At 43.5% G+C, this 135,392-nt stretch overlaps 1 protein-coding gene across 2 annotated transcripts; it reads left to right on the forward strand.

Annotated features, from left to right (window-relative positions):
- Nucleotides 1-1,627: 1,627 nt before the first annotated feature.
- On the forward strand, nt 1,628-109,215 carry ELOVL7 (ELOVL fatty acid elongase 7). Of its 2 annotated transcripts, XM_030565915.1 has the most exons (10): nt 1,628-1,711; nt 1,812-1,881; nt 55,609-55,717; nt 88,799-88,895; nt 93,977-94,167; nt 99,222-99,302; nt 100,092-100,148; nt 103,372-103,477; nt 107,471-107,607; nt 108,858-109,215. In XM_030565915.1, the coding sequence occupies exons 4-10, from the start codon at nt 88,826-88,828 to the stop codon at nt 109,065-109,067; spliced, it is 852 nt and encodes a 283-aa protein (XP_030421775.1). In that variant the 5' UTR covers nt 1,628-1,711; nt 1,812-1,881; nt 55,609-55,717; nt 88,799-88,825; the 3' UTR covers nt 109,068-109,215. The 2 variants fall into 2 exon arrangements, with proteins under 2 accessions (XP_030421775.1, XP_030421774.1); XM_030565914.1 differs by lacking the exons at nt 1,628-1,711; nt 1,812-1,881 and adding an exon at nt 51,301-51,370.
- Nucleotides 109,216-135,392: the final 26,177 nt, after the last annotated feature.

Genomic DNA, 135,392 nt, shown 5'->3' on the forward strand with positions numbered 1-135,392 from the left:
CCCTTGCCTTTAACACATTGCATAACTCAGCCCCACACTATTTAAAAAGCCATCAGTGCCTTGTTTGTCTGCTTCTCCTATAATCACCTCTGTCATATTAATCACATTTTTTCCTGAGGTGATCTGCCAAGCAGGTTTCCTTTGATTCATACTTGTTTTTCAAGACCTACTTCTGATATGATGCCTACAAGTGAATCAGATATTTATGTATGCTTGATAAGTACTTTACCATGCTATGCATAGCTTTTTCTGAGTAATTATGTAATCTCATTGTTTTAATCACCATTCTTCTTCCCCTTACCAGTCCTCAGTGTTTTGTTATCTCTTTACTGCATTAGGGCCCTTGCTCTAAGACAGCTAGCACATCGTAGAGCAAGTGTCTCAAACGACCACGAGGGCCACATCACTGTCACACCCCCTCACTCCACCCCTTCCATTAGGCCCCTTCCCTGCCCCAATCCAACCCTTTCCCTGAAGTCCCCACCCCAGTGAGTGCAGATGGTGTGTAGGTTGTGACAGGGGGCTCAAGGCAGGGCATTGGTGGGTGGAGTGCAAGATGGTGAGGGGTGCAGCAGGGAGTTGGGGTGTGGGATGTGGCAGGGGCCTCAGGACAGGGGGTTGGCAGGTGGGATGTGGCAGGAGGCTCAGGGCAGGAAGTTGGAGTGCAGGGTGCGGGCTCCAGCCCGGCCCCGCTTACCTAGAGGGGCTCCGGGGTGGCAGCGGCGCGCACCAGGGCCAGGGCAGGCTCCCTGCTTGCCGGCCCCAGCCCCGCGCTGCTCCGTTCCAGGAACCAGCTGGGACCGTGTCCCTACAGCCCGAGAAGGAGGGGCTCGTGGATCCGTGCCTGCGCGGCTCTTGCTGCTCCTCTAGGTACGTCCCACGAAGCTCCCATTGGCCGCAGTTCCCCCTTCCCGGCCAATGGGAGCTGCGGGGAGGCGGTGCCTGGAATGAGGCAATGCAGGAGCCCTCTGCCTCCTTCCCTTCCCCGCCCCACCTGAAGGGGCTGCTGCCAGCTGCTTCAGACGGCGGCGCGGGGCTCGAAATGCCACAAGGGGCAATCGCCCAGGTAGGCGGGGCGCAGCGCGGCGCAGCGCAGGGAGCTTGGCGGACCATATGCAAGAGCCCCGTGGGCCGTGCCTTAGAGCAACATATAAAATCAGACTAATAATCATACCAAGTATACCATGAAAAAGTAAACATATTGGACACACAAATATTTGCTCAACAAATTAACAGCAAATCAAATGTTTACCTTGAGCAGCATTAAAGCATTATACTACATTTATGTGAACTGATTTATTATAAAAAGAACTAGCAGATTTTCAGCAACTAGGACATGGGGGATCATGCCTAATAGTTGGAGCTAAGGATCAGAACTGGAGTCAGAGTTCAGGAATCAGACCTAAGGCTACACTTACATAGAGAAAACAAGGCAGAAGCTGTCACAGCCAAATGCCTTGAGCAGTTACTCACCTGCTGCTGATCTTAAGAGCCAGTCAGCTGACCCTTCCAACTAGCAGTGTAGCCAATCAGGCAGTCTTCTACAGACCAGCTGGATTTGACAGGGAGCCCAGAGACTGGTTCTTTTGCAGGCCCTGATTCCTGACAGAGATGCACAGATGCAAGAAAATAACTTTGCCTGCAGAAAGGTGAAGTAATCAGGCTTTACACAGACTCGGTGTGCAAGGAGGACAGTGGAATCACAGTCCAGGTTAAGATACAGGGCTGAAATGCAGCCATTACTCTCTATCCCCAACATGAAGGCTGCAGTTGTGGCTGTAGCTCTTGTTCTTGTTTTCTTTTACCCACAGGAAGGTGAGCATGGCAGTATCCTCAGTATGTACCTGTGTTTCAATAAGCAGAACCATAGACTTCAATCAAGTAAGCATGTGTGTGCACGTTTTTATATAGATGATAATGAGAGTTTTAATATATTTGATGTTGGAATCTCTGTAAAGAAAGTGGTCCAAAAGCTCTTAATCAGCAAACCTATCAGTCTCTTCACTGCACCAATTTCTAGTCCCTGCTTTAGGCTCAAGTCTGTTCCTTTTTGGCCCAATTCAATATTCCCAGGGCCGTCCTTAGGCATAGGCAGAATAGGCAGCCGCGTAGGGCCTCACTCTGCCTGGGGGCAGCACTCTGCAGGCAGCCCAGACAGTGTAGAAGCAGGGCTGCGGGGTCCTAGAGAGAGCCGAATGCAGCACAGTCTGAGGAATGGGATTGGCTGCTGGGGTCTCTGGGAAGGGGGCGGTAGGGGTTGGGGAAGGAGCTCACCTGTGAGTGTGACTCTTTCCCCTCGGCTGAGGTGAGGCGAGGCAGGCTCTGGAACCAGTATCCTTTGTTGTCCCCCATAACATTCATTCTTCTCCCCCCTGCCCCATAGAGCACCCCCTCCTTTCTCCTCCTCCCCAGGAGCAGCCCTCTCTCTCTCCTCCCTCCCCTCCGTCAGGGCTGGGTTGGGTGAGGTGCTGGGGGATAGGTGGGAGGAGGGCTGGCTGGCTGCCTGCTGAGGAATGAAAGTGAAAGTAACTCACTTCCTCGGCAGGCAGCCAGGATTGGAATGTCACACAGGGCTTGGCTGAGGTTAGCCAGATGTGTGAAAAATCAGGATAGGGGATTGGGGTACAGTGATCAGATATCCCTATTTTATAGGGACAGTCTCAATTTTGGGGTCTTTTTTTTATATAGGCTCCTTTTACCCCCCCCCCATCCCTGTCCTGATTTTTCACACTTTCTGTCTGGTCACTCTAGGTGGGAGTAATTGGTGCCTATATAAGACAAAGCCCCAAATATCAGGACTCGCTCTATAAAATCAGAACATCTGGATCTGGCCACCCTAGCTGGGGAGCGCATCTCCCCCGGGCTGGCAGCTGCCAGCGATCCATCTCATCCGGGTGGAGCTGCACAGGGCAGGATGAGCTGCTGTGGCTCCATGGGTGCCCCATCCCTGAGATCAGATGCTGTGCTAACTTCACCATGGTCCATAAGGCTGGTGGTGATGCCCATTGGCATATGATTGGACCTGAGGGTTTGCTGTTGCCACTCTGCACCCCAAGAGGTGGATTTTGGGGTCCTGCAGTTTTCCACCTATCTCCTCCTCTACTGCAGTTGTTGGACCAGCAGGCTGGGGGGTGAGCCAAGCATGAAAGCAGTACTGTGTTGCCATTTAGATTGTCATTTAACAACTTGTTTGCCAAAAATTCTTGTTAACAATCCTGAATCCAATTTCAATATTTTTTTAAATCAATATTTTAGCCAAAAACAGAAAATTAAGTTGTTGACAATTATTAGTGACAGGTTTGGTTTGAGGCAGGGAGTGGGCCAGTTTTCATCAGAGAAACAAAAAATGTTGACTGACTTTCCTATAGCCTGTTACTCCTGATAAGAGCCCTCCAACAACTGTAATATGCTCATCTCCTTACTAGTGTATACAGCAGGGTTCGGCAACCTATGGCACACCTGTCAAAGGTGGCAGGTGAGCTGATTTTTGATGGTATGCAGCAGCAGGCTGAGCGGCTCAGACCATCACTGCTCTGGGGTTCCGGCTGCTGCCCTATTGCCAGCTGGGATACCAGTCATCAGCCCAACTCAGCACCTGCTGCTGGCCTGGGGACCCCCAAGAAACCCCAGGCTGGCAGTGGGCTGAGCAGGCCAGCTGAACCGCTCAACCTGCTGTCAGCCTGGGGTTCCATTCACTCAGCCGGCAGCGGGCTGACTGGACTGGTGGCGGGCTGAGAAGGGCCGTTGGGGGGTTGAGTGGCTCAGTCTGCTGCCAGTCTGGGGTGCCAGCAGCACTCAGCCTACTGCTACTCCGGGGTTCCGGCTGCCGGCCCCTTGCCAGTCAGGAGCTCAGCCGCCAGCCCCACTCTGCCTCCTGCCAGCCTGGGTGAGCAGAATCCCAGGCTGGTAGCGGGCTGAGGTGGGGTTGGCGGCCGGGATCCTGGCTGGCAGGAGTTGGTGGTCAGAACCCCAGACCAGCAGCGGGCTGAGCAGGGCCTGGGATCCTTGTCTAGGGTTCCAGCCACCAGCCTGCTGCCAGTTTGGGGTTTCATTTACTCAGCTGGCAGTGGCCTGAGCAGGACCAGTGGCCAAGACCTCAGATAATAACAATAGTTTATTTATATAATATAGACATAGAGAGAAACCTTCTACAAACATTAAAATGTATTACTGGCACGAGAAACTTTAAATTACAGTGAACTTGGCACACCACTTCTGAAAGGTTGCCTACCCCTGGTATAGAGTGACCATATGTTGTACTAAGATTCTCCTGCTTTTTTTTTTCTGTGAGTCAGTATAACTTTTGCCAGCCCAGAAGTTGGGCAGCCAATGTTTTACGTTTTCACAATGTTTTCTCCAACTTTCATAAAGTAAATACATAGTTAATATGAGTTAAAAAGGCCAGGGACACTTCTCTGTGGAGAATCTATACAGCAGATCATGCCCATAGACGATCCAGAAAAGAAATTTGAGGTTGAATTTTTTAATGTTGTGATGGATAAAGCAGTATCTGCTGTTGATGAAAGGTTTAATACCTTGCAAGTACACCATGAACAGTTTGGATTTTTGTATGACATAACTAAATTCAACGAAATAGGAAAACAAGAGCAACTAATGACAAAGTGCTAGAGAGCCTCCTGAAGCACAGTGATAGTTTTGATTTAAATGGACTTGAACTGTACGAAGAATTGAGTACACTCTCATCAATGTTGCCACATGCAAAATCGGTGATGGACATTGTACAGTTTATTCATACCCGCAAACTTGTTGACATATATCCTAATGTGTACATTGCCACTCGTATTCTACTGACAATTCCTGTAACAGTAGCATCAGGAGAACAGATTTTCTCAAAACTAAAGCTCATTAAAAACTATCTCCGCTCTACAATGAGTCAGGAACGCTTAACTCGTCTTGCTATTCTTGCAATCGAACAAGACACCACTTTGTCTTTGTCATACGATGACATTATTACTGATTTTGCAACCAAAAAAGCCAGAAAGATTGCTTTTAATTAAAAACAAATCTTTGTTTCAATACCTCTTCATATAAATTTCCAATAAAATTTTGATAAATTAAAAAAAATATTATTTGCATCATTCTGTCATATCAGAATTTTTTCTATAGTGCTGCTTCTTTAGTGCTAGTCCATCAGCATTATAGTGTGCTTCATTAAGTTAAACTGGTTTTAATAATGTGAATGTGGCAAGTTTTCCAATACCGTAAGCTTATGTTTGTGCTGCTAAGAGCAGATCAGGCACAGGGGCACCAGTTTAATAATCTCGCCTAGGGCACCATAAATCCTAAAGCTGGTCCTGAGTATTCCCCTGTGTGCTTATTGACGCCTGTATAAAACATGACCAGATAAGAATGCTAGCATTACACACCCACTTTGCTCAGATGTTAGTGATTTCACAGGGTGTATGGCAATGCTGATTCAGACCTGTTTCTCAATTCTTTCACTCACCACAATCCTATTCCCACAGTCAGATTGTGCAAGTCTCTGGAGGTGGTTAGGTGCTTTCTCTCATTGGAAAGATCCATCTCTCTTCCTTGCTACAGGTTTGTGTTTCATCAAGTGTAGAATAGATTGACAGAGTGTGATTAAGTAACAAGACTGTTAGGCAAATTTATTTCTCTTAAATAGAAAAGTTAAGCCTTTTTCCCCATGTAAATGGATCACCAGATTAGCTTCCCTATATTCCTTTGGAAAGAGCATAACAGTTGAGTAAATTTTACTAAGATTTAAAGAGCTAGATCCAGCTCTTCATGCTCCCACACCCCTTTTTAGCTGCTCTGTGTCACTCTGATAATACAAAGCAGCAGATCTGGCTACTTGCAGATTTCCTGATGTAGAACTGGCATCGGCAACTCTATTGCACCCCTTCTCAGGGGCCTGCCCTAACAGCAGGTAGGGCAAGGTCTGGGGAAATGGGTGAACGGAGCTGTGGTATAGCCATCCCCAGAATAGCCCCTGTAGAGTCTGTTAGAACTGGTGGAACTTAGAGCAACTTGAAGCTGCTTTAAATGATGTTGAGGGCCAAACAGGCCCACACAAGCCATGGAGATTGCGGGAGAGGGGGCACAAAGGTGGTTTAAAGTCACCTTTGCCTCCCCTTTTTTCAATGACACAAAGCAAAGCTCTGTTGTGGATGAGGACTGGGTCCTTCATTTTGCTGCCGTGGCTTGGCTGAGTCTTAAGTCTTTCTTTAAAAGAAATCTAGGAAAATTGAAGGAATTTGTAGTGAACGGCTCTTCTCTATTTATAATATTTCCTTCATTGTTTCCTGTCTAGTCTCGCTCCCTTCCATAGTTTTAGAATGTTTGCTCACTCGTGCCCTCCTCAGGCTGCTTCTTACAAACCCAAATTTCAAACCATTCTAATTGTTAAAGATTAACCAGTCAGCATCTATGGAAAAGCACAGACACATCTTACTCTACACTTGACTGAAGTCTGCCATTGTATTCTGAAACTGCATTACTATTTTGAAGCCTTTAACAGTGTGCTCACATTTACCAGACTGATATGAAGATAGTCTTAGAGTCTACATGGAAAATGTACAGATGCGGATTTGGGGGGAGGAGAAGGCTAGGAGGGGAACAGTAAAGACAATGTGGCTGAGCAGGAATTTTTAGCACTCCTCTTATTAGTGCCACAGTTTATTAGACATTTTGATTTTGGTAAAGCTATCCACCCACCTGGAGTATGTCTGCACAGCACACAAAAGGTATGCTACATGTACAGCACTGCAGTGCCACTGATACAGTGGTGCTGCTGAAGCGCTTCTGGTGAAGATGCTCTATGCTGATGGGAGAGAGCTCTCCTGTCGGCATAAAAAAACCCACCTCCACAAGCAGCATAAGCTCTGTTGGCAGGAGAAGCTTTCCTGCTGACATAAGCATTTGTGTGCATAGTGCTATGTCAGTGTAATTTATGTCACTCAGGGAGTGGAATAATCACATCCCTGAGTGACGTAAGTTTTAGCAACATAAGCTGTGTCTACACTACCGCCTAAGCCCAGGACAATGTGACCTACACCTATGGCCTCTGTTTCCACACCCGCTCTCAAACGTCCACATAACAGTGCAATCCTGGACCTCGCAACCGTGCTGGCACTATACAGACCTGAGTCAGAATTTCAGCTTCTGTGAACATATACTATCAGATCCCAGGGTTCTTAGCAGCCTTGCCGGCTGAAGCCAGTCTAGGGCTTATTTCATAGTGGGCTATAGGAGAATTTGTTGATCCATCCTGTGGGAATTGACGGAAGTCTTTTGCATGGTTTTTGCCTGAAAACACATCCATCTGAATCATTTTGTGGTTGCATGCTCCCAGCAGCCAGAGCCATCAATGTGGGTCATGACCCAGTGGAAGAAATGCTCCACCTGGTGTGTCAGTCCTATTTTAGGAATCAGCTAGAGCATGTGCAAGATGCTGGTGAACATTTTGGAGGCAGTTTTTGATCGGCCAAAGGCACTGTTCAGGTGGGATGCAGATATGCGAGACACAACCCAGCTGATGCTGCTCAAGAGGGTTGCCTTAGTCGCAGATTCCCCTATGTAGACCAGTACTTCTGGAGCAGGGCCACAAGCACAGACTGGTGGGACCATGTTGTTATGGAGACTTGAGGTGACCAACATTGAGTCCAGAATTTTCACATGAAGAAGTAGACCTTCCTGGAGGTTTGTGATCAGCTTTCTCCAACCCTCCCATGCCAGGACACCGACAGGTAGGAGGCCAGTCCAGTCCAAAAGTGGGTCACAATAGCCATCAGAAAGCTGGCTACCAAGACAGCTACAAGTTCATGGCTAACCAGTTTGGTGTTAATGAACTGTCAAATCAACTGTCGGGGTTGTTTTGGCAAAGTTTTCTGAGGTGATCAGGACTTTGATTGACCTAAAGAAGATGGACATTAAAACGCTCCTGAAATTATTTTGGCTTTCAGAGAATGGATTTTCCAAACTGCACTGGAGCCATGGATGGAACTCATGCCTATAATTTGCCTTCTGCAAGAAGCACATAAGTACACATACTGCAAAGAGTACTACTGCATTGTTATGCAGGCCCTGTTCTATCACAGGGGCAGATTGATGGACACTAATATGTGCTGCACTGGCAGGGTGCACGATGTTAGGGTGTTCCAGAGATCAGGACTTTATGGAGAAGCTGGGATATTATTTCCACAAATGACATTGTTATAAATGAAGTCACTGTCCCCACTGTTATTCTAGGGAACTCAATGCACCCCTAGTTTCCATGGCATGAAACAGTATCCTGATTTCAGAGGACCTGGCAAAATAAGGTTCAGTTACACACATTAGGATGGTGGTGGAATTGTGCATGTGGAAGAGTGAAATCTCGTTGGCACTGCATTAAAAACTATTTAGATACCAATGTCATCAGTGCAGTCCTTGTTATTGTGGGCTGCTGTGCTCTGCATGACGTCTATGAGGACAAAGGGGAACCCTCTCACCAGGAGAGGACTCAAGACACTGCTGGATATCTGAGCTTGTACACACAGCCAGACAGTGCTAGCTCATCATGTGCAACAGAACTCAGGGATGCTTTGGGTGTCCACCTAATGGTTTGAATGGTCCCATTCATGAGGGGGGATGAAATAGTATGTGAGATAGTGCTGTGTATGGCTGCAGTTGCCACTGGGGAAGTGATGGGACAGTTAGACTGCAGCACTGGAACCTGGAAGTGGGGAGCTTGTGTTAAACCTGAGTCAGGATCTGAGCACAGTGCACTGTGTAGACATACCAGTCTCTGAAACTGAAAGGCTTTTTGGAAAAAGTATGTGTGAAGGAGGAAAGGATGGATGCATGGCAACTCAAGCCTGGGTGGGGATGCTCTGAGATAAGCATGAGAGAGGACATAGAAGGGGGTGGTCTGTACCTGTGGTTGTACTAAAGTGATCACCTAATACATTGCAGATATATAAAGATTAATGCTACTGCACTCGTGGTAGTTTCCCAAGCAAAGTCCTTTATCATGTAGTGCTTGTGTGCCAAAATCTTGGCTGGTGTAAATGGGCACAGCTCCACTACTTCAGTAGATTTTACCCCTTTATATCAGCAGAGAGTTGGGCCCTCCTCATCTGTAAGATGATCAGAAATAGTTTCTTGCATTCATGAGATGTTTTACTCTGAAATGCTTTGCTTTTCCCTCTTTAGCGGTAATAGCTCCTTCGTTTCTGTGTGACAAAAGAGTTATGTTAGAATTTATTTAGCTGTTCAGAATAGTGTGGCTAGATTCTTAGGGAGAAATAGTATCAGGTAAAGCCAGGCTTTGAAGTCCCCTTGATTCTGAGAATCTCTTAAGTCTTATCTCAGTTTTAATTTTAAAAGAAAAACATGTTAGTTCTTTTATTGTTAATGTATTTAAATTCCAGTGGAGCCTAAAAGGCCCAACATGATTGGGCAGGGTCTATCTAAAAAGACAAGACAGATGGAGTGGGAGAAGGAATTGTTACTTTTATAATTATGTTACTTAATGGTAGATGTAATTATTAATGCTAGAACAAATGACAGAAGTATCCACAACACAAAACCTGGTCATAATTGGGACTTTGACTCCTCGGACATCTGTTGGAAAAGCAATACTGCAAAAAAAAACCCCACAAAATGTCCAGTAAGTTTCTGCACATAGAGTTCTTGTAGCAGTGTTGGCTCCAGGATATGAAAGAGACAGGGTAGGTGAGGTAATATCTTTTATTTGACCAACTTCTGTTGGTGAGAGACAAGTTTTTGAGTTTACACAGAGCTCTTCTTGAGGTCTGGGAAATGTACTGGGAGTATCATAGCTAAATACAAGGTGGAACAGATTGTTTAGCATAAGTAATTAACATATTTCAAGGGACCATTCAAGATGAAGTGGCCACTTAATACCTCTTCAGTCATTTGGGGCGGGGTTGAGGGGTGGGGAGGGAGAGAGAGGGAGCTGTGGGGGAGATATGTGATGGTAGGGTAATGGGTTATAGATTGTTCTAATACTCTTGTATCTGTTCAGTCCATAATTTTTAGTGTCTAGCAAAGTTATGAATTTAAGATGCCAGACTTCTTTTAAGGGTGCACAATACCTACGTGATGATAAATAATAGCCAACATGGATTTGTCAAGAAAAAATCATGTCAAACCTACCTAATTTCCTTCTTTAACAGGGTTACTGGCCAACTGCATGGCACGAAGTGGTAGGCATATCTTGATTTTAGTAAGGCTTTTGACGCAATCCCATATGACAGTCTCATAAGCACACTAGGGAAATGTGGTCTAGATGAAAATACTATACGATGGGTGGACAACTGACTAAAAAAAATTTACTCAGAAGTTATCAATGGTTCACTGTCAAACTATGAGATTGTATCTAGTGGGGGTCCTGCAGAAGTCTGTCTTGCATCTAGTACTAGTCAATATTTTCCCAAATAACTTGGATAATGGAGTGGAAAGTATGCTTATAAAATATGTGGATCACACCAATCTGGGAGGGGTTGCAAGCACTTTGGATGAGAGGATTAGAATTCAGAATGACCTTTATAAATTGGAGAATTGGTCTGAAATCAACAAAATGAAATTCAATAAAAACAAGTGCTAAGTATTACAGTTAAGGAAGAATCAAATGTACAACTACAAAATGGGAAATAACTAAGTGGTAGTAGTAGTGCAGAAAAGGAGCTGGGGGCAATACTAGATCACAAATTGAAGATGTGACAAAGTGATGCAGTTGCAAGAAAATATATAGCAGAATGGTATTTGCCTGACAGGAGTGTTGTCTGTAAGGCATGGGAGAAAATTGTTCCACCAAGAAGCAATGGAATTCTGTCCATCTAGCACTGTCTACAGGTAGTGATAAGGGTAGCTTAACTACATTACTCAGGAGTGTGGATTTTTAACATCCCCGAGCAATTTAGCTGGGTCAGTTTAACTTTTGAGTTTGGATCTGGCTTTGGTTAGATCTTGGGGCGGGGGGGAATTATAAGGATAGCAAAGGAATTAGGGATTGCACAATCACTGGAGGTTTTTGAGAACAGATTAGACAAATGTCTGTCAGGAATGGTCTAGATATATTTGATTCTTCCTTAGCACCGGGAGGTGGAGAAGATGACCTCTTGAGGTCCCTTCGAGCCCTAAATGTATGATTCTTTCCACTTGGCTCCAGGACATGACAAGGAGACAAGCACTTGCTATTGCAAGCTATTCTTTATCCCACTAATTCTGGTTTTGAGAAAGGAGAGAGAGTATGTGCAAATGAACATCAAGCTATGACTAGGACACACTAATGCAGCAATTTAGTTCTTTCCCAGTGACATTATCTCTGAAGTGACAGATTTCCATTTCATACATATGCATGAATTTAGCAGATGCTGTTGAGCCTTTGAGCTTTATATTATATAAATAGTAATGAATAAGGTCCAGTCCAAAAGAAAGGAGCCTGAGATTTTTGTGCAAAAGTTTGGGATAAATATCATATTTCAGTTCTGTCATTTTATTGACAATTTGATAGTGATTTTACCTCATCCACAATTGGTCAAAGATGGGCCCTGGTGGATGGCATTGTCGGGAATTGGTGGGAAACAGCTTCTGACAGTATTTCCACAGCCACGTTGAGGAGGACAGAAAAAATGCAGTGGTGTTGTGCCATAGCTCTCCTTCTGGCACCCTATCTTAGGCCTTGGCTACACTGGAGAGTTGCAGTGCTGGTGGTGGCTTTACAGCGCTGCAACTTACTCACCATCCACACTTGCAAGGCGCATACAGCACTGTATCTCCCTGGCTACAGCGCTGCATGTACTCCATCTCTGCCTGGCAATAACGACTGCAGCGCTGGTGCTGCAGCGCTGCTCCGCCAGTGTGGCCACCAAAAGCGCTGTTATTGGCCTCCAGAGGTATTCGGAGGAATCCCAGAATGCCTGCTCAGCCACTCTGCTCATCAGTTCAAACTCTACTGTCCTGGCCTGAGGTGACCCGCCCTTTAAATGCCCCAGGAATTTAAAAAATCCCCTTCCTGTTTGCTCAGCCAGGTATGCAGTGCAATCAGTGAATCTTTCCAGGTGACCATGCCTCCATGCGCCAAACGAGCCCCAGCATGGAGCAATGGTGAGTTGCTGGACCTCATCGTGTTTGGGGGGAGGAAGCTGTGCAGTCACAGCTGCGCTCCAGCCGTAGGAATTAGGATACCTATGGCAGATATCAAGGGCCATGCTGGAAAGGAGCCATGACCGGAATGCGGTGCAGTGCAGGGTTAAAGTGAAGGAGCTGCGGAGTGCCTATTGCAAAGCCCTCGAGGGAAACTGCCGCTCTGGCGCTGCCCCCACAACCTGCCATTTTTACAAGGAGCTGGATGCAATACTTGGGGGTGACCCCACCGCCAATCCAAGGACCACGATGGACACTTCAGGGGTGGGGGGAAAGAGGGGAGGAGGAAACCGAGAGTGAGGGTACTGAGGTATGGGGAGACACCCCGGAATCCCAGAAGGAATGCAGCCAGAAGCTCTTCTCAAGCCAGGAGGAAGGTAGCCAGTCGCAGCAGCTGGTACTTGGTGAAGGACAAGCAGAGGAGCGGGTTCCCGGTAAGCGGCTTTTATTTTCAGGATGCAAATGTTTCGGGAGAGGAGGGAGGGTTAGGGCTGCATACATGCATGCATAGATGTGGAATAGCTCATTGATGTGATCTATCGCGTCGCAGTAATCAGCCTCGGTAATCTCTTCAAAAGTTTCTGCCAGAGCGTGGGCAATGCGCTTCCGCAAGTTTATAAGGAGAGCCACTGTGGTTCTTGTCCCTGTCAGGCTAACGCGTCTGCGCCACTGTGCCACGAGGGGTGGGAGGACCATTGCTGCACACAGGCAAGCTGCATAGGGGCCAGGGCGGAATCCGCATTGCTGTAGAAGACCGTCCCGCTCTTCCCAGATGACCCACAGCAGCGAGATATCTTCCAGGATTAACTCCTGTGGAAAATGTTAGGAGAGTGTTCAGTGTAGGTGCCCCCTGCAGCTGTTTGCTTTCCCCAACGCACAGAAACCCCAGCACAGCCCTGAAGCAATCATTCCCCCTTCCCAAGTGACCCGCAGTAGCGAGATAGTTTCCAGGATTAACTCCTGTGGAAAATGTTGGGAGAGTGTTCAATGTAGGTGCCCTCTGCAGCTGTTTGCTTTCGTCAACACACAGAAACCCCAGCACAGCCCTGAAGCAATCAGTCCTCCTTACTCACCATTTTGGGGCTCCTGTGAGTTATGTGCGCTGTTTGGTATGGGAAAATTATGCTAAAGTGAAGACTGTAAACTCCTTCACTGTGTGGGAATAACTGTCTGAGATATAAACAATGCTGCCTCTGTTAACTGTTGACTTTTTTGCCTGTCCACAAGCGACCTTGATTTCTCAGCTACCCGTGTTATCAACGGCTCAAAGACTCCAAAACCTCCGGAAGAAGCCGTGAAAAAGCAAAGATGACCTGCTGCAAGCAGTTATGGATCACTCTGCCAGAGAGATTAAAAAACTGCAGGACTGGAGGGAAAGAGAAAGCAGGATCCACCAGAGAAACGCAGCAGCCAGGAAGAAAAGCACAAAGCAGCTGATAAGCGTCCTGGCGCGCCAAGCGGACTCTATCCAGGTGCTCATCGCCATGCAGGCAGAGCACTATCGTCCCGCCCCCGCCGCCCCGTCCCAAAGCTCTTTCCCTTGTGCCCCAATGTCAGTTCCAAACCCCCTTCCCCAGCATCCAGGTTCTTACCTCCACCAGCTGCCTCCAACACCTGTACATTCACCAACCAGCCCGGAGAACTACAACCCTTACCCTCTCCACTCAACCCCCATCACCATGCAGTATAAGCATCCTGAAGTGCAGCAGTCATTGCACAGCACTCCAAACAGGATATATTCAAACCTGTGACTGTACAGTTCTCCACCACACCCCCCTGCCCTTTTAGGTTCCCAAAAAGTTGTGTGTCTATCAATAAAGTAATTTTCTTTTCAATAAATGAATTCTTGTCTTTGAAAACAGTCTTTATTATTGCAGAAAGTCAAAGATACCTTAGCCCAGGAAAGAAACAGACACTGCAAATCAGCTTAGGAAAAACAGATTCCTACTAACATTGTAACCACTGCACTTCACTGCTGTGCAAGGCACCAAACATTACTGTTGGTTTTCAGCCTCAAATTCCTCCCTCAAGGCATCCCTAATCCTTGAAGCCCTGTGTTGGGCCTCTTTAGTAGCCCTGCTCTCTGGTGCAAATTGGGCCTCCAGGCGCTGAACCTCAGAGGTCCATGCCTGACTGAATGTTTCACCCTTCCCTTCACAAATATTATGGAGAGTACAGCATGCAGATATAACCGCAGGGATGCTTCTTTTCCCCCAAGTCTAGCTTCCCATACAGAGATCGCCAGCGCCCTTTTGAACGGCCAAAAGCACACTCCACAGTCATTCTGCACCGGCTCAGCCTGTAGTTGAACCAGTCCTTGCTCCTGTCAAGCTTCTCTGTATATGGTTTCATGAGCCAAGGCATTAATGGGTAAGCGGGGTCTCCAAGGATCACAATGGGCATTTCAACGTCCCCTACTGTGATCTTCTGGTCTGGGAAAAAAGTCCCTGTCTGCATCTTCCGGAACAGGCCAGTGTTCCAAAAGATGCGTGCATCATGCACCTTTCCCGGCCAGCCTGTGTTAATGTCATTGAAATGCCCACGGTGATCCACAAGCACCTGGAGAACCTTAGAGAAATACCCCTTCTGATTAATGTAATCTGATGCCAGGTGGGGTGGTGCCAGAATAGGAATATACGTCCCATCTATTGCCCCTCTACAGTTAGGGAAACCCATTTGTGCAAAGCCGTCCACAATGTCCTGCACATTCCCCAGAGTCACGGTTCTTCTTAGCAGGATACGATTAATAGCCCTGCAAACTTGCATCAAAACGATCCCAGCGGTTGACTTTCCCACTCCAAACTGGTTCCCAACCAATCGGTAGCTGTCTGGAGTTGCCAGCTTCAAGATTGCAATAGCCACCCGCTTCTCCACCTGCAGGGCAGCTCTCAATCTTGTGTCCTTGCGCCGCAGGTTGGGGGCGAGCTCCTCACACAGTCCCATGAAAGTGGCTTTTCTCATCCGAAAGTTCTGCAGCCACTGCTCGTTGTCCCAGACTTTCATGATGATGTGATCCCACCATTCAGTGCTTGTTTCCCAAGCCCAAAAGTGGCGTTCCACGGTGCTGAGCATTTCCGTGAATGCCACAAGCAATGTCGTTTCGTACGCGTCAGGCGACTCGCTATCATCGTTGGACTCCTCTTCACTTTGGAGCTAAGGATTAGCTCAACTGCCAAACGTGATGGGGTGGCGAGACTCGTCAGCATATTTCTCAGCAGTTTGGGCTCCGTTTCCCACAGAAATCACGCTGCACAGAAACCGTGGGAGAGTTACAGTGGCGCCAAACGTGGACGGAAAAACAGAGACTACTGGGAAGTGAAGTGATGCATCATGTGGCATTGGGACAGGAAGCAGAATGACCCGCACCCTTCCCACAACCCACGGCGCCAAAATGGGATGAGGTGCTCTGTGGGATAGCTGCCCATAATGCATCACTTCCAACACCGCTGCAAATGCTGCAAATGTGGCCACACTGCAGCGCTGGTAGCTGTCAGTGTGGCCACACTCCAGCACGTTCCCTACACAGCTGTACGAAGACAGCTGTAACTCCCAGTGCTGCACACCTGCAAGTGTAGCCACGCCCTTACTCCTTTAGTGTGTGGGCTGTGGTTCCTGTTGTTAGTCAGGAAACTTGCAGCAAATATGCACTTAATGCTAGCTGGATCTAATTTTAAAAGGCCTGCCCAGTGTCAAAACAACAACAATAATAATACTTTGCATGTCTACAATAGGACCTAAAGTACAAGGTGACTAATTAAGATGCAGAACATTCCTGTGAATTAGAGAATAATTATAGCCAGTATTTTACAAATGAGAAACCTGAGTCACAGTGGAATTTACAAAAGGTTCTTCGGGTACTCAGCAGAGGAGGTATGGTCCACTTTTAGGTACTTAAACAACAAAGAGAATTTTAAAGGCAGAATGTGGATGGTGTTTGTCCCTGAAAAAAAAAATGTTCTCAGTACTGGGTGCTCAGGGTCAGCTGCACACCTAGCCACTGGGGATTCTCAAAACATCACTGTTATGCTTATGAGGCACTGCTGTTTCTTCTTCAAGAAAGTGTCATAGATTCCAAGGTCAGAAGGGACCATTTTGATCTTCTAGTCTGACATCTGACATAATATAGGCCACAGAACCACCCTAAAATAATTCCTTTGAAGTAGAGCCTGTCTTGATTTAAAAAATTGCCAGTAATGGAGAATCCACAGTAACCCTTGGTAAATTGTTCCAATGGTTAACAGTCCCTCACTGTTAGAAAATTTATCCCTGATTTCCTGTCTTAATTTGCCAGACTTCAATTTCTAGCTGTAGGATCATGTTATACCTTTGTCTGCTAGACTGAAGAGTCCATTATCAAATGTTTGCTCCCCATGTAGGCACTTACAGATTTGATCAAGTCACCCATTAACATTTTCTGTTAATCTAAATAGATTGAGGTCCTTGAGTCTCTCTAAAGCACATTTTCTAATCCTTTAATCATTACATGGCTCTTCTCTAAACTCTCCAATTTATCAATATCTTCCTTGAATTATTGACACCAGAACTGGATACAGTTTTTCAGCAGCATTTGTACCAGTGCCAAAAACAGAGATAAAATTACCTGTCTACTTCTTCGAGATTCCCCATTTATGCATCCAAGGCTTGTATTTGCCCTTTTGACCACAGCATTGCCCTGGGAGCTCATATTCAGCTGATGATCTACCACAACCCCCAAATCTTTTTTAGAGTCTCTGCTTCTCAGGACAGAGTTCCCCCACATTCTTTGTCCAGACAAAATCTGCAAGATTTAGACATAGTCTGGATGTGAGGACCCAGAGAGTGACATGCAGGTTATGGGCATGCATGGGGAGTTGAATGATGGTGTTGTGCACAGTGATCAAGGGGTAGCGGGTGGGGGGAGGGTTTGGGGGAGTGAAGATTAGGAGTTCTACTTTAGCCATGTTGAGCTTGAGCTGATGGCTAGAAGTCCACAAAGAGATGTCCAAGACAGGCTGAGATTTGGACAGAAGGAAGCAGGCCTTGAGTAGAGGGACATCTGTGATTATTCTACATAGAGGTGGTAGCTGAATTTGTGTTTGTGGATGAGGTTTCCCAGAAATAAGGGAGACAGTAGAAGAGAAGGGAACCAAGGACAAAGCCCTGTGGATCCCTCACAGAAATGTGGAGGGAAGGGGGGGATGAGGAGGATCCAAAGGATGTGCTGAAATAGCAGTAAGAGAGGTAGGAGGAGAGGCAGGAGAGGACAGCATCCTGGAAGCCAAGGAGGACAAGATTTTAAGAAGACCACCATGCTTGACTGTGTCAAAGGTGTCTGACAAGTCAAGGAGGATGAGACTGGAGTACTAGTTGAGATTTGGCTACGAGGAGTGTCACAGGGTACTATGTTCACCACTGCGGTGTTTCATATTGGCCATGGCTGGGGACTTGCTTTGCCAGTCTGATGCCTCTTCCTGTGGGTGCTCACTATCTCTCTTTCTGGATTTGACTGCTCCCTCTTCGTGGCTTGGCCCTCCAGCCAAGTAATTGTTGTTTTCCCTTTCCAGGTGTGTGTGTGTGTACCAAAGTCTCTCTGTATAAGCTGTCCCAGGCAGTCTTCCAATTCACTGCTGCTTAGTGGTGCCACTTCCCCAGTGGCTTGTGGGGGAACTCAGACCTGCCCTCTTTGCTGGGTTCCAGCCCAGGGACCCTACAACCAGCAACTAAAGTCTGTATTGTCCCACACCTTGCTGCTGTTTCCCTGGACTGCTTCCTACATTGTCTTTATCTGCCTCCTTGTCCACCCTCCTCTGGGCCAAGCTCCCTTCTTGTTTTCTGAGAAAATGATGACAGAACTCTTCACAGCAGTTCTGTTCTGCCCTCAGCTCCCTGGCTTTATACAAAGCCCCATCGTTTCCTGTACAGGTGAACTTCATCCTTTAATTAATCTTCATTGCTCTCTGGCTCCGCCTTCAGGTGCAGCTTTGGCAGTTAATTGGCCTCCCTAGCCCCTCGAGCGCTGGTGTGAGGGTGAAGACCCCATCACAAGGTAATTAAAGACTGTGAGAGCAGTTCCAATTGAGTGCAGGGGGCAGAAGACACATTGGAGATGGTCTAGGATGGAATTGGAGGAGAGGAACCTCCAGACAGCATATTGAATAAGCTTAGAAATGAAGGAGAGAGAATGAGGGGGAAAGTGGGGTCAAGGGTGGTTTTTTGTTTAGTTTTTAACATGGGAAATATTAAAGCAGATTTGTATTGTAGAGGAAAGAGCCAGAAGAGAGTAGGAGGTTAAGAAAAAGAGTAAGGGATGGAAAGAGAATGGATGCAAGGAAGATCAGGAGATGGGATGGGGTCACTGGGGCTAGTGAAGGGGTCAAAGGAGGAGAGCAGATGAGAAGTTTCTGTAACTGTGATGGGGAGAAGGAGGAGAGAGTCATGGGAAGGGGGAAGGAAGGTAGGTGAGTGGAGGGGGAAGTTTGTGTGTCATTTTGTCAATTTTGTAAAAAAAATAAAATATATTGGTAACATCCCATGATCACAGAGAGAAGTGGAGACAGGAGGAGGGAAGAGTTTGAGAAGTGAGGCATAGGTTGCGAAAAGGCAGCTTGGATTGTAGGTGTGAGATTCAGTTACATTGGAGAAACAGATTTTTTTAGCTGGGAAGATGGTTGCGGGGAGACTGGATTTGTAATGGAGGAAGGCTGTCTGGTCACAGGACCCCGTACCGCAGTGTGAGAGCAGGAGCAGAAGAAGCAGATGTTGCAAATGAGCCAGGACAGGGAGTTGGCGGAGCGGACCTTGCAGTGGGAGAGAGGGACAGAAGAGTCAAGAGTGGAGTAGACAGAGGAATGGAAAGAATCAACAATGGGATTAATGGAAAAGAGGTCAGGAAGGAGAGCAGACAAGAAGTGATCATCACTAATGGACTGGAAGTCAAGGAAAGACTGAGTACTGGGTTTGAGGGAGGAGGCTGATGGGCAATGCTGAAAGAGACCAGATGATGGTCCGAGAGGGAAAACTCAGCAAGAGAGGTCAGAGAGAGAGCAGGGCTTGATGAAAACCAAGTTGAATAAATGGCTGTTTTGGTGAGTGAGAAAGTTGAACTAGGGCTGCAGCTTGAAAGAAGCGGTGAGGGTGAGGCAACATGGGTATTCAACATATCAAAAATGAGTATGGGAGACTGAGGAGAGGGAGAGAAAGAGCCAGGAGTCTAAATCCAAGAGGAAAGCTGATGGGGAGGAGTTGGCTGGATGGTTGATGACAGCCACATGGAGTGGGAGCAGGGCCAGCACTTCCATTAGGTGACCCTAGGTGGTTGCCTAAAGTGCCAGGATTCGGGGGGCAGCTTCTAGTTCCGCTCCCGTCATGCCGCCGAAGAAGGACCTTCTGCCGACGTGCCGCAGAAAACAGTGGCAGGCAATTGAGCAGCTCAGTGACTGCCACTGTCGCCTGCGACATTTTGGTGGCGGGTCCTTCTTCGGCGGCGTGATGGGACTGGAACCGGAAGCTCCCACACACCCCGTGGGGAGCACACAAAATGCCACCCCCCGAATTCTGCCAAGGGCGCCAGGAAAATCTGGCGCCACTCCTGAGTGGGAAAGGAATGAAGAGTCAGATGCACTGCTGCTCCAAAAAAAAAAAAAAAGGGAGGGGGGCAAGGGAAGGGTTGGAAGTGGCAGGAATGGGAGAGGAACCCAACACCCCCACCACAGTCTGACCCAGAGCAGTGAGAGAGAAAAGGAGATTTGGTAATCTATATAATGGGTTGAAAAGCAAAGCTGTCCTATATTCATTGAGTAATCACATTCGCTGTACACTGTACCGTCACAATGCTTGAGTTATGCATTCAAAATTGTTTATTGCCATGCAGGCCCACCTGGAAGCAGTTATAGACATGCTCAGAATGACCTTTCCATGCATTAACCACCAGAGCGCTACCTGTATGAAACCCCAAAACAGGAAGAAATGCCCCCTGCCCCCACAGTACTTGCGTGACTACTCAGTTAAGGTAGTAAACATCTATGAAGTTTCAGTGATAGCAGTTTCTCCCACTGAAAAACAACAGCTATGTATTACTAAATAATAGTGTGGCCAAGGCTAATGCAGAAGTAATGCTTCTTTAAATCTCAACACTTCTTAATAATAACCTTATTTCAAAGCTCCAGAACATTATACTTAAGGTTTTATTAATTTCAGACTTCTAGCAGGGCTGTTCTCGCAATTCATTGTTTTGCTTGTGGTTACTGTGGCATATCAAAACTTGTTATACCGGGTGGGGGCCCACAAAAAAATAAACCCACAGCAATTTAAAAAATTAACCAAATAGCACTCTGCAATCTGAAGGAGAGCTACCAATCTAGTCTCCACTTGTTCATTTTAACATATTTAATCCTCTGGGACTCACAGTAAAGAAACTACAAAAGGAAGAGGAGAGAGGATTAGCAATCCTCTCCCCAGAGTGAAGTCCCACAGATCGTAACACTAAGCTCACCCTAAGCATGGAAGCTGTCACATGCAGTCACCTACTAATTTCCCAGATACAGCCATAGAAGATAACAGTGGTACTCTGGGAGAAAGTCAGATGCAATGCTGAATGCAGGAGTATCTACCTCAGCAATAAGAACATCGGAATGGCCACATACTTTGAAGGAGATGAACAGAAGAGGGCAATTGTCAAATGATCCATCCCCCGTTGTCTAGTCCCAGCTTCCAGCAGTCAGAGGCTTAAGGACACCCAGAGCATGGGGTTGCATCCCTGACCATCTTGTCTGATAACTACTGATGGACCTATCCTCCATGATATTATCTAATTATTTTTTTAACACAGTTATACTTTTGGCCTTTACAATGAGTTCCACAGATTGACTGTGCATCGGGTGAAGTAGTAGTTCCATTTGTTTTAAACCCGCTACCTATTAATTTCATTGGGTGACCCCTGGGTCTTGTGTTATGTGAAGGAATAAATAACACTTCCTTATTCACTTCCTCCACACCATTCATGATTATATAGACCTCTGTCATATCCCCTTCTTAGTCATCTCTTTTCCAAGCTGAACAAGCCCAGTCTTTTTAATCTCTCCTCATATAGAAGCTGTTCCATATTCAATCATTTTTGATACCTGTAATCATCTTCTCTGTACCTTTTATATTTCTAATATATTCTTTTTGAGATGGTGTGCCCAGATCTGCACAAAGTATTCAAGTTGTGGGTGTACCATGGACTTATATAGTGGCAATATGATATTTACCATCTTATCTATCCTTCCCATAATGGTTCTGTAATGGAGTACATTCACCTCTCACAAGTGCCCCCTTGGCCGAGTGCATGTGTGCCTGTACTTCCTCTCCGCTTTGTGATGAGTCTTCAGTGGCTCAGCCCTCTGGCCAAGTCACACACACTCTGTATAAATCAAATGCTTTCTGGGATATAAGTCCAACAGGGAGCCTATCTCAGCACCATCTGTAAGGTCTCTATCTATCTAAATCCACATCCCTGAGCTCACTCCTCAGTCAGTCCAGCAGGACGATCTGTCTCTCAGCCCCTTCTGGGCTCCCTTGAATCATCTCTGCTTTTCAAGCAGTCTTGACCCTGGTGTGGGGCCACATCCCCCAGGGCTCCCTACCTGGAGACTCTTCACCTCTCTGGGCCTTTTTGGCCCCAACTGGCATACTCAAAGAGTTCAGTTCCCCTTCTGGGGTGTATCAAAGTCCAGGCCACTTTCCCAGGGGCAGGAAGCGGGTAGGGGAGAGAGAACCAAGGCTCACCCTCTACTCTGGGTCCCAGCCCAGGAACGCTACAGATAGCAGCCATCTGCCATGTTCCTTTAACTAAACTGCAATGATGCTACAATTCCTTGGGCCACTTTCCTGTGTCCCCAGAACATTCCTCACCCTTACTTCAGGGCCTTGTCCTGGTTGAGTCCCAGCAGTCAGCCCAGAGCTCCTTCATGTCCCATCTGCCCCTGCCCCAACCCCCGGCCAGCACTGCTCTCTCCATGATGTGTGAGATTGCTTTGTAACTCTTCACAATTTGCTTTGGACTTAACTGTCTTGAGTAATTTTGTATCATCTGCAAACTTTGCCACTTCCCTGTTCACCCCTTTTTCTAGATCATTTATGAATATGTTGTACAGCACTGGTCCCAGGATAGATCCCTCAGGGACATCTCTCCATAACTCACCAGTTAGTCCTACCCATTGTTTCCTGTCCAGTTTACTGATCCATGAGAGGATCCTCTTATCCCATGACTGCTTAGTTTGCTTAAGAGCCTTTGGTGAGGAACCTTGTCAAAAGCTTCCTGAAAGTCTCAGTACACGATATCCACTGGATCACCCTTGTCCACATGTTTGTTGACACCTTCAAAGGCCTTGTAGACTCTTCCCCAACAAATCACATTCATCTATGTATCTGACAATTCTGTTCTTTACTGTGTGATGTGGTGTGTTCTCCACACTCACCCTGAAGAGATTCATATAGGCCAGATGGGCCAATTAACCTGTTAGGGTTCAAGATGGGGGAAATTTATGCTGAGACAAGAGCCCTAGTTAAGGGATGCTTTTCTGTGGAGGAACAGAAAGGACTTCTATAAAACCAAGTGGTGATATCAGAAGAGGCTGTAGTCACTTTCCCTGGGACAAGGGAGAGAAAGAGATTTAGACACAAGAGGAAGGGTTTGTCCAGCAGACCTAGAGGAAAGGGGTTTGGTTGGTAGGGTGGAGTATGAGAACCTGAGAGAGGCAAGTAGAAAGTATTCCAGGGGAGAGGCAGGAAGGTTTGAGGTAGTACAGACCTTGGCTTCTGGAGAAAGGTCCCTCATCCTGAACCTGCATGGAAGGTGAGCCTGGGTTCCCCTACCTGCCACTGAATGAGTGGCCCAGTCTGGGCAGTGATCTTGAGGATTATCTGGGATCATTTGTCCCAGTCACTGAGGGACTGACTTAGCCAGGGCAGTGGACTTAAGGACTGTCTGGGATTCTGTGAAGGACTGTGATATGCAGGACCGGCTCTAGGCACCACCAAACCAAGCATGTGCTTGGGGCAGCACAATTCCAGGGGCAGCATTCCAGGTGGTTTGGGGTTTTTTTGCTGTTGCGCTCTTGGAGATTATTATTATTATTATTATTATTTTATTTTGCTTGGAGCGGCAAAAAACCTAGAGCCGGCCCTGGTGATATAACCCCAGAAGGGGAAGACTGGTGTGCCTTGGCTGATGGGCTAAGCCATAAAAGACTAGATACTATAGCTCCTGGATAGCAAGAGAGGGGCTACAGGGTGACAGAGTGAGACGACAGGTTAAGAAACTGCAAGAAGAGGGCATCAGGCTGAAAGAGCTAATCCCTAGAGCGACCAGTAGGAGGAACCCATAGTGGTGAGTACTGAACCCTGTGACCTATAGTTTCAACAAATTTCCTTGGTTCTGAAATTAGACTTACTGGCCTGAAATTGCCAGGATTGCCTCTGGAGCCTTTTTTAAAAGTTGGCATCACATTAGCTATTCTCAAGTCATCTGGTATAGAAGCTGATTTCACAGTTAGTAGTTCTGCAATTTCATATTTGAGCTCCAGAACACTCGGGTGAACACCATCTAGTTCAGATGACTTCTTATCGTTTAACTTATCAATTTGTTCCAAAACCTTCTTTACTCACCTGTCAATCTGGGACAGATCTTCAGATTTGTCACTTAAAAAGACTGGTTCAGGTGTGGGACTCTCCCTTGCATCCTTTGCAGTGAAGGCCGATGTAGAGAATTAATGCAGCTTCTCTGCAATAGTCTTATCTTCCTTACCTTCCTTTAGTAGTTCCATCGTTCAGTGGACCCACAGATTGTTTGGCAGGCTTCCTGCTTCTGAAATACATACATTCTTTTGCTGTTAATTTGAGTCTTTTGATAGTTGTTCTTCAAATTCTTTATTGGCCTGCCTAATTATAGTTTTACGCTTAACTTGCCAGAGTTTATGCTCCTTTCTATTTTTCCCAGTAGGATTAGAATCCGGGTTTTAAGGGATGCATTTTTGCATCCCTTTTATTCTGTTTAGCCATTGTGAGTTTTTTTGGGTCCTTTTCCTATTTTTTTTTTAATTTGGGGTATACATTTAATTTGAGCCTCTATTATAGCATATTTTAAAAGTTTCCATGCAGCTTGCAGGCATGTCACTCTTGTTCCTTTTGATTTCCATTTAACTAGCTTCCGTGTGTATGTGTGTGTGTGGTTTCCCTTTCTGAAGTTAAATGCTACTGTGTTGGGCTTTGTTGGCATTTCCCCCCCACCCTCACCCAAGGATGTTTAATTTAATTATATTATGATGGTTATTACCGAGCAGTTCAGCCATAGTCACCTCTTATACCAGATCCTATGCTGCACTGACTAAATCAAGAATTGCCTCTCCCTTTGTTGATTCCAGGACGAGCAGCTCCAAGAAACAGTTGTAAATGATGTCAAGAAACTTTACCTCTATACTCAGTCCTGAGGTGACATGTATCCAGTCAATTTAGGGATAGTTGAAATCCCCCATTATTATTGAGTTTTCTGTTTTTATAGCCTCTCTGATCTCCCGGAGCATTTCACATTCACCATTATCATCCTAGTCAGACGGTAATGTATTCCTATTGCTATACTCTTATTATTCAAGCATGAAATTTCTATCCATAGAGATTCTATGGTACAGTTTAAGATTTTTATGATAATCTCAGAAGCTGAGAATGGGCGATAGGGGATGGATCACTTGATTACCTGTTCTGTTCATTCCCTCTGGGGCACCTGGCATTGGCCACTGTTGGAAGACAGGATACTGGGCTTTGTGGACCTTTGATCTGACCCAGTATGGCTGTTCTTATGTTCTTATATTTGACTCTATGCTTTCTTTCACATACAGTGCCACTTCCCCACCAAAACAATCTTCTCTGTCATTCCTGTCTCTTTTGTACCCTGGTATTACTGTATCCCATTGATTATCATCATTCCAAGTTTCTCTGATGTCTATTATATCAATATTCTCATTTAATACCAGCCACTCAAGTTCACCCATCTTAGTGTTTAGATTTTTAGCATTTATATACAAGCGCTTCTTAGTTGTCTGCCTTCATGTCATGTAATTGAATGGGACTGTTTTTCATTTGACTGTTTCTCCTCAGTTCCTACCTGTGCTTTGTCAACTTCTATGCCCTCCTCTTTACTAAGATATAGAGAATCCCCATTAGTAGATCCTCACCATGGATGTCCTTGTCCAAACCATGTGCTCCTCTTCATCTTTGACTTCCAACCAGCCCTTAGTTTAAAAACTTCTCTATTACCCTTTCTAATTTTACATGCCAGAAGTCTGGATCCATTTTCCATACTTCCTGTACAGGCTCCTCCTTTCCCAAAAGATTCCCTCGTTCCCAATAAACCTAAAATTCTCCTCCATATGCTGTTGTCTGATCCATGCATTGAGACCCTTCCGTTCTGCCTGTGCAACTGGCTCTGCAAGTGGACCTGGAAGCATTTCACAGAATGCTACCATCAGGGTTCTGGACTTTAATCTCTTACCTAGCAGCTAGGACCTCTCCTGCCCTTTCCTATGTCATTGGTACCTACATATACCACAACCACCTGCTCCTCTCCAGCACTGCACGTAAGTCTGTCTCCATGTCTCGAGAGATCCACAATCTTCGCACCCAGTCATCACAAACCCAGCTATCTACATTTCTAATAATCAAATCCCCCATTACTATTACCTGTCTCTTCGTAATAATTGGGTATAGCAGGTTAGTCATGGGTGGTGAGACCTAATTGTCAAAGCCTGAGTCTGTGGTCACAAGACAGGAGTCAGGATACCAGGAGGTGAGAAGCAGGAGGTGAGATCTCCATCAGAACCATGAATCAGATGCCAGGAATCAGGCCAGGAAATCAAGCCAGGTGAGCAGGAGGCACAGGGCACACAGAACAGGGTGGGACCTAGTTGTTCAGACCATTTCTTGTTCCTGGTGCTGTCTTAAGTAGGGTCAGCAGGCCAATCAGCTGCTCTGGGACTCTGCCAATAGGATTTAGGGGCAAATCCTCAAACTGGGGCTGGGTTTCAGGGGTCCCAGGTAAGCAAGCATCAGTAGGCTGCCAGATGGAGGGTTGGAGCATGGCTGCTCCTATAAAACATACAGACCCAGGTTTGAGAACTATGGGTCAAGCCACTGGGATTCCCTCCCTTGGAGAAGTATCGTCAGTGTGAGAGGTTACCCTCTCATGTCATCTGGAAGGAGGGTTCCAACTATCTTACAATGTTTAAACCATGCATGATGGACAAGTTCAAAGTGAAACTTCCTATTCTTAGTATGTTATTCAGTATAGATCCAGCTATACTGACAAGAGTGCTTCTGTCAACACAGCCGATATGGTCGAGGCAGTGGTGTTATGAAGATGACAGAAGCACTGCTATTGACATAATCTGCATCTACATTAGGATGTGCTGCCAGTATATCTATACCAGCAAAGCATTCATAGTGTGGACAAGGCCTCAGTTAGAATTTAAAGACCCCTACGTTTCTTTTAAGGAACCATATTGGTCAAAGATTTTTTTACTGCTTTTTTGTTATTTTTTTCTTAACTTTCTTTCTTCACTTACTTTGGACGTTTTGAACAGAACACTCAGGTCTTCTGACAGATCTTAAAAGAAAAGGTGTTCTTGTTCAATATGTGCTACATTTAGGCTATGTCTACACGGGAGACCTTGCCACTCTGTGCTGACATGAGAGCTTTCCTGCCAACCTAGTACTGTCTACACTGGCAATTCTGTTAGTGTAACTTATGTCTGTCAGGGTGTGGTATTTTTTTTCCCATACCCCTGACTGACAAAAGTGCTAGCGTAGATATAGCCTTAGTTTCCGAAAACTCCCCTGAATGATTGTTGTTTGACAGCCATGTTGCAAGCATTTAAACAAATATCACCAGAAACCACCTTAGCTACTAAAAATTAGTGTTGTGTGCTGTTTTCTGAGGGCTGGTCTAAACTGAAAAGTCTGATTGGCATAGCTACATCTCTCAGAGTGTGAAAAATCCACACCTCTAAGTGATGTAGGTAAGCGGACCTAATCCCTGATGGGAGAACTCCTCCAATCGCTGTATTGGGTGTCAACACTGAAGCACTACAGTGGCACAACTGTGATGCTGAAGTGTTTTGATGCTATGCCTACACTTGAAACACTACAGCCGCACACTGTAGACACTTGCTATGGTGATGGGAGAGGTTCTTCCTGAAAGATGGTAAGTTTGTTGATCTAGTGCTGTCTACACCAGAGGTTAGGTCTCCTTAACTGTATTTAGGGATGTGGATTGTTTATAACCCTGAGAGATGTAGCTATGCTAATGTAGCTTTTACCGGTCCTACGACAATGGTGGATTTTTTACACTCCTGAGCAAAGTAGCTGGGTCAACCTAATTTCTTAGTATAGATGTGGCGTAAGTGTAGAGATAGCCTTACTGTGCTTTTCTGTTGAGTAAGAGAATTTTCTGTGCAAGGAAATATTAAAAGATTATTAATGTCATCTCTGCAAGCAATCTATATCTACAAGGAAAACTTTAAGATTATGTTCAAAACACCATTATGACAAAAAAAGATGGCCATGCCTTCCAGATCAATGATCTTATGGGAATGTGCCTGTGATTGGATAATTCAATCAAAATTACCTCTTTGTATTTAGGGCTCTGTCAGGTCCGTGATAGGGGCCTGGGTCTCTTGGTGCCTCTTAGGGGGAATATCCTGCTGCACCCCATACAGTAGTGTCCCTACAAAGAGGTAAAACTGAACTAGATAGCAGCTTGGATTTTGTGGGTTAACTCAGAGCAATATTCAGTTATCTCAGGGAGATTCTCCCTAGTTGAGCTAATTAGGTGCAGATGAGCCTTGAAGGGGTCAGACCCTTAAAGAGCAAACAGCCCAACCTTGTGAGAGAGGATTTTGACTATGGGTATGGCTACACTGGAGAGTTGCAGCGCTGGTGATGGGGTTACAGCGCTGCAACTCACTCTGTGTCCACACTTGCAAAGCACAGCCAGCGCTGCAACTCCCTGGTTGCAGCGCTGGCTGTACACCTGGTCTGCTGGGGGTGTAGCGATTCCAGCGCTGGTGATGCAGCACTGGTCATCAAGTGTAGCCACCAAAAGCGCTGTTATTGGCCTCCAAGGTATTAGGAGGTATCCCAGAATTCCTGTCCACAGCAAACCAGAAGAATGGCTGAACTCCGATCTCCCCATAGCTACTTAGCTAAAAAACAAACACAGCTGCTCTTTGCTCCAGTGAGCGAGCGAGCGGAGGCAGGGGAATTGCTTTGGAATGTTCAAAGCTGTTTGCTTGAGGAGAGAGGGGAGGGGTAGTGTTGAGCAACTGCTTATGAAGTCTAAAGATTATTTAGGAGTGCATAATTAGCATTTAGTGAATAAGAGACAGGTGGGGGAAAGGTCAAAACTTTTAAAATGATTGAAGGAAGGCTCTGTGTATCTTCCAGTCCTTACAACTTGCAAGGCAGGGAGCTGAGAACAGTGTCAGCTCTAAAAATCCACTCTCTCTGTCTCCCCCATGTGCCCTGTCACACTCCACCCCACCCCCCTCTTTTGAAAAGCACGTTGCAGCCACTTGAACGCTGGGATAGCTGCCCACAATGCACCGCTCCCAACAGTGCTGCAAATGTGGCCACACTGCAGCGCTTTCCCTACACAGCTGTATCTCCCAGTGCTGCACATCTCCAAGTAGGGATGAAGCTTAAGCAGGGAGAGGAGGTGTTGCTTGTTTGGTAGGGGTATGTGATTTGTACATTTGTTTTGCATGTTGGATTTAACTGACAATAAAGTTGCAAGGAAGGATGGAAAGTAGCTGCAACTGCAAGAGATCTTTGAATAATAGTTTTAGTTCTATGGCATAGTTCAGTTCCAAGAGGAGATTGATGCTGGAAGTTTTTATTATATAACCCGCAAAATAGATATGTGTGTGTATTTGGGTGTTTCTGCGTGTACTAGGTGACTTACGGTCTATTTAAGAGAGCAGGTTTCTGCCCTGAAGAGTTTTTAGTTTAAATTTAAAAAATGGCACACTTGAAGGAAATGAATAAAGAAGGTGTGTGTGTGTCAAGGATTATAATAAGTTAATACCATTACTCAGTTCTGCCATGTGCATGTATTTGTTTCTTTTACATTGGTATACCTGGAGTTTGTTGCAATAGCTGTGGTTAAGATGACCAAAGCTTTTCCCTTCTCCAGTTGCCTTGTTCTGTTTATTGCTCTGTCATATTTGCACTTTTCTGATGTTTTTTTATCTGCCTGCCTATGGTGGGGTGTGTACCCCACACAGACCCTGAAAGGGGTTAATGTGGACCTGAGAGGCCATTCTCAGCTGGGAATGTGTACCTGAGAGGCCATTCTCAGCTGGGAGGGTGGGGGAGAGCTAGATCCAACTGATAATAAATGCTGTTAGAGTAAACATTATCAGGGAAACAACTCTAACATGACTTTTGTACAGGACTTCTTGCAGAAGTTGGCTTCAAGTTGTTGCTCACAGTAAGGTTTACTGACTAGGAGGACTTTGATTAAATCTGCACCATTATCTATCCCAATACTGGAATTTAGACTTTCCAAAAGCTTTTTTTAAAAACTTTCCCCTTCTCAGAGAATTAAGCTTGGAGGCTGCTTTCAGATTTTGAGAATTTTTCCTATACTGATAGTATATCAAAAGCAGGAAGCCTACTACACAACCAGTGAGGCCACTGGGTAATTAAGATTTCCTTAGCACCTTGGGGCACCCAGAAAGAATAAAGCCAATATAGAAGAGCTAAAGAAATTTGGATTCATCTTTACAGTTAAGAAACTATAGTAAAAATAAGATTAGTTTACTAGAATTCTTTGAGAGGATCAACAAGGATATAGACAAGGTGATTTAGTGAATATAGTGTACTCAGATCTTCAGAAAGTCTTTGAACTCTTACTGAAGGTTTTAAGGCAAGGTGAGCTGTTATAGGATAAGAGAGAAAATTCTTTATGGATCAATAACTGGTTAAAAGATAAGAGACAAAAGACACAAATAACTGATTAGTTTTCAGAATGGAGGGAGGTAAACAGCGGCGTGTCCACTGGTCTGTACTGGGAAACGGCAGTACTGTTAAATGATCTATGTATTAAAAAGGCAAACAATGAAGTAGCAAAAATTTTGCAGATGATACAAAACTTCAAGGTAGTCAAGTCCAAAACAGACTTTAAAGGGTTATAAAGGGATCTTACAAAACTGGGTGACTAAGCAGATGAAATTCAATGCTGACAAATGCAAAGCAATGCATGTTGGAAAAACATAATTCCAACTATACATCTGAAAGAATTGGGTCTAAATTAGCTGGTACCACCCAAAAGAAAAAGGGTTCTGGAATCATTATGTAAAGATCCCTAAAAACTTTCACTTGTTGTGCAACAGCAATATCTGGAGGGAAAAAAAAAAGCACAGAAAAAAGTAACAGCACTATATAAGAAAAGAATAACAAGACTAGGACTTTCCAGCTTTATATAAGAAAATAGATAACTAAAGGGGGAATGCAGTAGAGGTCTATGAAATCCTGACTGTTGTTGAGAAAGTAAATAAAGTGTTGTTTACTTCTTTTATTTTATAACACAAGAACTAGAGGTTACCAATTAAATTACTAAGCAGAAGGTTTAAAATAAACAAAAAGAAATAAACACAGGAAAATGAGCCTGTGGAACTTCTTGTCAGAAAATGTTGTAAAGGCCAAGACTATAACAAAGTGTGTTGTTTTTTGTTGTAAAAGAAAGAGATCAAATCATAGAGACTATTAGCCAAGATGGGCAGGGGTGGCGTCCCTGGCCTCTGTTTGCCAGAAACTGAGAATGGGCTGAGAATGGTTACTTGATCAATACCTGTTCTGTTTATTTTATCTGAAACACCTGGCATTGGTCATGGTTAAAATACAGGATGCTGGACTAGTTTAGTTTAGTCAAACCTTTAGTTTGACCCAGCATGTTTTTATGCTTATGCCCCTAAGAAGGGTGCTCACTGTATTGAAATTTGAGTAACTTATCAATCTTCTGGTTTATTCTTCAGATGGAATCCTCTGCCACAGACAGGTCTAGTAATCACATGGCCAACAAGCCACAACAAATTTCACAGCGTACTTCTTGCTTCCATAAATGTATAGATTAACCTGCAAAAACATAAGCAAAACCAAACAAAACACACAAGGCCTCTGACCAGACCTTATAGGTTAGTACATACTGTGCATTCATTTCTGAAAATTGGATTTGATCAGAATGTTTTACATATCTCCATCTAGAGTGGTTACTAATACTGCCATGGGACTGGCCTTATACTTAACTGTTAAGGGTTTATTTTACCTTTGTTTACCAATTTTAAGCATCATTGTGTTTTCTATTTTTCGTTGATATTTTAATTATTCCTTTGGTTCTTCCTTTTGTTTGTGTTGTTTTCTCTGTCTAAATGTTTTCCAATGTTTGCATCAAATTTGTTACCCAGATCTTCTTTTGTACCTGCTCATGCATTTGTTTATTTGGTGTTAACAGGAACTCAGGAGTTCTTATAATTTAGCTTGTTATTAATTCAAAGAGGTTAGTAACATAACCAGTGGTGAGCTGCAAAAATCTTAGGAACTGGTTCCCTACCGGTTCTTCGATGGTGAGTCCTTCACTTGCTCCGGGTCTTCAGCGGCACGTCGGCGGCAGATCCTTCAGTGCTGCCAAAGACCCAAAGCGAGTGAAGGACCTGCCTCCAAAGTGCTGCCGAAGAACCAGTAGGGAACTGCCTGGTGAGTACAATCCCCCGTGCCTCCCAAAACAGCCTATTTCCCCCCCCATCCAACCCCCACCCACATCCTGCCCCCAGCTGCTCCCTCAGAATCCACAACCCATCAACCCCCCTCACTCTTTGTCTCCTGACCACCCCCTCCCGAGACCCCTGCCCTAACTGCCGCCCCAGGACCCCACCTCCTACCCAGCTCGCTCCACTCTGTCCTCTGACTGCCCCGACCCCATCCACCACCACCACCCTGACAGACCCGTGGGACTCACACGCCTACCCAACCCCCTCCCCATTTCCCGTCCCCTAACCACCACCCCCAGAACCTCCGCCCCTTCCCCTTATCCAACTCCTCCTCCTAGCCCAACCCTCTTACCACGCTGCTCAGGGCAGCCTGTATGGATGCCATGCGGCCCGCTGGAGCTCGCAGCCCCACCCCCTTACCATGCTGCTCAAAGCAGCAGGAGCTGCAGAGCTGCCCACTGCGCTGGTGCCAGTGGTGTGGCATGCTGAGGCTCTGCGAGAGGGGGGGAGGGGCTAGGGGAGCCTCCCCAGCTGGGAGCTCAGGCAGGCCAGACAGGACGATTCTGCTGGCCGGATGTGGCCTGCGGGCTGGTGTAATGACAGAAAAATCTCCTTCTCCCAATTGCCCACCCCTTTAACAACCGGTTCTCAACCGGCTTCTAAATTTAACAATAGGTTTACGCGAACCTGTGCGAACTGGCTCCAGCTCACCACTGAACATAACAAAGAAACAACCAACAAATAACAAATTCAGTACAGAGAACCATTTAGCCCTGGCCACTGCTCCGGCTGTTATAACTGGAAAGTTGGCTACAAAAAGGATAGATTTACAGTTATATTTTTATAATATAATCATGGGATGTCATCTGCCATCTGGTTTTTGTACAAGGAGGTTGTGAAGGCTAGGACTATAACAGGGTTTAAAAGAGACCTGGATAAATTCATGGAGGTTAAGTCCGTTAATGGCTATTAGCCAGGATGGGTAAGGAATGGTGTCCCTAGCCTCTGTTTGTCAGAAGGTGGAGATGGATGGCAGGAGAGAGATCACTTGATCATTACCGGTTAGGTTCACTCCCTCCGGGACACCTGGCATTGGCCACTGTCGGTTGGTAGACAGGATACTGGGCTGGATGGACCTTTGGTCTGACCCAGTATGGCCGTTTTTATGTAAGCCAGATTGGGGAGTTGCAGGGGCTTTGATACTTTAGTACTACCCATTGTGCTTTTAGATCCCGCAACAGGTTTGTTTTTTACATGCTTTTGCTGGATAGGAATACTGAGGAGTTGACTTTTACATATTTTTTTTCTTCACTATCTTTACCACTGCCTTTTCTTTCAAGCAAAACCATGAGAAATTTCCTTATCCACTTATTATCTGGCAGTGCCACAGCTGCCATAGCTTTGCAGGCTCACTTTCTCAATCCTTCTGAAATAACCTGGTCTCTTTCTTCACAACCAGCCTTCCTTCCAAATGAATCATTCACTTTTCCTCTTATACAAGATCTACTTTCAATATGGCTTTTTCAGTTATACTGTTACAAATCACTATATTTATTTAACATTTAGGTAGATCTACTACCCACGGCAGGTGTTTTAATACTTTAAGTTGTCTTTGCTCCAGTATTAACTAATGCCAGCATTAAGGATATGTTTTCTTCTGTCCCCTCTTCCATGTAAGATTTACCAATTATGGGAGGCTGTAAGTTGGCTATTAACATTTACCTTTAGGGGTGGAGTTGCTAAAGGTGAGGAATTTTTACTGCCACGTGGAGCTACCCTGACAGGGGTTGCCAGTTCTGGGGATAACAAGCCATAGGGACTCACCAGCAGATCTTCTGTACCTGTTCCCATGGTCTCAACAGCCTTAACTCCTGGTTGCAGCGTTGACTGTGATCTAGTCCTTACCATCAGATCACTTAAAGCAGCTAGCAAAGTCTCCAGAGGTTGCCCATCCAAACTGGCCATATCTGCCCCTCTTTCCTGAAGTTGAGCCCATACCTGAGGTTGCAATGATCCCCCACTACATACTTCACGTCTCCTATCATGCTGTCCCCGGCCTTATCCTATTTCATTGCAATTACCACGTCCCATCACGTTACCATCAGTGTGGTTGGAGCCATTACAGCCTGCTTGATTTGCTGTAGAGAACCTCACTAATCCACTTGCTACCCTTTCTGCCTTCTGAGCTGCTTCAATCAATTCAACCTGATCTAAATCCATCCAGGATCCTATGAACACCTTAATAGGTTTCCTTAAACCATCACAGGTCAAATCTGTCAGCTGGTTTTCCTCGATTTCAGCCAGAGAGCATACCAACCACAACCCAGTCCAATAAGCCATAACAGATTATTTTTCCTTCTGATGTATTAACAAAAATACTTGTATTGCCCTTCTCAATTCAGAGGGGGTCAGAAAGTATTGTGCTACCTTCTGGATAACACCATCTCTGTCACCTTGGTTTAACCCTGCCTCAATTTCTGCCAACAAAGCTGTTCCTTCCGTAGGGTCAGCACAAGTTAGCAGTTCTCTTAAATCTTCAAGATCTAAATGCTTTCTAACCATGTATTCCAAAAACCAAGACAAACACATTCTCTTGGTCAAAAGTCCATTTGTTTAGCCAGTATTTGTTTTTAGTTTCAGTCAGAGGATGATTTACTTCCTCTTTATTTGCCGTGAAGGCTGAGGCATTTTGCTATCACTACTGGCTGGGCTGCCAGAGACCCTGACGGGCTCCTCTTCCTCTTCCACTTGTGTATTTATTCTTTCTGGACATGTATGGGTTAAAGCTGTTACCTGCTGAGCCTTGGTTACATTTTGTGCTACAGCAGTTTGCAAGTCACGTTTCAGGCTTTCATTCTGCAATTTTAGTTTTTCCCAATTCCTGTTCCAAACTTTTTTGCACAACATCTCACTCCTTTACAAGCATCCTTTACAGATGACATGTGCTGCTGTTTGGGCTTTCTCGGGAGTGTAACCCTTTCAGTATCTCAACAGCAAGTTGTCCAAAACTTCCTCATGCGACGTGGAGACTGCATCAGGCAGACATGGCTAAGACCCCAAGCTTTTAAATAGCTGTTTTAACAAACACTCATCAACCAAACCGGAGGATTCAGGACGTCCCCCTCATCCTCTGGTTCGATGGCCCTTCCCTGTCTGTGTTTGCGAAACATCATCGACTCTAGAAACAACCAATACAACCCTGCTCACTGGTATATTTCCCTCTCTGCGCACTGGAACTAAATCTGGTCCCTGAGCAAAAATTAATGTGTCAGAACTGATTTACTTTGTTTAAATTAGTCGGTTAACACCAATGATTCAGGATACCAAGCTCTTCGCAGGCAGCCAGTTCAGAAACAGTTTAATTCAGTTTAAAGACCTCTTTTTCTTGGACATAATAGTAACTATCCTCTGCTACCCAAAGTTGGCACCAGGGGACTACTACCCCCAATGGATCTTTAATGGCTCCTAGTGGAGCAGATTACTGTCATACCAGTGAAAAAGGTCCACAGTAATTATCTGGCATACAGTGCCGTTTATTTGAGAAGAAATTATACAAGCGGGAAAAGGTTACATTAAGCACACAATCCTATGTTAGACATTAAGAACTATACATTAAGAGCTGTACATTCCTCTTAGCGAGCCTCTCTTTCACAAACATAGACAAACAGGCCCTGTGCTAGCCTCACACAGTTCCTGCTTGGCAAACAAAGGTGGTTATCAATTCTATGGATGACTTCTTCTCGCCAAGTCTGGTCTCCTCAGCCCTCTGGTCTGTCTCGGATTCCCTCGAGGCAAGGCCTTAGCTGTCTGTAGATCTCTCTGGTTCACAGTCCTACCTGAGCCCACGGAGCAGAGTTTTGGTTACTCTGGCTAGCAGCATTGCTTCTTTAAGCGTTAATTAAGAAATCCCTCCACAGTAATTTAATTTGCTTGATTTTTATACTCTTTTTCCTCAAAGGAGTCACATATTCTTAAAAGCATGCCCAGTGGGCATGAGGTTATTAATTTTTACCTAATTAATACTTTAGGAGGAGATGGCAGAGTGGTGCCAACTGAAAATTACCCAACATTCACTTCCTTATCAATCATTCACTTCAGCCCCCTGTGTGATGTCCTTCAACAGGGTCTAGATTCCCCAGTCAGCCAAGGCTCCATTCAGTATGTTCTCCATGTGTTGTTTGCTTTCAAGTGGACATATTTGCTGACTCAGAGATCAGTACTGATCATATATGCAGCATGGAGCCAGTCAGTTCCATCTCTGGCATCTGCCTGATGCTAAGAAAAGGATTCTGCTCCCAGAATCCTCTTTCTCAGTTCAGTCATGTCAAGCCATATTCTCACCATTCATTCAGTATGGCCACACCAATTTGGCACCATCCAACAGCATTAACAGTTCATCAGCCACCTCCCACTGTTCTTATGAAGCATGCAGGGGTGTGTGGAAACTGTATATAAGTGGCTGTCCTACACAAACTTGGTAAGACTTGTGTCAGTAACTGTGTACACATAATCCAGCCTCATTCAATGTGTAAAACCAGCTGCCAGTGACCATAAAAGGAGGTGCATCAGGCCTTCAATAAGGCAAGCTTCTTCACTGTGCAAAAGGCCACCGTAAGGCTTATATACCACGTAAGCCCCAAGATTTTATGTGCTGCATACACGTTCTGCTTGCCCTCCACACAGAGATGACTATCACTCACAGAGTTAGTGCTGTGTGCCTGGTGTATGTACTTCATCCCCTGCCAGCTGAAGAAAAGATTAGTAAACTTCCTTGGAGGTGAGGGAAATTAACATCTACTAGACTGAAGGGAGTGTACAGACTGTCCTTCTTGGAGTAAGGGACAGACAGCTGGACCTCCTTCAGGAAGTAGTCCTGTTTATATACATTTTAAAAAAGGGTGGAGGGGGGAGGACTGGACTTCAGGAGAAGACCTTTCTTGGAAGGAATATGCTATGCCTCAGCCTCAGGCCTTGATAACTTCTCCCCACTATGCTTGGTATAGTTAAAGTGCAAATAGTGAAAGACTGATCTTAGTGTGCTTTTTCACCTACAGACGAGGGTCACTGGCTGTGTTATTCCAGATAAGTTGGAGGGGTTTAAACATCAATTAATGACCAACTGTGTTTGAGCTTAACTTTATAGATCCCACAGCCACCAGAATTCTAGCAACTTGGTGCATGCTATTCATCCTGTAGTCCCATATTAGAATATATAAAGAACTTCTATAGTTTTTCTTTTTCTTTTCTAAATAGCTTCTTAGGAAATTTAATTTTTTACCAACATTAAGATTACAAAGTTAAGTACTCAATCAGGAAATGCTATAGCTAATCACTCAACTTTTACTATGCTCTTTTGTGCATTATAAGAGCCTTTAATTACATAGAATCATAGATTATTAGGGTTGGAAGGAACCTCAGGAGATTATCTAGTCCAACCCCATGCTCAAAGCAGGGCCAATCCCCAAATTGCACAAGTATTGAGACATTCTATGCATCTATGTCTCATTCTTGGTCAAACTCTGTTTGAATTACCTCTCTGGTCTTTTCAAAGTAAACTGAACTAATGGATTTACTCCAAATTTACATATATGCAACTGAGCAGAGGTGAACTTATATGCACAGAGTGCTGTGAATAAACATCACCATCAGGGCAAATCACAAACCCTTGCAGATAGAGTGCTACCTGGATTGATCTCTAGCAAGGCCCTTGGTAATCTGACTGGATATTTTTGTCCATCACTGGTAATCTTATTGAGCCACCAAGGCTTTTGGGGACCATGTACTCATCAGCTGTGAAGTGGCATTCCTTCGAAAATGTGCTTTGTAATTCATTGACCTCCACTTGTAATATATCCATTCCAAGAAAGCTGCAAAAATTGAACCAGTGCTGATGGATGCAGTTGCTGGGTTCAGCTACATATATCCTCATTGTTGATCTCGTCTGCCACTTAATATGGAACAGCTGATGAACATGATGGGAATCAAAAGTGTCAGTCTGCTACTCTTCAGCCTTCATCTGTGCCCACGTTTCACTGTTGTACAATAGAGTTGGTATAGATGTAGTTCTATGTATCCACACCTTTGTGGCATGACATCCTCACAGAGGCTGTTGAAGGGCCCAAAATATGGTGGCAGGTGCTGCTCATCTTTTGAGCATCCTCTAGTACTGTTTGTAACACTGCTCCAGTATTTGACAGTTGCCACCTGCTTGATGTCCCATTCCAAAAGGACCAATCTAATATCCTGCATGCTGGCAGCAAATGTACAGTTGGTGCCTAGAATGTTAGAGCATTGTTTGAAAAAGATAAAGCTGTCCTTCTTGCCAAGCAGTTTTAAAGCTGGAATATTGATATCTGTGTCTGATCTGAAGTGCACTGGCCAGGAAGTGGTGAAAAGAAAGTTGAGGACTATATGTTTTTGTTCTCAGCTCCCCTGATGGGTTGCTCCAGCAAGAGGTGGCCCTTGTGCTTTCACACTATACCGAACAAGCCTTGCAGAATTGGTAGGTGATTTAATGAGCAATTTATCAAGCTCTGACTCTCTACCAGCTGTGTGCATCTTATCATCATTAGAGTGTATAGTCCCATTAATGTCAAGGCCAATGAGGCATGGCACATAAATTTTACCAGCAACTGCAGTCAGTCCCAACTGAAACTTCAAGAAGAGATGTTGTCATGGTCCTGAGTGACGTTAATGAGCATATAGGAAAGGATAACACCTAGGGAAGTACCCTCAGGAACTCTGGTATCCAGCAGAAGAACAGAAACGTGCTATGGAATTTGTGGCTGCCAATTACATGGTCACTGACTCACTGTTCTGTCACTTAAAGATTCACAGAGTAGTAAGCATTGCTCAACTGCCTCATTCTTATGTACTGTTGACCCTTTGGGGTCTGGGTAGTTAGCCAACATTCAGGGCCTTGCCGGATTGTTTCCTTTAGGGGGAGAAATTGATAATATAAGTCAGGTATTTCTCAATCAGTAGACAGGATTATATCAAAAAATGTACACAGAGTCCTGTTTCCCTGAATACAATAGGAACAAGGCAGCCGGTTTCCTTACTCAGAAATCCAAATCTGACTTTCCAGCATGTCCTGTCCCCAAGAGAAGGTCTCTCTCTTGTCTTCCTTCTGGGGCCATGTTCACCACTGCTTCTCCCTTTCTTCTGGTTTTCTGTCCCTCAGCCCCGCATGCAATCAATTACTTAACCCCTATGTTTGCAATCAGTCCCAAGGAAACCCCTTGGACCACACAGCTTAGCCCTGCTCAGGCTTTGCTATGTGGCTGATTGCCATGAATGGTAGCTAGAGACAACAGAAACTATCTCACTCCATAAAATGGCTTAATTGCTTCTTCTATTCCGTGTGGAAGAAGGGCACTTAATACACCTGTCAGCTTAGACCAAGACTGTAACTATATAGATCAGACTGCTTGATGTCAGCCATTCCAGTATCATAGTACAATTTAATGTACACACTGAATGAGCTGGGTTTCTGTGGAAACAAATATGTTATCATTTAAACAAAAACTATTTGTGACATTACCCAGAGTACAATCTGGGCTAATGGATAGCTGTGTCCCCTTAATTCCCCAGTCTGGGGTGCCTTCTACACTGCTTCACTGTGAGAGAAACCACACACAGACCTCATCATGTAAATCACTTCCAGTTATTCTGTATGAGTGCTATAGCTAGTCACTTATTAATTATACTGCAGAGCAACACCAGCAAACTCCCAGTCCCTGACTTCCACCAGAAATGTGCATCTTATACTGTACAGAACCCCCCTGGACAGTACAAGCTCATATAAAGTCTATCATTTATTAATAGAAAATGATATGCACAAATCTTGTTATCCCCAATAGAGTTTCCCAAACACACTTATTTAGATAAAACAGCTACATGAATTTAACTACAGAAAGATAGATTTTAAATGACTACAGGTAATAAGGTGCATAAATCAGAATTGGTTATAAAGAAATAAAAGGTAAAACACAACTAACACCAACTTAACAAGCTATGTGAATATGAAGCAAAGGTCTCTCACCACATGTTCCAGCAGTGTTACTGACTGAATCACTTTGAGTCAGGATCTCGCCCCTGCCCCAGTCCAATGCTGCTTTCTTTGTTCTTCATGGGTTGATGATGCTGTGAGTAGAGAGCAGGGGAGAGATGATTCGGGGCGTCTGCCCTCTCCTCTTATAGCCATTTCTCTTATGCAAGAATCATCTCCAGCTGATATTCAGGAGACAGAAAATCGATGTGGCCAGGAACATTTACCTGCTTCTTTCTATGGCCCAATCAGCTGCATTGTATTAAGTGTGTGTATCACTGTGGGCAGAGGGTTGTCTGACATTCCAGGAGGGAGGGTTATGGCAGCTCCTCCAGGAACCAATTACAGTGGCCATTGGGCCTTTCTGAATGACATCCACTTAGCAGAGGTCTGCAAGCAGGAATCACAACAAATGCAGGATGAGGGCTCCACTGGACCCACACCAGTGCTGTAATAAGGCAGAGGAGCTGTGACTGGGCTATAAGAACTAAGGGCAATAATAGAATTGCTGGGAAAAGCTTTTAGGGTAGCTGCATTCTATGAGGAGCTGGACTGCATGTTTGTGGGAGAACCCAGTACTCATGTTCGGCATTTTGTGGACCCCTTGATTGATCCTCAAATCCAGGATCTCATCAGCCTAATGAACCCTGAAACAGATGCAGTCATGGACATCAGGACCCACCCGCCCCCTCTCCAATCACAGCCTGTGGCTCAATCTGAAGCAGCAGTGAGAATCCAAACTGGAGAGGGGACTGCTTCCAGTAATTATTGTATTGCATATCGTGTTACAACTGAACAGGGGCATCTTAAACAGCTTTGTTCAGAGTATCAGCTGGAGATCACTGTGTTGCTTTACCCTCTCTTCTCTTCCTATGTTTCCAAACCACTCCCTGACCCAGTCCTCCTACCACCTGTTGCTCATAATAGTAGATGTCCTGCAGAATGTAAAAATTCTCTATTCCTTTTCTTCTGTAAACACTTAAACACAACCACTGCTTCAGCTTTGGGTCCTTTTGCACATCCCCTTAATGGGCTGGCTTGTTGCTCTCTCACTTGCCTGGTCCATCCCCACCCCCAAACTCATCCCAGCCAAGATGAAGGCACTGTGTGGATTAAGGAGCAGATGGTTGGAAGGAAAGGTACTTTTATTGTAACAGTAGATATGGAAAAGAAAAAGCATTGGAGTCATGTATGTGACTCACAGTTTCATTCATTCCTATCAGCAGTGAGCAAATGTGAGGTATTATGAGGTAATTCATCTAACTCATGCTACAAAGGCACTTCAAAAAATGAGATTCTTAAGGCACTCATCCCCCTTCGGGTTACTGCAGAATTCTATTTACTTTGCAGTGCATTTTATGTTGAGCCATAGGTGTTTGACTTAAGTTTTTACTTTTATGGCAGGGCACTAATTTGGCCTGAAGATTGCACAGTAGTCCCCATATAGACGGTGTTTCCCTTCCACTACTATAGCAGCTCTGGGGACACCATTAAAGAACTACCAGGTTCAAAAAAGAACTAGATAAGTTCATGGAGGATGGGTCTATTAATGGCTATTAGCCAGGATAGGCAGGGATGGTGTCTCTAGCCTGTTTGCCAGAAGCTGGGAATGGGTGATGGAATGGATCACTGGATGATTACCTGTTCTGATCATTCCCTCTGGGGCACCTGGCATTGGCCACTGTCAGAAGACAGGATCCTAGGCTATATGGATCTTTGGTCTGACTCAGTATGGCCACTTTTATGTTCAAACAACAGCATGGGATATCTTCCCAGCTTGCATATTTGAACAGAATCCTTCTCTGCCTTTTGGGGACCCATCTCAGGGTAACCCCTTCCAAAGTAAGAACAGTCTGAAAAAATATATGTACAAATTTGGTTCGCTTAGTAAACTGGCCACAAGCAAACAATATGCATTTTAATATGGCTAAATGTATATGCCTAGGAACAAAGAACATGGGCCATGTTTACAGGATGGGAGACTCTCCCCTGGGAAGCAGTGACTGAAAAATTTTGGGAGTTGTGGTGGATAATCAGTTGAACATAAGCTCCCAGCATGACCTTGTGACCAAAAGTTCTTATGCAATCTTGAGACGCATAAACAGGAATGTTGAGTAGGAGGAGAAAGGTTATCTTGTCTCTATTTGGCACTGGTGTGACTGCTGATGGAATACTGGATCCACTTGTTGTGCCCATAATTTAAGGAGGATGTTGATACACTAGAGCAGGCTCAGAGAAGAGCCACAAGAATTATTAAAGGATTAGAAAACATGCCTTATACAGACTCAAGGAGCTCAATCTATTTATTTTAACAAAGAGAGGGTTAAGGGGTGACTTGATTAGAGTCTGTAAGTATCTATATGGGGAATAAATATTTAATAACGGGCTCTTCAGTCTAGAGAGAAAGGCATAACACGATCCAATGGGTGGAAGTTGAAGCTAGACAACTTCAGCCTGGAGATAAGGTGTAAATTTTTAATAATAAGGATAATTAACCATTGGAACAATTTAGCAAGGGTAACAGTGGATTTTCCATCACTGATCATTTTAAAAGCAAGATTGGATATTCTTTCTAAAAGCTGTGCTCTAGGAATTATTTAGGGGAATGTTTATGGCTGGTGTTATGCAGATCAGACTACATGATCAGTTTTCCCTTCCTATGAATAAGATTCTTGTAGTCAGCAGCAAGTTCCAGTCCCTCAATAATAATTTATTTTCTCCTTGATTTCTTGCGAGACAGGAAATCTGTTACCCATATCCAAAGGATATAGGTACTGGGAAGGAGTCTTAACATCTAGGGTTGCCACCTGTGCAGATTTTCCCCAGATCATCATTTTTTAAGGTGGCTGTCTTGGGAAATCTGTAAGGATGCTCAGTACACACTACCAGCTGTCCAGTTTTGCAGGATCAAGATTATCTCTGATATCCCGGGGGGCTTTTGTTTATCAGAGGTGGTAACCCTATTCATAGCTGACATGTCTTGGCACAGCATTGATCAGCAACTGAGTCCTCAGGGCTTTTTCCAACCCCCATATTTATAACTCTCTTCCTCTGAGCTCTAGCTGGCTCTGCTCTCAGATAGTGGACAAGGGCAAAAATTTTTGCAGGTTCCACACAGTGGAAACTTTCTGTACAGCTTCAGAACCCATTACTGAGCACATCTAGTAGTAACTACTACACCCCCTCCTCTAAATGTCTCTCAACCCTTCTAAATTGCCCCGCACTTCTCTTTCTATGTATGCAGAGTAGAAGGTGCAGTATTGCACTTTCTCTAAGCCAAATCTTTCAGAACTTGGCTTGCATCCCCCTCCTCCCCACCTAGGGTGACCAGATGTCCCAATTTTATAGATACTGTCCCGGTTTTGGGGTCTCTTTCTTACGTAGGCTCCTATTACCCCCAATCCCTGTCCCGATTTTTCACACTTGCTGTCTGGTCACCCTCCTCTTCCTCCCCCACCCCACAAAAATAAATGTTTATATTTTAAAGTGCCAGTGTGAACTCCTTAATTGCCCTTCATACAAACATAGAAATGTGGGGCTGGAAGGGACATTCAGAAGTCATCAAGTCCAGACCCCTGTGCTGAGACTGGACCAAGTAAACCTAGACCATCCCTGATGTTTATCCAACTGTTCTTAACTTCCAATGATGGAGGTTCCATAATCTCCTTTGGAAGCCTATTCCACAGCTTAATTACCCTCATAGTTAGAAAGTTTTTCCTAATAGCTAACCTAAATCTTCATTGCTGCTGATTAAGCACATTACTGCGTATCCTGCCTTTAGTGGGCCTCCAGAACAATTGATCACCATTGTCTTTGTAACAGTCCTTAATGTATTTGAACACTGTCATTGGGTTCCTCCTCAGTCATTTTTTCTCAAGACTAAACTTGCCCCCCCTTTTTTTTAACCTTTCCTCATGGATCAGGTTTATTAAACCTTGTATCGTTTTTGTTGCTCTCTGGACTGTTGCCAACTTGTCCATGTCTTTCCTAAAGTGTACACAGCACTCCAGCTGAGGCCTCACCAGTGCCGAGTAGTGAGGGACAATTACCTCCTGTGTCTTACATACAACACCTCAGAAAATTAGCCTCTTTTTTTTTTTTCAACAACTACATCATATTGAGTCATAGTCTTGTTGGGTCAAACACTGCGGCAGGGCCTCCTCCCACTCTTTCAGCCAGATCAGCCCTATCAGGTATGGCAACGGGGAAATTACAATATGACAAATATCTCATCTGCTCTCTGAGTCATACAACTGCATCTCACTGGATAGATCAAGACACCTTGAAGTGACTTAAGGTTACCAAAGGCTTTTGAGCAATTGGGTGGTTCTTTTCCAACTCATAATCTGGTAGGAGGTAGATGAACCAAAGACCCAACAGAAAGCTTCAGTCTCCTGTAAGTGGAAGGTTTTTCCCTAGTAAGACAGCTTCCATGTGGTCCTTCTGTGACACTTTGTACCTCGGGGGAACATCCTTCACCCCATGTTAATCTTTATAAAAATGATTGTGTGGTATCCAATGCAAAGTTTGTCACGTTGGGTGTCTTCAGAAGGCTCATGATGCACTGAGCATGGTTGTTATAGTGATGTAGTAATTGTTACATAATGTTATAGTGATGTTATAGGTTATAATTTTGAGTATATAGTTATAAGGCTGAAAATATATCCTCATGGCTTAAAGCAAGCCCAGACAAAGACTCTCCAGAAGCAGAGCAGGCAATTCACACCTCATCAGGGCGTGGATGGGACAAACCTAGCCCAGCCTCACAGGAGCAAAGGATTCTGGCCTAGGCAGCAACAAAATAATCTGTTAGACTCTCGAGGGAGTCAATCCCCCCTCCCCACTCCTTTGGTCAGTTTGGAACTGCAAAGCCAAAAGGGAAGAAAGGACATGACAAAAGGGAGAGACATTTTCCATGCTCACTCTCTCACTTCCACCTACATCTCCAGACACCACACCAAGCTACTGAAGCGCTGATCAAAGGGGAGAGCCTGGCTGAAGAGCAACCAGACAGCCTGTGGTGAGAAGCATCTAAGTTTGTAAGGACACAGAAAGTGTTAAGATCAGCTTAGAATGCGTTATGCTTTTATTTCATTTGACCAAATCTGACTTATGTTTTGACTTACAATCACTTAAAATCTATCTTTATAGTTAATACATTTATTTGTTTATTCTACCTGAAGCAGTGTGTTGGTTTGAAGCTTATCAGATTCTCCCCTTGGGATAACAAACCTGGTACATATCAATGTCTTTGTTAAATTGACAACTCATATAAGCCTGCAGCGTCCAGCAGGCATAAATGGACACTGCAAGATGGAGGTTCCTTGTGTTGTGTCTGGGACCGGAGATATTGGTTACTAAGGGCTGGCAAACTTTTTCGCCTGAGGGCCACATCGGGTTTCCAAAATTATATGGAGGGCTGGTTAGGGGAGGCTGTGCCTCTCCAAACAGCCAGGCGTGGCCCGGCTCCTGCCCCATCTAACCTCCCCTGTTCCCTGCCCTGACGGCCCCCCTGGGACTCCTACCCTGCTACATCCCCCCTGCTACATCCACTCACCTCCTGCTCTCTGTCCCCTGATCTCCCCAGACCTCCCACCCCTGACTGCCCCTCGCCACCCCATCCAACCCCTCCTCTCATTCCTGACTGCCCCTCCAGGACCCCTGCCCCCATTCAAGCCCCCTGTTCCCTACAGTCTGACTGCCCTGACCCCTATCCACACCTCCGCCCCAACCAGCACCCTGAACTCCCCTGCCCTCTATTCAATCCCCCTTCTCCCTGTCCCCTTACTGCGCTGCCTGGAGCACCGGCGGCTGGTGGTGCTACAGCTGGGCCACCCAGAGCACCAGGACAGGCAGCTGTGCCACCTGGCTGAAGCCAGCCATGCCACTGTGCAGCACAGAGCACCGGGTCAGGCCGCGGTTCTACAGCTCTGCTGCATGGCAAGAGGTCGCAGCCCCACCACCCAGCGCATTGCGCCGGTGGTGCAGTGAGCTGAGGCTGTGGGTAATGGGGAACAGCAGAGAAGGGACCAGGGGCTTTCTCCCTAAGCTCCTAAATTCCAAAGTTACTTTTGAAAATGGGACTTAGGCACTTTTTAAAAAATTACCTGGAGTTCTTATGGTCTGAGCATCTTCTACTTTGTTTCTTCTCTGTTTCTACTTAACAGTCAGCCTCAGCACTGCTTCTTTCTGAACCTCCTTCCCTCTCCCATTCTATGTGTGATGTTTTGGTGACCACCCAGACCAGTAAGAGGTTCTGTCACCTGTTGCCCTGTAACCTTGCAGGCCTTAATTCTGTGCATGGCTCAGTAACTTGGTTCTGTAGTGTATGGTTCAGGACCCTGACTGCAAGAATAAGGACTCAGCCTGGCTCTTATCAGCCTAGTTACACCTTAAAAGGTGACACCAAGAGGCCTTTCAGTCCTGTCCTCCATGAGTTCATACTATGGGAAACTTGGATCATTCCCCTCTGGTTTGTCACCCCACAAATGTGAAACCAGCCCCCCCCACATACCAGCTTACTTTGGTGCATACACTCCATGCAGTTTGTACACCAGAGAACTGCTTGGGAAGAAAATAAACAAAGTTTATTTAATAGAAAACAACCACAGATTCAAAGATGAGACAGTAAAGGAAGCAAACCTACTCAAATTACACAGAAAATAAACAAAGATATAACCTCAGTCTTTACACTTTCAAACTAGATAAAATCTCTTATCTTAAAACAGTTTCCCAGTGTACCATCTGGCTAAGGGGGGGATCTGGCTTTCACAGACAGGCTCCACCTGGACAGTGGCCCTCAAGTTCAGGATAAAAAAACCTCTGTTCTAAGCCTCTTTTTAAATGGTGTTTTTTGTTTCTTTTCTTCTCTTCCTCCTCCCCCGCCCGCCCCCAACACACATGCCATATTGACTAATGGTTATTCAGATTGGTGAAATTCCCTCTTGACTTGATGCGTGGGGGGGGGGAGGAGATATTTTTTTTTCAACTATAGGTTATCTCAATGTCTTTCCATTAACTCTAATGGTCAACCATCGTCCTTTCCCTACAATGGATAATTACTTGAAGCCAAGGTTGTGTAAACAACTGGATTGGAAAGTACCCCTCCCTGTTTGATTGCTTCACCATCCTGATGTGGGGTGTAGTTGACTTGGCCCCACAGATTGAACACAGTTTTATATATATTCAAATTCATAACCATAGTCTGTATATCTCATAATGAGCATCAAGTTCAGAACATTACAAGCTTTCATAAAAGATCTTACATGATATATTTTATTTATACAATAACACTGTATGCAATCAGTTGATTTTACCTGCCTATTTTTTAGGTAAACCTTCTGTTCTCCCCTTGTGGTGCCTTGACCCTGCTTGTTACACAGCCCCTTGTGAGTTTGATGCTGGAGTTTTGGCCACGACATAAGGTTCACCTCTGCTCCCTTTTTTTGGATAAGGTGTTGGCTATCTTGTTCTGCAACCCCTTCCACTTGTTTAATCTCCACGTCCTACTCCTACAAAGCTGTGTTGCAGCATAGCAAGGTGGAGTTGGTTCCTTTTGTTCTATGGAGCCATACTAATAGTGAGTGGTCTGTTAACAGCTGGAACCACCTATTAGTTTTTTGCTGAGAAATGCCATATGGTGTTTCTTGTTATCTTATTCCATCCTCCTCAGATTTAATTACATCTTAAATGACCACCCTAAACCCATAGGTTAGGGGACATCTTTCCCCCTCCTTGATATCTATACTTCTCTCAGTGCTTGTTTCCCATTCTTTTCTGGGTAGCATGAATTTGCCTGAGCTTTTATCACCCAGAGTCTTCCTCATTCCAGAGCAGCTCAAGCACCGTCACAAAACAGCCATGCCTAGTTTCCCTGTTCCCAGTGGTGTCCTGGTCACAGCACCTTTTAGTTGTACCGGTGTCTTACCACACCCGGCAGTCTTCCCTGCTGCCAACAGAGTTGTGGCCCACAGCATTTCCTATCTGCACCAGTGACTCCCTGCTCCCAGAAGATTCTGGGTCACAGCACCTTCAGCTGTGCCGCAAACATACTCAACACCTGCCAAGGTAGAAAGTGAGTTCACTCTCTTGACAACTGAGTCTGGCCATGGCAGGCTTGTGTCTCAGTCCTCAGGGTTTAATCCTGTTATATTATTACAGGAAATAACATGTCAAGAAAAATAACTTCCCAAATTACCACCATCAGAATCTCAGAACAGGCTTAGAGTCCACAATGACTCAGGCTACAGACTGAGCGAGGGGTCCACCGCATCCACATCTGTTTGTCTGCTTGCTCTTGATCAGGCATATCCTTATGTCCTTCCTTCCTGGGTCCATGGGCCTGCCTGGACCCTCTTCTGCTCAAGATGCCTGTGTTTGTACTGCTCGGCAAGCTTTTTGTTGCACCAGCTCTGCCCCCTCACTGTGACGTCAGACCTCCAGCTCCATCCATCCATCCCTCCTCCTCGAGCCGTCTTTTCCTCTCCAGATCACCACCTACCTTGTGACGTTGGGGAGCTTTGTGCTGTGCAGCTATGGTGCAGATCCCTGATGCTATAGCTTGTCCCCAAGCATAAGGTCTCACCGTAGTTCTCATCAGCCTAGTTACTGCTTGTATAGTGACACCAACAGCCCTTCCAGTCCTGAGTCTCCCCAAATACATCCTTCCTGAGTTCCTAACTACCAGACACATGGACCGTTCTGCTCTGCTCTGCTTCATTACCCCTAAAGGCCTGGGACCAGTCCCTCAGATATCAGCTTACATTGGCATATTCACTCCATACAGTTTGCAGCGAACTGCTTGGGATGAAAATAAACAAAAAGTTTATTTAACAGGAAAAGCACAGATTCAAAGATGAAATAGTAAAGGAGGTAAAGATACTCAAATTACACAGAAAACAAACATAGATGCAACTTCAGGCTTTATACTTTCAAATTAGACAATGGATAATTATTTGAAGCACGTTTCTTCTGAACAACTGGCTTGGGAAGTGCCCCTGCCTGCTTGACCATTCTATTGTGAGGTGTAGTTGAAATTGACCCACGGATTATGAGCCCAGTTTTCTATATATATAAATTCATAACCATAGTCTGTATGGATATTTCATAGTGAGCATCAAAGTCAGAATATTAAAGCTTTCATAAAAGACATTGCTTGATAAATTTATAGTACAATCAGTTGATTTAACTGCATATTTGTTGGGTTTAAACCTTCTGTTCTCTCCTTGGGGTGGCTGGAGGCTGATTATCAAACCCTATCCATGATTACAACCTTTTCTCTGGTCTAACAATGCACCAAACCTTCCTGCCCCATCTTCCCACTCCTTGCAACTCTGCCCTCACATCTTCTTGCTCTTGCAGGTCTATATGTTCCCTGCTCTTTTCTAAGCTGTAGTGGATGACTTAGCATTCTATGGAAGGCTAAGTGGGAACTATCTCCCCCTGGGCCTACTATCTTTTACACTGCACCTCCATGCCTGTCCTACTTGGATCTGAAAAGACTTAGGTTCCCTTTGCCCAATTATTAATATATATATGTTGTCCTTGTCAGTGCTTATTCTTTCTGGCTATGCTAACAACCCCTTTGGACACAGCTATCCACCCCGCAAGAACATGCTCAAAGAAAAGATCCACTTCTCTATGTCCCAGAAAAAGTGTCCATCTCTTGTTCATTCTCCATAAAGTAGTAGTCTAGAGATTAAGGCTAGTAGGAACTGCCAGATCATCTAATCTGACCGCTGTATATCACAAGGCACCAACACCACCTGCACACTAAGCCGCACAACCCCAATTAATTGTATTTAAAATTTGCATATTCACTGAGCCAAGCAATAGCATTCTCAGTGTCCAGGTAGAGCTCTCTGAGTTCACCGCTGAATTTGGATAGTGAACACTCCTCGACAATGTGTATCATTGTTTGATCTGTGCTGCAGCTTAGATTGTCTCAAAGACCCCAACAGTGCGGGGCCCGAATTGGTTAAGAAGGGCCCACTGATGATGTGGTAGGTTGAAGCTGGGCAGGTTAGCAGTAGGGTCTGTGACAAGGAACTGATTGGTGGTTGATGTTAAGCGCCAGTCTTCCTGCCACAATGACTGCACTGTCATGTCCTGGTGGCAGCCTCAACCACAGTGGGTGTCATGATGAAAGACGTGTAGCTGAACAAGGGCAAGCTTGGTTTGACATGCAGCTTTTCCCGCAGCTTGCCAGCTGCAGTTTCCCTACTGATGTAAGGGGGAGCAATGTGGCTCAGAACTGGAAACCATGGAAGATGAGTTGGTTGGAGAGTTCTTGTGATGACTTGCAGTATTGAGTTTCACGTCAACAAATCTGGTGTGTGCTGAGTGAGTCTATGCTTGCATATGATACTCTGGGTGGCAATGGCTCAACTTTCTCGTCACACCTCCTGTCAATACCTAGCATAGTCCGGGAAAGCTAGTGATCCTCCTAGCAAACTGAATTCTGGTAGCTCATGCTTGGAGAATCCCAGTAGCACTGCTTCTGGTAACCCTAATATGCAATCCCACGGTTTTCATACCTGACTACTCTGAGGGTTTATTGATAGCTAACCCCAACTAGAACACGATATTACAGCTTGACTATTATGTGCCACAGGAAGAGACTAGACTAGACTAGTGCACCAGTGCCTGAGAGACCCATAATGGCAGGAAATAATTAGGTGAGATACACCCAGCTAATCCTGGCAAGTGACCTGCATGCTGCAGAGGAAGTTGTAAAAAACCCTGTGGTCACTGCCAATCTGAGCTGGGAGAAAATTCCTTCTGACCCAACATCTGGCCAGCAGTTAGACCCTGAGCCTGTGAGGGTTAAACCAACCACCTGAAAGGCGGAAGGTGGGGGTGTACTCCATGCCACAGCAGGGCCTGGCTCTCTGGGTTCAATGTCCCATCTCCAACCAGGGCCATCCCTGAGGCTTCAGAGGAAGACGATTTCGGAGAGCTCTTGGGAGGCGACCGGGTCATGTCCAGCCATTTACAAGTTTCCCCCTCAGGCTTCTATAAAAGGGGGTGGGGTGGGGAGCTGAAGCGGTGGCTGTGCAAAGGAGAGGAAAAGATGGGTGAGCTCCTGGGAGCAGGGCGCAGCCAGAGGGCGCCAGAGTGGCTACCTAGGGGCTTCGGGAATCTGCGCTCGCCCCTTCAGCAGGGCCCCCCTAGCCCGCGAGCGGCGGCTCCCACCTGCCGCAGCCCGTGCGGCTCAGCCGGAGGGGCGGGCACTGGGCTGGCCCAGCAGGGTGCAGCCCGGCCCAGCCTGTCCCATGGGCGGGGCCAGGGGGAAGGTGACTCAGGGCTCTCCCTCCCCTCCCAGTGGGGAGCGTGTGTGTGGCCGGCTCCGCTGTCACTAGCGCTTGCTGACTGCTGGGCAGGTGCGGTGCGCGCTCGTGTCTTGCCGCTGGTGAGTGGCCGCGGGGGCTCCGGGCAACTTCCTGGAAACTTTCGGGCCGGGGGAGTGAGGCTGGGTCGGCAAGGGCGAGGGAAGGTAGCTGGGCTGGGGGCCCGGCAGGGTGCGGAGGAGGGAAGCTGGGGAAGGGGGGATCTTAGGGATTGCGGTGGGGAAGGGAGTTAGGGGCTGCGGTGGGTGGCAGGTCTAACAGAAGGTGGGTTTGGGGAAAAACGCTGTTTCCCATCCCCCTTCAGGCTTTGGGCGAGGTGAGACCCACGTCCGGCTCCGGGAAGAGGGGCGGGTGCGCTGCAGCCACTCACCTGACTCGGCTTGTTGCCCGGGCCCCGCTCTAACAAATGGTTGCTGACTGATGGGCTTAAAGCCTCGGCGGCTGCAGGCTGAATGTAAGGGACAAAAAGGTGTTTCTAGGCTGACCTACAAAGCCGCGGCAGCATGGCTGCCTGCAGCTAAAATCGCCTTCCCGGGGAATGCGCGCATGTTTCCCTGTCCGGGAGCGCAGGAGAGGAGAGACAAGTGCAGGGGGTGTGTTTGTTCACGGTTCAGTTTCAGGTCGTAAACCCTCCTCCCCGCTGAGTAATGTGTGACTTTCACTGCAACTGAGCAGAGCTCTTTCCTGAGTGAATCCGTCCCACTCCTAACCGGTACTGGTCTGAATTCTTCATCTCTCTTTCCATCCCCCCTGCTCCTACAGCACTTGTGCTCACGAAGGTGGTATAAACTGTGGGTTGGGCTTGCTTGACAATATCTCTAACTCATTCTCTTTCCTCCAAACTGCTGCACGCATTGAGATAATAAGACCAACTTGCAGAACAAGTCATGCCGAGGATGGGAGAGGGGAATGGAACACGTTCCTATTGTGCAAGAGACTGCATCAGTGGCTTTATCTGTTGGGAAATGTGTGGTTGGCTTCTACAAACTCCACACCCCACCCAAAGAGAGAGAGACTCAAGGGAGGGACTGTAGATTCAAGACTTCTCAATAGGCTTAAATGGGAAGGGAAGAAGAGGATGGCGGGATGGTTAAGGTACTGAGAGTCTGTGTACACGTGGATTTGCTGTAGATTTTGTCTGATGCTGTTGGACAAATCACTTAGCTTCTCTGCCTCCTTTCCCCTGCACTAACATAGAACTAACTAGCTCAGGGCTTGAAAAATGTACTTGTCACTTAATAGACTGAAGACTCTACCTATTAGCGAGACCAGACTTCTCTATATGGGGGAATTAAAATGAATTAACTAAAGGTATCAAGTATCAGAGGGGTAGCCGTGTTAATCTGGATCTGTAAAAGCAACAAAGAATCCTGTGGCACCTTATAAACTAACAGACGTTTTGGAGCATGAGCTTTCGTGGGTGAATACCCACTTCATCAGATGCAAGGTAACTAAGGCTACGTCTACACTACAGGATAAATTCGAATTAGCTTAAACCGATTTTATAAAACAGATATTATAAAGTCGATTGTGCGCATCCACACTAGGCACATTAATTCGTTGATGTGCATCCATGGTCTGAGGCTAGCGTCGACTTCTGGAGTGGTGCACTGTGGGTAGCTACTGTAAAATAATGAGGCCAATAACATCGATTTGCGTCCATACTAATTCTAATCCAATATAGTAATATCGATTTTAGCGTTACTCCTCTCGTTTTGTAGGAGTATAGAAATCGATTTAAAGAGCCCTTTAAATCGATATAAACAGCAGTGTAGCGTGGACGGGTGCAGCGTGAAATCGATTTAACACTGTTAAAATCGGTTTACCAGCGTAGTGTAGACCAGGCCTAAAGGTATGAAGTTAATTGGCATATATTAAAGAAGTGAAACAGCCTTAATCCAAGGAAAATTAAGGCTGTGTCTACACTTAAAATGTTACAACAGTATGTTTGCACCGCTTCAGCATAGACACTACCTACACCAACAGGAGGGGAATACTTGAGAGAAGGTAGCTAGGTTGATGAGAAGAAGTCTTCTGTTGACATAGCAGTGTCAGTACTAGGTGTTAGGTTGACTTAACTAGGCTGCTCGGAGCTATGGATTTTTCGTATCCCTGAGCTACATAGCTACATACAAACTGACTTATTTTTCTAGTGTATGCCAGACCTAAGCTACAGCAAACTAGTGCCATTTCACTTCTGAATTAGTGCACACATGAGAGTTTAATACACTTTAACTTTTGACAGCTAACTTTGCACCTTTAGTTTATTTGTGTTAACTTTCCTGAGTGTCTCTGTATAGACAAATCCAGGGTCTAAAACTGAAACCTGTGCCTGCTAGGTTCCTCCAAGGCTGCATCCATTGCAACAGAAAGGAATAAGACAATTGTATGTTATTTCATTGTGCCATTGTCAATGCTTACGTTTTATTGGTACAGTAGGGCAGGTGGAATAGCAGGAAATACATGGAATGTGTTTCAAAAATTCCTTTGGTATTAATCTACTAATTATAGCTGGTTAAATGCTAGTCAGCAAGTAAGGTAGTTGCATACCACAAAGTATTAATCAAGGTAGTCAACAAGTATCAGTAAAAGTAACTAAATAGATTTCTTTCTAAGCACTATGTGACCAGCTCTACTTAGTACATTTCCCTGATTTTTTTTTTTCTTATCACTTTTTCCTTTTTGGCTTCACTCTACTCTTTTTGCTACAGTAATCTATTGTATATGCTTTTGTGAGTTGTCTTCAGTGTCTTTCCTCCTTTTTTTCCCTTGCTCCATTACTATATTTTTTTCATCTCATATCTTTCTTTTCTTCTTTCAAACCCTCTTTCTGTGCACCACTTCCTTTCTCTAACTTATCTAATCACTCCTGCTCATCTCCATTTGTGCACTCACACATAGGATTTTGAAATTTGCCTAAAAGCCAGAGAATGAACTGTATCAGCCTAGGGTGACCAGACCTCCCAATATTTAGGTGTATGTCCCATGTCCTGACCGATCTTTGGTCGGGACGCAATTCATCCCGATATTTCACTCCGCTGGCAGAACTGGGTTTTTTTTTGTTTTTTGTTTTTTTTGCTCCGCCGGCGGACCTCCTCCCTGTCCCCCATGTGTCCCGATATTTTCTTCCTCTCATCTGGTCACCGTAATCAGCCATAGATTGATACAGAGTGTGGGGGTGGGGAGGGGAAACAGCAGGAATGAAGTCCGTGCGATTAGGGTGACCAGACAGCAAATGTGAAAAATCGGGATGGGGTGGGGTGGTAATAGGAGCGTATATAAGAAAAAGACCCCAAAATCAGGACTGTCCCTATAGAATCGGGACATCTGGTCACCCTAGAGCCTATGCGCTTTCTATGTGTAGGAAGCAGCAAAGTGCTGGGATCCTTACCCTGAACTTTGCTTAGGTACTCTCAGGGGCGGCTCCAGGCCCCAGCATGCCAAGCACATGCTTGGGGTGGCATGCCGCAGGGGGCGCTCTGCAGGTCGCCGGGAGGGCAGCAGGCAGGCAGCCTTTGACGGCGTGCCTGCGTAGGGTCTGCTAGTCCCGCGGCTTCGGTGGACCTCCCACAGGCGTGCCTGCGGAGGGTCCGCCTGTGGGAGGTCCACCGAAGCTGCGGGACCGGCAACCGGCAGAGTGCCCCCTGCGACATGCCGCCATGCTTGGGGCGGCGAAATGTCTAGAGCCACCCCTGGGTACTCTAACTTTCATAGATGCCTGATAAATTTACAGCCTCTCTATTCAACTCTACAAAAACTGGGAGAAGGACCAAGGTATCTCATAGGGTTTCCCCCATCCCAGAACCCATGAAATGATTTGGAGGTGGGGTTTTTCACTGTCTTACACCTCCTCCTGGCTACTGCAAAGAGAAGGGAGATTCTGCTACTCTACCTTTCCCACTCAGCTTTAACAGCTTCTCTAGTCTGCTATTGCTGGAAGTCCTCTCTCTCTTTCTCTCTTTGTTTTAAAGCTGCAGCAGAGTAGAAATGATATTAAAATTTGTCAGTTTCACTATGGTGAGGATCTGAAAAATAGTGAAAAGTGACAACATTCGAGTTTCCACCCACAAAAGCTTATGCTCCAATACGTTCCTTAGTCTATAAGGTGCCACAGGACTCTGTCACTTTTTACAGTTCCAAACTAACATGGCTACCCCTCTGATACTGTTATGAAACAGATCTTAAATATGTCAAAGACTCATTATTATTTTACATTTAACGTTAATAGTTTCTGTCAAGTTTTTTTTAAATAAAATCGTTTTGTGCCACTTAAACTAAGTTATTCTGCATTCCCTTACAGCCCTGGAAATCAGAACGTGACATCATTGTACTTGTGCATGAGGAGGGGAAAGTGAAACTGACCAGCCAACTTACTTTTATTGTCCAAACTTGAGTGTGATTAAGAAAAGGTAAATGCAACATTAATGGTGAAAATTAAACTTGAATTTTTTCGTATTATTTGATTATTGAAATAAATAAGAGAATTTATTTTGTAAAATTCATGTTTCTTTTGAGAAAGAAAATAGAAGCCAAGAAAGGTAACACAAGACAACTTTATTTTGCATATTCTCTGTCATGCATGCTGTACTCAAAGTGCTTTATGGAACTGAATGATATAATAGTTAAATAACAAAGGGGAAGAAGAATTGAGGTAAAATCCAAGAATAATAGAGATTATTTAAGATAATACAAAACCTGCAGTTTTTCATCCAGATCATGCCACTGGTCTGTCTGAATCCTGTCTTCTTGTTGGAGCATTCTTTGGTTTCAGAATAGAACTTTACCTGCTGCAGAGGTAGTATTGTTTCACTAAAATCATGTTTAATATAGTAAAAGCTGTTTTGTGTGCACTGCTGAAGTATATCTGGAATGGGATTTTATTGGTTTCATATGCTGATGCAACTTTGTTAGCTACATCTTGGCTGCTTATGAAGATGAAGGTCAAACATGGGCTAAGATACATGCATATTTTAAGTGATATTAATGTTTTTTTTAATGAAAAATGGCCATTATGTTTTAAGGCCTGTAACTAACATAACTTAGTTTTGTTCTGCTCTGAAAAGCAGCTCTGTAAAAATAGCATTGATTTTCAATTATCTTGATTTCCGTGTAATGGTGCTCAGAATACCAACGGGTTGAATTTCAGTGGGATTTGGGTGCCTAACTTGCTTAAGCTCCTCAGCAAGATATTCATTTAAATGCCACTGAAGCAAACACAAGGTAGGGTCTCTCTTCATGTACTATGACTCATAATAAAGGTTATCCAGGCCAATTAATCCCTTGGTTCCAACTTTGCAACCCTATGGTTCTCATTACGATAACTGTTCAAACTCAGGTGTCAGTGAATGGAACTCGGTGAACTGTTCTGATGATTCACAAGAAGGAGTGGAATCAAGACTATGCAGAGCTAATGCAGTTAACAAAAGTACAAAGCAGTAAAAATGTACCTTTTAATTTAAAAAAACAACAACCCCCCCCGCCCCAACCAAACAGGAAAAAACCCCTGTCTCCTCTGTGGCAGCAATGCTACCATTACTGCACATTAGTTTAACTTTCCCTCAACTTGTCAGGAGTGCTGGAAGCTCCTGAGAAGTGGGGGGGGGGTCCCACCGGTGCCTGAATCGTGGCCCCCCACACCCTTGTTCTGTTTTTCCCCCCAGGGCGCTGCCCACTGGTTACTCCTCTCTGCCTCACCCTCTTGCTAACCCTTAAGGCAGGAAAAAATTAATGGGGACATGGCCCTGTAGTCCTCCCTCATCCCGCCTGCCTGGTCTGGCCCCTCTGCCCTTGAGAGGAGCTCTTTGGTAGTGGCTCTATAGATTTTTTTACACTGATTTTTACACTCAAGTTTGCTATGTCTGCAAATCACTTGACAGTGGTCATGCAGCTCATGTAATATGACTGCTACTTTGTCCTCCTCTTACCTGTTATGCTTTGTCCATTTGTTTTATAGGTGTGTATTAGTGCCTGCCCCAATTTTTCTTGTATGTGTACACTACCTAATAAAATGAGACCTTGATCCCTGATAGGGATCTCTAGAACTACTAGAAAATAAATGATTCTGAAAAATCAGAGAATAGATGTGTTGAGTGAGGTTATAATCTTGCAAGGTTTATGTATAGGCTTAAGACCTGCATTGAAGTGAATAGGGCTACTCACAGTGCATACAATTAAGTATATATGTGAGTCTTTGCAGGACCGGGACTTAAGAAAATACTACTGTCATAAACAGATAAGAAAAGTTAATAGCACAGAAGTACTTTATATCTCTCTAACTGTAAACGGTTAACAAGTTCAGTAAGCCTGGCTGTCACCTGACCAGAGGACCAATCAGAGGACAGGATACTTTCAAATCTTGAGGGAGGGAAGTTTTTGTGCTGTGCTGTTAGTTTTGGTGGTTGTTCACTTTGGGGGCTCAGAGTGACGAGACGTGCAACCAGGTTTCTCTCCAATCTCTCCAATACAGGCTCTTATAAGTTCAGACTAGTGAGTACTAGGTAGATAAAGCGAGTTAGGCTTATGGTTGTTTTCTTTATTTGCAAATGTGTATTTGGTTGGAAGGAGTTCAAATGTGCGTTTGGCTGAAAGGAGTTTAATTGTATATTTGGCTGAAAGGAGTTCAAATTTGTATTTTTGCTGAAAGGATTTTAATTTGTACTTGTATACTTAGGCTGGGAGAGTGTTCCCAGTGTCTATAGCTGAAAGACCCTGTACCTATTCCATTTTTTTTAAAATTTACAAAGATAATTTTTACTGTTTTTTCTTTAATTAAAAGCTTTTCTTGTTTAAGAACCTAATTGTTTTTTTTATTGTGGTGAGACCCCAGGGGACTGGGTCTGGATTCACCAGGGAATTGGTGGGGAGAAAGGAGGGAAGAGGGAGAGAGAGGCTGATTTCTCTCTGTGCCAGGATTACTTTCTCTCAGGAAGAGTCTGGGAGGGGGAAAGAGAAGGAGGGAGGAAAGTGAATTGTCCTCTCTGTTTTGTGATTCAAGGAGTTTGAATCACACAGTGATCTTCCAGGGTAACCCAGGGAGGGGAAGCCTGGGAGAGGCAACGGTGAGGGAAAGGGTTTACTTTCCTTGTGTTGAGATCCAGAGGGTCTGGGTCTTGGGGGTCCCTGGGCAAGGACCAGAGTGTACCAGGCACTGGAATTCCTGGTTGGTGGCAGCGCTACAGGTTCTAAGCTGGGATTGAGCTGAGAGGAATTCATGCTGGTACGCCACCTTTTGGACGCTAAGGTTCAGAGCGGGGATTATACCATGACAACAACTTTTACCATTACTGTTTACTGTACTCTATGAATATCTTCAAGACAAGAACGCAGCTACATTGAAGAATTCCCTCCCTGTTACTCTTGTCTTCTAACAGAAGAAAGGAACAAGCAATCCCCATTGCAAGGTCTGAAACACCAAGGATTGATTTGTTGTTGACTTGGCAATAACTTGAATTATAAAGTGAAAATTAAAAAATGTCTTAAACTAATGCCAGATTAATTTGATATAGTATTTTAATGTGTTCTTTTTTGGCCTGGATATATTCCATATTGTAGCCCTCCATTTGCTTGTGTTCATATTTTTTTCTCCCCAAGAATTAATCTTCATGTAAGTGAATATTTAGATTTTATTTTATTTATTTTTGTCTTGTCACTTGGAGAATGAAAAACTGGAAGTGTTTATAAGTGGCCAGAATTGATGCTTTCTGACTTGTAACTGTTAGGATTACAGGACACCCAATTAAAAAAAATCTTGAAATATTACCATTGGAGCTGGTTGGGAGAGGCGGGGAGGGATATTTTTCATGAAAAAGTTTGTGGGAAAACTTATCCCTGCTTTTTGTTAAAATTTGAAATACATTTTCAACCCTCTAATGTGCATTTATACACTTCACACAGCTCTTAGTCAGCTATCACCTATTTTCAGCCATTTTTCCTGTTTTCTTTTCTTAAACAAGCTTTGCCTATTGGAAAGGTGTTAGCTCAAACATCAAAATATGGGGTTACAGTTAAGACCTGCTAGTTTTTATGCTGTCTGACATGTATTTGTTCCATCCTGAGGGTGCTGTGAATAGGTCATTGATAATTATGTGGGAATAATGATAGTGTATTTTTTAAGGTGAATATTGAAAGCTGAAAATATTTTTCAAGTTGAACTCCTTTTAAAGTGCACTTTACTCTAATCATTGGATGATTCTGCCTTAAGGATTGAAAAGACTGCATGTTGTTCTCTTCTATGCAAATATTCTGAGTAATGGTATAAAGCTGCTTTAGATTCTCTTGTGGAGCTATTAATGATTGAAAATACATTGCTAAAGTTACGTTCTGTTCCTTGATTTTTACCATGTTTATAAGGAATATTGGTTGGTTTGAGATATCACATTGGAGCTGGATCCCATGTGAGTTTAATAAACGAATTTTTATTTTATTATTAAGGCCAAAAATTGTATTCTCAGCCTGCTTCTGCTGAAATTAATGCCTTAGGTCACTTAAATTTATATTAATGTACCAACAAGACAGAGCCTTTTATTCCATATAAAACTAGGTAGTTAAAAATAAGTCTGCTTACATTTAAATTTTATTACACTTTTTTCCTTTGAGACATAATAAAATTACTGGTAGGAGAATCTTGGAAATCACTTAATGTATATTTTTGGTGTATTATAAATCCAGTCCTTTGACATGTTCTTAATTGTAGCAGTCATTTAAAAATAAACTCTGAAAAATTGAAATGTACAAGTTGTAGGAACTTTCCATATCTGTGGTGTTTTAGATGTGCTTGTAATTGTTAGAACTGGGAGCACTGGCTGTTGGGAGTCTGAAAGGACAGGAAACAGGAAGGAGGGGGGAAGAGTTGAGGAGACGGAGTGAGGGTATGTCTACACTACGGGATTATTCCGATTTTACAGAAACTGGTTTTTAAAAACAGATTACATAAAGTCGAGTGCACGCGGCCCCACTAAGCACATTAATTCAGTGATGTGTGTCCATGTACTGAGGCTAGCATCGATTTCCAGAGCGTTGCACTGTGGGTAGCTATCCCATAGTTCTCACAGTCTCTCCCGCCCATTGGAATGCTGGGTTGAGATCCCAGTGCCTGATGGGACAAAAAACATTGTCGATGGTGCTTCTGGGTACAGCCTCACCCCTCCCTCCGTGAAAGCAGCAGCAGCCAACTGTTTCGCTCCTTTTTTCCTGGGTGAACTGTAAACGCCATAGCACAGCAAGCATGGACCCTGCTGAGCTCAAGACAGCAATCATGGACATTTTAAAGATGTCGCGCATTCTCGTGCAGTCAATGCTGAACCGGGACCTGCAAAATCAGGCAAGGAGGCGGTGGCTACTGCAGCGCAGTGACGAGAGTGATGAGGACATGGACACAGAATTCTCTCAAACCATGGGCCCCTGCGCTTTGGAGATCGTGCTGGTAATGGGGCAGTTTCTAGCCATTGAACGCCAATTTTGGGCCCGGGAAACAAGCACAGACTGGTGGGACCGCATAATGTTGCAGGTGTGGGACGATTCGCAGTGGTTGCGAAACTTTCGCATGCGTAAGGGCGCTTTCATGGAACTTTGTGACTTGCTTTCCCCTGTCCTAAAGCGCCAGAATGCAAAGATGAGAGCAACCCTCACAGTTGAGAAGCGAGTGGCGATAGCCCTCTGGAAGCTTGCAATGCCAGACAGCTACCGGTCGGTCAGAAATCAATTTGGACTGGGCAAATCTACTGTGGGGGCTGCTATGATGCAAGTAGCCAAAGCAATCACTAAGCTGCTGCTACGAAAGGTTGTGACTCTCGGAAATGTGCAGGTCATAGTGGATGGCTTTGCTGCAATGGGATTCCCTAACTGTGGTGGGGTGATAGATGGAACCCATATCCATATCTTGGCACCGGAGCACCAGGGCACCCACTACATAAACCACAAGGGGTACTTTTCCATAGTGCTGCAAGCACTGGTGGATCACAAGGGACGTTTCACCAACATCCACGTGGGATGGCCGGGAAGGGTTCATGACGCTCGCGTCTTCAGGAACGCTACTCTGTTTAAACAGCTGCAGCAAGGGAATTGCTTCCCAGACCAGAAATTAACAGTTGGGGATGTTGAAATGCCTGTTGTTATCTTGGGGGACCCAACCTACCCCTTGATGCCATGGCTCATGAAGCCATATACAGGCAGCTTGGACAATAGTCAGGAGCTGTTCAGCTTCAGGCTGAGTAAGTGCAGAATGGTGGTAGAATGTTCATTTGGACATTTAAAGGCGCGCTGGCGCACATTACTGACTCGCTCAGACCTCAGCCAAACCAATGTCCCCATTGTTATTGCTGCTTGCTGTGTGCGCCACAATCTTTGTGAGAGTAAGGGGGAGACCTTTATGGTGGGTTGGGAGGCTGAGGCAAATCACCTGGCTGCTGATTGTGCACAGCTAGACACCAGGGCGATTAGAAGAGCACACCAGGAAGCGGTGCACATTAAAGAAGCTTTGAAAACCAGTTTCATCACTGGCCAGGGTACTGTGTGACTGTGTTTCTCCTTGATGAAACCCCCCCCCCCCCTTGATTGACTCATTCCCTGTAAGCGCCCCCCCCCTTTCAATCACAACTTGATTTCTAAGGAAATAAAGTCACTCTCGTTTAAAAATCATGTATTTATTACTTAATTATAAAAAGAGGGAGAGAACTGACAAGGTAGCCCGGGTGGGGTTTGGGAGGAGAATAGTAGGGAAGGAAAAGGCCATTAAAAAAATTTCATAATAATGAGAGCCTTTTGGTTGGGCTGTCCACTGGGGTGGAGTGAGCAGGTGCACAGAGCCTACTCCCAAGAGTTCTTACTCGTCTGGTGGGTGAGGAGGCTAAGGAACATGGTGAGGGGGGAGGGTGATTATACAGGGGTTGCAGCGGCACTCTGTGATCCTACTGCCGTTCCTGAAGCTCCACCATACGCCGGAGCATGTCAGTTTGATCACGCAGCAACCCCAGAGTTGCATCCCACCACTGCTGATCTTCCTGCCGCCGCCTCTCATCTTGAGCGTCCCTCCTGTCCTCACGGTCGTCCCTCCTGTCCTCACGGTCGTCCCTCCTGTCCTCACGGTCACTGTCGTCTTTCCTGTACTTTGATACCACGTCCTTCCACTCATTCAGATGAGCTCTTTCATTGCAGGTCACTTCCATGATTTCCAAGAACATTTCTTCTCGCGTCTTTTCTTTCCTCCGCCTTATCTGAGATAGCCTTCGGGATGGAGTAGGGAGGCTAGCAAAATTTGCAGCTGCATGAGGGAGGGAAAAAAGGGAGAGAAGTATTTAAAAAGATACATTTTAGAGAACAATGGTCATACTCTTTCACGATGAACAACACTATTCACCTTACATAGCATATGTGTTTTCACTACAAGGTCGCATTTTGCATCTTAACATTGAGTGCCTGCAGCGTTGGTGTTGGAGATCACAGATGCAGGTCCAGGCAGCAGAATTTGGCTTGCATGCGGCCATGGTAAGCCATTGTCTTTTGTCTTCTGCAGCCTTCATCTATTCAGCGCCCTCCTTTCCCAAATAGCAAGCAAAGCCCGTTGAGTGCTGCTTCTTTCCTGTTAACGTGAAGCAGCAGAAACCACCCCATGGCTGGTATCATAGAAGATCACTGCTAAACACCCACCCTCCCCCCAACTGAGTGGCTGGTAGCAGGAAAGATCCCTGCTAGCCAAACGCGGAAAAGCTCGGCGCCAATCGCACCCCTCCCCTTCCCCCCCGCTTGGCTACCTGCAGGGAAGGATTTCTTTTAAGCCACAGGCAAACAACCCAGTAGGAATGGCCATCTCTGTCCCCTTACTTAAATTCCTGAATTTCAGCCAGGTTACCATGAATGATATCACTCTCCTGAGGATAACACAGCGAGATAAAGAATGGATGTTGCTTGAATGCCAGCAATCACCGGGACCGTACGCAGCTAGGCTTTGTCATGCAATGATACCAGATTAGTTGCTACATGCATGGTGTGGTCAAGTGTCCTACCATGGACGCTGCCCAGAAACCTTCTGCAAAGGCTTTTGGAGTACCTCCAGGAGAGCTTCATGGAGATGTCCCTGGAGGATTTCCGCTCCATCCCCAGACATGTTAACAGACTTTTAGAATAACTGTACTGGCCGCGAATGCATCCCAAGTCCTCAGGGAAAATTAATCATTAAAAAACGCTTGCTTTTAAACCATGTCTTATATTTACAAGGTACACTCACCAGAGATCCCTTCCATGGCTTCATTGTCTGGGATAGTTGCTTGGGAGGGTAATTCCGTCAGGGTGAGAAAAAGCTTCTGGCTGTTGGGGAGAATGGAGTGCTGTGTGCTCTCTGCAAGCTCGTCCTCCTCTTCCTCCTCATCTTCCCCATCCGCAAAATCCTCAGCCATGGCTGCAATTACCACCCCCACCTCAGAATCCACGGATAGGGGTGTAGTAGTGATGGCGGACCCCATAGAATTGCGTGCAGCTCAGCATAGAAGCAGCATGTTTTTGGCCCTGCCCCAGACTTTCCATTTGCTTCTTTGGTTTTCTGATAGGCTTGTCTGAGCTCCTTAACTTTCACATGGCACTGTACTGAGTCCCTGGTGTGGCCTCTCTGCATCATGGCTCTTGAAATTTTTTCAAATATTTTTTCATTTCGTCTTTTGGAACGGAGTTCTGTTAGCACAGAATCCTCTCCCCATATAGCGATCAGATCCAGTACCTCCCGTGCGGTCCATGCTGGAGCTCTTTTTCGATTCTCAGGAGACTGCATTGTTACCTGTGCTGATGAGCTCTGCGTGGTCACCTGTGCTGGTGAGCTCTTCACTGTGGACAAACAGGAAATGAAATTCAAAAGTTCGCGAGGCTTCTCCTGTCTACCTGGCCAGTGCATCCAAGTTTAGATCGCTTTCCAGAGCGGTCACAATGGTGCATTGTGGGATACCGCCCGGAGGCCAATACCGTTGATTTGCAGCCACGCTAACCCTAATCCGACATGGCAATACCGATTTCAGCGCTCCTCGTTGGGGAGGAGTACAGAAATCGGTTTAAAGAGCCCTTTATATCGATATAAAGGGCCTCATTGTGTGGACGGGTGCAGGGTTAAATTGGTTTAACGCTGCTAAATTCAGTTTAAACGCGTAGTGTAGACCAGGCCAGAGTTACAGAGGGTGGAGCAGCAGCTTGGTAAAGGGGTTTCCACTGTAAATACAGTCCTGTTGAAGCTTGTTAGTACTTTGCCTGCTTGATACAACAATACCCTGCTTCAAAGCCTTGCAAAGAATCATTACAGGCTGGGAGGAAATCCCTCAACCTAACCTCACACCGCTTCTCATGAGCTGTAATTAGACAACAAACAATTTGAGGAATTTATTTACAAGGTGTGGTTTTAAAAAACAAACAAAAACCCCAAACAAAACCCACCAGCACTTTCTAAAATGTGAATAGGAAAATAAATTTTGTCCAGTTTGTTGTTTGGATTCTTCTCAACTCAACATTATCCCTGTGACTTCTTCTACTGCATTTTTACAACTATAAGTAATTCAGGCCCAAATTTTGACCTACCTTTAAAATTATCCAGTGGAAAATTACCTTTGGCTGCATGGGATTCCTGCCATTTGTTGCACCTGGTTCCTCCTCATGGAGACTTTCTCTGCATCATTAAACTATGTACTTGCAAGTCAACAGTAGCTTTCATCCAAGAGCCCAGAGCATTAGATAAATTAATGAATTAAAAGTTAAAACAACCCTCAGAGATTGGGAAGATCTCCATTTTTCACATGGTGAAATTGTGTGGTTTTGAGTCCCTTAGCACGTCAATGGGAGAGGAGAGCAGTCTTCATGGGATACATAGTTGAATAGCTTTGCAGTTACATTATGTGTGCGTAAAGACAAACTTACCTCCCTGAAAGTTGGAGGGAAGCTCTGTTTTTCTAGTTGGAGGGAAAAACTTCAGTCTTCTTTCTCCCTATCCCCTTTTCCAGCTGCTGGGAAGCGGTGTATGTGGGGAGTTCTTACATCCCATTTCACTGAATTGGCAAGTGAAATATATACTGTAGGACACGAATTATGACATGGGCTCTAGCAATTGTCAGCATTTTCTAAAAGTATGTAGAATCCTGAAGGAGCCCCTGTAAGCTCTTTGCAACAAACTTTTTTTTTTTTTTCCTTTTAGTATTCTTTTCCTCCATCTGCCTGTCCCAAGTCAGGATAAAGAAGGAGGGTTGGGCGTGGGGCTAGCAACTCCACCCTGTAAAAAATCAATCTGCTACAGAAATGCCAACAATAGAGACAACAGAGACTTTTACCTTGGAAAAAGAAGGGTCTTCAATTTGAAGATGCATGATGCTGGGTGGTAAAAGCCATGAGGAAGCCACTAAGCTGATTACCCTTCTTGCAACCAGAAGGATTACTATAGGCACATGGAACGTGAGGACCATGTACGAGTCAGGAAAGACGGCGCAGGATGCAGCAGAGATGAGGAGCAACAACCTGACCTGGCATTAGCGAGACAAGATGGACGCAAGCGGGGCAGAGACAACTGTTGACAGGAGAGTTGTTGCTGTATTCAGGACATGAAGAGAGCGACGCGCCCCACACACAGGGAGTAGGCTTCATGTTGTCCAAGTAGGCACAGAGAGCACTGATTGGTTGGGAGGCACATGGTCCCAGGATCATCATAGCGTCCTTCAGAACTAAAATGAAGAGGATTAAGATGAATGTTGTTCAGTGCTATGCTCCAATTAATGACAGCGAAGAGGAGAACAAAGATTATTTTTACAACGGACTCCAGAAAATATTAGAGATTCTCCCAAACAAAGACATCATCATCCTTATGGGAGACTTTAATGCCAAAATTGGACCTGACAACACAGGTTACGAACAAGTCATGGGGACCCACGCTCTGGGAGAGATGAGTGAGAATGGAGAGAGATTTGTGTGCACTTAACAACCTGGTCATAGAAGGTAGCATCTTTCCTCATAAGCGGATCCACAAGAGTACTTGGGTATCGCCAGCAGGCACGACAGAAAATCAGATCGATCATGTCTGCATTAGCAAGAAGTTTAGAAGATCCTTGCAGGACGTTAGAGTTAGAAGAGGAGCAGACGTGGCATCCGACTATCACTTAGAGGTGGCCAGATTGAAGTTGAAGCTGAAAAAGAACTGGACAGACACGTCAGACAGAAGAGTGAAGTACAACATCAGCCTTCTGAAGGACCATAAGACCAAGGAAGATTTTGGACTGAAGAATAAGTTTTCAGTATTACAGGATTGGTCCGAGGAAGAGAAAGACAGTGTACTAAACAGATGGCAGAAAGTGAGAGAGACACTAAGGTCAGTATGCCAGGAAGGGCTTGGAATTAAGAAACACCAGCAGAAAGAGTGGATCACAGCAAAGACCTTGATCAAGATAGAAGACAGAAAGAAGAAGAAGGCAGCAGTCAACAACAGCAGAACTAGAGCAGCAAAGGCCAAAGCTCAGAAAGAGTATGCTGAAGCCCACAGAGCAGTGAAGAGGAATATCAGGAAGGACAAGAGAGAGTATGTGGATGAACTGGCAGCAGAAGCGGAGCAGGCAGCATACAGCGGTAATATGAAACAGCTGTATGATACTATCAAGCGACTGTCTGGAAAGTTCAGCAAGCTAGAACGTCCCGTTAAAGACAAGCAGGGAAAGTCTATAACAGGAATAGAACAACAGATGAACAGATGGGCGGAGCACTTTGAGGAACTCCTGAACAGACCAGCACCACCAAATCCACCAGATATCAACTCAGCTAACGAGGACCTCCCAATTAATTGCGATAAACCAACCAGAGACGAGACCAGAAAAGCCATCACCATGATGAAGAATAGGAAGGCGGCTGGACCTGATGACATCCCAGCAGAGGCCATGAAAGCAGACCTGGATGCTTCCGTGGAAATGCTGTACCCCCTCTTTGAGAAGATATGGGAAGAAGAAGTGATTCCAGTAGACTGGAAAGAGGGATATCTCATCAAAATCCCCAAGAAAGGAGACCTTAGCAACTGTGCCAATTATAGAGGAATCACACTCCTGTCGGTGCCAGGGAAGGTCTTCAACCGAGTCCTCTTAGAGAGAATGAAGGATGCCGTCGATCCACAGCTACGAGATGAACAGGCAGGTTTCCGGCAGAACAGATCATGCACGGACCAGATAGCAACGCTTCGCATCATAGTCGAGCAGTCTATAGAGTGGAACTCCTCGTTGTACATCAATTTTGTTGACTATGAGAAAGTGTTCAATAGCGTAGATCGAGAGACCCTTTGGAAGCTCCTTCGACACTACGGCATCTCAGCAAAGGTGGTCAACCTGATCAAGAACTCATATGACGGTATACACTGTAGAGTGATCCATGGAGGGCAGCTTACTAACAGCTTCCAGCTGCAAACTGGAGTCAGGCAAGGATGCTTATTGTCACCACTTCTTTCTCCTCATCATCAATTGGATTATAAAGATATCCACCTACGAGCGTAGGAACGGAATCCAGTGGACGTTGTGGACCCAGCTTGATGACCTGGACTTTGCTGACAACCTTGCACTTCTTTCGCACAGTAAACAGCAGATGCAAGAGAAGATCAACGTAGTGGCAGCCACGTCATCACAGGTTGGTCTTAACATTCACAAGGACAAGACCAAGATCCTTAGGATTAACTCCACTAGCAATGACCCAGTCACATTAATGGAAGCCCCCTGGAAGAAGTGCAGTCCTTCACCTACCTAGGTAGCATCATCGACCAGCAGGGTGGCACAGACACAGACATCAAAGTAAGGATTGGTAAGGCAAGAGCAGCCTTCTTACAGCTCAAGAACATCTGGAGCTCTAGAGAGCTGTCTTTGGCAATAGAAATTCGACTGTTCAACCTCAATGTGAAATCAGTCTTACTGTATGGAGCTGAAACCTGGAGGACAACCAAAACAACCATCAGGAAGATCCAGACTTTCATAAATAGCTGCCTCAGAAGGATTCTCCAGATCCGCTGGCCAGACACCATCAGTAACATCCACCTCTTGGAGAGGACCTGTCAACTCCCAGCAGAGGAAGAAACCAGAAGGAGAAGGTGGGGTTGGATAGGACATACACTACACAAGCAGCCAGCTAACATCACCAGACAGGCACTGCGGTGGAACCCCCAAGGCAAGCGGAAAAGAGGCCGTCCAAGAAACACCTGGCGACGTGACCTTCAGGCTGATAGCAAAAAAAATGGGCTATACGTGGAACCAGTTAGAACAAATGGCCCAGGATAGAGGACTCTGGAGATCTGTTGTTGGCGTCCCATACCCCGATTGGGGTGACGGGCATGAGTGAGTGATTCTTTTCCTCCTACTATAAAAAAGATGCTCACGCTGCACAAATAATGATGCTTGAAAATGGGAAGATCTTTCTGGATCTGAGTCACTCGGGCTAGAAGAGATGAATTTTTGCCACAAGTCCTTTTTTTTAATGAGAAGGCATGGAGATTACGTATTTTATATCCCAAAATATAAGAATTTCTGTACTTTGCAAAGCAGTACAGTTTCTATTACCATGATTTGACAGTGAAGAAACTGGCAATTACTTGGTCAGTCGTACTGTATAGCCGAATGGATAGACTGGACTGGGATTCAGGAGACCTAGGTTCTGTTCCTGGCTCTGCCACTTGCTGTTGTGTGACCTCGAGCAAGTCACTTCACCTCTCTCTACCTCAATGTCCCTATTTAAAAAATGGAGATGATGATATGGACCTCAGTGAACTGCTATGAGATCTACTGATGAAAAACAAGATGTTAGAGCGAGTTGTTAAAATATCTATTACAAATTGTGAATTGATCCTAGACTTTTGTTCATGTTTCCCGAGACTGAAAAAAGTATTTTCAAGGCAAAGAGAGTCGTGGGTTTTTTGGTGGTGGTTTTTGTGTTTTTGTTTTTAAATTTTCTTCTAGATACTTCAGTAGGTGGATGGTTTTTTCACTAATGTAGTTCAGAAGTCTACTTTTTGCAATGGCTAATATTTAGAGGCTTGTGCTTTAGATTAATAGGTTCCAAGGCCTCCTCTGAAGTTGTCTTGCAGTGATGTAGTGACCAGAGCAATAGCTGTTACCATGCTCAGAAGTTTCATGTTGGAATAAAATGATGAAAGCAATGGTGCCATTCTTGGTTCAGACAGTCCTATGTAGAGAGGCAGTGTTGCCTAGTGTTTAGACAACTGGACTGGGACTTAGGAAACCTGGGTTCACTTGCTCAGTGACTCTGGGCAAGTAACTTTCAGTGCCTCAGTTTTCCCGCATGTAAAATAGGGATACTGACCTCCTTTGTAAAGCACTGAGGTTTGTGGATGAAAAGTTGTATATAAGAGGTAGATGCTGTATATGATAGTGAAAACCTGATACTTTATTTTAATTATCTTGACAAATTCTTTGTCGTCCGCTGTATTAGAAAGATTCTAGTGTTTGCCTCTTTGCCCCACCTGATCACTGGTGATTAGACCACTGCTTCCCAAACTCCCTTGGGGAGCTCTGAAGGGGTCATGGGGGAGCCACGAGTGGTTGGGGAAAAAATTTAATCCATACACCTGTTTCTGTTCTTTTCTAAATATGAGGCTATTAAACTAGGCTTAAAAATCACCTGCATTTTATTCATGGGTCTGAGCCTTATGCTGCTGGTGGGGCTGGGAAGATCTCTGTGCCCTCTGTTCCTGCAGGGGATCTTCAGCAGAGAGGCCTCCTGCAGGGGGAAGCATTCAGCAGGAAGGTTTTCTGCTACAAGCCCCCTGCTGGAGCGAAAGGACAAGAACATTCACAGTGGCAGCACCAGCACTAGCAGACATGGCAGGTCCATTATGTGTGGATTTTTGTGTCTTGATACTACAGCAGAAAATACACAGCCAAACTTGTCATTTGTGAAGTATGAGGCCAGGGAAACTACAATGACATTTAGAAACCAAACACCTGGACTTTTTAAATGAGAACTGTGATGGTTTTTCCTTCAGAAACAAAAAGAGTTAAAAGTGGCAATAAGTCATGTCTAATGACAAGCCTTAAAAGCATCTTATGTTGTGGTCAAGCAAATTGCAAAAGGCAAACAAACCCTCACTATTTGATGAGATCCCAATTTCAGTGACAATAAGTATGTAGAATGATGACTGGGAAATGAGCAGCTATGGCACTGAAAACCATTCCTGTTGCAAATAAGAGCACTGTTGACCTTGCAGAAAATGAATAGAATGTGTTGAGAGCCAATATTTTGCACTGCAGCTTGATGATTTCACAGATCTAGCCAACCTGGTTCAGCTTCTGTGTTACCTGATATTTGTCAAAGAAGGTACAGTCACTAAAACACTTTTATTTGGCAAAGCAATCCGAGTCCAAACAGCCAGTGAAAAAATATTCAAGATCCTTGATAAATTCATAGTGGATGAAGATCTGCGTATTTGGGGCTACGCACTGTAGGGGCAGTAACCATGACCTGAAAGAACAATGGGGTTTGTGAGTGGAAAAAAAGAGTCAGCAGCAATTTGGAAACATTGCATGGTTTATTGCTAAGCTGTAATATCAAATAAATTGCATCTTGAAGTACACAAGGCCCTTGATTGTTGTTAATGTTATAAAATCTCAGGTAATGAATACACATTGTTTCAGTGTCAGAGTCTGGCTCTTCAGCAATGATTTCTGTGAAAACTAAACATATAAAAATGGTTTAAACTTGGGAAAACAATTTAAACTCCAGCACTATCAGATTCAACCGAACATTACAAAACTATGCATTTTGAAACGGCCCATTCATCTCACTAGACTCTTAGACTGTATCTGAACATACAAAAAAATCCACATTCTCAAATTATAATTTAAAACCCTGGATTAGATTAGAATATATGATTATATTACAATTATAATATTAAACTGCATGTAATTGAATAGTCAGAAAAACTCATGTCCTCCTTGAATCTAGTGCCCTGAACTCTCGACTCTAGTGACATGAGTCAATGAAAAAAAAAAAGTATTTGGTTGTAGGGCGTCACTCAGGATTTAAAGTATCTGTTGTGGAATCGCAGTGTCATAACAAATTAGGGAACAATGGGATTAACCATACTTAAACACTTGCCCAGTAGGCTCTGTTTCTAGCACGTTGATATTTTTATTTAATGTATTTGATTTTAACAATATAGACTTGTATTGCAGTGCCCAATAGCAACTTAAGTGTGTCCTCTCATCAAGGATATGTGTTTTGGAAATATAGCAGTTGTCTGTCATGTTCTGATAGCATGACATATCCATCTCCTGGTATACTTTATTTGGATGAATTTCTTGAGCTATTTGTACTTGTCCATCTTGGGGAAGGGAAATAACAGTGCAGTATATCCTAGGAAATGCAGCGTTTCTTTGTGGCCAGATCTATCAGTTTTGTCCTTGTATTATGTCAATCTAAATTGATCTGTTTTAACTGTGAAGACATAGACACAGTCCTTTTGTGGCATTTAAGTGCTTAGCAAGAGCATAAAAATTTAAATTCCAACTGTGTGCTCTTGAGGATTGTATTATGAAATGGAAAATATCCGATATCTTTCTCTGATTCATACCTAAACTAAATATATCTTTTTTTTTTAATTACGGCATAGTTTGTCCTGTTCGTTCTAGATAACCGTATTTTTTATTTTTTTTTAAAAACACACTTTTTTTTTCTTAGCAGGAACATTTTAGATTATTTAGACCTAGAAAATTAATGGACATTAACAGTTGCATACAGTCATGCATGCATATATAATATAATCTTTTCCTTTTTGGTACACCTACTGTTTGTTCTCTAGAAATCCCTTTTCCCCTCCTCAACACCATCTACTTTGCATTTTGCTTTAAACTAACCACTGCATATTGATTGACCATGATAGCAGGCATTGTGGTTTACAGTTGAGTTAGTATAGTGAGAACCAGTTTTTTAAAATGTAATATTGTTTTACATTTTACACGCTCAAGTCAGGTTGCAGCTTTGTTTTGTGAAGCAAAAGCTTTCTCCCTTGAGCACATATGGTACCTTTGTATAATGCCTGAGTTCGTGGTAGGCTTGGCTGTATTCTGATCCTGAAAATACATTTCTCTGCTTCACTTCTCCTGCAGAAAGACTCATGTGCATGCACAATTCTGTACTTCAAACATTTGTAACTTTAAAACTACTGAACTGATTTTATTCAGATTTGAATGGACTTCAGTACATGAGATCACAAGGCAAGCGAAACTGGAAGATCCAAATGGAGTGATCAGAATATCATTATGATTGGAACATATGGGCAAAGTGCATGATCTTTGTTTTTTAACTCCCAGAATTAAACTACTTCTGATCAAACTGGCATGGAGAAAATCATTTGGAGTGAAGCCAAACATGGAAAATTTCAGTCCCAAAAGAATTGTTCAAGGAGGATGTGAGCGTCTGGGGAAAATAATGGACAGGGAATGTTTGAATAGAACCAGGAACTCAGTCTGAATTTTCTAGCTGGGAAGAAATATAACTTAAAGTTTAACTTCTGTGACTGTATAACATCAGCCATGAGATTGCATTTGTTTAGGTATTTTTCCAATTGATTCTATTTTAGTTACAGTGCATTCACTAGACATACAGCTCTATGCGCAACTTGATCTGATTGTGAGATGTAGTGATAATGCATGTCAAATGTGGCTAGGGCGGAGCATTTAGTAGAGAACTGGTTGAGGGCCCTTGGCTTCAGGTTGACTAGATGTACCAGTCATGTCAAGGCAATCTTGATCTGTATTTCAGCTTTTGATGTTCCAGTTCTGTGCTCCCTGTAACCAACTCCGAGCATCTTCACAGAACTCTTTGAGCACTGGGGTAATGGGTCTTTAGTGACTATGCCTTATTGACATTTCATCTTCCTAAAGATGAGAAGTGAGTTTTGTTCGTTCAGGAAGGTCTAGCAATGGTGAACTCAAGTTTAACTCAGCAGAGTCCTGCTCAGTTTCTTAATTGTTTTTATTAGAAATAAATAGAGACGAGCATAAACATGCCATAGACTAACATTAATAAATATCACTAGGTAGGCTAGAAAGTTTCTAGTGTTGCACTTTCTCAAAATCCTATAAAGAACTTGTCTTGATCTCCGCCGTCTCTGTCCAGCTCCAGTGTAGCTGAACTGATGCAATGGCCCGGGCCCCAGTGTAGATAAACTAAGCTGTTAATTTGTGCTGCTGCTTAACCCAACTTGAAGTCAGCATAAGCTGAATTGATGCAAATCATAGTTTGTATGATGCAAATCCTGTTTACATTTAGTTTAGACTGTGAAGCTGCAGTGGTTGCTGGCCACCAATGGTTGTAAGTGGGTCAAATCCACATTGCAGACAACGCCTTAACGTAAAGTCACTTATAATTCCTCTCACGTAGGTGTTGGCATCTGTTTCTGACTCTGCATCTGCCTCCTCCATCCCAAGAGATAATTCTCTGTTTTTTATAGCAATTGTATTTTTTGTTCTGTGTTGTTCTCCCTACAGCTGCTACTCATCCTATATCTTGGCAGCTACAGAAGAGTTCTTACACATTACGTAACCTTCCCCTAAACCAGTTTATGAAGATTTATGGCATGATTTTCAGAAGTGCTGAGTACTCAGAGATCCCATTGACATTTAGTGAAATTTGTGGGTGCAAGATAGTTTTGAAAATTAAGCCATTAGTCTTTACCTCATCATAGGAATCACTGATAAGTAATCTCTCCCCATAGGTATATCCCAGGTTTGCATCTCTCTCACTGTTTTTGTGTAAGAAATGCAGCACCCTTGTAGTCTTCAAGTTTTTACTATCTCTTTCATTCTTCTGCTAAATGATGAGTAAACAGAAACTAAGGATTCCGCCTGTTCTCAGTAACAAACAGTTCTTGATGTTTGTATTGATTGGATGTACTCAAAGATGTAATTAGTCACCTATTTACTACCACAGCACTTAATCATTTTAGGTGGAAGGTTTTTTAATGGACTTTTGTTCACTTATAAGCAACCAAATAAAAAAATCCTCTAAAATTATTAAACATGCTCTAAATAAAAGCAAATATGACAAAAATACCTGGAAATCAAAAGTTAAAGGAATATCAGTTTTGGAGAAATTTCTTCCTCTTTTTGCATTGTGTTTCTCCATCTGTATTTTTCCCATACTCTCTGGATAATACCAAATGTGCTGCGTGGATAAAGGGGGATGGGGAAGAGAGAGCTTGTTAACTGTTGACCCACAATTTAGTTTTAAAATGAATCAGCCTCTGGGTCAGGTGCGATAAACTCATACAGGAGGAAGAGATGGAGAATAGAAAAGGTCAGTTTCTGATGTTTACTTCACTGGCTAGTTGTTTGGACAGATCAATCATATTCAGGACCTCTAGTCTCAGAATCACAGCTGTGCTGCCCATTTTGGGATGACATTAGGCGGTCATCTAGTTTCTTTCCACAAGTTCACACCAGTGCAGTGTTTAGCTGCCATGTTGATTACAGTGGCTCTGTGGCAGGGAGCTGGAAGCCCTGGGGTCTCCAGTGGCCCAGCAGGTAAGCTAGTGAGAAACCATGCAGGTTTCTGTCAAAGCGCTGTCTGTATTTCATTTAGAGTTTGTTGAAACCACACTGAAACACTCTGGTTTTGATGAACTGGCATTTTTCAGATGAAAAACTGTTCTGCGAAAAGTCCTGACCTGCTTTAATTATGACTCTTATTTGCAAACCATTTAATTTAGAAGTAATCCTGGAGTTCTTCAGTTCTTCTGAGTGGTTGGCTACACTAGTGAGGGGAGGCTATGGAAGCACTGAGATAAAATTTGTTATCTTTCCTCTCTTAGCTTTACTTTTTCTACACTTAGGGTATGGCTACACTTGAAATGTCAAAGTGCTGCTGTGGCAGCGCTTTGAAGTGTGAGTGTAGTCAGAGCGCCAGCGCTGGGAGAGAGCTCTCCCAGCGCTGCACGTAAACCACATCCCTTACGGGTGTAGCTTGCTGCGCTGGGAGCCGCGCTCCCAGCGCTGCTGCCCTGATTACACTGAGACTTTACAGTGCTGTATCTTGCAGCGCTCAGGGGTGTGTTTTTTCACACCCCTGAGCGCGAAAGTTGCAGCGCTGTAAAGTGCCAGTGTAGCCATGGCCTTAACTAAGGGCTTGGCTACACTCGAAACATCAAAGGCTGTTGCAGAAGTGCTTTGAAGTGTGTGTGTGGTCACAGCGCCAGCGCTGGGAGAGAGCTCTCCCAGTGCTGCATGTACTCCACCTCCTCATGGGGATTAGCTTGCAGCGCTGGGAGCCGTGCTGTTTACACTGAGGCTTTACAGTGCTGTATCTTGCAGCACTCAGGGGTGTGTGTTTTTTCACACCCCTGAGCGAGAAGGTTGCAGCGCTGTAAAGCACCAGTGTAGCCAAGGCCTAAGTTAACCAGAACTAAAAAATGTACCTGAAGAGACACTAGCCAACTTGGCCAAGAGTTGAAATATTCCAGAATTAGAAAAAAGACGGTCAGAGGGAAAACTGAACTCCTCTCAATAAAACCAGCAGTTACAGCCAGCACCCAATTGAAATTTAGAATCAGTTACATAGTACAAATAATACATATGGCTAGTCTACATATTGCAGATTATTTGCATTTGTGTGCTGTGTGACGAGGTGATAATGCAGTTAAAAATAGAACATGCATCCGACAGTAGTGGGTATTCACTCACAAAAGCTCATGCTCCAATACGTCCCTTAGTCTATAAGGTGCCACAGGACTCTTTGCTGCTGTTAAAAATAGTGTTACTACTTGACCATGTAAGCCAGAAAGGTGAAGTTAATATTTTTTGGGTAATGCTGAGAATGTTTGAAGTGTCTAGATTTAATTGCCTTTTGACCTTTGTCCTTTGCATATGACTATGCTCTTTCGTTGAAATGACACTATCAACATCAGAATTTGCACCTGTGTCATAACATGTAAGTATTATTGCTGCCCTTAGGCCCTGATCTTGTAATCAATGTGGGTAGACACTTGTGGTTTTGCAAAAGCCATTGAATTCTGTTGGGCTCTATCTGGGCCCATGTGGGTCTGCAGGATCAAGGCGTCGGATTCTAAATTCTCAAGAACAGAAAAAGCATCTTTCATTTTGTATGGCATTGAACACATTGAGGCACTGATCCTTGTTAGGGCCTTTAAACACAATGGTAACACAAATATTTGACATTGAAAGAGATGATAAAAGTGTGTGTCTGCTTTGTATAGTAAGTTTTGGTGGTTGTGTGGATCTTTCACTCAACAGAGTAGAGGAATCCCCCCCCCACACACACACTTGGATTGTAAAAAAGCCCAAACATTTATCACGGGGATGCAAATATTTGTGTTTAAATTCCCTTGGTGAGATATTTTTAATTTATTTAAAAAAAGATATATTATTTGTAGCCCTTTTCCACTAAATGTTATGTAGGGAGAATAAAGAATGACAAATATTTTTCGCGTGAGTTGTTTAAATAAAGAATGTCAGAAATTCCTAGCTAATGCTTTTTAAAAAGGGAGCAATCTATGCATGCCAACGATTCTAATTACAGTAATCTTTGCTAAGTTTCATCATGCTAATTGAACTATAATGATTGCACTTGGATAGGAACTTCCATCAGAAGATGACCTCCTAACTAAGGTTTGCTTTGCCATTTGTAGCTTGTTTAGGTCATGTATGTACATTTTAGCTCGTGCTATATTTGCAACCAATACCACCTTGTAATAGATTGAATTTTCAAATCTCTGTATAAAAAATAGCAGTTCTGCTAATAAGTTGTAAACAAGTACAAGACATAGACTTCAGTAATTTTGAACTGAAAATGGAGTGAAAGTGAAGAACTAGCAACATATACAGAAAAATCAATTTAAATAAAACTCCCAATGCTTTTATTTTTAAAAAGTAATTATTTTATCCTTTCTTCTAAAGCACTATACAGACGTTTCTCCTATACCTAAAATTCATTAGTAAGTTCTGATGTAATTAGCACCTTTTAAGGTGTAGAATAGATCCAGTTATCAATTAATTAAATAGCCTTATTAAAAATAAACTTACATTTTGAGATCAAGATATAAGGTTTATATCTATAGCATAAGTTGTAAAAGATAACTTATAAAAGATAATTTAAGTGTGACTTATATTACAGTAATTATGCACTGACTACTATCTCAGTACCCTTCATGCTGTATATGCAGGTTGCTGTCATAGGGCTACTGTGTATATGTATTCTGCTGCCTGTGATAGTAACACAGAGCACTAATGTTACACAAGCCTCATCTTCACTGCTTAAAAAAAAAGTTTTATTACCTTGGGGTAACTAGTGGGTCTGAGCTATCCTGAGGTAAAGACTCAGCAAAGACTAGGCACTTGACTTGTAGTAAAACTAAAGTTGAGGTTAACCCCTGGATGGGATAGAGAGCTGGTTACCTTGAATACCTTTTTAAATAGAGAAGACAGGCAAATTAGTGCCACATAAGGCTCAATAATACAAAGGTGGTGTCATGCTAGTAATCTTTGTAGTATTAGGCAGGGAGTGCAATTCCTACATAAGAAGCTTTAGAGAAAAGCATTGTGTAGGAGTTGCTCCCTTCCCTCCAGCTAGCCAGCTTTACAGAGCTCTGAAAATATCTGCTGATAGCTTTGGCTGTGCTGCTAAAATGTCACAATTACACTGGGTTTTAGCCCATGAAAGCTTATGCCCAAATAAATTTGTTAGTCTCTAAGGTGCCATAAGGACTCGTCATTCTTTTTGCTGATACAGACTAACATGGCTATCACTCTGAAATTGGACTCAGGCCATGGCTACACTGGCACTTTACAGCACTGCAACTTTCGCGCTTAGGGGTGTGAAAAAACACCCCTCTGAGCGCTGCAAGATACAGCGCTGTAAAGCCTCAGGGTATGGCTACACTTACATTTATGCAGCGCTGGGAGTTACAGCTGTGTTTGTACAGCTGTGTAGGGCCAGCGCTGCAGTGTGGCCACACTGACAGCTACCAGTGCTGCAGTGTGGTTACATTTGCAGCATTTGCAGCGCTGTTGGGAGTGGTGCATTGTGGGCAGCTATCCCACAGAGCACCTCGTCCCATTTTGGCGCTGTGGCTTGTGGGAAGGGGATGGAAGGGTGCGGGTCTTTCCGCTTCCTGTTCCAGCGCCCCGTAGTGCTTTGCTACACATTCCAAGCAGTTTGGCGGCATTGTGAGTCTGCAGCGCGATTTCTGTTACAAATAGAGCCCGAGCTGCTGAGGACCTTGCTGATGAATGTTGCCAGCACATCACGCATGGCAGTGGAGCTATTCCTTCAGCTCCGAAGTGACAGTGAGGAGTCAGATGATGATACTGATTCGCCTGACGCTCAAGACACTAAATTGCTTGTGGCAGTAACAGACGTGCTCAGCACCATGGAACGCTGCCTTTGGGCTCAGGAAACGAGCACTGAGTGGTGGGATCACATCGTCCTGCAAGCCTGGGATGACGAGCAGTGGCTGCAGAACTTTCGGATGAGAAAAGCCACTTTCATGGGACTGTGTGCTGAGCTCGCCCCTACCCTGCGGCGCAGGGACACGAGATTGAGAGCTGCCCTGCCAGTGGAGAAGTGGGTGGCTATTGCAATCTGGAAGCTGGCAACTCCAGGCAGCTACCGATCGGTGGCGAACCAGTTTGGAGTGGGAAAGTCCACCGTTGGAATAGTGTTGATGCAAGTTTGCACAGCCATTAATCGCACCCTGCTAAGAAGAACTGTGACTCTGGGGAACGTGCAGGACATTGTGGATGGCTTTGCAGAAATGGGTTTCCCTAACTGTGGAGGGGCAATAGATGGGACACATATTCCTATTCTGGCACCACCCCACCTGGCATCAGAGTACATTAATCGCAAGGGGTATTTCTCCGTGGTTCTCCAAGCGCTTGTGGATCACCGTGGGCGTTTCACTGATATTTACTCAGGATGGCCTGGAAAGGTGCATGATGCACGCATCTTTCGGAACAGTGGCCTGTTCAGGAAGCTGATAGCCGGGACTTTTTTCACAGACCGCAAGATCACAGTAGGGGACGTCAAAATGCCCACTGTGATCCTTGGAGACCCCGCTCACCCCTTAATGCCATGGCTCATGAAACCGTATACAGGGAAGCTTGACAGGAGCAAGGACCGGTTCAACTACAGGCTGAGCCGGTGCAGAATGACTGTGGAGTGTGCTTTTGGCCGTTTAAAGGCACGCTGGAGGTGTCTCTACGGAAGCTAGATTTGGGGGAAAGCAGCATCTCCACTGTTATATCCGCGTGCTGTACCCTCCATAATATTTGTGAAAGGAAGGGTGGAAGATTCAGTGAGGAATGGGCCTCCGAGGTTCGACGCCTAGAGGCTGAATTTGCACAGCCAGAGAGCAGGGCTACTAGAGAGGCCCAGGAAAGGGCTTCAAGGATTAGGGATGCCTTAAGGGAGCAATTTGATGCTGAAAGCCAACAGTAATGTTTGGTGCCTTTGCTGTGCCCGTTTTTCCCTTGGGCTACAGTATTTATCACTTTCTTCAATAATAAAAAATGTTTTATAAGCCAAGAAATCATTTATTCAAAATACAGTACATAAAAGGGCCGGGGGGTAGGGTGGTGGACTGTACATTCAGAGGTATGAATATGTCCTGCTTGGATTGCTGTTCAATGCCTGCTGCACTTCAGGATTAATATGCTGCATCGTGATGGGGGTTGAGTGCATAGGGTAAGGGTTGCAGTTATCAGGGCTGGTAGGTGATCGTACAGGTGTTGGGGGCAGCTGGGGGTGGTAAGAAACAGGCTGCTGGAGAAAGGTGTTTTGTGCAAATACTGGGAAACAAGAGAGAGAGCTTTGGGAGGGGTGGGGATTACCACGGTACTGATCTGCCTGCATGGCTACGAGAGACTGCATACAGTCAGTTTGGCGAGCCAGGAGGCTTATCAGCTGCTTCGTGCTTTTCTTGGTAGCCAATTCCTTTCTCCTGCTTTGTGTTTGCCTCCACTCATGCATTTTCTCTCTCCATTCCTGCATCTTCTTACTCTCTCTGGCGTACTGATTCATAATTGCTTTGATCAAATCTTCTTTTGATTTTCGAGGATTTTTCCTCAAGTTTTATAACCGTCGGGCAGGTGGTGATACTGCTGGATTATTCAAGGTCACTTAAAAAAACATAAATAGAAACATTTAATACACAGAGGCTACATTGTTTGTTATCACACAGTGAAGGAGTTTGTAGACTTTTTGTAGCATCATTCCCACATACCTAACATAGCACAAAGAGGCCACAGCAGCGAAGGCATGGCGAGCAATGGGGTGAGTGTTTCTGCCGCAACTTCACCTGGGAAGGGGAACTGCCTGAGGGCTCACTGGGGTTTCTGTGCATGGGGGAAAGCAGAGAGCAGGGACCTGGGGACCTGCACTGGGGAGAGCAGGGACCTGGGGACCTGCACTGGGGAGAGCAGAGAGCAGGGACCTGCACTGAACACTACCCCTACATTCTCAACAGGGTTTTCTTCTGCCAGATATATCACTGCTGCGTGTTACCTGGCAAGAGAGGGAGGGTCTTCTGCAGCAATGTGGATTCTGCCCTGGTCCCTAAGCAGCTTCCCTGTGTGCAGCAATGGTCCCCCCACCCCTCGCGGCACAGTGGCGTGGATGAGTTAGCCTGACCGGGACAAGGACCACGGTGGCTCTCCCTATAAACTTGCGCAAGCACATTGCCCACGCTCTGGCTGCAACTTTTCAAGAGATTACCAAGGCCGATTACAGAGACGTGATAGACCAAATCAATGGGCTATTCCACATTTAGGCATTTAGGCGCATTTAGGCATTTAGGCACATTTAGGCATGCATGCATGCAGCCATAACCCCCACCCTCCTCTCCCAAAACATTTCCATCCTAAAAATAAAATCTGCTTACCGGGAACACGCTCCTCTGCTGCTTCTTCACCAACAAGTTCCAGCTGCTGCGACTGGCTAGCCTCCTCCTGGCTTGAGAAGAGCTCCTGGCTGCATGCCTCCTGGGACTCCGAGGTGTCTCCCTCCACCCCAGTAGCCTCACTCTCGGCTTCCTCTACACCCTCCCCCACTTCTCCCTGCTCTGAACTCTCCATTGTGCTCCTCGGATTGGCAGTGGGGTCACACCCAAGTATGGCATCCAGCTCCTTGTAAAAACGGCAGGTCGTGGGGGCAGCTCCTGAGCGGCTATTTCCCTCACGGGCTTTGCAATAGGCACTGCGCAGCTCCTTTACTTTTACCCTGCACTGCAACACGTCCCGTTCATGGCCCCTTAGCAGAAAGGACTTTGATATCTGCCCATAGGTATCATAATTTCTACGGCTGGAGCGCAGCTGTGATTGCACAGCTTCCTCACTCCAAGCACTGATGAGGTCCTGCAGCTCGGAAGTGTTCCATGCTGGGGCTTGTTTGGGGTGTGGAGGCATGGTCACTGATTGATTGATTGATTTGCACTCCACACTTGGCTGAGCAAACAGGAAGGGGATTTTTAAAATTCCTGGGACATTTAAAGGGGGGTCACCTGAGCCCAGGGCAGTGGAGTGTGAAACGATCAGCAGAGTGGCTGAAAAGGTATGCTGGGATACCTCCTAATACCCTGGAGGCCAATAAAAGCACTTTTGGTGTCCACACTTGATGACCAGCGCTTCATCACCAGCGCTGGAATCGCTACACCCGAGGCAGACCAGGTGTACAGTCAGCGCTGCAGCCAGGGAGTTGCAGCGCTGGTTGTGCTTTGCAAGTGTGGACACAGACTGAGTTGCAGCGCTGTAACCCCATCACCAGCGCTGCAACTCTCCAGTGTAGCCATGGCCTCAGTGTAATCAGTGCTGCAGCGCTGGGAGCGCGGCTCCCAGCGCTGCAAGCTACACCCGTAAGGGATGTGGTTTACGTGCAGCGCTGGGAGAGCTCTCTCCCAGCGCTGGCACTCTGACTACACTCACACTTTTTCAAGTGTAGCCATACCGATAGACTATTTAAAAAACTGAAGAGGCAGTAATCTGAGGGTTTTTTTTCTTATTTTCATTCAACACTTAACAAATAGTCCATTGGCAGCTTAGAAGTGATACATACGTGCAAAGTGATTTTTCTGTGAAGATTTAGTCTTTTGAATATAGTGTTAATGTATTTTTTTCTGCCTCAGACTGTAGCATCTCTTTGTAATATCTCCCACCTGTTCCAGCAATTTTAAGTTTTTACTGCTGGGTAAAACTTCTTCAGCTTTCCTTTGAAGTCTATAACACTGAAAGATTTTGCTCCAATCTCATGCTACTTGATCTGACCTTCAGATTACCCATTCCTATTATTCCTGTTGATTGCTAGGCTTTTCCTGTGCACCCAAATTATCTCACCTCTTGTCCTAGCATCACCTTTCGGGAATGGGTATTATATTGGCCTGTGCCTTTTGACCAGGAGATTCAGGCCAGGTACTTCTTGCCCAAACTTCCGTTCCTTACTAAAGGTCAGAAGTTGATTTACCTATTTTTTTTTTACCATTACTCTCATTGATTATCTCTAGTGACTGCCTAGCTCCTAAGTCACCTTTAAAATAACCATTACCTTGTTTAAAAAATTGAGAGAGAAATTAAAGCTATGCGTTATGAAATCTAAGGTCTCCCTAAAAGCCTTTCTAAATTTAAGCAAAAGCACTGCTGCCAGGTGTGTTCGTTCTCTCTCTCCCTGACCTATTCATAGTTCGTCTTGATGTTGAATCTGCATTGCAATGCAACTTACATTCAAACCCATTTCTGCCATATAACTTTAATTCACAGTCTTGGTTTCATTGCTATCATTATATGAAATTCATTGTGTTTCAACTCCTCCAACAATAAGTGACCACTAGTAGCCTAGGCAGACAATGATTTCCTTTCCCGTGACCTCGTAATACTACAGAGAATCCCTTGAATCTGGGTAGGTTGGTTACGATCTGATAATATCGAGTTGTTTTAGCCTTTTAACCTGCAAGGTGGTTTGGTGACCTTGTTTGACTCGTTAAGGAAACGTAACTCTGTTTCAGTCCCAATGTTATATTTTGTTAATTACAATTTTTCATGTGATATGACATCTTAAACTCAGCCCATTACCATTTCTCGACATCTGGGTCAACTCTAGTTGCTCAACCATTTAGCAGCTCACCCACCTGCTGCTGAACAGTTTCTTCCTTTCTTCTGCTCTGGAGCTGAGCCCACTCTCTGGGCAGCTGGCTGCTCTCCAGCTGGCCTCTCCTTCCTTTCTGGAGAGTAGCTGAATTGTCAGGCTGCTGCCTTCCAAATAGCTAAGCAGCTGCTCTGGAGTCACATCCCTGCCTGTTTGCTAGGCTAGAAACAAAGTGGACTTTCAATGAGAAGAGCCCTGCTTCAGTCTCTCCCACAGGGATCCCAGCAGCATTGAGTGATACCCAAGTGTTTTTAAATTATGGAACAGAGAGAAGGACAGAGTTCAATCCAGCATTGTGGGAGGGCCAGGGCCAGGGCCAGGAAAGAGACACTTTGCCATGGGAATAGACTGAAGAGGGTGGGAAAGAAATGTGTTCATCCACTGCATGTTCGTTGTGTAGGTGAGAGGGTATATATTAAAAGCACTCTGAGGTTGATGTTTCCAGGTTAAAAAAACCAAACCCTTGCTCTTAGCTGCAGTGTTTAGCAGGCATATAAAAGACCATTTAAATCTAGACACACTATTTCACTAGCTCCCAACACATAACTAAAACAGTGTTGACAAGATGACTATAAATGATATGTGCACTTACAGTGCAATTGTTGGAACAAGAAATGTTTGTATTAGTGCAAAAATAATACTGTATAAATGGCAACCACTTCGGCAGCGACAGCTGTTTCCCAAGTGCTATAGCTTCTTAAGTTCCCATTTAAAGTAATTGAAATCTTTGTTAATTTACTAAAATGTTATACAAATTAATGACTGTCGGTGAATCTGTGTTGCAATAAAGTTTCTATTTTCATTGTGTTTGTTAGCCTATGGATATGCTATGAATTCTGTATGCATGAGTGACTTTTTTCTTTAAGGCATTGCTAAATTTAAATGTACCGTGATTTTGAGTAACATTTTTTTTTGTTTTAAACCATGTTCATTGGGTACCAAAAAAGGTGATAGCATTTGGTTTAATAGAAGCACAAATAGTTATCTGCCATATTACTAACGCAGGTATCCTTCACTTGCCTATTAATATAGTGCTCATATAAAATGGAAATGGATAAGTATTCACTTAAGCTTTTTAATAATTTTAATTAATGTAAATAGTATAAAAGTCTTTGCAGTTCTTCTCTCTTCCCTCCCTGCCCTCCTTCCTCCCACCCCCCGAGAGAGAGAAAACAAGAACACACACAAATTTGTGTTTTTACTAGAGTCTTTAAGAATTTTGTACTGGGCTCAGTGTTTCAGAAGAGATAGGGTTTGTGTTGGGTGTTGCTGTACCCCACAAAACTACAGACAAGACAGCAGGGATGTTCACATTTGTAATGTGTCTCTGGTAGGAGAATTCTGTTCCCTTGCTTGGATAGCCAGTGCCAAAGAGGAAGAAACCATTGTTCTTCCTCCTTTGTGAGGAGTAGGAAGAAGATGGCTTTTACCCCTTAGCACTTTCATGTCCCTATCCTTCTCATAATGGTCACCTTTATGATAGCATAGAATGCTTTGTAAAACATCATACTTCTTAAAAGATTAAGAGAACAGAGCATACTGATCTGAAAATATGCACTTTGTGAATGTGTTGGACATGATAGAATTCTAGGTAAGATGAATTCAAACCTGATTGTGTGTATAGATGTATGTGCATGTATTACAGCTGTGAATGAATGCAGCAGTTGGGGCTTGGTGAGAGCAGCTACAATTGTGGAGGATGTACATATAGTAGTTTGCTGAGGGCAGCAGATGCTTATGCTTGACCTGTAATGTAGTAAGAGGAATCATCACTTAGTTCTATCCCCTGGTATATATCACATTTGTTTTTTGATTAGGGCTTTGTACTGTTTTGTCCACATAAGCAAACGATGTTTACATAAGTGGAGCAATATGCTTAGAGTCACAGTGCACTATAGGTGTCATATAAAAATTAAGAGCCTAGTAGAGATCAATGGTGGTGGTAGAATTTACCTAATAATTGATTCATCTACACATGCAGACAAAGCAAAACAGTGACATTTGGTGGTGGTCAGTGAGATGAGTCTTGAGTTTAAAAGATTTGCACACTCTGAACTATCTCTGCAGTTCTCCATATACAAGTTATTTGCCTGGGAGCCTAAATTGACATCAGAGTTCCATTCAGCGCTACAATAGAAAGTTACTTTTGTGAACTCAGCAGTATGATATAAAGCCTTTCCTAGGGATTTGTGAGACAATCCTCTTCTTTGTAGTCTCTCTGTGTGTGTCTTTTTTATTTTGCTTTTTTGGGGTGAGCAGTTCGGAGTCAGTCTAACTATAATTATGATCAGTGGCTCAGTACAGTACGTGGTTTACAGCAATATGCAGAACTTTTACCCTGATGACTATTTTTGTTAGTTTTCCTTCTCATTTCTAGACAAACCATCTTCACTCTGTCTTCTTTAAAGTGATCTCCAATATTAGACTGATAATCTCTGTTGCCAATAACAACAGTCTTGTTGGGTCAGCATTCAAAGAATAAACTTGCAGGATCTTTAAGGTGCAAGAAATATCTAATATATAATGTCTTAAAGCATGTCCGCACAGTGAAAGCTGTGTACAGCTAGTCTGTTCGAGCTAGCTTGAATCTAGCACAGGGTGCAATAGCTTCAGTGCAGGTCATAAAAGCCTGTCATGGATTCTGGGTGCATATTCAACTGTCTAGCCCACTCTGAAGTCCATGCTGCGCTGTCTTTGCTGCGATTGTTACCTGTGCTACCTGGATTCAATTTAGCTTGGGTAGGCTAGCCCATGCGCAGCTTCTACTGCATAGACGTACTCTCTCAGATGGCTGCTATGAATAAATAAGGCACTTACACAATTAAATATCATTACATTTATTTTTAGACATTTTTATTAAATGTTACTTATGTAACTGTAAATAAACATGGCACTTTAAAAAGAGAGATTAAAATAATCCCTGCACCAAAGATGACACTAAAGAACATGGACAAGAAAAAGATAAGACGTGATATTGGTCAGTGATTCTGGAAAGGGTAGATTATGGAGAGATTTGGGGAGGAGGAGAAGGCAGAGGGGGTATTTCTGGGCTTTTGAGGAGAAATTCGCAAAGAGAGAATTCTTGCAACACAAGAAATTTTAGGTAGTTTTAGGCATAGGAAGCAATATAATAGATACAAAGCTGAAAGTGCAAAGAAGAGTAAGCCAGCAGTATGAGAAGAGTTGAGAGGAAAGTATGTTGTCAGGTCTTTGGGGGAAGGGATGTGTCAGTTCTGCTTCCTGTGATGAAGAACCTAGCATGCTTCCAGGTGCTCAAAAATCAATATAGGATATGAGGAACTGGGAGGAAAATTAAAGCAGAGATGTAGATGGAAGTGACATTTTGTAGGACATTGAAGGAGGGGACACAGGTATGAGAGGAAACCAGTAAAGAGTGATTTGAGACAGGGTCAGAGTGACTGATGGCAGAGAAATCACTTTCAGAAGTGGCACTCAGCATAGTCCTCGAGAATTTTAATAAACTTTTCTTTTTGTATTTCAATTATTTTCTGAAAGCAAGGTGCATTCTCATTGGTTGATATAACTATTAAAACATGTTAATTTACAATGAAATAGAGCCTTTATACAAGATTTGGTATATCTTTTTGCTAAGTGGACAGGTGTGCTATAACTATTACATAATTGCATAAATGTAAGTTTTGCTGCTTTTTCAACTTCCAGTCAATTTCTCAACTTTGAATGAATTAGCCCAAAAGAAGAAAATCATCTTTCTGTGCCTTCAGAAGAGGTTACTTCTGTCAAAAGCTGGTTTAGCCATCTAACAAACTCTGATTCCAGGTGCTTAGCTAGTGATTTCCATCGGTTCCAGGGTATGACTTCCTTTAAAACATCAGCAAACATGTACTGCTTGAATGGTTCATCTCCAGTCCTGAAATGTATTATGATTGATGGGTGATTATTAGATTGCCATGTCATAGCAGCATCTTCTGTAACAATGAGGCATGTATCCCGGTACTTGGGTTGAGAATATTGAGAAAATAAGGTGGAATATGTGATCCATCCTGATTCATCTGCTGCTTAATTGCCGGCAATTTAATGTTGTTGTTGGGTAACTCTTGAATGGTCTGGCAGGTATTTTGAAATTTCAGCAGCAATAGCAGTAATCTTTCTGCAGTTTGTCCAAGGCTATGGAAATAGGGTTCAGTATATTCATTGTATCTTTACTCCAGTGTTTGACTACTTTTGGCTGTGATAATTTCATCTGTTCTGTCATTTTTTTTCACAGCTTATCAGAATAGGCCAGTTCTTAATAAATAACTCAAAACGGTCAGCCACTGAATTCCATCATACGTCTTTGGAAGAGAATTCGTTTCCATCTTCCTGTTCTATACAGTGAAGTTGAAGCAAAGTGGTTGTTACCAGAAGTATTTCGCAATTTCAATATTTTTCTTTATTCATGGAGTTGTATTTAAGAGGTCTTCAGCTAAAATATGCATCAAATGAGCACTGTGCCCATATATTGTAAGTTTCAGGTTTCCCTTTGTTACCTTATTTTAGATTTCTTCTCATCTTGGCTTCATTTGCAGTGTTGTCTGTGACAAAGCTACACACTTGAATTTTTGTTTAGTTTGTTACAGCTTTTACTGCTGCTACTTTTAAGTATTCTTTGTGGGCATCTCCAGATATACACCTCTACCCCGATATAACGTGACCTGATATAACACGAATTTAGATATAACGTGGTAAAGCAGTGCTCTGGGGAGAGAGGGGGCTGCGCACTCCGGCGGATCAAAGCAAGTTCGATATAACACGGTTTCACCTATAACATGGTAAGATTTTTTTTTTTTTGGCTCCCGAGGACAGCGTTATATCAGGATGGAGGTGTATCAATTGTTTCTGTAAGATAGACAACCCCATCTTCTGCTGTTACACAAGAACTTATTATTGGATAGTTGTATACATTGCTCTGCCCATCAAGACTCCTATTAATGAATTTCCTATTATTGGGGTTTTTTTTGTACACTGTTCAATTTCCTTATCAGACACTCTATCCAGCAACCTTCCAGCAATGTCTGCTTCACTGGATAGAGTGTAATCTGGTTGTGATGACTGAATAATGTCCAAGAGGGTGAAGGACGAGAAGCAAGAGTGAGATCACAGATGCGGGCCAGGCTCCTGCATGTGTCCTGCTGTTTCATTTTGAAAACGTGGTCATCCTACCCAGGTGGGCTGCACAGATGATCCTGATGAGATAGCTGATGGCGTCTTCTAGAAGCAGAGGCCTGGTTCCAACAACTGTGATGAGTTTGCCAGACTGTTGCACCTTTGAAAATCTTCCACCAAGAATACTTGATCTTTGCCAGCATAGATTAAAAAAAGTTTTTGTGTTTTTGCAGGAGAAGTCATAATATCCACTTATCCCAATGAAAATGGCCTTTAGCAATTTGACATCAAAAGCTGCACTGCTTTATGATGAATGGATTAAACATGCTGGTGAGTCAATAAATCCTAATGTCCACTAACTTTTTAAGGCTTTTCAACAGATGTGGAGTTGTGTTAAGCATAGTTTTGTATTGCTAACTTAAAATAGCATTGTCTTCCTCTAATGACACCTAAGTTGTCAAGCTAAATGTTCACATGCCTAACGGTAAATAAAAGTAGTATAATGTCACACAGACTTTAGAGGTGTAACTTTTGCAATTACAAAAGTTGATTTGCTAAGGATTTAAAACTTCAGAAACTGTGTGTACAGAATGGCTCTCCTAAAAAGATCTCTACTATCAGCAGAGTTGCACTTTAAATTTTGAAATTGTACTGGGACGGTCTAAAACTTGAATTTTATTTAATTATAAATGGAGTTACATTTTCTTAGTTAACTGAATTAAAGTATTCTGTTACAAAGTGATGATGTATTTTGCTTTTCTTGGTACTAAAGTGGCAAGTGAAAGAAAATGTAAACCTTGATGATTTATCGTATGTTGAAAACTCCTGTAAGTGATTCACTGCATCAAGTTCCTGTTTTGAAAGGGAGTATTCATACTCTAACAAAGTTCAGGAATAAGTATATAAATCATTCTGTGGTTTACTGTGAAAGTTTTATAGTGCTGTATATCTGCTTAGTTCCTCTTCTGAACTTGTATGTGTTGAATGCCCTGGCTTTTCATAATTCCATAGCTATGGAATTAGATGCAGGCAATGGAAAATACCATGGCTGTAAAGCATATGTTGCCTTGAACTGGACAAATATGGTGAAATCTGAACAGAAATTCACTGTCAATATGAATGGCTGAAAGATGCTGTACATCTGGGACTGGGAAGAATGAGTTCAGATTAGTACCATAGCTGAAAGCTTTTTCCCCATCATCAGTGGGAATTGGGCACAGCTGGTGCCAGGGGGGCAAGTTGAAAGTGAATGGAGATGCTAGCCCAGAGGAAAGCTTTGATGGATCAGAGAAGGAGGATGAATCTCCAGAAGCAGATGATGAGGATGAGAACAAGGAGTTGATAAGGACAATGTAGGCAGAACAGCTGTAAGACTACAGACCTGGAGTGGGAGAAACTTCATTTGGAGCCAGGGGTGTCATAATGAGTTCTTCAGCCTAAAAATACACCATGAAGTAAAGATGCAAGTACCGCACCAAGAGAACCTAATAACCTGGTAAGCTAACATAGAAGCTTCTCATCTAACACTCTGACTTCTGCAGTGTTAAGATAGCAGCCTTGTGCAGGATTTTGGGTGGGTCAGTGGAGACTTCTAATTCTCTTTTGAGTAGTAAGGTTTTAAGAGTGTATATGGTTTGTCAGGTTCTGATCGTGTGTATTGAAATTTAAAACTGCTTTGTTAGGAAACAAGACCTAATAAAATACTTGAGCTCATTAACAACTGGTTGTGTGGTTCCCAGAAGGAAACGACAGAGACAAGGTCTCCATGCTAATGTTGTATGCTGCTTGTGTTAGGGTTTTGTTCTGCTGCCCATCACTGGAAGAGGGGTACACTAAGGAGTTAATTGATCCCAGGAGGAGTTGCATTTAATTGAGGTGCTATTTTTGACCCATAAACACATTACATAATTGGGTTTTGGACGGATTACCTGAAAGCCACTTATCTCCTTATGCAACATCATAGCAGCTCGGATCAGATAAGTGCTCAAGATAACTGCTCTTTGATTAAAGTGGAATGGATCTTTGGCAGGGCACTCTTGCTGAAGAATCCTTGACTCTGGAACTTGAGTTGCTCACCCCATAGCCTGTCAGAGCTTGGATATGGTGTCTTGCATCATGATGTGATGAAGATGTTTGTTCTCCCCAGCAGCGGCAGAGGGATTATTGGGAAGGAGCTGGTGGAATGGGTGAAAGAGAGTGGCTTGTTGTGAGGGTATGGTGATCCTCTTACAGTTCTGATTACTTGCCGTGTGTGCGTGTTTATAGTGCCTAGATCATTTGACTAATGCTTTGTAAATGTGAGCAAATAAATTGGAGAATTGAGCAGTTCTTTTAAAACATTGCAACAGTAAGTTAAAGGTCTGGATTTGTGACTTCACCCCAGTAATTTGACAGCAAGCCACAAAAGCAACAGAATACTAATTCAAAAGCCATGTTGGTATTGTTTAGGTTTTTTTTAACAACCCCTGTCAAGGTTCCTTCCCCACTCTGAACTTTAGGGTACAGATGTGGGGACCTGCATGGACACTTCTAAGCTTAATTACCAACTTAGATCTGGTATCGCTGCCATCATCCCCAAGCACTACTTTTCTTCCCTGGGTAGTCTTGAGAGACTTCACCAATTTCCTGGTGAACACAGATCCAAACCCCTTGGATCTTAAAACAAGGAGAAATTAACCATCCCCCATCCTTTCTCCCACCAACTCCTGGTGGATCCCGATCCAACCCCCTTGGATCTAAAAACAAGGAAAAAATCAATCCAGTATTAAGAAAAAGGCTTTTAATTAAAGAAAAGAAAGGTAAAAGAAAAGCCTCTGGGAGAGATTAGCATACCAGGTACTCTCACAGACAACAGATTCCAAACACAGAGGATGTTCCCCTGGGCAAAAACTTAATACACACAAGAATACCCAAATTTGATCATTCCCTTAATGGTACCAAGACAAGTTACAAAGAAAATAAACATAAACCTATTTATCCCTTTCTAAAATTACTACTCTGATAAGAGGCTGGTTCCTTGATGTTTTTCACTCCGGCTGAAACTGAAACTCTAAACTAAGGAAAACTTCCCTTCTTCCTTTTGAAACATCTTGTTCCCCCATTGGTTCCTCTGGTCAGGTGTTAGCTAGGCTAGGTGAACTTCTTAACACTTTACAGGTAAAAGAGGCATTAACCCTTAACTATCTGTTTATGACAACCCCCCCCCCAAAAGGTAATTGGTAAAAGCAGGGGTCCAAAACAATTAACCAAGTCACTACACTTCCTAGTGAAGAAGAATTAGTCAAGCCTTCCAGATCCCCATGATGATCCAGAATTAAAAAAGATGATGATAATGTCACTGTCAAAAGCTTGAATGTAGCTCCAACCAATGTCAATGAGGGAAATGGGGCTTATATGGAGCAACTCTAGACACAGCATGTAACACCCTTGTAAGCTTCCTGGGGAGGGATTCACAGCATTTTTTCCATATGGATAATTTTAATGTGAATTCTCCCTGTTTACCATGCAGACTCAACTCTGGGCCCACCAATCCCTGCGCAAAAGCAGACATTTCTGAGAGGGGGTGGGGACATCTTTCAGGAATTGCAAGATTTAACAGGCACTATGTTATGGTCCTACAGTGGTAGGTAGTGGGTCAAATCATCTGGTTAAAACTTCAAGGTTTAAAGCCATTCTCCAAACTAGTAAAACAAGTATGATTAACCACAGGAAGGGACAAAGTTCTTAAAAATGGGGGCTTTTCCCAATTTGAAGTATCAGAGGGGTAGCCGTGTTAGTCTGGATCGGTAAAAGCAGCAAAGAATCCTGTGGCACCTTATAGACTAACAGACGTTTTGGAGCATGAGCTTTCGTGGGTGAATACCCACTTCGTCAGATGCATCTGATGAAGTGGGTATTCGCCCACGAAAGCTCATGCTCCAAAATGTCTGTTAGTCTATAAGGTGCCACAGGATTCTTTGCTGCTTTTCCCAATTTGAAGTTCTTTAAGAATGGTCACATTTTCCCAGAAGAGTTTAATTTCACTCATCTGCGGCCTGGATCAGTTGCTTGCAAGACCTCTTCCATTTTTTGCTTGTGAACTACATTGTCTTGTGACAATGCATACTTTCCATGGGATGGAGATTGATGCAAGTGGGGGGCATCGGATCCAATCTAGGACATGTGTCTGAATGGATGTTGGAGGAGAGTGATGATATGACACTTTTCTCAGCATGAAAACTCTGCTTCCAAAGTTTTTGTCAAAACTTGGGCTCCAATTGACAACACCCAATAACTGGAGTTTTCATACCAGAGACATCCAGCAAACAACCTTGAAAGTCACTCCATAGCCAGATAAATTGGAAGCCCTGCAGACTCCCACTAACCAAAACCTTTGCTGGGAAGACTCAGTTGCACCAAAAAGGCATCAAAACCTTTGCTGGGAAGACTCAGTTGCACCAAAAGGGCATCAAAAATGTCTTAGGTCCACTGCACGTATGACATTTGTAGCATTCCTTCTAACTCTCAGTGCCAGATGAGTTTAAGGGGTAACTTGAGTGAAACAATCTCCAAAGACCAAGGGGGAGAGGGAGTGTGAACTCTGCTTACCATCTATGGATGAATAAATCTGCAAAGTATATCTATTAATAGATTTCTGTTGGTTTTTATCTTAGCGAGGGAGGAGTATGTGAAGGATGACTCTATCTGGGCAAATAACTTTAGAATTACATATGAGTCTGTTAGGCAAGGTTTGCTTAGCCAGCATGCCCAGAAGTTTCTTCAAGGTGTGGACAGAGAATTGCCTGACAATGCATATGAGATTGGAAGTGGGGAATTAGGCAATATCCTTTAATGACTATCTGTACTAGTGTGTGGGACAGAACAGCCAGTTGTACCTGAGGATGATGTGGTGCGCCATAAAGGCGAGCACATGTGTAAACTTTAATTGTAAGACTTCTGTGCCTGGTTAGTGGTGCAATTTATAGTATTAGTGTAGTTGAGTTAAATATGAACATTTTTCTCTACATTGCCAATAAAATGTCCTTTTTTTAATTTGAGTTGAACGTGAAGACTTAAACTAAGAATAAATCACTGCCAGGTGATGAATGGAAAGAAACTGACCTCTGGTCTCCAGGGATTATGTGGTCAAGGGCAGCAGTGGCTTTAATAACTTACCTTGAGTAGTATTCCAAATAATCTGGCAAGGACCAACGTTGGTTTATGAAGAAGCTAACAACCCTGGAGGTACTAAATCTTGTTAAAGCAAGTTATAAAACCCCAAAGCTAGTAAGTGATTCTAAAACCTGAGCAGTGAAAGCAGAAACAATTTAAGAAAAGAATTTAATCAAGAATTTAACAAAAGAATATCCTTGATGTTAAGTTAATGTAGATGTAAAAAGCATTATAACCTGTGGATTTTTTTTCTCTTCTAGATCCAAGAGTGGAAGGCTTCCTACTCATGTCTTCACCTGTGCCACAGACTATTATCATTGGAGCCTATATTTATTTTGTCACTTCTTTGGGACCAAAACTCATGGAAAACCGAAAACCTTTTGAACTCAGGCAGATAATGGCATTTTACAATTTTGGTGTGGTAGCCCTTTCAGTGTATATGACTTACGAAGTAAGTATTTCTCTATAATTACTTGTTTAACTTTTTTCTTCAGCTAGCTCAGCTGCTATTATGTAATTTTTTGGATACCGTAATTGGGACAATTAGCATAATAGATGAGCGAAAACCTCTTCAAGAAAAATCATTTGGCATTTTTCTTAGGACAAAGTATAGAAATTTAACAATGACTTAAATGAAAGTTAAACACACAGTCAAGAGGGTGATTGCATATTTTATATTAGACCATAATAGAACACTTTAAAACAGTGGTCCTCAAACTTCTGTGCTGGTGACCCCTTTTACATAGCAAGCCTCTGAGTGTGACCCCCACCCCTTTATAAATTAAAAACATTTTAAAAAATATATTTAACTCCAATATAAATGCTGGAGGCAAAGCAGGGTTTGGTGTGGAGGCTGACATCTCATGACCCTCCCCCCCCCCCGTAATAACCTCGTGACCCCTGAGGGGTCCCAACCCCCCAGTTTGAGAACCTTTGATTTAAAACCTGGAAAGTATTTAGATTTTTAGTTTTTGAACTTCTTTGGGTGAGGAAGGTAGAACTAGACTGGCAGGTTGCATGCTTTGTTTATAGTCTTACTTTTTGTGGCTGCCACATGATAGAATAAGTTGAGATTTTCCATACTGCACAGGGAATGTTTAAGTGCAAGATTCTCTTCAATTAGTTTTTGGTTTTCAAATTGCACAATCACACTTTCCTAATGTTGTAAATGATCCTTTTTATTTACAAAATTTAGTCTAGGGTCTCAATCCATATAAAACAAGGTTTTTAGAATAATCAATAAAACCTTTCCTAGAAGAGTTCTTGGGTGTTTGACTTGTGGTTCAACAAAAAGCTAGGCTTTTTAAGAGAAAAGAACATTTTTATTAGACAGTGATCAAGTGAGATGCATTGGGTTTAATGACCGAGAAAATACATTTCTGTATGTGCACGGTGTGCACCTGCAAATAGTCATTTAGAGTTAACTCTCTCACACTTAAAGAAATGCCAGTTTAAAGAGACTAAACTGGGACAGTAAACCAGCATGGCTACTTAGCAATACTACAAGCAGCTGCCTGATAGTTTTCTACAACTGGCCAGCTGAAACAACACTATTGTGGTAGCTATTTTCATCTTTGGCATACTGGTTAGGGAATTTTTCAGATACTGCTGCCAAATTGGCTGTACTTCAGTTAACCCAGTTCCCATAACCTTCATAATGTGTTAGACTGAGCTTTTGCTTTTAAAAACAGTGCTCCAAAGTATTTACATTTATCTTTCAAAAAGAAACTGATAACGTTGGCTAATAATTGTTGTGCCCAATACCATAAATGCAAAGAAGGTTGAAAAGCATGTTTCCTTTTGCACTTCCTGCTTCCACAGATCTTGTTAGGGTTGTCCTGTGTTTAGGCGTATTTTAAAAAATAAACACTTGCCTTTTTCACTTTTGACACTAACGTGATATTTGATTTGCCTATCATTAAGCCTTTATTTAAAATGTCACAAAAGAATGCATAGATACTGTATACCAGATTGAATTAATTCTTTTCCTCACTGGCTATAAGCCATTTTGTGGGTGTTTTTGGTATTATGTTCACTTACAATGTTTGAAATCCTGTTGGTTTCAGCGTCTGATTTGTTAAATGGGCAATCTTTTACTTGTTTTATTCAAGTCATGTTTGATTGAAACTAAAACTCTTCACCTACCAGGAAAACTTGGTATTTTCCTATTATCCGTGCATGGATAATTATGATTGATTAATGAATATTCATTCAACACAAGTGGAGTTTTTATAATATTGGCTGGGATTCAGGGGGTTAGGAAGAGAGAAGACACAAAGTGTAATATTTACAGTGCTGCTCTTGGCTAAGTTTTAATGTAGTAATAGAAGGAGTATTGGATGCGACACCTGTTACACTGATACTGTACATCTGCATGTGATCTCTAGACCGCTTCCCATATCTTCTGACAGTTATAGTCTAACTTGTATCACAGAGTAAATATTTTTGACAAGAAATTGAGATACTTGGTACCAAATAAAAGAAGTCCAGCGCTGATTCGTCTCTAGCCTCAAGCCCCTTCTGTTGGCTACAGACAACCAAACGCACTAAAACAGTTGCTGAAACAGAGGTGGTATGCATATAAACTGAAGTTCTACTGGATGTTGTAAATGGAGGGGGGGAAACCCACAGCAGAACATTATTTACTTTGGTAAAAACTTTTTTGGATTTTTGGATTGCCTTTTTTATGGGTCCCTTATTATGGACTTGTTGCAAATAGATCTAAGAAACGATGTGCAGTTCAACCTAGCATGTGATTGGCCAAAATCATTAAGTGCTTGGGGAACATCTGACAAAGGTGTACAAATTGCAGTTCCAATTCTATGTGGACATAGTAACTTTTGGATGTTAATTCTTGTTACTAGGATTTCCTCATCATGGTGTGATATTATTTTATTACACCGTTGGCCAGTCACAAGTACATGCTGAACAGGCTAATTGTAATACAAAGACTTAATTAGCTGAATTCCCTGGTCCTGCATGTACTGTATTTCCATTGTAGAAAATCTGTGAAGAACTGAGTTACTTAACTTCTAAATAATAAAAACGTGGTTCTGTGTTAGTACTTGACTCGTTAAAAGTATCTTATGTATCGAAATGCCTGGATTCAATACCAATACTCACTTTTTGGGGAGGATAGTTTTTGTTTCAATCACCAGCTTCCCATAGTGAGAAGAGAGACACTGATCTAATGTCTGTTCGAGGGAGCAGCTATTTCTTCTCTTGTGGCACTGAGGCTTAGGTGCACTGACGTGGGTATAGTTGGCATTCTCATTCATATTGTCAAGTTATGAGATTCAAATCTCTCTACAGTACTACAGCAGAGTTTAATAGTGTTGCCATCCCGCATTGAGGTAGATAACGGCTGACAAGCTGACTGAATGCACAGGCTTTTTTAAAATCATTATCAGAGGGGTAGCCGTGTTAGTCTGGATCTGTAAAAGCAGCAAAGAGTCCTGTGGCACCTTAGAGACTAACAGACGTTTTGGAGCATGAGCTTTCGTTGGTGAATACCCACTTCCTCAGATGCATGTAGTGGAAATTTCCAGGGGCAGGTATATATATGCAGGCAAGCTAGAGATAATGAGGTAGTTCAATCAGGAAGGATGAGGCCCTGTTCTAGCAGTTGAGGTGTGAAAACCAAGAGAGGAGAAACTGGTTCTGTAATTGGCAAGCCATTCACAGTCTTTGTTCAATCCTGAGCTGATGGTGTCAAATTTGCAGATGAACTGAAGCTCAGCAGTTTCTCTTTGAAGTCTGGTCCTGAAGTTTTTTTGCTGCAAGATGGCCACCTTAAGGTCTGCTATAGTGTGGTCAGGGAGGTTGAAGTGTTCTCCTACAGGTTTTTGTATATTGCCATTCCTAATATCTGATTTGTGTCCGTTTATCCTTTTCCGTAGCGACTGTCCAGTTTGGCCGACGTACATAGCAGAGGGGCATTGCTGGCATATGATGGCGTATATTACATTGGTGGACGTGCAGGTGAATGAACCGGTGATGGTGTGGCTGATCTGGTTAGGTCCTGTGATGGTGTCGCTGGTGTAGCTATGTGGGCAGAGTTGGCATCGAGGTTTGTTGCATGGATTGGTACCTGAGCTAGAGTTACTATGGTGCGGTGTGCAGTTACTGGTGAGAATGTTTCAGGTTGGCAGGTTGCCTGTGGGCGAGGACTGGCCTGCCACCCAAGGCCTGTGAAAGTGTGGGATCATTGTCTAGGATGGGTTGTAGGTCCCTGATGATGCGTTGGAGAGGTTTTAGCTGGGGACTGTATGTGATGGCCAGTGGAGTCCTGCTGGTTTCTTTCTTGGGTTTGTCTTGCAGTAGGAGGCTTCTGGGTACACGTCTGGCTCTGTTGATCCATTTCCTTATTTCCTCATGCAGGTATTGTAGTTTTGAGAATGCTTGGTGGAGATTTTGTAGGTGTTGGTCTCTGTCTGAGGGGTTAGAGCAGATGCGATTGTACCTCAGTGCTTGGCTGTAGACAATGGATCGTGTGATGTGTCCGGGATGGAAGCTGGAGGCATGAAGGTAGGCATAGCGGTCGGTAGGTTTTTGGTATACGGTGGTGGTAGTGTGACCATCATTTATTTGCACCGTGGTGTCTAGGAAGTGGACCTCCCGTGTAGATTGGTTCAGGCTGAGGTTGATGGTGGGGTGGAAGCTGTTGAAATCGTGGTGGAATTTTTCCAGAGACTCCTTCCCATGGGTCCAGATGATGAAGATGTCATCAATGTAGCGTAGGTAGAGAAGGGGCGTGAGTGGACGAGAGCTGAGGAAGCATTGTTCCAGGTCGGCCATAAAAATATTGGCATATTGTGGGGCCATGCGGGTGCCCATAGCTGTGCCACTGATCTGGAGATATATATTTGTCATTAAATTTGAAATAGTTGTGTGTGAGGATAAAGGAACAGAGCTCAGCAGCCAGTTGTGCTGTGGCATCATCAGGGATACTGTTCCTGACAGCTTGTATTCCATCTGTGTGTGGGATGTTCGTGCAGAGAGCCTCTACATCCAAGGTGGCTAGGATGGTGTATTCTGGAAGGTCACCAATGCATTGTAGTTTCCTCAGGACCTTCCAGAAAACACCTTCAGGACCAGACTTCAAAGAGAAACTGCTGAGCTTCAGTTCATCTGCAAATTTGACACCATCAGCTCAGGATTAAACAAAGACTGAATGGCTTGCCAATTACAGAACCAGTTTCTCCTCCCTTGGTTTTCTTACCTCAACTGCTAGAACAGGGCCTCATCCTCCCTGATTGAACTACCTCATTATCTCTAGCTTGCCTGCATATATATACCTGCCCCTGGAAATTTCCAGTACATGCATCTGACGAAGTGGGTATTCACCCACAAAAGCTCATGCTCCAAAACGTCTGTTAGTCTATAAGGTGCCACAGGACTCTTTGCTGCTTTTAATCATTATGCGATTATTAAGGTCAACTGAAATTAATTAATTTTCTCAAGTGATAAAGTAAATCTTTCCTCTCCCCCTTCTCCTTGTTACAGTTTCTTATGTCTGGTTGGGCCACAGGTTATTCATTCCGATGTGACCTTGTTGACTACTCCAGGTCACCTACAGCTCTGAGAGTAAGTAAGCAAATGAAGCTAATTGTTATGCTACATTAACTTTTTTTATATTTTTGGAATGCTTTTAATGAAAATGCCTTGATGCATAATGAAGAGCACATAAGTGACTATAAAGGGTGATGAAAAGGATGTTGGCGGCAACATATGCTAGCAGGGTGGATTGATTTAAACCAGTGACTTAAATGACCAATTGGAAACCTTGATTTAAATCTTCAATATTAATCAACTTTTCTATTTGTTCTTCAGTTCTTTTCTAAAGAAAGGTACATTTTCCTTGCTTCATATAACCCTTCAAACATGTTGATTTGCAACGAAATAGAACCTTTATGCTAGATTTGGTATATCTTTTTCTATCTAGGAGTACATACGTTTGTAAACAAAACAAGCCCTTAATACAATACATGATATATATTTATAAAGCTTGACCTCAAAATCAAATATTTTTCCCCAGATTGTTTCTTTTTATGGAAAAGCAGCTTTTAACTCAAAGGTTTTGATAAACTTATGGATTCAGCATATTTATATAATTTCTTAAAACATTTGAATAAAAAATAAAGTGTAGACTTGACATACCTTGTGTGACATTCAGATTTCATTAAAATTGTTTATTTAATTTATATATATATCCAGTGTGTTTGCTTATTCAGTTCAACATTTTAAAGTTTCCTGAGGCTGAAAAGGCATTTGTTTTGCTTCCTTGTTTTTAAAGAAAACAAACAAAAATTAGACTGATGTTCTAATGACTTCATTAGACTTGACCCTGTGTATTTTTTGGATTTTTTTTTTTAGATGGTTCGGACTTGTTGGCTGTACTACTTCTCCAAATTCATTGAATTATTAGACACTGTAAGTATGTAGTGACCCAACCTGGTAAATACTGTGATCTCCATAGAGAAAAAAAGACATTAGAGTTTATAGCAGTTGGATTATACAGTAGCTTTACTCTGTTTGCTCACTAATCAGACTTCATATATTCAGTGCCGGTGCAAGGAAGTTTCGCACCCTAGGCGAAACTTCCACCTTGCGCCCCCCCGCGGCAGCTGCCCCCCTGGGGAGCCGTGCAGTATCTCCCCACCCCAGCTCACCTCTGCTCCGCGTCCTCCCCCCACTCTAATTCTCCTCCCAGGCTTGCGTCACCAAACAGCTGATTGGCAGTGCAAGTCTGGGAGGCGAAAGAAGTGGAGCAGTGACCGCACGCTCGAGGAGGAACTGCTGTGTAAAAAAAAAAAAGAAAAGAAAAGAAAATCGAGGGCACTGCTTTTTGGCGCCCCCAAATCTTGGCATCCTAGGCACCCGCCTAGTTCACCTTAATGGTAGCACCGGCCCTGCATATATTCAATCAACTCAATCTGTTAGTAAATAACAGTGAGAGCGGAGAAACAGTTCAGGCATTTCTGTACCATAAACTTTTAAGCATATCTCCCTATTAGTTACAATGGGAAGTCTCTAAAAATGATAGCATGCTATGGCTCTTTTAAACTATCCTGGGAAATACTCAGTTAGGGTAGATGGGCTGGAAGCAAGTGCTGGTTATGCTTCACGTCTTCCTCCATTTCCTCCCCCAACAACTTTCCCTCCCGTTTCTCAAACATTGGCAGTTAGGGGTCTGGCACAGCCAACTGTACCCACCTGCCTCAATTTAAAGTACCCATCCTGGCAGTCATGAGTAGTTACACAATGTTAACCTGACACTCTGGACTGTTTCTAAGGCCCAACTAACTAGATCTCAGATCTCCTGTTGGAGGGACCAGGAATGCTGGAAATGGAAGTTGAGTGACCTCCCTCTCTTTTCTACTATCTACTGACTGGTGATCTTCAATTAGTCCTGGATCTGAAAAGTTATTTTCTTCATCTGAATCCTTTTAGTTGTATAGTTGCCCTTGTGCCTTCTCATTTATTTAGGTACCTATATCTCAGCTTCTTTTTAGTTTGATTGTGGAAGTTTTTAATTGCTTGAAACTTTGGCAACATACTTTGGTGTTACTATTGTGCTGCTTAATTTACTATTTCTAGCCACATGAAAACAGTCGTGTATGTATGTTTTCTCTGTCACATGTGACCACTCTATTCCCCTCTTTCTGGGTGCCATCTTCTACCTGCTCTTGCCATCTGACTCTACTCTTCTCATTCCCACATTTATTCCAATCTGTTGTATTCTACTTTTAGAATGGTTTTGCCCTTTGCTCCCTTAACAGTTTTCCTTGGCAGATTGATGGACATTTACTATGGCAGCACTATGTCCATAGAGAATATCCACCTACAACCCTCTCAATATTATGCTACCTTCCTTTTCATATCTTTGGGCAGTTATTGTCTCTGCAGTGCTTTTAACATGTCAAGTGCTAGATTGTCTGTCTTTAGTTACATGATGGTTCTGATTTAATCTTGTCTGCCTTCTGTGTACCTTTTCTGTGCCTTAACGTCAGATCTTTAAATCATCCTGTCTCTTCAATTGCCTCCAATACTTATCTCAACCTGTTATACACAAAACTTCAAGAGGTCTAAAATACTCTGGCTGGACAGTTCAGTCCTGGAATTGGGGCCATCTTTCCTGCATCCTCCATTACTTTCACTGGCTTCGTAGCCATCCCTGAATGTATTAAAAATGCCTTTCAGGACTCTGTGGATTTATTTAATTTAACCCTCTGATTTCATATCCACCTTTTTCATCCTGCACATTCTCATTCTCATGTCTTGGACTCTTAAGTTACTTCCCAGTAATTGGCCACTATAAAATGGGTGTCACTTTCTTTTAGATTGCTGCATCTGGAATTGACTTCCTCACTAAATGTGTTGAAAACCACACTTCTCTTGCTTTCAGTTCTTTCTAAACCTTGCCTATGAGCTTGCCAATTTTGCACTTAATGTTTTATTCATACATCACAGGGGCTTAAAAAAGGTGAAGTACCATTATAACCCTTATACAGATCAGACATTGAAGCATAGAGGGGTACCTGGGTCTGATTTTCAGACCCTTACTACAATGACGAAACACTGAACCAGTATGAATATTTTTTGGAAATATCTTATATAGACAGTTTTTTGTACTACAGTAACTCCTTGCTTAACATTGTAGTTTTGTTCCTGAAAAATGTAACTTTAAGTGAAACGATGTTAAGTGAATCCAATTTCCCCATAAGAATTAATGTAAATGGGGGGGCTAGGTTCCAGGGAAACTTTTTTTCCCCCAGAAAAAAGGCATTATATACATTTTAAACAAGCAATTTAGTACAGGTACTGTATAAACTTCAAACAATTTTAAAGAAACAATGTAATATTACAGTCATCACTGCTGAGTGTGAAGCTTGGTTGAGGTGGTGGAGTCAGAGAGTGGAAGAGGAGGGGATTGTCTGGCTGCTCCTCTTGCTATTCTTGCAAGCACAGGCACTGACTTTGCTGGGGGCAGGGGGCTCAACTCTCTGCTCATCCACTCCACCTCTTCCCCCAAGCCTCCACCCTTGACCTGCCTCTTCCCCCCCCACCTCCTCCCCCTTTACTTCGCATGCTGTGTCCTCGCTCCTCTCCCCCTCCCTTCTAAATGCTGCAAGCCAGTTGATTGCCGCAGGTAGGATGCGGGGGTGAAACGGGAAGGTGCTGATCCGCATGGTCTGCCGGCGGGTGGGAGGTGCTGGGGGGAGGGGAGGCCATAGGAAGACTGCCAGTTGTGGAGAAAGCAGGCAGCCAAACAATGTAATAGTTGAGCATTGCACAACTTTAACTGGAATAACTTTAGGTGAGGAGTTACTGTACTGTGGATGAAGAGTCCTCGAAGGAGAGGTGGTTGTAGTCTAGTGGCTTGAGCATGAAGCTCGGAGTTGAGACATCTGAACTGATGATCAGAAATGCTGATCTTCTGCAGCTTGCATTATTTGTAATAGAAGTTTAGATTATTCAGTGCCTTTGAGTGACAGATTGAGGGCTGATTTTCAATTTCCATATACATAAAATGAACATAAGTGCAAAGAATTTTAATGTACTGTGTTGAGCAACCTACATTTGTGCATACAACTAACTGCAAACTACTTTCACATGTGACTTTTCTAATCTCTTATTCTTAAAACTATTTCAGATCTTTTTTGTTCTGCGAAAAAAAGAGGGCCAAATTACATTCCTGCATGTCTTGCATCACTCAATCATGCCGTGGACCTGGTGGTTCGGAGTCAAATTTGCTGCAGGTAGTCAAGAGAGCTAAAATTATAATATATGTGCCATAGTAAAACCTCCATACTCTATTCTCTATAAATGAAAAACATGTTCAAATGGACACTGTCAATTTAAAAAAAAATTACTTGGTCATAATTTGTATCTACTAGAGTTATAAGCAGTGCCCAAAGATTACTGTACCTGAACTAGATTATAAGGGAGGGCGAAATCTTCCATTTGACAACACATTGTGTATAGTCATTTTCCCCTCTTGCTGGGGGTGGAGGTGGGGGACAGCTGTGGCCAGAGGGGATGGCATACCAATGGGGAGGCTGTGGTTTGTAAAACCCAGCAGGAGAATTATGGGACAGGTACTTTATTATTGAAACTACTACAAAAATTAATTGAGTAGATTTCATGTTGACATTGTCCCTTGGAACACACAAATCTAATTAGACAGGAGAATTTTTTTTTCTCATCATTCTTTCTCTCTATAGCCTTAATTTTATTTAGAAATTATTCTAGTTTTTGTTGCAATTATTTCTGACTATCTCTCTGACTGGGAGCAGAACAGTAGCCAGAGATAATGCTGTAACTTTTCCAGAGCTAGTTAGATATAGTGATATCTGTCTGTGGAGGGCCAGCAACTTAAAAGATAGCATCCAAATGTTTGGAAACTGGGAAAACCACCTGCTGTTTTCCCCTCATCTCGGTCTTTACGCTCTCTTGTTACCCTAACCTTATAAATTCCTCCGCTCGCCTCAACAATCTCTCCACAGTGCAGAAATGACAAAAATCCAGAGAGATCCTTGCATCAGAAGCTTGTAGAATGCATGGTCTTTCTAACCTGGGGCTTTACAGTGTAACGGATTTAAGGCTGCATCTTGAGCTAGGAGCATGGTTCCCCAGCTCACATACATATAACTGCAGTAGCTTGATGAGCGCTAGTGCACATATAAATAGTAACCTTACTGCGGCCAGATGTGCAGTGTCAGACATAGCTTGCCATGAAGAGTATAAGCATCCTGAACATAGTGGGTACATGCTAGCTACGTTGTGCTGCTGCCCATTGTACCACAGTGCTGCTACTTTTTATACTCATGCCAGCTTTCATCAAGCTACTGCAAATGTGTACGTGAGCTGGGGAATCATACCTCTTGCTTGCAGTGTAGACATAGCCTGCAACCTGAAGAGCGAATGCAAGCCTGTTGGAACCCTGGAGGGGGATTTTATTCCTGTGTGTGTGGGGGAGTGTCTGGAAGGGGTTACTAGTTGAAAAATCAGTGGAGACAACAGAAGTACTTGTCTGGGCATAGTTTCCTTTTCTGCAACATTTCACCCATCTTCCTTGTCATTGGTTTTTTCCACAGCTTTGATGCTTAATTGAAGGAGAGAACCTTTGCCTACCTAATTCCTCCTGTGTATATTAGTTGCACGCATACAAAAATATGTCCTGAAAGAGGTACAAAAGCTTTGCATGGATTGCATGGAAAGTTGTCTAACGTGCAGATAGCTAATGAAGGAGATTGCTATATTTTCAGGGTTTGAGTCCAATTTCTAATATATAAAGAAACTCTCATGTTTTGAACTGCATCCTTTTCCCCAAATCAGTGGTACTGTAGTACTAAAATTGGAGTTACCATCCTCTGTTTACAAATCAGACCATTTTAGATCTGTTAATATAAAACACATTAATCTGGTATTCCCAACACTTAACAGTACCTCCACACAAAAAGATTACATTACCCATACTGTTAATTTCCTGCCCTTTAGCTGGGCTTCAGAATGGTGTACCAGCTGTGCACTTGTTCCATGACAAGGCATCTCAGACTTAAATCTCCTATGTGGTAATCTGGCAAATGCTTGCCACAAAGTGTGAGATCCATTTACTGACTCAAGCAGGAGCGGCGCTAGGGTTTTTGGCGCCCTAGACAGGGGTCCTTCCACGCTCCTGGTCAGCGGCGGGGGGGTCCTTCCACGCTCCTGGTCTTCGGGGCACTTTAGCGGCGGGTCCCGAAGCAAGTGAAGGACCCGCTGCCAAATTGCCGCCGAAGACCCGGAGCGCGGAAGGACCCCCCATCACCGAATTGCTGCCGAAGACCCGGAGCGCAGAAGGACCCCCCACTGCCGAATTGCCGCTGAGGGCAGCAAAATTCCACCTTCGCCACCCTCCCCCCCCTAAAATCGTGGTGCTCTAGGCAACCGCCTAGGTCACCTAAATGGAAGCGCTGGCCTTGGACTCAAGTCAAATATTCCCTCATGTAACCTTAGAGTATTGTTTCTTTCTCAGATTTCTTGCCTATCTTTTAAACTAATCTTTCCAAATGTTCTCTTTGATGCCTTGATGCCTTGATGCCTTAAAATTTCCAAGAACTGTTTACCTTGTATTTCATTTCCTAGTTTGTTTTCTCCTTTAAATAATAGCATTATGTTGTCTACTGCCCAGCCCTCTGACTTTGTTCTTAGTCCAAATCATCCAAATGAGTTTGTAAAGAGATGGGGATCTTCTTCTTATGACCTGACAGAGAACTGAAAGCCATTTTTATGCAGTGCAATGACTTTCTTGTATAACAGTATTTTTGTAATGTTGCCTAGGTAGCTTTTTTCTAATGTTTGGTAACTCATTTTGAGGCTTCTTCCATAAATTTTCACTATGCAGCCTAAAAAAATAAATAAACTGGTCTCAGAAAAGCGGTCAAATTGTTTGGGCATATCTGACCTAGAAACACAAGATTTTAGAGAGAATTTTCAATTAAAACTGATGATGGTCATCTGTGGAGGGGGACAGCTCCACTAACTGCTCTAATCATTAATAAAGGAAACATTTATTTTTAAAATTAGGGCTAGTTGAAGCTGTTTTTGATACATAATTGGGCTTTCAACCAAATTTTTTTTTGCTAAAAGTTTTTTCATGGATTTCTCACCTGGAAATGTGGAATGTTTTGTATTTGAATTTCCACCAGAGAATCATAGAAGATTAGAGTTGGAACGGACCTCAGAAGGTCATCTAGTCTAACCCCCTGCTCAAAGCAGGACCAATCCCCAGACAGATTTTTAATCTAGTTCCCTAAATGGCCCCCTCAACGATTGAACTCTCAACACTGGGTTTAGCAGGTCAATGCTCAAACCACTGAGTTATCCCTCCCCCTTAATAATAATCAAAATGTTTTTCTCTCCGACTCTCTCTATAAACCATTTTTTGACCAGCTATATTTATATTTCACTTCTTAAATATTACTACTATGGCCAAGATAATTTAACCCTATTGGAAACTGAGCAGGAGAAGAGGGTTCTGGAGAAGGAAATATCTGCATGGTTCCCCTCAATGACGAGTTCCTTCATTATCATTCCATTCAATGGGTTTGGTCCCAAACTTGAGGGTTGCATAGGTGGTTAAGGTCACACATCTTGAGGTCCCACACCTTGACCCGTTGGGTCTTCCCTGGTCCTGGGAAAATGGATCCTCTGGAGCTGTCCCAAGAGAATGACTCAAAAGAATAGAGAGTAGAGCCTTGAGCCATAGTATCTTTACGGGAACCTCTAAGGGCTAGAGGTAGGATTGCTATATGGTTTCTGCTCCTGGACTCATGAAAAGCCAATTATGGGATCTAGAAAAGAGGTAGAGCAGGAGGGGTGATGTCGCAGAGGTGTTTGAGCCTCCTTCATGTAACACACTAACAAAAAACTTGTTTGCATTCAGTTAGACTAATTACACTTTTATTACAGCTTTGGAAAATTGACTTACAAACATTGCAGCATTTTACTAGGGTATTAGCTAAAATAGTTACATAAGCATTTGCTGAAAAGAAAGGGAACTGCTGAAATCTTTCAGAGTTGGTGACTACAGAGCTTAACTTGAATCTTTGTATTTTATGTGCTAGTGAAAGTCGGAGACCCCTCCACACAGCCTCATGCTTTTATCTAGTTTTCTGCTTAACGAACACAAGGCAAAAACCTTGCTTGGTAGCTAGACACAGGATTGTTTTTTAGGATCACTGGTGTAACAATCTCTTATTATTCTACAGGTGGGTTAGGAACATTCCATGCTCTGTTAAACTGTATTGTGCACATCATCATGTACAGCTACTATGGGCTCTGTTCATTGGGACCAGCCTATTATAAATACTTGTGGTGGAAAAAACACATGACCTCTATACAGCTTGTGAGTATTGTTTCTGAGCCAGACTTTTTGCAGTCAGTCAAGTTGTTTGTGAGTGAGTTCTTAATGTCACTTCTATGAACGTGGGTAAGAATTATTTTTGCAATGGCACAAAAGAGTTTTACCTTCATTGTTCAACTGAGTTCAGTAGAAATCATGAGACTAGTCAACTGTGTAAGTAAAATCTGTTGACCTGAATTCCGGAGGTTCTGGGAACCCACAGTTATCTTTGAAGTCATTGGGAGTTGTAGGTACTCAGTGTATATAATTGCTTTGTACTCTTAAGTGTATTGATAAAGAACTATTTGTCCATTTAAGAACCATTGAGAGAACCATGAACTCTCACTAGGAACAAAGTTTGTTTGTTTTTAAAAATAATTTTGCAAAACAGTATTAAATTTAAAAAAAAAAAAGGTTACAAGGACTATTTCTTAGGATTTATCTTCCTTTAAAGTAAGGTAAACATTTGGGTCTACAGAAGTTGATATCATCTCTTTAATTTGGATTTGTCCCTATTAAGAAACAACTGAATTATCTGAAGCATTTTTATCATAGCTATTGTAATTGAGCATTACGATTTTCATATGACAATCTTTCTTAAAAAACCCTTCTAAATTCTGTGCCTCAATATTGTGTGGCCCTGAGTTCTGCAAATAAATTGTAGTGTGGAAAGGGGAAAGCAAGGGAATTTTTTAAAAACTATTATCAATTTGATTACCTTTTTAAATTTCTTTGGCTGCCATTTTCTTTTATATACTTTAGACATGCTACCATTTTTGTTTCCTCTCTAAACTAAACTAAACTAAACAGATGTAATCCCTAACTATCAAAATCTTCTATAGGAAGAGAAGTTTGTTTATGCCTCTGCTCAATGGCCTAATACTTTTAGTTTACCACATTATTATGCAAGTAGTCAATGGAACTAATCAACTTTAAGAGGTGGCAAAATCAATCCCTCTGAGAATGTGCCACCTTGAAAATAGCTCCAGCCAGGCCTTTCCCTGTGACTGGTAGGAAGAGTTCCTTCCCTGGTCTCCCTGATATGGATCTACTCCCCTATCTTTGTACCATGATGATGTAGGAGAATGGAGTTTTGCAGGACTACACAAATTATATTTCCCACCAACCTTCTCTTTTTGTGCATGTGCACATTATGCTGACCGCTATTTAAACTTCTCTCTAGTATATCTTTTTACATTTTTTAAAACCATACTGCATAACTGAGCATATTTTGCCTTGTCTGTTTCCTCCAGGTTCAGTTTCTTATGGTTACAGTTCACGTAGGACAAATCTACTTTATGGATGATTGTCCATACCCATATCCAGTTTTCATATTCATTATTTGGCTCTACGGTTCTATGTTTTTAATCCTGTTTCTCCACTTCTGGTATCATGCTTACACCAGGGGACAGAGACCACCAAAGACTATGAAAAATGGAATCAGCAAAAGCAAAGATCACTGAAGCAATGTCTCATCTATATAAATGTGTACATCTCAGATCAGTAACTTGTACTACTTGACAATCAGGATATTTAGGTGCGCACTACACTGTGTACATTTTACATGTTTTTCCAAAACAGAGCTTGTATTTTTACAATAAGTTATTTGGGTTTCTGATGTTGCAGGGTGGGAGGGGGAGGGGTAATTTTCTGATTAAAGATTTGCAGGTTTTCAGTGACTTGCTGCACATATCTAGAGAAATTTTCTCTTTGTGCCTAGAAGAAATGACTATTTAATTGCATTCTTACAGGTGAGATGCATATAAATAAAAAGATCTTCTTTAAGAAAATGTGTATGATAAGTACAGAATACTTTGAGCACTACAGAAAGGTATAAAGAGCATTCATTTTAACTGAAATCATAAGCTGTTGAAACTGTAGTTTAATTTTATTGAAATAACCATGAAAAATCATTGTTACATGCATAATTTATACAAACTAAAACACATTGTTAATATAGTTAATACCTGTAAACATTCATATTTTTTGTACAAACTGTACCATATTAAAGAATGTAAGTTAAATAAAACCTTTGCAGATTAGTGTGTTTAAAAAACAAAGATGGATTTTTGGATTATAAAGTCATTTACTAAAATGATTTAAGTTAATGAACTTTTTAAAAATGTTTGTTTTTTACTTAATTAAACATTATAATCATAAAACCTCTTTTTTTTTAATTTAACATCCAGTCAAAAAAAAGTGATCGATTCATTTGAAGTAGAATAACAATCTTACCTCATACTATTCAAAATTGTCTGTAGCTGTATTTTGATATCACAAACAGGAATGTTTACTGGAAAAAATATCATGCAATTCAACAACCAAAACCGTATTACATTTTTAGAATAGGTTTTGTGTAAAAATACAAATGGCAATTTCATTACTTTATTTTGCTGTATTCTTTCTCCTTTCCACTGCCTGTGGAAATGAATGGTGCCTAATGATAAATTGTTTTGTAAAATTAATGGCTAAGTTTCTCTGTTAATAGCAGAAGTGCCTTGTTTTTGCCATGTGGTACTAAATGAACTGTTCAAAGAGACTGCAAACTACACAGATTTATGGAGAGGGAGAAGGGGCAGATAATGGTGTACTAGTTAACTCCAGACTATGCAGAATGAACTGATAAGGGACTGGTCAGAGGGACATGTCAGCTGGCTTAGCAGCAATTTATAGGACCTTGAGCCATATTCAGATAGTATCTCTTTGCTCCTGTGAAATGGTCAAAGAATGACTGCATTATGCAGAACTAAGCTAAAATATATTCTGCCTTGAGATGCACACCATATAGCATTGACTGATTTTTTGTTTGTTTGTTTTTGTGACAACTCTCACTAGTGATGGGCTGAAATCTATCTTGTACTCTGTTCTGATCTGCTGGAGTTGTGATGTTCTCTAAAATGTGTCTTCTGACCCACCCGTTTTTGTATTAGTGGTTGAAGAACTCCAAAAAGGCATGTTTTGTTGTTATATGTACAGGATTACCAGAATAGTGTTGCAAGTGATTTCTTATAAAATAACACATCTGAGTCTTCCTTATTGAACTAATAAACACAGATTTGCTTCTTATTTTTATGCCTTGTTAAATGTTAAAGTGGCATATGGGGACTTGGTTGCTATTTGAAGACTATTAGACATATATTTCTAATACTGTTTTCTTGTAACAAAATAGATCACAATGCTGCAATGCTTAGTTTGAATTTCTTCATTAATTTTATCTTAATCTGTATGTAAGACCTAATACCCCCAATGAGCTGTTTTTTAATAACATGATGAAAAAACTCCATCAAAGTTGTTTTGAAATACTGTAATAAGATATTAAAGAACTAAGATTTATACCTATCTTCCAGCATATGATGATTAATCTCTTAAATGAGTGTTTTATAACTCTTATTTCCAAACTTGCTGGGTGAGTGAAGTTTGATTTACTGTTTTGGTGGATTTCTCTTTTAGATGAATTGGCGCACAAATCTTGGAGAAGACCAAGATACACACTTGTGCTTGCACTGCCCATCTTTCTATCAGAGTACTGTGTGTACAGTCACTATTTACATGGAATACCAAGTTTCCAAAAATCACTCCTCATGGCTGGTAATTTCTAGAAAACATTTTCGGGAGGTGACGGAGGTGGGGAAAGGAAAATAAAGCTATATTTTCCTTCTATGTAGGTGTGCTGAGGAGAGGCTGCTACTGCTTAGTTTTCTTACAGTGAAAGCACTGCTGTTCTAACAGACCCCTGAAGAGCAAACATTCTCTACTTCAGTAATTCTTTATCTACATAGTGGATTATTTTTCCACATCTTACGTGGCCAGGCCTGACTTTTGTAGTCAGCCCTCTTTTGCCCCATGAAGCCTTATTTAACCAGCAAACAAAAGAATAGGTAGACCTTCAGAAATAGGTCATCAACACTCTCTCTCTTCTTAAAGGTGAGTAGTGATGCATAGAATTTTTATCTCCATCATAACATACACACCTGGCTCACCCACACGCAAGAGAAGAAGCAACTTTAGTTTCACAAGTCCTTTGACCTCCTTCTCTCCACCTCAATGTTGTTGAAAGTAAACATCTGAGTTGGTAACAGTTGAAGGGGAACTTATCCTTTCAGACGGGTGGTCCTGATTCATCCTATAGGTTTGAGTTAAAGTACCTCCAAATTATTCTCAAATTCACTACCTTGTACAAAACCCTTTGGCTGCTCAAAACCACAGAGCCTAATGTAGCACTTTTAGTCGCTCCTCTTTAATAACTAGAGGCTTCTCCCTAAGGCTAATTCGTTTTTGTATAAAATGAATCAGTTTGTCTCTGTGCCCAAACCATGCTCGGAAAAACTCAGACCCACTCTGTGTTTTAGGTCAGGAATAAGTGGGTAGAGAAAATGGAACAATCAGTATGAATGGGTGTCTACGGATACTGAGATAAATTGGCTTGAGTCTCGTTTCAGAGGTTTAGCTGAGGTATTAGAGTTTCATCCAGCAGAGGGCTCTAACTTTAGGAGTTTCCTGAAAACTCAGTGCTCACTGTCTGTATTACATAGCGTACATGACGCCTTCACTTTATAAAATAGTGGCTAAAATCAGTTCACAAATTAGGATTAATGTTTTTATTGGGACGGATGCTTTCTAGACATATATGAAGACCAAGCTCCGGTGCTGAAGCGTTTACAAACTTATCTAGATAATATCCAAATAGGGAAGTGTAAGAGAGAACAAGTAAAAATACTGTTCATTAGTGAACCTAAGCAAGGCATGTTTTAGGGTTTGTTGGCCTCCTGGAAGAAAGGTGTTACTGAGAGCAATTTAGATGAGAAGGTGAAGGCATAGAGGGCAGTAAATTAGGCCTAGTTTAAAAATCATTGAAAGGAGTTTGAATAGCTGGTGAGGGGAGATTATTTTGCACAGCTCTGGGGTAGAAAGGTGGATGTCTGGGCGGCCAGAGCTGGCTACCTCTAATAGAAGTGTTAGGAAAAAGTGACCAAGAAAAATACTTGAAAAGATGGGCGGAGGAGAAATCAGCAAGAATTTATAGATGCCATGTTATCCTTAAAAAATCAGTTTCCCATTGCAAAGATTATCAGATGTAGCAAACTTTTCACAAGACCGAAAATTTTATAATATAGACAGCACCAGTGGTAGCTCAAAAGTGGCTCTAAGGTGTGTGCACCCATTAATTTTCTTAAAGTAGCAGCAGAGAATTTTAATGTAGCTTTAGTATTATTAAGAAAAAAGTTAACTACTCTTCTGGCTGGGAAAACAAAGCCCCCTCAGGCACTAGTCTATAAGTCATTCCCTTATGAGAGCCAAATTCAATTTTAAATTTTGGTCCGTAAGCCATGCCTATACCATTAGAGCCATATACTACCCTTTCTTCACAATATATAGGGCTGTTACCAATGAGATTTGGACATGTACTACTTGAAGGTACAAATATTGTAGTAACTAAAATGTCAGTAAAATTTCCTGTTCGTCAGCATTACTGAGTGAGGGGAAAAATGGTATCAACCATCTTTAGGAGCACTGCTGTATAAATATTTAAATACTTATTGTGTCAGAGAGAATAACTCTACAGTCTGACAGGTCACCCCTGGCAGGTGGTGAGACAGGCCAGGTCCAGTCCCCCTACTCCAGTGATTCTATTTACTTATACACATTGGAACAGCTTCAACGGGACATTGTGCATCAGAACAGCCCCTAGTTCAGTGATTAGAACACTCAACTGAGATTGGTGGGAGACCCATGTTCTTCAAACCCTTTCTCCCCAGCAGCAGGCAGAGGGGGAAATTGAACCTGGTCTCCTACAATCCAGATGAGTGCTCTAACCACTGAGCTAAAAGTTATGAGAGGTGGCAGCAGCACCCCTGCCTCCTCTGGCAGCCAGCTTGTGAGACCCAGGCCTGAAAGCAGCTTCTGAGAACACCTACTGGACTGGGTCTCACAGGTGAGCTAGGTGCTCCTTGGTCTATCTTGCCTGGGTTCATGGATAACACAAGGACTTAGGTGTGAGACAGACATCTGGATGCCCAGAATGAGTCAGCAGCGCACATGCCCAGGGGCAGAAACTCAGAGTATCTTAACACAGGAACCAAAAAACAATGGTAGAGTCTCATAGCCCAGGTCTGCAGACTTGGTTCATGCTATGGTGCTAAAAATAGCTGTGTGGAGGTTTGAGCTCAGGCTGTGAACTCCATTCCCCTCTGAGGCTTCTGAACATCTTCACAGCTATTTTGAGTGCTATAGCATAAGCCCTTCAAGCCCAAGTCTGTAGACCTAGGCTCTGAGACTCGCTGCTCAGGTTTTCTGCTTTCTGTGTAGATGTAGCCATAGGTACCTAAGGAACTTTTACAGAAATTTAGGTGCTGAGTGAGTTTATGCATCTAAAGTGGTAGGCAGCAGCTGCATGGGGTTTTGTTGATCACAGTGGTGCCCAAAACTAGGACTTAGCTGTGTAAGTACCTCTGTGGATCTGGGCCTTACTGGGGTTAGCCTTCACTGGAGGCACGTTTCCAGGTTCCTGCAAATGATTCACATGTTAGGTAAGGCTTGCTAAGCAGATGGCCTGGAAACAGCAACCAGTAGAAAGCAGAAGCAACAGCTATACACAGCCATTCAGCTAACCACCTATGGACATATTCCTACACCCACATATCTCCATATCCCCCTACATCTTTTTCCTTTGGTTTCTCTTACCTATCCTCTACCAGCCCCTCCACCATCACTAGTTCTACTCAGACTCTCCCCTAAGCCTAGCTGCCCTGGTTCTTGCCCTGGATAGCCTTGCAGCTGCTCCTAAAATACCCTTTGGCACTCACTTACCAACAGCAGCTGCCATGTTTTGTGCTGTTCCTTGTCCTACTCCTGGCCCTGCTTGGAGAAAAGTGTATTGACTTGAAGCTGAAGTTTATGATCCTATACAAATTTGATGATGAGCCAATTTGCATAAAATGTCACATGGAGCTGCATGACGCTTGGCAGTGATAGGGATATTTACAATGCTGGTTCTAGCTAGAACCAGCATTGTAAATACCTCTCATGAACTCTAGATGCCTCAGAGCCTAGCCTCTTTCTGTAACTACTTCTTTTAGATAAAGAAACTTCTCTAGGCTGCTGCCTGCTGAAAGTGGAGACTTCCTATTCTCTCTTACATTTCTCCCTGTGGTGGTCATATTAACTCGTGCTGTCCTCCACTCCTCTCCTAAGGAGGCAGCAGGTGCTATACTGGTCTCCCAGGCCTTACCTAGATTAGAATAAAATCATGGGTGAAAGTGGGCTGGTACAGTGTACTGGTAAGGAATGGCTCCCAGGACCAGCCCATACACAGCCGATGTTAAACACTGCCGTGGCAGCGTGTCGCTGCCTCTTTTGCCCCCCTCCCCTCCCCCGGCTGCTGCTGCTGCCGCCGCCGCTAGCATGGACAAAAGGGGCAGCTTCCCCGGGGTCCTGGTAAGTTAAAAGGGCCTAGGGCTCCCGGCCACAGCTGCCATTACTGCGGCAGCAGCTGGAGCCCCAGGCCCCATAAATCGCCACTGGAACCCTGGGTGGTGCAGGCTGGGCACTGTGGAAGGTCTGGCTGAGGGGGCTGACTTCAGTCCCACCCCTTCTGGGGGCCCAGAACTGGACCCCCATACTGGTAAGTCTTTTATGTTACTTTCACCCCAGATAAAACATGCTGCTAATGTAAGGGGACTGTTATCCCCTTACAAAACATTCAGTGGGGGTGTTTTGGTTGCTAGCTCCCAGCACTAAAAGAGGAGGGATTGATTGACAGTCCCCAGGAACAATGGCGACAGGCCAACACTCCAGGTCAGCCTGATTGACAGGGCAGGCAGGCTAATCAAAGAGACAGTAGGCCAGGGTGGATCCCATCCTCCGTGTGAGCTGAAATTGCCTGGGTCAGACAGAGTGGGGCTGAGTTAAGGTGCTGGGAACAGGGCTGTAGCCCCAAAGCCAGAGCACAGCCTAGAGAGAGCAGAGCTGCAGCAACCAGAGCCAGAGCGACCAGACAAGCAGCCCAGGAAGCAGGTGAGAGCTGAGAGAGAGACACAGAAGTAGCCTGCAGAGCAGACCTGTCCTGGGAGCAGAGCTGTAGCAACTGGAGCCAGGGAGACAAGAGAAGCAGCCCAGGGAGCTGAAGGCAGAGCAGTCCGGAGCTGGGTGCAGTGAGCAGCTGGGGAGAGCGAGGGGAACCCTGGGCAGTGGGCCCAGCACAGGGAGACACCTCAGCCAAGAGGCTCTGCAGGCCAGACTTGGAGGGGGATCATAACCCTGACAGAGCAGGGGTGACACTGGGGAGAAGGGTTCTGCCACCCAGAGCCTGAGAGAGTGTGGCCACCGCCAGAGCAACTGTCTTGACCCGCAGCGTCCCTGACGCACAGCCAGGGCCTGAGAAGGAGGCCTGGGACCTACAAGGAACAGACTGTGAAGTGCCGATGTCCACAGACACTGTTTGTGATGGTCCCTGCCACAGAGAGGGGTGATGTGTTTTCCTTTAACCTTTCCCATTTTTTCTTATTCTTTTTAAAAATTGTTAATTAAATAACTTGTATTTGCTTTAAATTGTATGACGTGATCAGTGGGTCAGGGAGGTGCGCAGTGCAAAGAGAGTACCCCGGAGTGGGGACACCTTAGCCCCTGTCCTGGGTACCATAGTAGGTTTGGGGGTTGAGCCCCCCCAGAATCCTGGGCCCAGCCTTGTTGGGGTTATGAGGACTCTGCTAGACAGGAGAGTGAAAGTGGAGTCCTCAAGGGCAGGGAGGCCTCTGGGTAAAGGAAGTGGGAGCGAGGACTCAGATCCTTTCGCTAGCCCACTTCACCGGGGTAGTGCAGAAGCCAGGAAAGTTCCCCACAATAGTGGGGCCATTCTCCGGCTTACACTAACATATGTTAGAAAGAGTCTAGTGTAGACAAGGCACCCTGCTAAACTGATGTATTAATTTAATTTGAATATATGGGCCCAGAGAGTCAAAGGTGTTACCATGACCCTGCAACTATCCAACATTAAACAGTTTTAAACAAGGGTTGGGGTTTGGTATACAGAGACATCAGCCTGTTTAATACTGTGGCAAACATATCATTAAAAATCTTTTAGACCCCTTATTGAAGATACAAAAAAGGGAAAACAGTTAAAGCATTTCAAATATAAAGTATTAAATAAGGCTTTCATTTTAACAGGCCTTGTTCCTTTTCTCTCGAGCTGAAGAGAGTTTTTAGAGGGAACCCACTCTGACAGTCTCTTGGATGGCTTTAAAGATGGTTCTAACCACAGGTGAAGGACTGTATCAACCTACACACAAAGGTACCTTTTAGTTCATGCCAGCAGGTCTACACAGCATCTTTAGAGTGTTACATGTTAGAGTGCTCTGCAATACACACACACACCCCATCTGCAGTGCCCCTTCTTCCAGAAATCCGCCACCCCCTAGGCAGCTGCCACCTTGTTCAACTGCCTGTAGGTAGGGCAGCCTCTGGGTTTGGGGGAGGCAGCAAACTAGGAGAGTTCCACTAGTCTTGCTATTAGAATCCTGGAGTAAGAATCCTGCACAGATGCTAGCTTTAGGCAATGAAACACTCAACAGGGCAAGAAAACATGTACTTTTATTGGTGACATGAGAAAAAGAATTGATTTAAATACTTTACCTTTGGTATGGCCATAAGTCTGTGCTACATTTCAAAGAACTTGGTGTGAACTTAAACCTCTTCAACCCAGTATCAGACATCACATTACAAATTGACTGGATAATTTAAAAAAATAGATTTGGGACATGTGAGCCAAGAACCTCTGGATGCCAAGTGGTAGAGGGCACAGCGGTAGATAGGGGTACAGGGATCCCCTGAGTTAACCAAAAGAACATCTTGTAAGATCTCTATTTAAGGTCTGTGTCACACTGGTCATCATAATCACTGCAAAATATATGTAGGGGTGTTATGTAAGGAATTATGTTTATCTACTGTGACAAGACAAGGCCAGATGGCTATAGAGAAGTAGTGGGAGATAGATATATTAGCCCCTGGCTAAACAAATCCCTGGTACCAGGATAAGTATATGGCAGCTGCTCCAGGTCAATTAAGAGCTTTCCAGAGGGCAGGGAGGATGCTAGGTTGATTGGGACACCTGAAGCCAATCAGGGGCTGGCAGAAACTAATAAAAAGCCTCCCAGTTAGGTGGGTGTGCATGTCAGGAGCTGTGAGAGGAAGCTGTGCTGTTGGAGAGATTGGGCTGTACACACCATACTAGGCCCAAGGAAGGAGACCCTGAGGTAAGGGTGAAGTAGAGCTTGGGGAAGTGGGGGCTGCTGTGGGGAAGTAGCCCAGGGAATTGTATATGTCCTGTTCCTTAAAGGTCAGCTACCATAACTGATACTATTAGGGTTCCTGGGCTTGAACCTGGAGTAGAAGGTGGGTCTCAGCTCTCCTCCCTTTGTCCCCTGATTAATCACTGAGACTGGGAAACAACAGGTTTCCAGGTCAGTGTGTTGCTCTTTTAAGACTTCTAAAAGCATGCTCCATGCCTTGTCCCACTCAGATTTTGGAAGGCACTTCAGATTTTTAAACCATGGGTTCAGTGCTGTAGCTATTTTTAGAAATCTCACATCGGTACCTTCTTTGTGTTTTGTCAAATCTGCTGTGAAAGTGTTTTTAAAATGACATGTGCTGGGTCTTCATCCAAGATGGCTATAACATGAAATATATACAGAATGTGGATAAAACAGCAGGAGACATACAATTCTCCCCCCAAGGACTACAGTCACATTAAACTGATACATCAGTACTTTTTTTTTTTTAAACAAGCATCATCAGCATGGAAGCATGTCCTCTAGAATGGTGGCCAAAGAAGGGGCATATGAATGTTTAGTATATCTGGCACATAAAAACCTTTCAAAAATATTTAATAAATTTCAGTATTCTACTGTTATAAGTGTGATTAATTGCAATTAATTTTTTGAGTTAACTGCAATTAATTGACAGCCCTAATTTAAACCAAATGAGTGTTCCTAGTTCTCTCAGCATTCCACGAACAATTCAGACTGATTTAAGCATAAAGTAAAGTTCGACTGTGGAACTTCTGTGTTGTTTTTTGTTAGTTGTTTTAACAGTTTGTTTTTTTTTATTGTATGGCAATATGGATCCTAGTGTTTGATTTCTGTGACACATTTTCAAAAACAGGATATATATTTGATGACTACTGGTTTGCATTTGGTGCCCAGCTACATGACTGGGGAATGCCAAACAAATGTTTTGTGCTCAAATTACAAGTTTTTCCAAGGCAAAATTGTGGGTTCAGATATAAAGGGGCCTGATTCTCTGTTGAATTACTGTGCTTTTACAGGGGTGTAATTCCATTCCTTTAGTTCCAGTAGAGTTACACCAACTTGAAACTGAAGTAACACAATGGTGACTCAAGAACTTGGGTGAGAACCTTTTGAAAATTCAGCCAATTGAGCATAAACTCACCTGCCACAGAGGCCCATGAGTATTTGTGAAATTACTAAGGAAAAGTGGTAATTATCATTATTAGCTCTCTAACATTAAGCAGTCTGAAACTGTCTCATTGTGCACCTTTGTTCATAATCCTGCTCTAAGAGAGAACTGTATAATCCTTGATCATAAATCACCTGATACCATTTCAAATTTGCAGACTTAAAATTTAAAATCCCTGTGAAGTTTGAGATCAGTGTAAATTACTCTTTTGAAAACTTAAATGCTTTATTTGAAGTTTGTAGAGAATATTAATATTGTAAAACAAGTATATTACATGTATCGCCAATGAGCTTTTTGACTAAATGCCATGTGCTTTTGGAAACGCCTTGCTACTTAGTTTACTGTTTGGTGTATATAAAAGCTGAGTTATGTGGTGTGTTTGGGTTTTTTTGTTTTGATGTTGATGAGATGTGTATGTATTACTAACATGTGAAGTCTCATAATTGCTGTGGCACAGATTTTCAGTTAGATAAAATGTACTGGAAAAATGTTAGGTTTTGAATATAGGTAATTTTGTGTGTGACATAACCATAGTTTCCAAAAATCAGTCAATCTCTCTCTCTCTCTCATGTGTCACAATTACCAGTGTGAGATCATTTCTGCAGGGCTCCTGTAATGTAAAATTTAGCAGTACATCACTGATAATAACTGGGGAGAAGAGAAAACACTAGTTAATATGGGCTGAAGCTGTTTCCTAGAAGACAAAACATGACAAACACATACAAAAGGGGAAAGAAAAGAACAGTAAACCATAGCAAATGAAGCTTTCTTCTCTGGTGTTGACTTTCACTTGCAACTTCTCTGCTGGAAAAACACAGGCACAGCCTTTCAGCCTTGCCAAAACATGGCAAACTTGTTCCAGCGAGGGGCTGTGTAGGGCAATGTTTTGCTTGGCTTTCTGGTCACAGGCTCACTGCAGTATTGTAAAATATGTAGTGTTGGCTAGCTGAGCCAGACTTTCTTTAGACAGAAGGAAAAAGGAACGGGATAAGAAGTAGAAATCAGATGTGGGGGTGGGGAGGAAACTGGGTGGGGAGGGGAGTGGAGAACAAAGTCTCACATTCCAGCCAGCATAGGTGACTAGTGAAAATGTTCTTTGAGGGACTGAAGGAAACTTAATAGCAACTGTACTCAGGTGCATGTTGTGACATTCAGAATTGTGTGATTCCAGCAGCAACAGTTTTGGTGTATAATATGTATATACTCAAGCTGCAACATTGTTTACTGTATACAACATTTGGCCACTGGCTGGTGGCCAATCTGTTTATCTTGTGTTTAGTCCACTTATTGGTAATAAAAAGACCTCATCAAGAACACCAAATAAAAACCTTGCTCTTATCTTCTGATTCCAGTAGAAGTTGTTTTTTCCCTTGGAAGCATACATTTTCACAGCTTCTGAAGAATCAATGTTTTTAGTGATAGCCAAAGCTGAAAACCTTTCCTGGCTCATTGTTCTCAAGCATGTTTTAATTCGATGCATCGCTGAGAAGGATGTTTGAGACTTTCCTAAGCCAACATACAGTGAAGAGCTAACTGAACCAGTTTACAGAAATTGGGGTACTCTGAGGCTGTTACTTTCACCTCTGTCTGAGATGAAGCTAACTTACAGGGCTTACTGGTACTGTGGAGTCCTGAGGGGGTGTGTGGCCTCCACCAGAAGAGGTGTGACCTCAACTGGAAGAGGCAGGGCCTCTCAAGATTTAAAGGCCTTGGTGCACCGGCTGGGAGCCCCAGGGCCTTTAAATCAACCACGGGCTCTCAGCTGCAGAGGTGGCTGGGAGCCCCCGGGGCAAATTAAAGGGCCTGGGACTCCCGCGGCTGCCCCACAATAAATCCTTTAAATCCTGGCCCCAGCCTGGCTGCTGGAGCCACGGGCGGGATTTAAAGGGCTCTGGGTTGCCCACAGCCACGAGAGCTGTGAGCCCTTTAAATCCCCGCCTCGGAAGCTGGTGCAGTCTGGCACAGTGTACTGGCTCTTGCCGGTATTCCGTACCGGACCGTACCAGCTTACTTTCACATCTGATCTCAGACTTTCTAACGTTACACCTGGTCCATGAGATTCAATATCAGTATCAGTGTATGCAATCTACATTTTGGATTTTTTTCTAAACCGGCATTGATTGCTATGATCTTCCCATAGATTTCCAGCACCTTGTCAGTTGAGAGGTTCACAAGTCAGAATGGCATTTACACTCTATCATTTCCTCAGAAAACCTTCTTTTAATTTCCCTGTTAATAACTGTGGGGAAAAAAGTTATTGGCACCACTTTTGCTTAAGGTTCTGTGGTTCAGCTGGAAGGAGTTTTCTTGCTCCACTGCTTGAGTTCACAATGAAGTCACTTGGTTTTAAATTTTACCCTGGTCACCACACACATTTTTTTTGTCTTCCTCTCCCTTGATTGAAATTCCAACATTTTCAGCATTTTGCAAGACATCATTCCAAACATGATTCCATGATTTTTAGTTTCTCATGTTTTCCAAACTTGTGCTAGGGCTAAGTATTTTTCCCGCTCAGAGTGTGGCCTTTTTGGTTTGCAGGGCCTTATGTGTGATTTGATGATCAAAAAATAATAGATGTGATTAAAAATCTGTTGTTGGCACTTGTTGCAGTAAACCACTTACTTCAACAAAACTTCAGTTACTTCCAGACTGGATGAGCTTGTTTAGATATTGGATGATAGTTATTCTAATTTCATACTAAGTCAAACTTCAGAAAAAGAGCATCACTTGCATTTTGAAGTTATTACATGGAGGAGAAAAAGCCATTTGATTACATCCTTAACTGAAATGGTATAACATATGGGATTAACACAGGGCATTACCATTTTTACCAAACACTTACTAGTCGGAGCTGATATGAAAAATGTGTCGGTGGGGAGGCTCTACTAGCAAGATCTAAGACACTATGACAAGTGCAGTGCTCACCACTGACACTCCCTCCTGGAAAGGGATATAGATAGGGCCCTACCAAATTCATGGCCCATTTTGGTCAATTTTGTGGTCATAGGATTTCAAAAATCTTAAATTGCTGAAATCGTGAAATTTCATAGCATTGTATCTGTAGGGGCCTGACCTAAAAAGGAGTTCCTGGGGGGAGGGGTTTGCAAGGCTAGTGTAGGGAGGCTGCAGTACTGCAATGTCCCTACTTCTGCACTGTCTTCAGATCTGGGCGGCGACAGAGTGCCTTCAGACCTGGGCTCCTGGCCAGCAGCTGCCAGTCACTGCCAGCACTAGCGCAGAAGTAAACGTGGCATGTTATGGTATTGCCACCCTTACTTCTGCACTGCTGCCTTCAGAGCCGAGCCCTTGGTCAGCTGCTGCCACTCTCTGACCACCCACCTCTGAAGGCAGTGCAGAAGTAAGGTTCACAACACCATGCCCCACCACCACCCCCAAAATAACCTTGCAATCTCCTTTTGGGTCAGGACTCCCAGTTTGAGAAATGCTGGTCTCCCCCATGAAATCTGCATAGTATAGGGTAAAAGCACACAAGACCACATTTCATGCTCTGTGATGCATTTTTCATGGCTGTGAATTTGGCAGGATGTGAGAATCTTAGCAGGGTGCTGCTCTGGAACACTGCATATGTGTTCCATCTTTTACATATTTCATATCACTCTATGTCTAGTGGGTGTCTGTAAGTTTGAAAAAATACCCCTTGTGAGAATCTTTCTTGTACTACTGCCATATGGTGTCCAAGATGCTGAGTAGAGAGCATCTCCACAACACTATACCTCTCCCCCACCTTCCAATCTCCAGTGCTCTATTCCTCTTTCAGCCATTAAAAAAAAAAAAAAAAGTCTGTTTTATCCCACCCACCCCACAAATAGCTCCAGTACCTACCTCTCCTGCTCATCACTTTCCTAAATAGCAAATGCACATTATAATTGATTGTTGGTTTTAGTGCTGTCCACAGGGTTTCAAATAGCATAGAAAACAGTGAACACCCTAGGGGGCTCACAAGCTGCCAATGAGGTTAACCCAAGGCATGATTATTGCTAATTGAAAACTATTCCTGTATACTACAGTTGGCTGAAGTAGCTAGTGTTTTTAGCGTTATGAGACCTGTACAGTGGCAGTGTGGCTTGGTACACTTTAATGAGTGTGGCAAACTCTGCTTGTGGCTAGAATATCTCCACCTCCTTTCTGTTTTAATTCCAAAACTCCATCACAGACATGCCAGCCCTCAGTTTGACCAAGTATATGGAAACATGCAAAGTTTTTGCAACAACATAAGGAACCATTTTGTATCTATGACAACACCTTTGCTTTAATAAACTCTAGTTTAATGCCAATAATTTGATCTTTAATTGCACTAATCAATATTCAGAAGATTTTAAATATTAATGAATGTTAAATTTACTTTGAAAAGAGCTACAGAATGGGCACATAATTTTTCTGAGGTAGAGCCATTTCTTTTGTTATAGTCAGTGAATGGTATTTGAAAAAATGCAGATTATTACTTTTGAGATGCATCCACCAAAATGTGTCTAGTTTTCTTTCAACTTTCTTACTAGCATGCACAGAAATTTCTGATGGAAATAGCAAAGGGTCGAATATTTGAATCTTTCTGTGATCCAACTTACCTGCAAGTGTAATGAGTAAGATTCACCATTAATGAAATGTGTACTCAATTGACAATCATTCGCACCTGTTCACTTTGACTCAAATTGTAAAATAAGTAAAAAATTGCTATTATGTTTTAATGAGCACTTGTTGCTGTTAATGCTGATCACTGACACCTATATTTAAGCATTTTGTATGACCCTGTCTTGAACAGAACAGGTTCTTGTAATTTGGTGCTGTCTCTTTCCATAAAGAGGTTTTTATGGTCTGTATTCCAAACACAATTAACTACTGCACCAAACATTCCCATGGAGGGGAAAGCTTTGAAAAAGACATGTGCAGAAGGGCCAATGATAAGGTTTCATAGATTGAAGGATTTTCAGGCTATACAGAACCATCAGATAATCCAGTTTGATGTCCTGTATATCACCATAGAATTTCATCCAGTTACCCCTATCCTGAGCCCAGTAACAAATTGCTTTTGACTAAAATGTATATTCAAGAATGGATCCACTCTTGATTTGAAGACATGAAGAATCTACCATTTCCCTTGGTAGTTTGCACCAATGGTTGATCACTCATTAAAAATTTGTGCCTAATCTTTTATTTAAGTTTGTCTGGCTTCAGCTTTCAGATATTGATTCTTGTTCCACCTTTCTCTGCAAGATTAAAGATCCCTTTAATGCATAGCACCTTCGTGAGGACAAAATACTTACACACCCTAATCAAGTCAAATCTCAATGTTCTTTTTCATTAAACTAAACAGATGGTATTCTTTAACTCTCACTCCAAGGCATTTTCGCAAGCCCTTGGATCTGTGCCCACTCACATTTTATAATCCTTTAAAAAATGTGGACACCAAAACTGGTTGCCGTATTGGTCTCACCAGTGCCATAAATGGAGGTAAAATCACCTCCATGCTTTTACTCATTTTTCCTGTTTATACATCCAACAATCACATTAGCCCCTTTTTTGCCCCTGCATTGCACTGGGAGCTCATGTTCAGTTACTTGTCCACTTTGTGAATGACTTGGATACCAGAAAAGAAGATAGGGAGTATGCTTATACACCTTATGGATGACCCCATTGCAAGCAGGTTGGAAGACAGGATTAGAATTCAAATGAGCCTTGATAAATTGGAGAATTCATCTGTGTTACCTCTGTTCCCCTAAAAACCAACCCAGGGTCACACGTGTATTAGTTTTATTACAATGCCACTGTTAGGTCAGATAGAAAAGAGATGGAGCTTATTCATACATTCACTGCATTCATAACCTCATGCACCTACACACTTACACAGGCAGAGAGTTACCGGAGACTGCATGGAGGCTGAGAAGCCGAAGTGTGGCAGATCTGGTGTCTGCCTGCGGTCACGAATCCAAGCTGCTGAGCAGGTCAAGCAGGTATTTGTGTGCTTGCCTTCTTCCTCTTATTTTGGAACTAGGTGGCTCCTGTCACATACACAGAGTTTCCTTTCTGCGTCCGGCACCGAGAAGCATTCCCAGACCAGTTCCTCTCTTGCATGCCAGGTTCTTTTCTTTATAGCACTCCATCATTGCCTTCTCAGGGCAGATTATATTAGACACAGCTGGCTCCTGTCTCTGGGCTCCTTTCTCATTTGCAGTTCCTCATCGCCCAGTCCAACATACACTCCCTTATCTTCCTCACACGCTCCCTTGTTCACACACACTCTGTGTGATGGGATATTACACAGTTTGGAAGTTCATACAAGTGGTAACTTGCAAAGGTTACAAAACTTAAAAGGCTTTGTTAACAATAACTGAAGTTACAAAGTCTGCAGAACTTAATGATGCAATTTACAGATCTCACAATTTGCATTTGAGCGGAGGCTTTACATAACCACCTGCAATCAAAGATGAAAATCAGTAAAGACAAGTGCAAAGTACTACACTTAGGAAGGAAAAATCAAATGCAGAACTACAAAATGGGGAATAACTGGCTAGACAGTACTACTGCAGAAAAGGATCTGGGGATAATAATGGATCACAAACTGAATATGAGCTAGCCATGTGATGCAATGGCAAAAAAGACAAATATCATTCTGGATGCATTAACAAGAGAATCTTATAAGCTACGGGAGGTAATGGGCCCATTTTATTGGGCACTAGTGAGGCCTCAGCTGGAGTAAGGTGTCCAATTTTAGGTGCCACACTTTAGATGAGATGTAGACAAACTGGAGAGGTGGTGGTGGTGGAACCTTATAACAGCCTTCAAATATGTTAAGGGCTGTTACAAAGAGGACAGTGTCCAGTTGTACTCCATTGTTTCTTGACCTACCTTCAGTGGACATGGGTTTAATCTACAGCAAGGGAGATTTACGTTAGTGTCACCATGTTAGCCACCACTACTCCCTGGCTCTAGGCACATGCTGCCACATTCATTCTCCGTCAAGGAGGTTTAATTAGTTTGTTTTGTTATAAAAAAAACTAACAGATGGTGGTCTTAACTCATTATCCATGCTTCAGGACCACCCCTCCTAGAGGACTCTGGTACTGTAGCTTCTGGCAGCTTCCTCACCTCTGCCAGCTCTGCTCCCTCTTGGAGCTGTAGCCACAGGATTGATTCCTTGAGTTCCTTGCCCCAAGGACCCACCACCAGCATTCACTCTGCTCCAACATGACTTTGCTCCCCAGCCCTCTTTAATTAGCTGGATTAGGGTCAGCTGTTCAGTGCAGAGGCACTAGGTTCAGTCTGTCCCCAGAGAGCAGTTACCCTATGACTGTTAGCTATTACAAAAATCTTTTTATCAGGATAGTTAAATACTAGAGTAGGTTACTAAGGGAAGTTGTGGAATCCCCATCATTGGAGGTTTTTAAGAACAGGGAGGATCTAGGTTTACTTGGTTCTGTGTTAGGAGGAGGGGCTAGATCTTTCCAGCCCTATATTTCTATCATTCTATGCTCCCACGTTGGAGTATATATACTCCACATTGGGATAGAACTGGGTTAAGCCATTTTGGGCTCCCACACCACTGCAAAGCCTGCACTAGCTAGAAGAGGAGTTTAAAAGAGAGCCAGGCAGCTCAGTTAGGAGAAGTAGCACAGAAGCTAGTGGAATAGCCCAATAGCTCATGTGCAAACATACAGCAGAAGCCCTTGCTCCAGGAAAAGTGGGTTCACAAGCAGCAGCTACCCCAGAGCAGGGATTCCTTTATCCCTAAGGATTAAGGAAGCCTTCACTTGGATTCAGTACTGCCATTGTGCCCGGGGAAAGTAAGTAGTAGGAAGTGTCTCAGGGAGACAGCCTTGGAGCACCCTGGGTGCTTGATCTTGCTGCCGCTTGTAGAGTCCTTGGTCAGTGCCTAGTGGTAGAGGGAGGACCCAGATTCCTCTGGCAAAATTCTCTCATGAACAAGAACAAACCCTTCTCTAGACTATGGGGGAATACAGATGTTGTGAGATGTGAGGCAAGGGCACGCAGCCCAAAGGAACTTGGAGGTAGGCTGAAGACTCTTTGTTTTGGGGGGACATTGGATTCTGTTACTCTGGAAGGGAGCTGACTCAACTGGTGACCTGGTTGTAGGGCCAATTATTCCCTATTGGAAGAGGGATTGCCAAAGAGTTGGAGTGAGTGCTGGCAAGGGATACACGAGACAGGGGAGAGTTGGGGCCCAGTGACCTAAGTGCTACACAGAACAACAGTAAGTCATTATATATTTATATAAACGCACTCTTGATAGAATTGTGGATCACTCAATGCTTGGTGGAGTGGTAAATAATGATGAGGCGAGAGCAGTTTTACAAAGAGATCTGGATTCAAATAAAACATGTTTAGGAACAAGAAATACAGGCCATATCTACTAAATGGGAGACTGGAAAACAGTGACTCTGAAAAGGATTTAGGGGTCTGTGACTTACTGTTGTGCTGTGTAGCACTTAGGTCACTGGGTCCCAGCTCTCCCCTGTCTCACGTATCACCATCACAGGAGGACAAGAATGGCTACCTATCTCATATGTAAATTAAGCAGGGTGGAATCAGAAACAACGGAAGCTCCATTTACATAGAAATCATACACATGCATAGGAAGCCCACAGGAAGGGAAGAACATCATGAGGTCATTGAACCTCTTGCAACAAGTTAATTGAACTTTGGAGGATACAAGGAAGGGCAGGAACCATCTTTGGTATCCGTCACTAGACAGACGCAAGAGGCCAGAGCTCTTGCAACCTGAGAAAGATGGGCCCTTCAACCAAGGGGGGGGTTGAAGTCTCTAGAACTGAATATAGGTGAGAAACCTGAGTGGGCAAAGTTCTTTCACAAAGGAAGACAAGGGAAGCCAACACCTTTGTACTTTTGTGGAAAATCTTGACTGAGGGGAGTGTCAGCCATGGCTAGGAAGAAGAAGGTTTCTCTTACCTGTCAATCTTGAATAAAGCCTGTATCTTCCTAGATTAAGTTGCAAACTCTTAAGTGTATTTTGTTTTACTTGTAACCCTATCTTCATTCCTTATACTTTAATTCATTTAATTATGTATGTATGCATGGATGCTTTTACCCAGATTCTGGTGTGGGCTTGCAAAGACTGTAATTTGCAATTTCCACTTACTGATATCCAGGCTGGGGGTGGCATCCAATGTGAAAGGTGCCTGCTGGTGGAATCTCTCAGGCAGCAGGTGGGAGAGCTACAGGAGGAGGTGGCCAGGCTGAGGAACATCTATGTCCATGAGCAATTCCTGGACAGTATCCATGTGGAGACAGCTGACGGTGCTGTCCCAGTTGACAGGACTACTGACACTCCAGTGGAGGAGGAGATGCCTCAGGGTGTATCTGACACACCAGTGGAGGAGGAGGCTCAGGGTGGACACAGCCAGCTGGTTACTTCTAGCAGCAGGCAGTGCTCCACCGCTGCTGTGAACCCTCCTGTTGTGGTAAAAGATAACCATTATGCTCTTCTTGATACAGGAGAGAAGGAATCACCCCCAACAGTTAAGGGGGTGAAGCCTCGTACCCCTAAGGCTGGGAGGTCTGCTGCCACCACTGATAAGAAACGTAGGGTAGTGGTGGTTGGAGACTCTCTGCTGAGGGGGATGGAGACACCCATCTGTCGCCCTGACCGTTCATCCCGGGAGGTATGCTGCCTGCCAGGGGCCCGTATCAGAGATGTTACAGAGGCTTTGTCGAGAATTATCCGGCCTTCTGACTACTATCCCATGCTACTCATCCATGTGGGCACAAATGATACTGCGAGGTGTGACGCTGAGCAGATCAAGAGTGACTACAGGGCTCTGGGAGTACGGGTTAAGGAGTTTGGAGCGCAGGTGGTATTCTCTTCGATTCTTCCTGTTGAAGGTAGGGGTCCGGGCAGAAACAGATGCATCGTGGAGGTGAACGCCTGGCTGCGAAGATGGTGTCGCCAGGAGGGCTTTGGCTTCCTCGACCATCGGATGCTATTTGAGGAAGGACTGCTAGGAACAGATGGCGTTCACCTTTCGAAGCGGGGAAAGGCCTTATTTGCGCACAGACTGGCTAACCTAGTAAGGAGGGCTTTAAACTAGGTTCGACGGGGACAGGTGAGCAAAGCCCACAGGTAAGTGGGGAACAAGACCTGGGAGATGGGTTGGAAACAGGAGGGAGCACGGGCTATAATGGCAGAGAGGAAGGAGGGTCAGGGCGAAGCTGGGAGGCAAGATCAAACCAGTATCTTAGATGCCTTTATACAAATGCAAGAAGTATGGGTAATAAGCAGGAAGAACTGGAAGTGCTAATAAATAAATACAACTATGACATTATTGGCATTACCGAAACTTGGTGGGATAATACACACGACTGGAATGTTGGTGTGGATGGGTATAGTTTGCTCAGGAAGGATAGACAGGGGAAAAAGGGAGGAGGTGTTGCCTTATATATTAAAAATGTACACACTTGGACTGAGGTGGAGATGGACATAGGAGACGGAAGGGTGGAGAGTCTCTGGGTTAGGCTAAAAGGGGTAAAAAACACAGGTGATGTCGTGCTGGGAGTCTACTACAGGCCACCTAATCAGGCGGAAGAGGTGGATGAGGCTTTTTTCAAACAACTAACAAAATCATCCAAAGCCCAAGATTTGGTGGTGATGGGGGACTTCAACTATCCAGATATATGTTGGGAAAATAACACCGCGGGGCACAGACTATCCAATAAGTTCCTGGACTGCATTGCAGACAACTTTTTATTTCAGAAAGTTGAAAAAGCTACTGGGGGGAAGCTGTTCTAGACTTGATTTTAACCAATAGGGAGGAACTTGTTGAGAATTTAAAAGTAGAAGGAAGCTTGGGTGAAAGTGATCATGAAATCATAGAATTTGCAATTCTAAGGAAGGGTAGAAAGGAGTACAGCAGAATAGAGACAATGGATTTCAGGAAGGCGGATTTTGGTAAGCTCAGAGAGCTGATAGGCAAGGTCCCATGGGAATTAAGACTGAGGGGAAAAACAACTGAGGAAAGTTGGCGGTTTTTCAAAGGGACGCTATTAAGGGCCCAAAAGCAAGTTATTCCGATGGTTAGGAAAGATAGAAAATGTGGCAAAAGACCACCTTGGCTTACCCTTGAGATCTTGCGTGACCTACAAAATAAAAAGGCGTCATATAAAAAATGGAAACTAGGTCAGATCACGAAGGATGAATATAGGCAAATAACACAGGAATGCAGAGGCAAGATTAGAAAAGCAAAGGCACAAAATGAACTCAAACTAGCTATCGGAATAAAGGGAAACAAGAAGACTTTTTATCAATACATTAGAAGCAAGAGGAAGACTAAGGACAGGGTAGGCCCACTGCTCAATGAGGAGGGGGTAACAGTAACGGGAGACTTGGAAATGGCAGAGATGCTTAATGACTTCTTTGTTTCGGTCTTCACTGAGAAGTCTGAAGGAATGTCTAGTATAGTGAATGCTTACGGGAAGAGGGTAGGTTTAGAAGAGAAAATAAGGAAAGAGCAAGTAAAAAATCACTTAGAAAAGTTAGATGCCTACAAGTCACCAGGGCCTGATGAAATGCATCCTAGAATACTCAAGGAGTTAATAGAGGAGGTATCTGAGCCTCTAGCTATTATCTTTGGGAAATCATGGGAGACGGGGGAGATTCCAGAAGACTGGAAGGGGGCAAATATAGTGCCCATCTATAAAAAGGGAAATAAAAACAACCCAGGAAACTACAGACCAGTTAGTTTAACTTCTGTGCCAGGGAAGATAATGGAGCAGGTAATCAAAGAAATCATCTGCAAACACTTGGAAGGTGGTAAGGTGATAGGGAATAGCCAGCATGGATTTGTAAAGAACAAATCGTGTCAAACTAATCTGATAGCGTTCTTTGATAGGATAACGAGCCTTGTGGATAAGGGAGAAGCGGTGGATGTGATATACCTAGACTTTAGTAAGGCATTTGATACAGTTTCGCATGATATTCTTATAGATAAGCTAGGAAAGTACAATTTAGATGGGGCTACTATAAGGTGGGTGCATAACTGGCTGGATAACCGTACTCAGAGAGTAGTTGTTAATGGCTCCCAATCCTGCTGGAAAGGTATAACAAGTGGGGTTCCGCAGGGGTCTGTTTTGGGACCGGCTCTGTTCAATATCTTCATCAACGATTTAGATGTTGGCATAGAAAGTACGCTTATTAAGTTTGCGGACGATACCAAACTGGGAGGGATTGCAACTGCTCTGGAGGACAGGGTCAAAATTCAAAATGATTTGGACAAATTGGAGAAATGGTCTGAGGTAAACAGGATGAAGTTCAATAAAGATAAATGCAAAGTGCTCCACTTAGGAAGGAACAATCAGTTTCACACATACAGAATGGGAAGAGACTGTCTAGGAAGGAGTATGGCAGAAAGAGATCTAGGGGTCATAGTGGACCACAAGCTTAATATGAGTGAACAGTGTGATACTGTTGCAAAAAAAGCAAACATGATTCTGGGATGCATTAACAGGTGTGTTTGTAAACAAGACACGAGAAGTCATTCTTCCGCTTTACTCTGCGCTGGTTAGGCCTCAACTGGAGTATTGTGTCCAGTTCTGGGCACCGCATTTCAAGAAAGATGTGGAGAAATTGGAGAGGGTCCAGAGAAGAGCAACAAGAATGATTAAAGGTCTTGAGAACATGACTTATGAAGGAAGGCTGAAGGAATTGGGTCTATTTAGTTTGGAAAAGAGAAGACTGAGAGGGGACCTGATATCAGTTTTCAGGTATCTAAAAGGGTGTCATCAGGAGGAGGGAGAGAACTTGTTCACCTTAGCCTCCAATGATAGAACAAGAAGCAATGGGCTTAAACTGCAGCAAGGGAGATTTAGGTTGGACATTAGGAAAAAGTTCCTAACTGTCAGGGTAGTTAAACACTGGAATAGATTGCCTAGGGAAGTTGTGGAATCTCCATCTCTGGAGATATTTAAGAGTAGGTTAGATAAATGTCTATTAGGGATGGTCTAGACAGTATTTGGTCCTGCCATGAGGGCAGGGGACTGGACTCAATGACCTCTCGAGGTCCCTTCCAGTCCTAGAGTCTATGAGTCTGAGTATACATTAATAATTTTTTTCATTTTTACAATAAACCAGCTCAGTGCTGTTTTCAAGGGAAAGGTGTATTTACTCAGTTAAGTTAATAAGCTGTGGTGTATTTTTGTGCCTTTAGAGCAGAGGTGGGCAAACTATGGCCCACAGGCCACATCTGTCCTGCCTAGCCCTTGATCTCCCAGCTAGGGAAGTTAGCCCCCAGCCTCTCCCCTGCAGTCACGCCGCTGCACAGGCAGTGCTCTGGGCAGTGGGGCTGCACGCTTCTGCAGGGCAGTGAGGGAGCATGTCTGGCTCTGGCTGGAGGCACGGCTACCAAACGTGCTGCTCTGAGCAACATGGTAAGGGGGCTAGGGGATTGGATAAGGGGTGCGGGATCCCAGGGTGCATTCAGGGGATGGGGGGGGTTGGATGGGGCAGAGGTTCTGGGTGTGTGTGGTGGGGAGGGGTTGGATAAGTGTGGGAGCCCTGGGGGGGGCCTGTCAGGGGATGGGGGAGTGAGGATGGGGGGGGGTTGGATGGGTCAGGGGTTCTGAGGAGGACAGTCGGGGTGGGGGGGCAGGCTGTTTGTGGAGGCACAGCCTTCCCTACCCAGCCCTCCATATAGTTTTGCAACCCTGATGTGGCCCTTGGGCCAAGAAGTTTGCCCACCCCTGCTTTAGAGGAACAAATCAACCAAATTGTATCTCTGAACTGCCCAGGAGAGAGCCGGACATTGCAGAGCACATGGTTTTGGAAAAATTGGGGACTGGGATTATGTCAGGGTCACACAGCAAGTAGTAACCAAGGCTGGTAGAAGTCAGAGTGGAGCTGTGGGACTGTATACAGGCTGCTGGGGTCAGAGCTGTTGAACCAACTATGTGAGCACACAGACACACTCAGGGGGTGCAACCTGCATGCTGATAGGCTGGTTGTGAGCAGCCCAGCTTGGGAGCTACAACAGCAAAGCATTGGGAGGCACCCAAATTACAGGGCAGACAGTGACACAACCCTTCATGGTCTGGATTGAACCTCAGAATGTGACGATACATCATCCTGCTTCTTTCTAAACTCAAAATGGAAATATTTATTGAATATTTTCTGAATCATTATTAACAATTTGACCATCTCCATCTGGTAATGTGCTTATATCCCTACACCATTTCTAGAACTTCTTTAGTTCCTAACATTCTTTTTATTGTGCTTAGCCCTCCCAGCTATGGATTTTTCCCAGTCTTCCCTTCCCTTTTCTTATCACTTTTTTCTACACTTCATAACTTCTAATTTCTATTGCTATCTATCTGTATCACTAATTGCCTACTCCACTTTAACATTGAATCAGGATGGACTTTTAACCAAAGTTTTCCTTTCTTGATTGTGGAATCTTTGTCCATCCAATAAACTCTTCTTAAAGAACTCCCAGTTTCTCTCTCACTTTTTTTCTCCCAATTGACATCCCTCATAATTTTCCTCATCTTGTCCTACCCAAACACCAACATCCATGATTAATTTATCTCCCGTAATGAGGCTCAAAATAGCATCCCTAATATTGCATGCAGTACCTTCTATATGAGAATTTTTTTAAAATAACTGAAGTTTTGTTACTGGCAGCGTGAGACCTCTAGCGTATGTCCCCCAAATCTATCTTCCCCCATAACATCATGATTTCTTTTAACACCTTACTCATCTGTCTGTAACACTTTTTTTTTTTCCTGAAGAGGTTATAGCAAATAGTTTCAGTCATGCCAAGTATAAGTGTATATCAGCTTGGAAAAGAGGTGACTAAGGGGGGATATGATAGAGGTCTAGAAAATCATAAGTAGTATAGAGGAAAGTAAATGTTATTTACTCCTGCTAATACAATTACAAGGGGCCACCAAATGAAATTAACAGGTAGCAGGTTTAAAACAAACACAATGTATTTCTTCGCACAATGCACTGTCAGCCCCTAGAACTCCTTACCAGAGGGTGTTGTGAAGGTCAGTACTATAACAGGGTTCAAAAGGGAGCTAGATTCATGGAGGATGGCTCCATCAATGGCTATTAGCCAGGATGGGCAGAAATAGTATCCCTAGCCTCTGTTTGCTAGAAGCTGGCACTGGGTGACAGGGCATGGATCACTTGATAACCCGTCTGTTCATTTCCTTTGGGGCACCTGCCATTGGCCACTGTCAGAGGACAGGATACTGGGCTGGATGAATCTTTCATCTGACCCAGTATGGTTTTTCTTACGTTATGTTTTTCCTCATCAAGGATAATTTACAATTCCTCTTGTTACCCAGACTGCTAGCATTGATATATAAGCAATTGAAAAATTTCTCCTCTTGGCATTCTTTACCACATCAATACAATTTTGTTCTTTGATGCTTTCAGGTTGAGGTTTTGCCTCCTTAATACTCTCCCACTGTGTTTGTTAGTAATTTAATACCCTCCTAGCTGCTCCAGCTAATCTCTAGTTGAGAAACTTCAACCCCCTACTTGTGAAGGGTGATCTGAGACTGACCTTGTCATATACAGCCAGTCAAAACCCAGCTTTGTCTTTATTTCATTAATCATAAATTTTAAATTTGATCACCTTCAATCGCATTACATCTTTTGGAAATATCAAATTATTCTTACACTGATGTGTTTAAGTATCAGAGGGGTGGCCATGTTAGTCTGGATCTGCAAAAGCATTAAAGAGTCCTGTGGCACCTTATAGACTAACAGACATATTGGAGCATGAGCTTCTGTGGGTGACATGCATTCGATGAAGTGGGTATTCACCCACGAAAGCTCATGCTCCAATACGTCTGTTAGCCCATAAGGTGTCACAGGACTCTGTTTAAATAATTTTGGCCATTGAATAAGGAGCTGGGAACTACTACTAAGGAGCTGCCACCATGAATAATGTACTGGGAATAAGGAACCAACTTCAGCCTCATTTGCTTAAGTACTGTAACAAACTTTTGTCCATTTCCCCCCAGTTAGGCTCACAATGGGGTAAATTTGTAGACCCAATTATTATAACAGACCCAAGCTTTAACAGGAACAGCCTAGCACTGTTATATCGGACACTGACACAATCTAACACAGAGCAGGCACTGTGAGAGTAGCTGTTAGCATCTTTCTAACCAGCGAGAGACAACGGCACGGTATGGCGTTTCGGAGGGCGGGGGCAGTGTGCTTTTAACAGGGTTAAATTAAAATACCCTTACCAGAAAACTCAGCAACTGGGCTTCTAACTCAGACGAGCGGCTTGAGTTCCAGCTCATGCTGTGCCCTGCCT

The sequence above is a fragment of the Gopherus evgoodei genome, chromosome 6 (genome assembly GCF_007399415.2).
Source record: "Gopherus evgoodei ecotype Sinaloan lineage chromosome 6, rGopEvg1_v1.p, whole genome shotgun sequence".
Lineage (NCBI taxonomy): Eukaryota > Metazoa > Chordata > Testudines > Testudinidae > Gopherus > Gopherus evgoodei.

Coding starts and splice junctions, on each gene's coding strand:
- ELOVL7 (XM_030565915.1), top strand. CDS start 88,826: ATGAAAATGGCCTTTAGCAATTTGACATCAAAAGCTGCACTGCTTTAT. Junction 99,303..100,091: donor GGTCACCTACAGCTCTGAGA/GTAAGTAAGCAA, acceptor TTTTTTTTTTAG/ATGGTTCGGACTTGTTGGCT. Junction 100,149..103,371: donor TCATTGAATTATTAGACACT/GTAAGTATGTAG, acceptor AAACTATTTCAG/ATCTTTTTTGTTCTGCGAAA.